This window comes from Haemorhous mexicanus, chromosome 8, assembly GCF_027477595.1.
Source record: "Haemorhous mexicanus isolate bHaeMex1 chromosome 8, bHaeMex1.pri, whole genome shotgun sequence".
NCBI classification, from domain to species: Eukaryota; Metazoa; Chordata; class Aves; order Passeriformes; family Fringillidae; genus Haemorhous; species Haemorhous mexicanus.
The window spans coordinates 22,167,489-22,289,384 of record NC_082348.1 but is presented as its reverse complement, the minus strand read 5'-3'; the positions used below and the strand labels follow the sequence as shown (position 1 = coordinate 22,289,384).

The window sequence follows — 121,896 nt, the reverse complement described above, 5'->3', positions numbered from 1 at the left end:
CTAAGTGATTCCTCATGCCCTTGTGATCTGAAAGCAGCTTGGTGAGAAACCTCAGGGCAATCATTCCCAAGCTTGCTGGAACATCAGGACTCTGGAATAATAGTGTTGGCTCCCATGCTAGAGCACTCCCTCCTGGCCTATGGATGCACTAGTTTTAAGAGGGCAGTTAAGGAAAATAGTACAACCCTGTGACTGAAGGAAGAATGAAACCATGATAATAAATTCAGCAGAAGGAGAGTTAGAAAATTGAGACATTTATCAGAACAATTATCTTGCTGTGACAATGGTAGCACTTGCTTGGACATCTTGGTACAAAGCAAGTGCTCTCAGGCCAAAAGCATTCAAACTGCCTTACTCCAATTAAAATAGCAAGTTTCATCTGGAATGGAGAGCGTGACTCCTGGTACACACAGAGCTAAAATTACTGTTCTTGAGCCCCTAATTTGAGTTTTTCTTTTGTGTTTGAATTTTCCTTAAATGGCTAGAAATCATTTCTGTCTTATGCCTCCAGTAAGATGTTTAAATTCCTCATTCAGTGCTCAGTGCATCATTCCAATTCTCCAACTCTCAGAGCAGAAAGCACTGCTTTTGAATCTTCAGGGGCTTTTACAGAAAGCTTTTTAGCAATTATTTTGTAATTGTGTATTTATATATCAGCAAAGTATCTTCTAAACACTTTTGTTATAGTATCTAAATACATTTTACTGCAGCTTCTAAGCAGTTTTTAAAAGCCATTAAAAATTAAAAAGGAATAATTATTTGCCTCGGATTTATTTTCTGGGTGGTACTGTGTATCCCAGGACTGCCAAGTATTCCTGCCTTCCATAGATAGCTCTTACTTGACTTGTATGGCATTGTTGGCTGTGTTAAAACAGGCAAACTTGATCCTTATGCCTTGTCAATCTTACTTGAGATTTGAGTCAGTTATGTTTTGACTGGGTTTAAAAGAAAATATTTCCAAGTTTGGGGTTTTTTCCCCCTGTCAGCCCTTGATTTCTTACTCTCTTACCTTGTACGTTGCTTCCAGGACTCTTCAGAATGTACCAAGTGTTGGAATGAGACTCCAGAGCCAGCTGCACAAGTATCCCTCAGACTTCTGTAATGCTGACCTGTAATGGGCTGATTTTAATCAGTGCCTCTGTGGCAAGTTATGTCCTCAGCCCCGAAATCCCTGCAGGAGGTCCCAGCACAGGGCCAGCAGTAGGTCCTGGAGTCCCCAGCTTCCACAGACATCCCCATCTCACATCCTGAAACACAGAGGCTGAAGCTGGACCCTGAGACCTGGTGACATCTTTTCATTTGACCTACCACATTTGGGGACAACAATTATCTTACACAGACAGCATCTCCGTGTGAAGGCCATTTGAGATTCCATGATACTGAGTTCTGATCTAAGGAGATCTGGAAAGTTGGGCAGGGTGGATTAACAAAACATTTTCTGATCTGTCACAGCCTAAATGTGTCATTGGCAAAGGACTGGGATGTGCTGTTTGTGACCTTTGCTTCCAAATCCAGCAAAGCCCAGCCTTCCTTTTACCCGGCAGATGGCCAACTGCTCTTGCTAACAGAAAATAAACCTAAGCAGAGGCTTCCTCACTAATGTTTATAGCCCTGCAGATGGACACTTTAAAGGAAAGGCAGCTTTGTTAAAACATAAACCAAAAACATATGAAACTTTAAATTCAAGACCTATTATTTTGTGTTCGGTGGCAGAGCTCCTTTTTCTTCAGACAAGTATGCTTGAGTAATAAAGTACATGCACAGCCTCTGGGAAATGTAGTGTGTGCTCTAGGGATGTAGGGTAGATTACTTCTACCAGGAGAGCCAGGACTGCAATAGCAGACATGGTAGCCTTTGTACCCCTGGAAAAGCTTAGAAACATTAAGCTTAATTATGGGATAAAATATAAATAAATGCTTTGAAGTTTTGTTCAGTGGAGCTCTATCTGCCCATCCCTGATGCTGTTCTTTCTCTGAGTGTTCTTTGATCTTTAAAGGACACTTGGTTTAGCTGAACCCCATTTGCTTTCCATTAGCTGGTTGCAATTTTGCCTAATGCTTGTGACTTTGAGTGGTCAGAGGGCACTCTTAGATGGGAATGTGAAAGTCTAAACTTGAGCTAGTATTTTCTCCAAAGTTCACATTTAGGATTCCACCAGCAGTTCAGATATGCAGCATGTAGTAACTCATCCAGAGGGGGTAGGTTCAATTTACATACCTAGAATTAGCCCTAATATTTTGTCTCCCACCGTCTACTGCTGCTAGTAGGTAGTTACAAAAGGGCCAGCTGATGGACAGGCATCTTCTAGCATCAGTGAAAGTCTCACAGTGACAAAATGAACCAGCTAATGGAAAACAAACTGGAAATGGAAACAACAAACTTTCATCCATTGCTAGGACAGTATGCACTCTAACACACTATGGCAACTGTTGGCAGACACTCAAAAGCTGGAGCATGGCGTGCTTGAGAGGCTTGGACTGACCAGTCACAGGCTGTGTCAGCCAACATCTCCAGGAACTGAGGACACAAAAGACATCAGTTCTCCTCCCAGACCTGCTCTGTTTGCAGTAGTTTTCCCTCTTCTGCTTTTCCCATACTATTAAAGCCAGTGCTATTCAGTCACCAGGGAGGTAAATTCACACCACATCAAAGGTTACAGTAGAAGAAAAGAGTTTCCTGCCTAATTTTATGTAACTTCTAGCAGTATTTGGGTTACTGTTTTATCATTCTTCATATGTAGCCAATTAGCTTTTTCTATCTGAAAATCTCTTGGATAATAACACAGTAAAGGATATAAAGTAAGGAAGTATGACTCCACTGGAAAACGAAGAAAACTGGCAGGAATCTTATGGGCAGATAAAGTAAATAAAATAGCATTAACAATCTTAGCAAAGCATTACAGATTTTGAAATTGCAAAGCCCTTTTCAATAAGCTTTTATGTTACTTAAACACTGTGTTGTGCAAACAGTTTTAATGTTCTCCTGTTACTGAGCAGGAGGTTATGCAACCAGGCCACAGGACACACGTTGCTTTTTGAAGACAAGTTCATAAAGCAGTAAGGTATTATAAAAGTATTGTTGCAGAACCAAAAGCTCTTTCAAGTCATTGCAACTGCTCATGTCACAAGAAAGGGAGGTTCTTTAAACACTGTGTCATTGTATATTATGTATGTAAGGCATAAAAAAATGACCTTGGGAGACAGAAGCCCTGCCTGCCTCAGACAATAATGGGTGCCTCAAAGTGTTTGCCTTTCAGAGGTGGCAAATAATACTCTACGTTCACGTACACAACTGTGTGTACACACTTGGCTAAGAAATTCCAAACAGGTGGAAAGAAAAATTTTTGGCATGGAAAGCCACTAAGTGAGGCAAATGTCCGAGCGGGTAAGGCCGAGAGTGCTTCTGTCCCCTGCTAATGTTCTCTGCCATTTTACCTTAGAATCTATTACCTGGATAGGCTTTCACTATTTTCTGCCCTGCCCCAGGTACCTCTAAGCTTAGTATTTGATTTTGCACCCTCTTCCCTATCTTGCTCCCTATGCTTGTTTATGGCAACAACAACTGCATGGAGTAAATCTTTGGGGTTTTATAGAGCCATTGTTGAAAACTGTTTGAGACTGCTCCTACACATTTGCAATAAAAAACAACAGAAGAAAGAAGCTGAAATTAATAAAAACATAACAAAAAGTCTGAGCTAAATGTTATATACAGTGAAAGAAATTGGAAGTATGAATGTACAAAAAGGCTTCTTTGATTAGCATATTATGAAGGAATTATCATTTTTAGAGAAAAAGCATGCAGTACTTATTTCATCCACCAAAATGTCATTGGTTCTGTGGTTTCAATCTAGTTTTGAATAAACACTGCAGGGCAGAGATGTTAGATTCACTTTCTTTATTTTGTAAGTACATGTCACTTTAGGTCCTCTTGCAACCAGGTGCCCAGTCCTCTGGTGAGCACTGGAGCAGACTCACTGATGATCCAGTTATGTTCAGACCATGGTTGCTCCAAAGGGAGAGATTCCAGCTAAAAATATAAGTCTTCACTCTTTTCTATCATACCCTCTTTTGGCAGAAGAGAAGCATTTGGCATAGAATTGTTCTGGGAACCCCACACCAGCTCAGAGGTTGCCTTGCAACAGAGCCACACCTTGGAGTCTGTATTGGACCTTATTGCTGGAAAAAAGAGTGGCTTGGCTGTAGCAGAATTTTCTATGCAGCCTTTTTTTTTTCTTCCACTGGGTTACTCACAAATCACTGCTTAAAAGGAACAGATCCTTAGAACAGATGGATTTAGAGTTATCAGTCAGACTTGCTATTTTAATGACTATTTTACATTTACAAGAAAGAGAAGGAAATTACAGTAAAGATCCTTTGATAACCTAGCAGATTCCACTCATATAGCTATCTCCTATTTTGTGAAAAGCTCAACGTATATTGTGCATTTTTATATAATCTAGAATTTCAGGACACAAGATGGCAGTGTACATATTAGTGATTCAGGCTTGGAAAAGCTCCTGCTACTCAAACTAAGCATATAACATTTTATTTAAGTCTATATTAATCTGATCATGTAATTGTGGTATTAGAAATAAACCAAAAAGTATTTGTCAACACCAGAAACAAATGCAATTTGCCAATAAATCAGTATTGCATGAACAAGTGTTAGGTAAAGCTTAATTCAGGATTTTATTGTACACAACAACACTCTGGAGACATTAAAAGCCTCTTATGGAAATCCTCAATTGCAGTAACAAGAGGGTATCCCTTTATGAAGGAATGGAAGCTGGCTCAGTCATAAGAGCTTCCGAGCAAAATTGGCTGCTGGGGAAAAGCACATAAGAGAGCTGGCAGCCTGAAATATGTGGAGAGCTCAGGGCTCTCGGAGGAGTAGTGCAGACCACTGAAGTGGAACAGGCTGAACAGTATCTAAAATTGAACAGGTGCCTTTCTGTGAAAAAACTAACAAAGCGAACAACTGTTTGGCATGACAATTGAGAGAAAAAACATTTTCACTGAGAGGCATCAAATTAGGGGATAGGTCTCTGGCTGAGGAGAAAATTGCTTAGAGAGCTACAAGGAGTTGGACCTTTCCATGTCTGAATGAACTTTAGAGGAAGTTCATTCAGAGCCTCTCTGGGCACCAGCGGGTAAAGAGAACTGACTGCAGTAACGAGCTTTCAAGGCCACTACCCAGAAACCTCTTTGGTTGGGTTGAGTTGAATACTAGAATTAGTAGGTGCAGCTAAAAAGTTGTTTTGGCTGCCTTTCCTATCATTTGGTTATGCAAACATGGCCTTGCTACATAGTAAAAAGAGCTCTTAGAAAAACAGTAACATTTCAGAGTATAAAAAGTCATTATCCCTGTGGGATTTCTAATGCTGACAAAATTCTAGGCACTCCTCCTTTCTCCTTGAGAATGCTCAGGAGACTTTGCCTCACTGTACCAAAACTCGTGGCCCTAATGGGCAAGTCAGATTGACCCAGGAGATGCAAACTCAACACCAAGGTTCATTATTTCTGGATACAGCTCTTAATTTGACAAAAGAGTTATTAGGAATTAGACCATGAAAAAAGATATACTTCTCTCAGACAGGTGTGATATAACTATTTTCTGGTTTTCTCTTCAGAATGGGAATAGTTGCTATCCATTGTACTGCACTGTGGAAAGCCTCCCAGTGTGAGTGGAGATGGGTGTACTGAGCTTGACCAGTGTTTTTGACAGAAGGTGGAATTTGGGGAATCCTGGTCCATGAGTCTACTTTTCTTGTGGTCATTATCTAGGTGTAAAAGTATCACAATGTTCCCAAACCCTCAATCACAGCAGCTCCAATGAAAAATTGTCAGATTTTTCATGATGGTTCACTCCTTTTGTTACAATTGGCCAATTGCTGCTTGTTATGGCCTTATGTTCCCACGCATACATCACTGGCTTAATACTGGGACTTCTTCTCCCTCTCCCTTTCTGTGTTTGCATAAGATTGAATTTGGCATTGATTCAAATCAAATAATTCAAATGCCTGGTATTTTAACTATGGCTGGGTGTGGATTCATAACTAAAATAAAGTGTATTACCTTGCAGTTTCAGTCATTTGGTCTATTCGTCACAGTAGATTACAGAAAGTGTGGCATGCACGGAATTATGCATGCACTTTTCAACTATCTAAAATGGAGGATAAATTGAACATGTCATGGTTCTAGGAGAGTAATTTATATTGAGTACAAGCTGGGAAGGGACTAGAGCCAAAACCTCAGATCTAAATTACTTGAGTTCCAGGGAAATTTTAATCCAAATAAAAACTTCAGAGCTGTTGATTATATAATTAAGTGAACCAACAAGAGATCATATCTCAGCACTCACTCCCAAGCTGAAGAATTTACACCAAAACTGAAGTTTTGTGGTTAAGTTCACAGATGCTTAATACTGACTGTGATCACTGTATGGAGTTACTGCCAACTGTCTGTTGTAACTACCCCACATGCCCCTTTTAGCTTTGCATATATTCCTGTTCTTCATAAATGAACCTTCCAGCCCAGTAATAGCTCCTAATTGAGTGTGTGTTATGAGGATTCACAAACTCATATTTTTTCATGCATGGACCATTGAACTTGGCCTCATTGTCTTCTGTTCATTGCAGGTGCCACCAATAATGTCTCAGGACTGAGAGGAAAAAGGAAAACACTGTTTTTTCTTGCTGCTTCTGCATGATCTTCCCTACAGTCTGTCTCACCTTTTGCCTCTAGTGAAAACCCAACTATTCTTATCATGGCAGTAGTCATGTAGACATTCAGTGGAATTCTGTCTTTAGGTAAAACAGTTCTTACTTTCCTATTCAGAATCATTCCTAATCAAACCCTCTTTTGCCAGATATAACCAATTTCCTCCAAATCAAACATAATCTACCCTTCTCCTGTGATAAAATGTAGCTGTAATAGCCCACCTCAAGATTAAGTCCTCCCTCCCCAGTATTTTACAAAAGCACCTCTTTGACCTGACCCAACACAAATCAAAATTAATGTCTTTCCCATAGTCCAAAACAACTTCTTCTCCCCAAAATAAACTCTCCTCTTGACATTAAAAGGAAATGACCCCTGCAAATTCAGGAAGTCATGGTGCAGCAGAGTGATTGTAGTCCTAAAGACACTTTAACCTTTTCATTTACTACAAGCAACCCATAATGTAAAAGGTGAAGTGTGGACTAAGAGGGATGGAGCAGGAAATGTTGGCAGGCTGGAGATTGTTACCTTCTGGTCCAGCACAGGCCCACAGGATCCAGCTGAGGCTTGAAAGCTGTTCAGAGCAGGCAGTTACTGGGGGAAAAGGATATTGGGGGTTATCACTACCACTGATACATTCCCCAAGCAAATATTGATGGTCATAATGAAAGTAAAAGGCATTGTATTTAAAGTCAAAAGTAATATGCCTGTGAAACATGCTGGCAAATGATATCATTGAGGCCAAGTGCTTAGCAGGATTCAGTAAAAGGTTATACATACATATTCATACATTTGTGCGGGGAATTAGATTGGACCTGATAAAAATTCATAATGGATATAAATGTTCACAGTTCAGGGCATAAATCAGCCACCAGCCTGAGGTTAGAAAATAACTTCCCCTAGAGTCAGGCTGTTACATAATTATCAATTATACTTGCAGAAGGGGGAAAGGAGGTTGAAGAATAGGCCAATTTCCTCAGAGACATCTGGGAATTACTATTGGCAGACAACTAATTTAGATTTTATCTGGTATGGAAGTTCTTATTACATCAAATAATGTAATTTAGAATTAAAGCATGTGATTTATTTTGTATTTTTTATTCTTCATGTAATCAAGTTCATGCCTAAGGGTAACTGCAGGCCTTTCCATTACAAGCCAGCCGAAGTTAGTGAAATGCACTGTGCTGTTTTCTCACCAAATCTCTTTAAAAACAGCTTCATATTTTGCAAGAAAATCAGGCAGAGTCCCAGTAATTTAGTTTATCAAAGCTAGCCAACTAATACAGCCAACTTAGTCTCTATATTAGCAGAGAAATAGTTACATGTGAAAACTGCAGCAAAATCTCATTCCAAAAGTTCTCATTTTCATTGTTTGCATGGTAACCTAATAAGACTTACAGAGGTCCTGAATATCTTGAATTATAGCATGAGGGCTACTCCAGGCCTACTTTTTGCTTGGTATTATCAGCTCACCTAAGCAAAACATACACAGTCAGTGGCCTTGTTTCCATCAAGCAACACACCTCCAGCTTTTGTTGCACTTGAAAACAGTCTGTGAGCTAAGGTAACACACACTGCACGCTAAGAAAAGCAGCCTTTGTGACCTTGCAAACAGAGAGCTTGATGGAAAATCAGATTCTTAATCAATTGATTAAGAAACTGCAAATGAATACAGGCAATCCTTTATGTTTGCTGCATTGGGATAGTAGCTGCATTCTGCTATAGTTTCTGGTGCACATGATACACTTATTGCAATTACAACATAAATTATCACCACAATAGATGTGGAAAGCTGAGAAACATCTATTAACAAAACATCTCATCACTTTTCACAAGGAAAAGGAGTGGTACTTGGAATCAGTCTCTCCTAAGCATAATTTCTGTTCCAATTGAGTGTGTGATTACTCAACATCTGGAAAGTTCTAGGGCCTAAAATTACTATGGTCTTATTAAAAAATTTGTCCTGTGTAAACTTGAGTGTAAACTCTGTGGAAACTCTGTTCAGACAGAATTATAGAAGGAATGGCTGAAGAGAAGGCAGCATATTCAATGTAGCAGATTTTTAAAAAAGGTATCAAATCATATTTTGTAAAGATCAAAGTTGAAAGATGAATTCCAGCTGGCTTTGCTGTGCCAGCTGTGAGTTGCTGAAGACAGCTGTGCTGTGAGCACAGGCACTGACTGCCCAGCTCAGTGCTGGTGCTGCAGTGCAGGTGCATTGCAGGCTCCTTACCAGCTGTCCTCGTGTAATGCAGGGGCTGCAGCAGCAGTGCCACTGCCCAATGGCTTTCCAGGAACAAACAGGGCAGCTCCTGTGAGCACAATTAGCTCTTATCAGTGGCAGCATTATCAGCCCTGCAGCTGAATCAAAAATGAGGAATACAGTGGTTTGGGGTGGGTCATGTTGGCACCATTTGACACCAGTCTTCTGCCAGTCACATCTGCAGTTCTGTCGTGTCTCCTGCCTCCTTCTGTCCTGCTGCTGCTGCTGACACCCTGCCAGCATAAAGCCATTTCCCTGGGATGCTCTCAGGCTGCTTACAGCCCTGCTGCCTCACTCTGCCAGCTACCAAACTGCTGCTCCAGCTCCCACATCAGCTTCTCCCTCGTAAACGTGGTTTACCTTATGCTGGAAACCCCAGTATATACTGGGAACCTCAATACAGAGCTGCAAAGACATAGGATACATTGAACTGTGAGGAGATGTTTGGGCTGTGAGATATGGGGGTGAGGACTGATTTTTTTTTTATATTTTCAAAAGGATTATGAAGTGAACTTCAGAACTCCGCTGACATTTACAATTGTAGGTCTCAAAAATCTGCGAATGAAGAATTATAGATGAGGTGTAAAGAAATGATGCTCTCAAAAGTGGTTGTTTTGACCTAGAATAAGGCAAATTGATAAATAGTGTACAAATAATCCAAATAATCTTTCAGTGGAATAAATAGCTTGAAAAGTATGAATTGGAAAAGAAAATTATGGTAAACTGTCCTTCTTCCTTGGCAACTAGACATGAGTTTCCACAGGATACAGCAAGGCAAGAGAGCAATGTCCTTTTAGCCTCCACATGAAGAGGTGTAACATCATCATATTAAGTAATTTCCTTTTTCATTTAGGCCTAAAATATTCTGTTGTACCCCCAACACTGTCAAAAAGAAAAAAGATAAATGAGAAAGAATTCTGAAAAAAGCCAGAAAAACAATCATTGGCTGGAGGCCAAGCTTATTTGGAAATATGTGCATATGTTTAACTTCTCCAAACCTTTAAGGGTGGTTAAGGGGAACTCATAGTGGATAACTTCTGGAACAAGCTACTTAGAAATAGGAAGTAGAAAAAAGGGGTTAGCAGGTCATGGGCTGCCAGAGATACCTACCCTGCTTTGTTAGCTGCTGCTGCTGAGCAGCCACAAAATTACTCTGGTAGCAGATTCCCAGAGTGCATAAAAACGGCAGCATTTACATATTCTCAGAATCAAGTTTAGGTTTTGTCTTCTCAGAAACTCACTCCCAGAGACAAACCTCCCATGTTTCTAACAGGTATTTAGATAAAAATGAGGCACATGGCCCAGTTCAGTGCTAAGGACCACAGTGATTCTTTGATATTGCTTCCTATTCAAATACAGCTCCTGCAGAACAGTGTGAATAGAGACAGCAGATTGTTTAGATTTGAAACTTGGTAATGACAAACTGCCTGCTGTATTAGTAGAGTATCTGGGGTGTGACAAGAGTAAACAATGTTTTATAGTCCCATGTCATGTGACAATCAGGAGGAAAACCTTAAATTAAAAAAAAAAAAGCCAAGAAAAAAGAAAGGGTGGTAAAGTAGCCAGCTTGTCCCATTCTCTCTGAAAATCAAAACAGTAAATAAGTTAGGGTCTCCCCTGTTTAGCAAACACTTTTTTTACAGACAACACACAGAATGAAGAGTTAGAAGATAAGGAAGGTATTCCCTTGAAGAGATTATGAACAAACCATAAAGACAGCTTCTGTTAAGAGTTCTATTTGAATAGATTTAGTATACTAAAAGACTTTGATAGAACAGATATTCTACCAATGCTTGTATTACCTCTTGCATCAGAAAATGAAAGTCAAGGAGATCTCTGCATTATTCTCACTTTCACACTTTCTGATTTTTGGGGGGTGTGGAAGGGACAACAAAAAGTCCATGAACAATTACAGAGTGCAGTTCAGAAAAATCTAGGCTCCTGGGAATGCTTGAGAATTTGAAGGGAAAGAAAGGCAGGGAGAAGCTGGGTCAGCTCACCTATGGCATAACTATATTCCAACACTTGGAGGACAGTGGGGGTTCAACAGCATATCAAACATGGGGTTCTGACTCTAAACCCCATGATGCTTTTAGAGTCTTTGTAAAATGTTTATTTAGTCTGCCTTCAGCAGCTGAAGTCACAAAACTAAGTATTTTAAAACTCTTCCCACTATATTCAATTCAATGCAGGCTGCAAACACTTCACACAATTGAACCTGTACTGTAAATAGTAATATATACATTTTCATTAATTCTGGAATAAGTTCCTTTATCTATTTTAGCATATTTCAATATTTATTTCTAGAATGGTTATTCTATTATAGATTTATTCCAGAACTGTCTTGGCTCCAGAAAGTCACAGAAGTATCTTTCATTTCAGGTATATTGATACTGTAGTATGCCCTGGGTAAAAAAAGCATTAGGATTCTAGTTGGATTGGGTGCACAGATCATGTCATTTATTATTTGCAGATGCCAGGACACTAAAACTTTCCATTGTTTTCCCACCAAACTGAATAAGGCAGCTTGTTAATACAATTACCTCTGTATAATTGGAAACTAAATCAATGATGACTGCGTGATTTGAATGCTACTTTAAATAATTTCATTTTTATGATGCTGTTTTGTTGCACATGGTATTATCAAATAGCTTATTCATTTTCCTGCTGACTGTGATTTGAGTTTACATATTTCTCTGTGACAGAAGAAGCACATTTGCAACCTTTCTAGTTTTCTGGGATACCAGTGTGCATTGCTTTTAATTATTCTGGCTGACACACATTAACACTAAAAGTCCATAGTCCATAGTGAGTGAAACAAGAGGGAAGGACTAGGTGGATTATAAGTTCCCTGAAAAATAAAAGCAGCCACCAGAAGTCTTTGGCAAAGTCCTTAAAGGAAAACAAAGGCACACAGAACTTAAGTGTTATGAAGGATTTCCCCTACTCCTTTCAGAGTAGGATCCCTAGTCATTGCCTGTTTGCCTCTGTTTTAAACTGTTCGGACAGGCAATAGGGAGAAGGGCCACAGACCACTCAATCTGTCATGGTCTGTTTGAATCTCTCAAATTCACAGGATAATGTACTTTGCAAATTAAACTTTATTTTATAAGCTCATTAGGAAAGAAAGCAAACATGATGAAGAAGGGCTCAATCCCCTTTGTACAAACTAGTCTAGCTCATGAATTCACTAATTCATCACGTCAGTCATGAGGTTTCTAACTCACAAGTTCTCTAATTCATAACATGCAATTCATTAACTTGTAACTCATGAAATACCTATCCAAGGGTGAGAGTGCTCATCCTTCCTCCCTGGTCACAGTGCAGGTGTTCCCTGTGTCACATGAGAAGCACAAACATTAGTGTTTTATCAACACTGTTTTCATCACAAATCCAAAGCATAGTGCCATACAAGGCACTATGAAGAAAATTAACTCTATCCCAGTCATAGCCAGTACAATCTCCACATCTTATTCCCTACTATTTACACCATGCTCAGGTCCCATACTATCCAATAGATCCTCATTAGCCACCTTCCTCTTTCCCATCCTTTGGTATCTTCACAGGTATCATGCCCTGCAAAATGTCCATAAAACACCTGTGAAATGTCCATTGAATTAATCTAGTCCAGGACATTAGGCTCTCTCTGTTCTGGTGGTCTCTCAGGACCACAGAGCTGCTGTGTTGTGTGGAGTTATTGGGCACCAAAGCCAGCTCAGGTTGGGTCACTGCTGCATAGGCCCCACTTGCACAGCGTGTTCTCCACTGGCAGTGGTTCCTGCTACAGCATTCCTATAACATGCAACTCAGATCATAGTTTACAAAAATTTAAAGGTGCATCCATTACTGTTTCCATTGCTCTTTGGACTCCTACCATTGCCTCTGCTGCAGTGTGGATTTATCCAAAGACTCCAGTCCCTTAGTGGTGGACCTGCACCAGTGTGTGTACTTATGGGCCACAGTCTCTGCAGGGTACAGGTGATGTGGCCTGGCCTTACACACAGCCACAGTCACTTTGAGGTGCACCTCCTCCAGCACAGCCTTATCCAAGGGCCACAGTCCTTCCAGGGCTGTACCTGCTGTGCTATAGACATATCCATGGCCACAGATGCTGCTGCTCCAACAAGGTCTTATCCACAACCACAGACACTTCAGGCTGTCCTGCTCCTGCAGAGACTTATCCACAGGTCAGGTCCCTTCAATTCAAGCTGACACTGGAGCTGCAGCCTGTCTGGGCCAGCAGCAATACCCAGGCCATGGGCCAGCCCAGGCACACTGCCAGGGCTGTTATCAAAATACTCCCAAGCACAGCTGGGTAGGATGATAAGCCCTACAGCAATCAGCCAGAGTGAAAAGAAGCCACTAACAAGCTCTAGACTACTGGGCAGGCAAGACCTATGGCAAGCACAGCACCTGCCAATTAATAGCTAAATAGCACTAAAAGGTATAAATTCAGTCTTGCAAACTCTGACCAAACTTGTCATTACCTCAAAGCATTTGAGCCACAAGTTGGTCACCAAAACAGGACTGTCATGGTTTAACCCCAGTGGGCAGCTCAGCCCCACACAGCCACATGCTCACTTACCTCAGTGGGATGGGGGAGATAATTAAAATGGTGAAAGTAGGAAAATTTGGGGGCTGAGATAAAGACAATTTAATAGGGAAAGCAAAAGCCATGCACACAAACAAAGCAGAACAAGGAATTTATTCACTTCCTATCAACAGGCAAGCATTCAGCCATCTCCAGGAAAGCAGGGCTTCACTACAGGTATTGGTGACTTGGGAAGAGAAACACCCCCAGTCCAAACACCGCCCTTTCCTTCCTTCCTTCTTCTTCCAGCTTTATATGCTGAGCACAACATCATATGGTCTGGAATATCCCTGTGGTCAGTTGGGGTCAGCTGTCTCAGCGGTGTCCCCTCCCAGCTCCTTGGGCACCCCCAGTCAGCTCCCTGTTGGGGCAGCCCGAGAAACAGAGAAGGCCCTGACACTGTGCAAGCACTGCTCAGCAACAGCTAAAACATCCCTGTGTTATCTTTTATCTCTTTTAATACATTGTTCTGAAGAATTTTTCAAATTGAAAGGAACTTGATGTCTAAGGTTAATTCATCAAGCTGTAACAAGACAGCAACTCTGACAATCACGCATTCAAATCATATCAATGCCAGCTTATTCTACAGGATGAGACAAGTACCAGCAGAAGATCAACTGCTCCTGACTCCTCTGAGTCAAATTTAAAGCTGAACTTTCCTCAGGAAGATTAAGGGTGTATATTCTACTTACTCATATTCATGTACAAAGTCTTACCACTTCCTGTATTTCCACAGTTCCTGGGAACGAAATCATAACCAATTCTTAATGTCTGGGATGTGGGCAAAGGTTGTGGGCATATGGTAACTATTTCACCAGTCCTAGAGACAGGGTCATCTCCATGAAGACACGAAAGAACCAGTACTGTACTTCAGATTGTAGGTTAACCCCATCTAGCTTTTAGACAGTAGGGGATAGGGAGGGTGAATTCCAGCCATGGTGGCTGAAAACATGCCATCTTATGCCAATTAGCAAGCAGGGATCTATGGTCCATCTCATGACTCTGTGATGTAAGAAGGGAACAGAAGTTGTGTCACATGTGATGCTAATTCAAGGCTGCTTGGTTTACATTTCATGCAGAGACCTTGTAAAACAGAGGATGTCTTCCTACCATTAAGTGAAAAATAGATATTGCTTCACTGATTCCTTTCATCAGTGTTTTTTTAGGGATATCACAGGGACTGATTTTAAACTAAAATTCTTTATTAAAAATGTAACATCAAAAAACCTCAAAATCTCAGATCCTCAGAGTCACTTCTCATTACAGTTTCGGTCAAAATACTCACTGGTTGAAAGGTCAGAAATTCAGTGACTGAAGCTGACTTGGCAAGTCAGGACTTGTCTCGATCATTTTTCAGAAGTTTGAAAGTTGCTATTTCAACAGAAATTTTCTTACATTGCCCTTTAATCTGAAGGTACACAAACTAACAAGTTTTTAAAAAGTTTGTTTTCCAGCAGTAGGTGGCACTATCAAGTTTCCCAAATATTGTAATATAAATTAATATAAAATTCTATGCACATAAATTATTTTCAAAAGAACATAAAAATATAGCAGAATAAATTCTGATAATAAAATAAGTATTTTTCTAAATATTACAACTGAGAAAAAGTCTAATGCAAGAATAGGAATGAGAATGTATAATATCAAAACAGGCAACATGTAACATTTAAAATATGAACTTTCTATGTCATAGAAAGTTCTCTATCCTCTCTGGAAAATATCACCTTGAGTTGATCTTGAATATCCTACTTCAGGTACTGTGAATTTTGCAGAAATTATATGTATCTCATTTGCATATAAAATGTAATACTGCAATAGTGAGTGTCAATACATCTAGAATAAGTTATGTACTTTTAATAAGGTAAATTAATGTATACAAACAGGAATATGGCAAATGGAAAAAGCATTCAGATTTTTTTTTTTTTGTGGTGAAAAGTTTATACTTAGCAATCAGAGACTAGAGCAGTACATGTAGGGCCAGATTCCTCCATGTAGACTATAAGGAGATATTACTATATCCCAATTAAACTTCAGGATGAAAAAGACCTAATGTTAATTGAAAACATTTTCTTCAAAACCTTACTATATAAAAATCTGTAAAGGGCAACTCACAAACAAATCTGTGTTTCCAGGTATTCCAGATTGTCTGATGACAAAAAATAGCAGTATCACAAAAGCACTGCAGGTACTTTGTTTCAGAAGCTCCCAAAGCCATACACTTCATTCCTCAGCAGTATACAGCAGGAATAATCCAGTGCAATGCAGCATTTTCATTAAGCTGGTTTTTGGATGACTGCCTTCTCATTAGAAAGGAAGTGCTGGTCTGCCTGAGCACAAGGTGTGAAGATAAGGAAAGGAGAAAAGAAATTAAGTAAGAAACACAAATGAAATATATAGTCAATGCTCTTTTATCTGCCTGACCAGAAAGTGTCCTTGCCAGTTTTTTTTCACCCCAGGCTCCAAGCAAGCTGCTTGGCTCTGCATACTATTTCTGCAGTATGATACAACCTATGCCAATGCCTAAGATTCACACTTTATTTTATTTTGTTTTCTATTAAATAAAGCATGTGGAAAAGACACTTATAGCTTCACAGCATTTTTTTTTCATGAACTGACATTGTGTATTACTCCTTTTGGTCTGCTTACTGTTTCTTTTCTAATACTGAAAAAGTCAAAAGCTGGTACTTAATGAAATATAATTCGCAAGGATCTGGCAGCAGCTGCATTCAAAAAGTTTTTTAACTTGCAACACCCTGCTTCAGTTTCTCCAGTCTTCAACAAGAGCTCTTCTTGTTGGATTCCCTTAGGTTCACTTTCAGACCTCAGAATAAAGTGGCACTACAAAAATAATATGCAGGAATATACTTTACATTTTGCTGTTTTCCATTACAAATTATTCATTGTCACCTTGCATTCTACCTCCATGGAATCAAAACCACAGCATGTTAGAGCTGCTTTGATATACCTAATTCATTTAGCACATCTCGGCTTAGACCTCCACAACGTGTTCAGTGGCTCCATGGATGAGCTTCAACTAAATTTCCATTGTAAGGGAAGTGCTTCCACTACATCCTGTACAGTTTTCAAATACACATCTAAAAAATCTACTTAAATTGCAGGGCTTCCAAGAGATATATAATTTTCATATAATTACAGCAAGCAGTATCTTTGGGTAGACACACAGCTGCAACATGAAGGTGCAAAGAACTTTTAAATTACTACAGATGTATTGAATTTATACACTTGTGCTATTTTTTAAGCTGTAAAGTCACAGTCTTGTACCTTGAAGGGCAAGCCTGAAAATGAGATCTTCACCCTAGCTCTGTTTAAACGGCACCAATAACCCAGCAGCTGTGCATACCCAAAGCAGGGTCTGAGAGAAACTCAGCACAGCGCTCTGGCTGCAAAGCACAGAAACTAAACACCCACAAGGGAATAGCGAGATTTATAAGGTTTAGTATGAGTGTCCTAATTCCACACTATTTGGTTCAATTAGTCATTGCAAGTAGCCTGGGAAATGGGCTCAAGGAGTGATCAAAGGATCATGTGAAAGGTACGTACTGTCATATACTGTCAGCGAGGCTACACACACAATGGCAGCAGACCCTTTTCAAAGTGGTATTCAGTGCACTGAACTGATTAACTGTTTGACTTTCAAGGGGAATTCAGCTTGCTTTCTGAGTAATGTAATTTACCATATAACGACAGGTGCTTTAAGATAAGACACTGCAATAATTTGGTAACTCTGACACATGTAAGGATGGCAGCCTGTGGCCTGTATGCTCTAAAGCATCCCCCCTTACTTTTAGGATCGCTCTGGCATGTGCTTTGTTACCCCTGAGAAGTAGATGTTTTGGGGGCAGTGATGTGTTGTTTTAATGTCTGTTGCATATTAAATAGCGGGAAGAGGTTCATAAAATGGTATCAGGACTAGTACCATTGCTACTCCGAGGGGAACCTCGCCCGGGGCTATCAATTACAAAAACCTGGTGCGCACCAACCCCGAATCTCCCTATCTCTGTTTCGGCTGGTTCGGTGGCTCGTTCGGGATCCCCTGCCCGGCAGCGGCAGCCGGCGCACGAGGGCCGTTCCCGGGGCTCTGCCGTGCCACCGCGCTGCCCGCCAGGGTGCCGGCAGTGCTCCTGCTCCAGCGCCGAACTCACCGGCCTCGCCCGGAGCAGGGCCGCTCTTCCACTCACCGACGACACCCGGAGCAGGGGCTGCCCAGGGGACGCGGGGCCGCAGGGCTCGGCCACTGCGCCGCGGGAGCGGTGAGCGCGGACAAGATGCCCGGCACGGCCAACGCCACCGCTGCCGGGAAAGCCGCCGCCTCCGCGGGTCCCGCGGGCGCTGAGTGGCTGCGCGGCCGGGCCGGGGCGGAGCGCGGGGGCGGCCGCCGTCCCGGGGCGGCCCCGTCCCCAAACAGCGCTGAGGGAAGCGGCGGGCGGTACCGGGCCAGCAGCCGCCGCACTCGCGTGCCGACTCTCGCTGACCCGGCCCCGCGCCATGGAGATCGAGGCGGCCGCCGCCGCGCAGGTGAGAGCGGTGCCACGGCCGCGGGCAGGCCCGGCCGGTGAGGGTGAGGGGCGGGGCGCCCGTCACGAGCCCGCGGAGCACGTGGCGCGGGCCCGCCCCCCGGAACGTGCTGAGTCACGGTAGGGGCGGGGCCGCGCTGCCCGCGGGGGCCGGACCGGGCCGGGGTCAGCGAGGGCCGCCCGCTGCCGCCGCCCGCAGCCTCGGGAGCGCGGGCAGGGCTAGGGGCCGGGGCCGCCCCCGAGGGAGCGGCTGGGGAGGCGCCGGTGTCGGAGGGGCTGCCCGAGCCGGGTACAGCCTCGAGTCGCTGCCCCCGGCGGGCCCGAGCGCTCCGGCTTCGCACTCGGGTGAGTTACCGCCGCTTGCCGCCGCCGCCGCCGCTGCTGCGGCCCGGGCCCGCTCCTGGGCTGTTGCATAACCACGGGCGGCTCCGGGTTCGCCTTGGGGTCCGGATCAGCCTGGCACGCGGAGCCCGAGCCGGGATGCCCCGGCCGGGGGGCGCCCCGGCATCTCCACCTGCTGGAAACCCCCGGTGCGGCTTCGGGCACTGAGCAGGCGGAGCCGGAGCGGCCTCTGCCAGGGCGAGTGTCCTGGAGGCTCGGAGGTGTTTGTGGTTTGTACTCGTGTGCTGTGGAGCCCCTTCTCTGGAAGCCTGGGGGAATTCAGTACTGTTGTGTTACAAACTAGTTGTACAAGAGCTGTGTGAATAACCGAAAACATAATTGAGCTCCATTATAAATTTATATAATTGTGCTTTTCTTGGGAGTTTGAAATAGAAGCATACCTTATCAACGAAATGCTAGGTTTAAAGAAGTAATACTTAAAAATTATTCTGGAAACTGCTTTAATTCTTTTCATACTGGAAAATTAAGTCTCAAGTGTTCTGATGCTCTTCTAGTGTGTGTTGGTATGTGTATGCTATGCAGTAGAGTTTCTTCTAACGCTGTCCACACTTTAGGATATGTAAGTGAGTACTTCCTACAGGTGCTATGACTTCAGCAGTATTGGATGTACCTTTTTCTGTTCGTTGGATAGTTCCTTTCGAGTCTTGGGCTGCTTGTAACGCTGCTTGGCCCATCTGTTTTTCTAGCCCTGGGTAGCACAGCCGTGACCTCCACCTTGCCTCCTCGGTTTGTTGGCAAATACTACAACAGAAATCACTGTCTTGGTTGGTGCTACGTAAGCACCCTGTGAATTTGGTTTTGCCTGTATTATCCAGGCACTTTCTGCCTCATTCCTGAGGTACTCTTAACAGACCAATTCCTGAGTATATGATTCTGTACCTTCTTCCCCAATCCACTGTGACTTCTCTTCCAGAAACCTCACTTTTGTTACTCATTTGCCTACTTTGTCAAGCCCTCTTTACTAAGCCACCTGTTGCACTTTTCCTATCTGAGCTCGGCAGCTGCTGATTGCTTCTCTTGCAGACCTAGCCTGAAAAGGCTGTGTGTTTTTTAGATAGCAACTTATCATCATCTTTGACATATATAGGCCTAAGTGTATGCATTAAATGGAAAATTCACATACCCTGTACTATAAAATGTTCACTGAAAATAAACAAGGGGGATGCAATGTGCATTTAGCCCCTTAGATTTTGCAAGCCAGCAGATGGGAAGGGTTTCTTAGTGTCTTATGTGCCTGGCAGCAACAGTCATAGCAGTAAAGGTGAGTGTGTAGGGATTGATCAAACTCCTTAACTAGAATATAAAACCTCCACTTTCAGCTATGTATTTCTGGGAGAGTTAGCAGAACTATTGCCTGCAAAATTCCTGTAAAAAGTAATCCCTTGTTGTACCTTTCTGCCTGGAAAGAGGATGCACTTCTGTGTGCAGAGGTGAAATGGAATGTTGCCTACATGGACCTCAAGCCATCCAAGAAAAAAGATTGCAGTGGAACAAGTGATCTGGATGTTTCAAATCACACTTGAGAAGGCAGGACTTAGTAGCTTTTCTCTTCAGGAAATGTGAAGTTTTTGAAAGTGTTTTCTGTAACCTTGTAAAAGCAAGACAGTTATTAAATTGTGAGCCTCACAACGAGAGGGCAAAAAGAATTCCCTTTCCAACACAATGAAACTGTGGGTTGCACTAGATTGGAAGTAAGACTAATTGCAACAATTGGCAAAGCCAAGTGGACAAATAATTGAGTGTGCATTCTAGTGTATTAGGGTTTTTCTACCTAGAGAGCTGTCCTGAAGACTCTCCGGCTCAGTTAGTGTGATCTCTTCAGTATAGAGGGCTTTAATGAGGAATTACACATACTTTTCTTTTTCTTGATCTGCTGCATTAAATTGTCAAGTGAGTGGGTTTATTTTCATTCTCTAATAGCCTCTCACTTCCACGTGAGGGTAGATTCTGTGGGAAAGTCGAACAGGTACCCCACTCGGGGCTGGCAGCAAGTCTTAGCTTTTTGGGTTGTTGGGTTGGCTTTTTTTTTGGTTTCTTGATAATGAGATTTAATAACATTATTGAATAGGAATATGTATCTCTGTGGATGAAATTCAGAAATGCCCATATTCCTGAATATATTATCTACTAAAATGTAGGACAAGTTTGGAGGAAGTACATGAGAGAGTATCACAAGTACTTCTTTAAGTAAAAATGCATTTATTTTGACATTTCCAGTAGTTCTGTGTTCACCTTGCTATTGAGCTGTATTGGTAGAGCTTTCTTTCCTTCAAAACTCACGAAAGACTGTCTTTCAGTTAAGCCACTGTTAGATATAATGCAATGTAGCATGTTTGGCTGAAATGAATGTAGCCTAGCAGGAGCTGATCTTGTCAATCCATTCAGGGGAGCAGCTAATTGGATATTGTCATTAGTGTAGTAAATATCCATCATATAAATCCTGTTCTGTAGCCTGTCTTTAAAATGTGCCAAGAAATTAGAGTTGTATTGGAAACTGGGGGAAGTGCAAGTTCATTGTGTCTCAGAAAACCTGACTGTCTGACTTGAAGAAATTCATATTTAGCACTCAAAGTTAGAGAAGAGATTGGCTATAAACGTTTATTGGGGAATGTTTGAAAGAGACCAAACTGGAATAAAAAACAACATCCATTGTAAGCAGAAGGCAGCTGGCTGTTCTTGTGTGCTTTAAAGAAGTTGAGATGTTTTTATAGGACTGTGTGGGTGGTTAGGAAGGTTTGTGTTCACTTCCCGCTAATGTTCATGGGCAAGAACAAGTTTTGCCTTTCTGTCTCTTACTTTATTCTTTTTCTTTTTTAATTGGAAAAATAGAGATGTTACTCATCCTGAATAAGAATGCTGTAGGTTATGTATAACCCTGAAAGACAAGGAAATGGTTGAAAATGATTATTGTATCTATTGTGCACCTGAATACTGGTTTGATTTCTTTTGCTTTCTTTACCTCTTAATTTTGCAAAGCGGAAAAATACCTGTTTGATTGGTACTGCTACTTCCGTGATCCTGACTGAAATGAATGTAGCAATAGCATCTTGAACATACTTATTTTGTTAGAAAAATGTCAGATACCTTTGTGGAGTATGCTGGGCTTTGTGAGGTGATGTTGAGGAACAGTAGAAGTGGAAGGACCCAAGTGAAGTATTTGTTTTGAGTAAAATCAATTCATGCTATTTCTTTCTAGAGTTTTTCAAACATGGTTGTAAAATTTTGTTGTATTTGCTCCTTCAGTAGAATTCAGAAAGTTCAAGACGGTGAAAGCTGTTGGAGTTTGTCGCTGAAAGTTTTTGGAATGCAGCAGACTTTATAAAGAGAATGACAAGAGTCAATTGCAGCCTCAGAAAAGGGTGAATGTGAGAGAGAAAGAGAAAATATGGAAAGTCCAGATGAAGATGCCACCAAATGATGCCACATGTACCCATACCTGTAACACTGGGTGTGTGACTCATTGTGAAGAAATTAGTTTGATTTTTGTATCTTGAGCACTCCTTCTTTCTTTTTTTTTTACTATTTACAGTTATAAGGATAAGCTTTAAAATTACTAAACCATTCACTAAATTTAGGCCAATTTGTGCAAGTGTGATGTATTTCCAATGATTGTCTTGGCTGAAGCCAGTGCAGTACAAGTTCAGGCAGTAACCCATTGGCATGAATTAAATATTAATCCCCTGCTGATTGAGTTGCAGCCAGCAAGAAGTCCTGCAAAGTCTCTGGGTTAATCGCCTGGTTAAAGTTTGCTTTGGCCTCCATCTCATTCCAACTCTAAGTAACCTATTATTTTAATGCAGCACATTCCTAGAAAACTTGAAAGGGTTTGAAGTCTGTTCGGTTTTCTGATCCAGTATATTATACCAAAGTTGGACTTTGTGCCACAGAATGCTGCTTAGGTGAAGGGGAAAGAATATGACCCCTTGGTCGGCTTAGTCCTTTCTCAGCAATAAACTGATTTAATTGGTTTGAAGACACTTCATTTGCTACCTCTGCAAGTCTTTCAATATGACCAATGAGAAGTCATGGAGGAGGAGCTGGAAGTCATGGCTTTGGATTTGTGTTATCCAAGGATGACTGATATACAGTGAACCACGGTGCACTCAGGGTTGCTCAACTGCAATTCTTTTATGGCATATTTGTTTCATTAAGGTAAACAATTAAACCAGCGGTAAGAACTGAAGGCAGCAATGCTGTCTGTGGTGTATAAAACTGCTGAAAACGGTGGAAGGCTTATCTGGAACAGATACTGGAAAATGCATTCAATGCAAGACAGGCATTGTGTACTTTTAGCTTTCCTACCCAGTAACTGCTTTCTGTATGGGAAAAGCAAAGCTACTGACAGTCATGTATTAATTGACAGCAGCGAGAATTTAATTATCTTACAGCACTTAAGAATTTAATTCTCTTATAGCACTTAAGCTTTTCTAAAGTAAAAAAGCCATGATACTGCTCTGTGCAGCACAGTAGTGAAACAATCAGAGCAACACCTATTTTTCTGTATCTGTGATTTATAGATACATATTTCTTAATTTCTCTTTACTATTTAAAATAAGGAAATTAAAAAATAATATTCCCCATTATATTATCTTGTTTTATTATTCCTTTAGTGTTATTTTGACATGGGTATCCCAACAGTGGCCATTTTAAATGGAAGCAAAGTCTCTCAGAACCATACATTTAAATTAAGTATTAATTTGGCACCATGCATTTAAATTAAATATTAATTTGGGTAACCAAGCAATCTGTAACAACATCTAGTACAGATAAAATTTACTTATTTGACTGCTTTGGAGAGGAGCATTTGTCTTATGAAGGATCTTCTGTTTTCTGTCTTTTGCCGTTTTGAATTCTTGGTGAAATATTTTCTCTGTTTCAGTGACACATTGATTTTTTTCATGTTACATGTCAATACATTGGCTTTGTATTTGCCTCTTAATTTATATGTTAATATTCACTTTAATATTCACTTTGAAATACTTAGATTTTTGACATGTTGTTCTGGAGATCTTGGAAAGCTATTAGGAAATAATAAGACTGTTAATAGGTCAGAGTTAAGTTAGCATTGTCCTACCAGCAGAGTATAATTGCTGTTCAGTAGTATATTACTAAACCCTAGCACAAGTACTAAGTGGCAAAGCTCTAGAAAAATGGGTATAGCTTAGAAATAATACTTATGTGGCTGCAATTACAGTTGAAGTTTTTTATTATGTCAGTTCAGATTTGTGATTTTGACCTGATTAGCTGCAGTTTTTATACTGGGAAGAAGGAATATAAAACAGTGTTTGTTTAGCAGAGTTATTTGGAAGGTACTGTAGATGATTATTAATGTTTTGTATCTTTAAATGTAAACTAAACCTAAACCGTGTCATAAGGTATGTCTTAGTTGTGGATGCTGTTGCAGCACTGAGGGAGTTGAAACCACTCAATGTTGTACATGTCTTGCAGTTAGACTTTTAGCCTAACTCCTGCAGTATTATTATTAGCAATCTAGTTAAAAAAGAGAAGAGAAAGGGAAACAAAGTTCCTTTAAGATTGAAGTTGCAGCAACAGAGTTATGTAAGATCAGTTTGAAACCATCTCTTTGAAACCTTTTAAGGAAGTATCTTCTGTATTGCTATGAAATGTAAAGATACCACCTTTTCCCTCCATGCCCCCACTTCTGTCTTGCAGTTTCAAAGTTTAATTGCTGTTTGCTGTATTGATTTTACATGCTGTCTCTTGTAAGTATAACAAAAATTCCTCTCCTGGAGACAGCTTGCGAAACCAAGTTTGCATACTTGGGAAATTGACTCAGAAGGAGCTTGGTTGATAGTGTGCCTGTAAGAGGAGGTTTGTTTTATGATTAAGGGTGTGTCTATTTGCTGTGTTTGAAAATTAATACCTACAAAATGTTAAAGCAGTGACTTTTCAACAGCTGAGTTATGTGAAAAGTTGCTGTGACTTTGATTCGCTTCCTGCTCAGGTCATCACCACCGTTTTGCTGTAAAGAGCTGTGATAAAAAGATTATGGGGTTTTTGTTTGTTTGAAACCTTGTGGTAAAATGAGTATCTTCCTACTTATTTCTGTAATTAGAGTGGAAAGCTTCCTGTGCTGCTTGGGCTCCCCATTGGGAGATCCCCATTCAGAATTCCCAGGCAGCATGTGGTTGGTGCAGGTCTGCCACTGGGAATGCTGCCTGCTCCCCCTGTGTGAGGGGCCAGTTTTAATGTCTGCTCTGCAGCCAGCCACCTGGGCGGGGGCACTTCATCATTTCTTCTTTCTGCCTTCAGGAGCTGCTTGCCTGAGTTACATGCTGTTGGGTAAGAAGACTGGATTTTGTTCTAAATCAGGGTATTTCCAGTTGGATTGCATGCAGTTATGTGACCAGATGATGTGTTCCACAATCAGCTGGGTAGCAGAACAATGGACAAGAGAGGGTGGCAGGGATGAGTGGGTGGCTCTGAAGGCTGGTGCAGCTCAGCTCAGGAGGGTAAGAATTTCAGATGCTTCATGGCTGGAAGAAGAACACAGAGACTGTAGCAGCAGAGGTCATCCAAGACCTGTCAGTAGGGCGATTCCACCCCGTTTTGTGACACTAATGCTTGACTTCACCACTGTCACAGGAGGAGTCACTGATATGTCTGCACCAGTGCAGATAATATAGTCACGTTCTTGATACAAGTGTACTGTAGACCCTGATGCAATCTGCTGTGAATTACTTGACGTGAGATGCATGGACATGTTTTCTGGTTTATGACACAGAATTATAGTCACTCTTGGCTGTGTTTCTTCTGTAGATGGGTTTTGAGATTTGTGTCATCTGAGGAATTTCTGGAAGATTGTCCCACTGATATTTGTAAAAGAAATCAAACAAACCTGAGTAAACTTTTGCAACAAGTAGGATTTAAGATGCCAAAGGATGAAAATAAAAGTCCCTAACAAAAATGCTGCTAGTAAAATAGCATAATACGAAAACCAGAACTTATGTTTGAATCTAAATTATGATTTCTGACAGCTGGTCTTCCAAATTATTTAAATTTAATTATTTGGCTATGGAAATGCAGATCGTATTAATGTGTCTTACAGCTGTGTCACAGCTATAACATGGTTGTAACAGAGAATTACAGCACAGTGACTCCTGATACTGTGCTTTCTATTTTGGTTTTAGTATTTGAACTAGAACGTTACCAGGTTAGTTCTTCAACTAGTATGAGTTGTTGTGGCCCAGTGAAATGTTGTAGTGCCATGGAATCTTTTCTGGCTTGATTTGTAATCCTTTATCATCAGTCACTTCAGGAGTCTAGTCTGTGCTGACCACTCTTGGGAGTCTTCACTCAGCTGACACCCAGTGCGTACATCTCTCAAAGTGTATTTTTGTCAGCAAAGTGAAGAATGGAAGCCACTTAAATAATAAAACTGTTAATGGAGTGCTTCAGATTATTCTGAAACTGTCACTATGGTCAGACCCATGGAGTTATCTAAATTTAGAATGAAGCTTGGGATGAGAGTTTTTTGATAAAATGGGCTATTAGTTCTCCTGTATACTCCAAGGGGACAGACATGGAAAAAGCCCCAAGAAAGTGGTGGGCGGTGGAGGTTCTTGATTTAGACAGAAGGACAGTTAGTTATGGTTGAGTTTTGCAGTTTTGTTGCTCTTTTGAAGATACTGAGCATGACTTTGGCAAGAGGTATAAAACCATTTACCTGTTCTGGTTTATGCCTTGGAAGATGAATTAGATCCTTTTGCTTTCAGGATTTATAAATTGAAAAGTGAGGGTTGGGATGCAGCACATGGACAAAGCTTTTGTTTTCTGCCCAGTTATTGTTCACTTCCTCAGTGGGTTTGCCTTTTTTAAGCAAAAGCTGTCATTTTGGACAGAAATGATAAATTGACATGTAGATGCCTGACTTGTTGGCCCTTCCTGAGCTTTCTGATTTAGTTGTTTATCTTTGCAGGACCTTCTTGTGAAAGAGATTGCTGAAGCCTTTGTGGGGGGTGATGATTTCTAGAAGCTTGGTTTTTGCAGATAAATGTGTGGATTACAAGTGCTTAAGAAAATTAGTAAAATCTACCCTTGCTTCATTCCATGGATAGAGGATAACTCAAGTATCTTGGTGTGGCTAGAGAAAAGGGAAAAGCTTTTCAAGCAAATTAAATAATGATTTCTGTGATGCTTTGTGTAAATTTAGGCAGAGAGTTCTTGGTCAATAGTGCACGTTTGAATGGTATTATTCTTGACTGAAGTATGTCACTAATGAAGGCTGTTTGCAGTGTCACATTAAGTTCACAGTGCCATTTAACCATTAATTACTCTTTTGGAAAAATATTGCCAGCACAGCTAAAATGTGTCCTTCTGGGTATCCCTTTCTCAAATCTGTTATGATTCTGTACTGCCCAGTGGTGAGCAGTTGAATAGCAATGTATTTTTGGCCTCTTTTCTGGGTTTGGTTTCTTTTCCCCTTGCAGAAACTAAATAAGAAGTGTATCAGAGATTGAACACTCAAAAAAACCAAAACTCCCACCCTGCTTGTTTAGTGAGAACTGTGCACTGACTGAATTCCCAGCACTGTCTGGATGGATTATGTATGTGAAAAGGGCATGTTAATTGCAGGACTGACTCACTATTTAACACCTGTGCCCCACGGACTTCAGTGGGAACTGTGGACCTGTGTACTCTGGCAGATGTAGGCACATCTGGAGCAAACACTGTTCCCTGCAATATAACCCTCTTCTTAAGCTTTTAGTCTTGAGATAGTACTCCTGGCTGCTGAGGTGTTTGTGTGGAATTTCCTTGATGCAGCCACAGTGCTGCCTGTGTTTCTGAAAGAGGCTGCTGAGTATGTGCTGGCAGGACACTGGGTGAAGCTCATTGCTTTCTAAATCACCCAGGCACTCCAGTTGCTTGCCACTGTAGTTTGGTCCCCAAACAACAATAACAAAGTAAGTTGCCTGTGAGATGAGTGGGGTGGAAGCTGACAAGACGTGTTAGAGTGGGCAATGTCTACATCCAGGCTGTGCTGCAGCTGTAATGACCCAGCTGGTACTGTCCCTGTGACTTGCCCAGCCATCAGCAAAACGACAGCTGCAAATGGGGATTTTAAACTAAGATGCCAATGCAGTGAAAACGTGTAGTACAAGAAAGATATAATCCTGGAGAATATATGGGCCCTCAAACATACAGTTTTTGTGTTTGTTTGAAACATGCTTTTCTGAAGGGTGTGAAATCGAAATAGTGGCTAAGAGGTTATAACCCAAGATTTATACAAACTCATGTAATTTGCAGTTTTTTAGGTTCTTTTCTCTGTTCCTATGTTCATTTTGCTTCCTGATTTGTTTGATTGGAGAGAAGAATGTGCTATGATTTGACTGGATCATGTTTCTCAGATGACTGAGCCATTGTTATAAACAAATCCTCTTGTGTATAAACTAGTGAGTATCCTGTGGCAATGTCTGCAGAGTACATGTTTGGCTGGGTATAGCAGAATAGCTTAAAGATAATATTTTCTATATTGAACCTACAGGATTTGAAAAACAGTTACCTGTTAAACTAAAGTGGGATGCAAAGGCTTTTGTATTCCTGTGGTTAAAAGATCAGCAGTAGTTTTCTCATATTATTTGTTTACATATAGGGTTTTGTTGTTTTATAAATAAAAAAATTCAATAAATGCCTGTTTCATTATGATGCTGTTTTAACTTGGGAAGGAAAAAAACCCTCCAAACAAAAATAAAGGCATTAAAGTTGTATTTTGCTTAAGGAAGAGCTGGTCTGAGATGGCTGCTGTTTGAATACCTTTCAGAATGGAGTTATGTGGTGCAGTACATGGTGATTAGACTGCAGCTAGAAAGTCAGCCACAGCAGAATCACTCTCTTTACTTGTTGGGGCAGCACAGCAGAATTTAGTTGGTGTATCAAGCAAAATCAAATAGACTAACCCACTCTGGGTAAACAATCCCCTTTTCTTGCCAGCTTCCCAAGTTCATTATGCAGCTTGTGTAATAGATTGTAACTTGAATACATATTAACTATTTTGTGCTTATTGACTTAATTTTGTAATGCTGGTGATGCAAGATAAAGAAATAGCAAGTCAGTAACTCTGTTAAGCTGAAAGAGGGATTCAGAATTGGAGTATAAGGGACTGCAACACTACTAGCCAAATATACTGTGGAAAAGTGAAAATTGGATTTACATGATATAATTAAAACTGAAAAGGGAAAAGCAGAACCCATTTAACTAAAACAGCAAAGCTCTGAAAACATGTATGGCTCACTGCTTTAGATACAAATGCTTCAGAAAGCACTCTGGGATGTCAAGAGTTTTAGGACTAAGTTTGAAGAAGTGGGATGACAACCATGGCCAATTTTAGCTTGTTCTGAGCAGCCATGGTAGCACTTGTAAATATGGGCATAATTCAGTTTATTTAAGAAAAGTTTATTGTAATCAGTTCACCATGTTAGACCTTACTCTGTCTTGTCTTTATGACTAAAGTAGAAATTAGGGAATTTGGAGCAGATAACAATGCATGATAGATCTGGTCCTCAGTACTAGAGGATAACTTAGAAAAATCAGGTTCTGGACAAAGAAAATACGTACCAATGTCAAACTAAAGATTTTGCTTTCTGTAAGCCATGCAAATGAGACTGTGGATTTGGGATTTCAATTTTTTTAAGTACCTTGAGGTGGGATCAGTCCAGACCCCATTCAGCCTCTGGAAACCAACACTCTATATTAAACTCCTGCTAAACCACTATTTTAAACCCACCATCTCAAATATGTATTGGTTAAACAATTTAGAAAAGCACAGCTGCTTCTGGAGTGTCTGAGATAGATCATGAAACAGTCTTGTGCAGAAAGATCTGCAGCACTGAGCAAGAGTCCCCTGATCTGTACTGTAAATGGTCACCTCAGAGCAGACCAGATGTGGTGGGAAAAGGACAAAGATATTTGTTTCTGACTGTTGATGATGAGACTGAGCCAGAGAGGAGAGTGGTGCTCCTGCTGCTGTGCCCCAGGCTGGGAGTGCTGGGAGGCACTTGCACATGCCCAGTATTTTAAGGAGTGTCAGGGAGGTGGGGATTGGTTGATTTTGCAGAATAAGAGAAGACTTGCCAGAGTGAAGAAGTAAGCTGTTGTGTGTCCTTTCTTTTTCTCTTCTTTGCTGTGTTTATGATACAGGTGTTTTCCTTTACCTACTTTGGTCTTGCTTTACTGCTACCATTAGGATTTTGCAGGTTTTGGAATTGAAATAAAGTTAGTACATTAATGACTATAAACAGCCTTCATCAGCTATTTTTTACTGCAGTTACATTCTTGCTCATTTTATGTTCTTCAGGCTTAAAGAAACTTGCCTTTTCACTACACAGGGTCAAAATACATATATACCTTGTTTTTACAAGGTGTATTTTCTCCCTGGCAGTTTGGAAAGCTTGCTTGCCATGGAATGCCTTCAAGAAAACCATCATGTTGAGAGCTGTACATAACTTACAAAATTAGCCTTTGTTGATACCATTCCTGGAAGATGACATTTCAGGTAAAATACATAAATAATCCACCTCTCAGAGCAGTTGTTTCTGGAGTGAGGGTTGGGAGAATGGGTGAGAAGTATCCAGAATTGTACTTCCAGCCAGGCAGAACTTCTCCCAGTCTTTGTCAGAGTAATGCCCTTAGACGAGCCTTGTAGTGAAGCTTTCTTAGGAATGCTGGACAATCCAGCCAAGAAATTTTCAACTAATCTAATTTATAAGTGTAGATCCTGACAACTTGACATTTATTAAGATAGCTTGCTGTAATACAGTGGGAGGTAGAGTCTGGAATATGAGATGTGTGTTAGGAGAAAATAGAAATTTGCATACATAGACTTAACATTTCAAGAACTGATGTTATCTGGCTGTGTTGGGGCAGAAGAATGTCCCAATATGCATGGACAGCATTTAACAGGTTTATTTATACAGACAGGGAGTGAAAATTCTCTTGCAATATCACTTCTTTAAAGCTAGGGGTTTTCAACCAATTTTGAGTCCTTTCTTAGGTAAGTTAGCCTGCCAGGGCTTTAAGAGTGTTTTGTGGCTCAGGCATCCAAAGACTTTAGGACAAGGAAGAGGGAAGGTCATAAAGAAAGAGAAGCAGGCTGGTGTAGTGTCAAAACATACTGGTTTAGTGTCAGTACAGTCACACCAGTGTGAAGTGGCACAAGTATGAAAGACAAAAAAAAGGCATCCCCTTCCATCCATCCAAGCACGTTGTTTCCTTCCAGATTTCTCAGAAGGTCTTGGTGAAAAATATGGGATAGCAGACAACTCTGCAGGGCAGTCAGGGATTTGACCTCGTGTATTCACAAATCTCAGGTTGCTGTCATGTGGCTTTATTTGACAGCTGTCTGTTCTGTCACACTTCCAAACCCTGAATTCAGACATCTGAAATTGCAGTTGTACCCCTCTGCCCACCAGTGTAAGTAACTTCTGTCATTCCCTTTCCCCCATTCTTCTTGATTGTTTTTAAAAAGTTTGGGGTTTGGGCTAACTTTATCTGCTTTCTGTGCTTTCTTAAACATAAGGCTTATGTGTCCAGAATTTTCTTCTGTAATTGTAAGCTGTAATTAAGAAACTTACCTTGAAAAATATTTAGAAAACAAAACAGTAGGTATGGAGATACCAGAGATTTTCTGAAAACATTAAATTATTTATAAATAATTCTTAAAAACGACTTGAACAAAATCAGTTTCTCCAGAGAACAATGAGGTGAAAACCTTCAGCTGTTGCTTCCACTGAGCTTCTCTTAAGTGATAAGATGCTGCCAGTACAAGCTCCTCTTGTACTTGCCTTATTACTTGATGGCTTCCTTTTCATTCTTGTCCTGAAGTGTCTCAGGTCCTTGAGCCTGTCTGACATCCAACACGTTTATTTTTTTATTAAAGCAGAAATGTAAGGTGCTTTTTTCTTCATTCCCTTCACTTTCTGGAAAACATAAGTGGTAGGATAAGAAGTGAGGGATACTTTGCCCTGTTTCTTTCTGTGAGTAAGCGTCCCTGCTCCTTGTGCAGTGCTGGCCTGAGCTCCCTGCTGGATGCAGTAGCCATTGATTCTGTTGCTCTTCTGTTGACTCCTGCTGGCATGGGAAATCATCTCTTTTGGTGGGGTCAGGTGCTAACAGATCATGGGAAAGGAAAACAAATCCTTGTCTGGTGGGAGATTCTGCTCGTGTTATCTCAATTTATGGCGCAAATGGCATGACTGGAGAAGTAGATGCACAAACCTCACAATGTGTTCTGTATCCAGGGAATAGCTTACAAAGGGTTGAAGGTGCTGAGATTGTTTCTCTGCTTACACTTGGGCTGCTGGATGTTTCCATTCTAGCAGGGCTACCTGTAAATGGCTCATATTCCAAGCAACACTAAAACAAGTCAGATAACCAGACAGGGATGAAACAAAAGATTAGCATTTTGTTTAAAACATGGAAGTCAGTCCATGAAAGTAACATGAAAACAGGGTCTCTTTCCTTTGTTTACGCTTCTGCAAACATTTGCTTAGGAGCAATAAGAGTTAATTGTCAAACTTTACAATGTAGTCAGAGATTTTCTCATAAAATGTATAACAGACTCTGCCCAGATGGCAAATGCTGATATGTAAATCTAAAACATGAAAATTTCCATTGAGGGCCAGATGGTGGCTTAATGTGAATTGTTTAACATTTATGTTTATCTTATTAAAAGTGCCTTTATATGTCCAAACTAAGCTATCAATGTGGTTGGAAGAGCATATCACTAAATGAATGGAAAAACCAAACCATCAGTACAAGGCACCTCTTGCTTACATGGAACATGGGAAAGCAAACGTGTCTTCTGTTGAGAGAAGTTGTTTCTCTGTCTTCAAAATTGTGAAGAAAATCAAACCAAAATCAACCAAAATCAAATCACTGTTTGTCTGCTTGGGAAAAGTCTTAAACCCATACCATTTTCTCCAAAGTTAGAAGCATTGGATGACAGTAATCCACAAGTTGAATCCCATAATGTGTTTGCCTCGGCCGAGGCGCTGGTGTTCAGAGGGAAAGCGCTGAGCTGCAGCTGCAATCCCTCCTGGGCACGGGCCGGGCTCTTCCTGCGGCCCCTTGGCTCTGCCAAGCCCATCATTTCCTCTGATGCAATCCAAGAAGTTGCACAACGGAGGAAAGAACAAGTGGGTGCTTGTGGAGGCTGTCACATGAGGCTGTGCCTTTGCAGTAAATGTGTCTGATATTCAGGGAAGTGGTCAGCCTGGCTCTGGGTCAGATGAATCTTTCACAGGACTCTTGGTGCACGTGTTCCAGTTTAGAGGCCAGTCTGTGCTCACTTGTCCCTCCAAATGAGTCTTTCTGAGACCAGCACTTCATGTTGAGGCATCTAAAAACCAGCAGGTTGCTCTTGTACAGGAGAGGAGGGCACGTTTTAGTACCTTTAGTTTTAACACTGCAGGCATGGAGTTCACAGTTACATCTGGGATACTTCCACAGTAGAAGGGGAAAGTTGCTTCAGTGGTGAAGCTAAGGTGGAATGCTTGCTGTGTGTATGTGTGTGCTGGTGTTGGACGGGGCAGTGAAATAAAGAGGAAGACTGTGGGGAGGCTAAAGGAACAAAATTGCAAAATGTTTGCTTTAGAGTGCGAGGTTTTTTTTAAGAGTTCTTTGCCATTACCGCGTGCTTGTGGTTGTGATTCATTCCTCAGTGAATCACTTGTCAACGCTGACTCCCTTAACTTTAACCTGAGGCTTTGGACTAATGACCAGAATACTCTTTTTTCTTGAAAAGGGAAGTGTTACAAAAAGCACTGGTTGAAATTATAGATAAGTGTTAAGTGGCAGGTTAATATTTATATCAGTGTGCTGTTAGATACTGTATATCAGCATATTGACCAGAAGAACACTTCCTCCATGTAGCCCATTTATGTTAAGAGTAATTAGTTGAATTGTTATTCAAAGTTAAGACTAATATTGCTGTATTTATGTACAACTTTTCAAACTGAAAACAGGAGGGCTCTTTTTCAGTTACATGGTAGTAACAAAACCAAAACAACTCATCCTTTTGGTTTTAAGCATCAGTAGCTCAACTAAATAAAATTTAAAAGTGTGCCTGACAAGCAGTGCCCTCCAGGGTAGAGCAAGGCCCTGTTTGGCAAAGCTCAGCTCTCTACTAGAGATAAGACCCTGAGCTAAATATGGTCACTTGAAAAATAGTGACAGGAGCCAATCAGTACTGTTGTATTTGTCAAACAACAGCTCAAGATCCTGACAATCTTGATAAGTATGCAAGCATGTTCATTCAAGAAAGAATCCTGAACTGACTGCTGCACACAGAAAGTGCCACAGCATTTTCTTTGGTCAGCTGGTGTCTTAGGAGATGTCTCATCCCACAAAGGAGGCAGCACCCAAAGCTACTTACTTTGATAATGAATGTTGCCATTAGAATGGCTGAAAATCTTAATAGCTGGGTCTTATGTTTTTGTGCTAAGGCTACATGGATTTTCTTCCTAAGGAAAATGTGTTTTGCCTTCTGTAGCTACAGAAAGAAAAACTTTTGCTTTTCATGATTTAACCTGAAACTGAGCACCAGTTCTGATATTTTTGTGCATTATACATACACATGCACAAAAAAATCCTTTGAGTCACATTTTTAATGGTGCTTTGCAAATGAATAATTGAGAAGTGAGCCCTAAAATCCAGATCCTGCAGTTTTATCCAGAACATATTGCAAATGCTCAGAGACTAGGAAACACTTTCAGATCTGCTGCAGGAGGAGACACTGAGCAGCTGGTAAACTACTGGCCCTTAATGAAGCTCTACCATATTGCAGTATCTGCAATTACTGCAGAACTTAATTAGTTCATTTTACCCTGCCAATCTGGAAGGACCAAACATTGTCTTGGGCAGCCACTGTAATAATTTCAGCTTCTTCATTGCTGGCCATTAAAACCGAGTTTGGTTTCTCCCAGCAAGGTGTATTAAATATGTTTTAGATTTGGAAGTGCCTGCATTGTGTTACTCAAAGATATTTTATGTAATTACCCAATTTTAGTAAAAATACCTTTTTTTAGTTATTAGTAGAAGTCGTTCATGCCATGTGGAATGAGGACACTGAATTGGTTTGTTCAGATGTGGACTTGGCCTAAAGCTTTTTGCCATGGCTGTTGTACAGACGTGATCATGTTGAATGGCAGTATGAGCTGGCATTCAGGTTACTTTGCTTCTCTATTTGAAAATAACCTTTAGAAGGAAGGGAATGTTTTAATTTGATATGATGACAAAAAATTTTATCTTGGGTGTAGAGCTGCTGAGTGGATTAGGAAGGTTCTGTTTAAATGAAATGCTGTGTTTGGTGTATTACTTATACAGGGTTGATCTGATGAGGATGCCCAGCACTGAACATTAGTTTCACATGCTGCCCTGAAGGGTAATTTTAAGCACAATAAAACGTGATGTAAAATCAAAAACTTCCAGGCACCAGCTAAATGGTTGGCATTTACCCATCTGAGAGATGTGGCTAGCAAGTATTAAAATTCTGGATCAGCAGGCATACAAATTGATACATTTTGAGTGTTAGTTTGAGTGTTTTCTTCATAGTAGAAAATACTCTAGACTTCAGCCCTAAGAATATTGACTGTTTGAACAGTAAAAAACTAAAACAAAAGAATCTATTAACCCCCTAGCCCTTCCCCCCCCCCCCCCATAAAAAGCCTTGATGCAATAAATTAAAAGTAATTGTAGCCATAGCAAATAGTATTAAGCAATTGCTCTTTCCTAAATAGCAGAATTCCATTTGGACTCTGTGATGAGCCAGGGGCCAACTCATTAACAGTACTTGAGACCCTGCAACCACTGTTTATACTCAGCTGCTCCAAACCAGCCACATTTAGAACATCAACACAGACTATGCTTTAAATTACAATTTCTTATAACAGTCTTTAGAATTGTCTTTAGTGCTGGTGATGTTATGTCACTCAGTGTCTCTGAAACCAGATTCTCTTGCAGCTCTGAAGCTCTGTTCTGCTGATCTTTAAGAGTAATACCAGAATGGAGCATTAATATTCCAAAATACATTTTGCAGTATGTATTACTATTATAGTTACTTCAGGAAGCCTCTCTCATGTTTTTAGTCAGTTTTTGCAGTTTTACAAGAGCATGTGAAAAAAATTTACATGGTCAAACTTCTCAGTTTCTCTCTTTTCTCTTAAAAATTACTTTCTTTGTGCCAAATTCACTCTGTATCTTCATGTTTTCTGTGAGACAAGTCAAAACCAAATATATTTATCCTCTGGCTAGTTCCTGTATTACTTTACCACTTGTCATAAATTCTTGGTTTCTGTGAGCCTCTGTGTGGGCCACAGAAAGCAAACCACCAGATCACACACTTCAGAAAGGTCATATAGAGCCATGTTTTATTTTGGCAGTTTTGTAGGATTAAGCGAATAAGCTTCAGTTACATGAGTCTACCCATTTGACACAGAGATTTAAAGCTTTGCTGTTGTTCTAAACCAGTTCTGCCTGGGAGGAACTTGCTTAAAAAAAGCATTTCTGTTGCAGGACATGAACTTGATTGACATCCTTTGGAGGCAAGATATAGACCTTGGGGCAAGACGTGAAGTTTTTGATTCTAGGCAGCGGCAGAAGGAGTATGAACTCGAGAAGCAGAAGAAACTTGAAAAGGAAAGACAAGAGCAGCTCCAAAAAGAGCAGGAGGAAGCCTTGCTGGCTCAGCTGGAGTTAGACGAAGAGACAGGTGAATTTGTTCCTGTGCAGCCAGCTCAGTGCATTCAGTCAGAAAATACTGAGCCACCCGTTGCCTTCTCTCAGGTAAACCCCAGTGATTTGAGTGTGTTTAACCCCACTTCCATTCACTGGAAGGCATAATGCTAGGGGCTGCCTAAAATGAATTTGCATGTGTTGCTGTAATGGAAGATCTTCTGTTACTCAAAGATGCAGTAACCTTTTTTCGTAACTTTCCTATTTAGACCACAGAGCCTTCAAAACCAGAAGCAGAGGCCTTGTCCTTTGATGATTGTATGCAGCTCTTGGCAGAAGCATTCCCATTTATAGATGAGCATGAGGTAAAAATGCACAGTTCAGTGGTTTCGTGGGTGGTTTTCCACAGGGTCAGTCTCATGTCTTCTCTGACTAAGATTTGTCTTCACCATAAGACTAATTTGTGATCGGAGTTTTCTCCTCAAGCTGGTTCCAGCTGGCGTAAAGCAGTGAGTAGGCTTGAGCCTATTTTTAGAATATTCCATTATATTAAAAAAAATGCTTTCCTTAAGAAACACCTGTTTGTTCTGCAGAAATGGTGCAGAACTCCAAAAACTAGGTTTTTGCTTTGGAAAATGCACATCTGGTTTTTTGAGTGGGTTTTTTAGTTATCATTGTTTTGTTCGGCTTTTTAATTATTTGTTTAAACCCTTCAGGCTTCTTCAGCTGCATTTCAGTCACTGGTTCCTGCTCAGGTCAATAGCAACCCAGCCTTTGTTTCTTCTGATCAAACTCAGCCACCTGAATCCCCTGATCTAGTACAACCCACTGATGCAGAGAATATGCAGAACATAGAGCAAGTTTGGGAAGAATTACTGTCCCTTTCAGAGTTACAGGTTAGTATAACAAGCACCTGAAAAACAAAGCATCTTATTTTTGGAGGACTATAGCACTTTGGAGAAGGCAGTACAATAGCATCTGAACAGATGCTGACTATAATTTGGTTTCTACACCTGTAAGGTGTTTATAAGTCAATATAAGCTTTATTTTTTTCAAAAAGAATATATTTAAAAACATGTAGAAACATGAAATGAGTTGTTTATGGATAAGCCTTAATAAAACACTTTCAGTCAGGAGTCCCTCATGTTTAGCAAGTCACTGTTTGCCTCTGTGTGATACAGCATGACCATCAATAAAATGCAGCTGCTCAAAAATGGACAGCTCTGAGTCATGGATCTACAACAGGAATTGTTTTCACAAGTGTTCCTGTAAATGTTGGGGGGCTTTTTGGCAGTGTCCAGTTGTGTGAATATGGTTACTTTTGCATTCAACTTTTATCTAAGGAAAAGGTTTTTTAAAGCTGGCAGTAGAATATATATTTAGGTACACAAGAGGTGTATTTATATGAATGCTGTTCATACATACTCAGCAAGAACAACTTGTGTAATGTGCATGAACTGGATATTTCAAAGGAACAAAAGGGTCACTTTGCTAATACAGAGGATATGTAGGGATTTTTACCCTATGTTTATATTTCTGTTCTCCTTATATTTGATTATAAAATCGAATAAATTTATTTTCACATATATTACTGTAGGATGTCATCATGCTTTCTAGCATGCTGCTGCCCTACTTTATGCTGTAAATACAAGAGATGATTGCTTGGTGGAGTGCCCATAAATCTGAATCCTATTCCAAAAAACTAAAGCAAAAATTGGCAGGAGCTGAATTTTTCCTGCTGTTCTCCCTCTTCCCTTTGTCTTTTTATATTTTTTAAATTCTTCTAGTTTTCTAACCTGATTACTGTGTTAGGCTTAAAGGCCCCACATAAGCAACAAGGGCAATTGGCTGTGAAGAGGCAGCAGTGATGTTGAAAATTAAGAAACCAAACCAAAATAATGAATTGTAGTAATTCTGAATAGTAATTGAATAATTTTCTTGAAAAAAAAAAAAATTAAAATGAGGGCACTGCCTTTTACAAATTATGTTCAGAGAAATGGAAAAATAGAGCTCACACATTGAAAATTTTAGCTTAAGCCATGAACAACCTCTAGTTAAGTTATTCCTGAGGGACAGCAGGCTTGCTTATTTCAGCTTCAGTTAGGCAACTGCCAGCTCATTATAAAGTTGTTCTTGTAGCCAGTGAAAGCCCATCAGTGGAGCAGTCTGACACTCACACTGGTGTTAGCCAGCTGAACTAATGTGTTTGCCTGGCTCCATGTTACCACTCTTCATACTTCACCAAGAATTACATTGCTCTGTGCTGAAAGCTCCTTCATTCAGTAAAGCCTAGAAGAATCTTAGCTTTGAGGAACCGTGACATGAGAGTAATAGTGCTAGAAGTCATTGTTTGCTGTACATGCTCATTAAGTCTCATTCAGGAATTTTACATTTCTGTACTCGTGCCATTTCTAGCAGTGGTGCTTTGTGAGAAGTTCAGGCCTGGCAGCTCCAGGATCCCCAGTAGCAATTACCAGAACAGGAGGGCTCCATGCAATTTCCAGAACACTTTGGAATGGGTGTCTTCAGCATCTTGCTCTGAGCCTGAGAGGCTCTGCTCTTACTCTAAAATGCTTTGTCCAGAACAAGTTGTGCTGTGCCCTTGCTTTGGTACCTGTCATCTTCCTCGATTGCCTCTTCATAGCACAAGGGTGCTGTAGTCATCTAGACTGCAACAGTGTTATAAACCCCCTTTATGTCCATGTTGATTGCTATTTAATGCTTTTGGGTTGTAGAAAAGGATTGTCTCAATTGCAGATGTGTTGCTCAACTTCTCCCTTGCATTCCCCATCTAGTGCCTGAACATTGAAAATGATAACCTGGCTGAGGTGAGCACAGTCACGAGCCCTGAAACCAAGCCAGCAGAGATGCACAGCAGCTGCAGTTACTGCAGCTCGTTACCCATGCTGAAAAAAGATGTTAACTGCAGTCCAGATTTCCTGGATGGTATAGAGGGCCCCTTCTCGGGCATTCTGCCACCAGAAGACACCAGCCAGCTGAGTGTGAACTCTTTAAATGACACATCCCCTTCAAACCCTGATTTCTGTGAGGATTTCTACACCACGTTTATTGATACAAAGGTGAACGGTGATGCAGCAGCAACGAACACTATCAGTCAATCCCTGGCAGAGATTCTAAGTGAACCTATTGATCTTTCTGACTTTGCACTGTGTAAAGCTTTTAATGGTGACTACTCAGGGACCAGAGCAGAATGTAACGATTCTGACTCTGGTATTTCACTGAATGCAAGTTCCAGCGTAGCATCGCCGGAACACTCTGTGGAATCATCTGCCTATGCAGATAAGACTTTGGGTTACAGCGATTCTGAAATGGAAGACACAGATAGCACTCCTGGAAGTATGCTGCAGAGCAGTGCTGCTGTGTACTCTTTGCACCTCCAGGATCAAGTGTTTTCTTCCTTAGGGCCGAGCACTCAAACAAGTTTGCCACATACAGCCACGCCAAAGAAAGAACCCCCTCCTGCTCCTGGCCAACCCAAAGTTCCCTTCACAAAAGATAAACCTCCAGGCCGCCCTGATGCTCATCTCACGAGAGATGAGCAAAGAGCAAGAGCTCTGCAGATCCCTTTTCCTGTTGAAAAAATCATCAATCTCCCTGTTGCGGACTTCAGCGAAATGATGTCTAAGGAGCAGTTCAATGAAGCCCAGCTTACACTTATTCGAGATATTCGCAGGAGAGGCAAGAACAAAGTGGCTGCTCAAAATTGCCGTAAAAGAAAACTGGAAAATATAGTAGAACTGGAGCATGATTTGAGTAACCTAAAAGATGAGAAAGAAAAACTGCTTAAGGAAAAAGGAGAGCATGACAGGAGCCTTCATCAAATGAAAAAGCAACTCACCACCTTGTACCTTGAGGTCTTCAGCATGCTACGTGATGAAGATGGGAAGCCTTACTCTCCTAGTGAATATTCACTGCAGCAAACTAGAGATGGCAATGTCTTTCTTGTTCCTAAGAGCAGGCAGTCAGGGACTAAACTTTGAAGGGCAGTTCAGCTGGCTCCTGTTCTCTGAGTTACTAGTTTTGTATCATCATGATAGTTTTTTACTGTGAGGTGGAATGCAGAATTAAGTAATATTTGTCAAGTCTATGCAATGATAATTTTAAAGTTGGTAATTAGTTTATGGAAAATGCAAGTTGAAAATTAATCACATAATGCAGATGGGCATATACAAAATTTTTAATCTGACTTTATAACAGACATTTCCTTCTTATAGCACCACTTTGACTAGTTTCCATATATATGTAAATATTTAAATATGCCATATTTATATACTGTTCCTATCTATTGTTATATTCATAGATTTTATATATATATATAAATGATTTTAGCCTTCTGAATATAATTTCTTGCAAGACAACCAGGATGGCTTCTTATATTTTTTATAAATATGCAATAGTGTTCCCTATTTTTCTTGCACATTTATACTTGCTTTATATTTAATATATTAATTTAGTAAAAAGTTGACACTCAGTGTTTGATTTTGCCTCATCAGCTCATTAAACTTTTTTAACTCTACTTCATACACATTTATTTCCTTAAAGGAGAGAAATCCTTGCTAGTTTTCCAAAGCTAAGTCTTCCTGTAGCATAATTATCAATCACACAGCAGTGTCAGCATTACCAATGCTTCATTCAGCTTCATTTCGGTAACCTTTGGAAAGACCACGTAACACAAACTTTCAAGTCTATGCTAAACTCACATTTTTTGTTTTCCTCCTTGAACACTATGTAAATTCATGAGATCTTTTTTCCAAAGGCATTTAAAATCTGTTAAAGCATTGCCAGCATTATGCCTTTTTCCAGCTAAAATTTCTGTAGGCTTTTGAACAATTCTCCTAGAAATACACTACTGTGCCTCTGACTTCAGTCAATGAGCATCACCTCTCCCTGCTGTTACTTTGGTGCTTATGGAAAACTGCATACTAGCAGCCATCCACCTGCCCTGTTTGGTATCTCTGCTCAGTGAATTGAAAAGCTTTGTGGAGTTTAAATTATGATTTATAAAAGAATAAAAAATGGGCAAATAAATAGCATGGTTTTGTTTACTACTCAAAAGAATTCATTGCACTTGATTGTTTTGGATTTTTTCAATGCTAAAAATGTATAATTTGTAAGACATGTTGATCTGAACATTAAAAACTACTTCATCCCTGTGCAAGTTCTCAAAGGCATGCTTGATCTGAAGTGATTTTTTTCTCACCCCTGATGGTCCATATTATGGGTGGGCACTGGGGGAATGCAAGACACTGCTGCCACTTAAAGCAAGAGGACTAATCCATATTTGAAGATGGCTATTTTAGAGCATAGGCATCAAGAAGCACACCCAGCCATGGCCCCAGACAGTCAACACTGATACACAGGAACTCAAACACAGGCAGGGGCTGATGGCAAAGCACAGAGGACCTAAAATACTCCTGGGTTCCCCTTGCCATTAACTACACTATCAAATGTCTGTCAGAGAAAATTCTCTCTACAGCTGCACTATAAATACTTTTAATTACAAACTGGCTATAAAACAGACATCTCAGTAAACTCCTGCCCTGCACTTTGATTTGTTCCTTAATTTCTCTAATGTGAAAGCCAAAGGCAAACAGCACCCTTATAGCCTTTGTAGGCACTGCTGTATTTGTACCATCCATTTGTCTAAAACATAATACAAAGACACTTCTTCCATTACCAAAACAAACGTGCAACAACAAAAAACCTGCAGTTAATGCAGCAGCCTTGTTTGAATTTCATCAGGTGAAGAATCAGTCTAAAGTAACTTGGTTTGAGACAAGTTGCATTCAGTTTAAACCAGTGTTCTTCACATCATCGCCACAGTGCATGCTGCTCTCACATCAACCCCCCCCCCGTATCATCTAGGAGAAAAAAATCCACATTACTCATATATATAAAACTATCAGATTGCAAACTATAACCTTCATTTTGTTACTATTATTACTGAGGTACAGTGTGCTCCCAAATCTGAGTGACTAGTGACATTGCCAAGTCAAAAGCCTCACACTGCTGACCTCATACACTGACAAGCTGCCACGTGGAGACCATTTGTTTCTTGATCAAAACATCCCATTTTAAAACTATTAAGAATAAAGCTGAAAAGCTGGCCTGAACCAAGGGTTTTTGGCTTGCAGTCTCAAGTTGGAAAGATAATCCTGTAAGAAAATGTGTTGCAATAATTGTAGACCACTTAGTGTTCTTCACAGCACTAAAAAAAGGTGATGCCAACGCATTTTAGATTGTAAGTCATTGACAATATACACTTTATTCTGATACAAAATTGAATTATTTTAACAAATTTTAATCCATTATGGACTATACTGAAATTTTAAATTTCCATGCTATTTTAACTTGTTTAACCACAAGTTTCAAGATATCAGCACACTAGCACCATTGCTCTTGAAGTCTTTGCCAGTAATACCATTTTATTCTGTTTCCAATCTTGCAGAATTATCTTCTTCACAAAGGCCATTTTTTCTTCTGTGGAGATACTTGGATTACTTTAGTTCAGGAAAAGCTAATAGAGAGAGATGTCAACCTGTAGCACCCACAGCAGAAAAAGAATCATCCATCAGATATGCAAATTTCAATGATATTCAAGATCTTACATGCTCCACACAATTTTAAGATACACACACTTGTCAGAGACCACAGAGTGATTTATGAATATTCCACCTCAGTGTAGACAGTACATGAAAACCACGTTAATGTCTTAAACAAGGAACCAAAGACAGCACATCAGAACATCACACAATCCACAATGCTTGAAAAGATGAGGAACCTTTAAGTATTGAAAAGATATCAAAGTTAAGATGCTGTGTTTAATTTCAATGCTTTCAATGTAATAGCATAGTTACCTCCATCAATCTGGGCTGCTTTTGGGGAAACTCCCTTCTCTACCTGGAAGTACCATTTTTGTTTCAAGTAAGTACAACTGTAGCTTAGAGACCAATGCTCTGTTAGTTTTGCATCTTCACATCCCTATCTCCATTTAAAGCTGCTATTTTCAACAGAAGCCAGATGGCCATAAAATGAAGTTCTTAGCTCTTCAAAGTGCCTCTTGGACAGAGATACAATTGACCTAGTACTCCCTTAAGAAAGCATTTATTTTGGTCAAAGTTATTTCTGAACAGATTTGGCTATAAATAACTGAATTTAAGTATATTAATCTTTATAAGAGTGTTATAAATCAAACTGTGAAAATAATTCTAACAGTGATTATCAATTTGTGTATGTGGTGCAAAAAGACCCACCCAGTGCATGTAACAAGTCTACAGCAACATGGAATCCTCTCATATTAAGGAAAGGTAGAGCTTTACTCTATACACAGGCCTAGTACCAAGGCAAACTACAAAGTTTTTGTTAAAAATTAATTTTGTTACATTGTCAAAATTCTACTATTAAAAAAAATTCAAAGACCACCACAGGTGCAATTTGTTCCTAAGGGGCAATGCTGTTCCCCACTACCTGTGGCTGCACGGATGCCTGCAGGAGCTCTGCCAGGCAGAGCACATTTCCCACTTCTAGGCTTAAGAAAGCAAGCTCATCATCTCAGCAACAAGCTGGCACATTACACTAAGGCAATGTGACTGTACTGCAGTTTCAGATTTAGGCTCAACCTTGGCTAAGTACAAAGTTGTCTCAATGTTTTTTAAAAAGTACATGCAGTTATAATGAGATTTTCAATTAAGTAGCTTCTAATTTTATGAAAGTCTCTGTATGTTACTTCCAAATTAGTCAACTCAGTATTACAAAGTCAGGAATTACTTTCTGGGAGTCTACAGGCAGCAGGTAGAAAGTCTAAGTACTTGAAACAATCTGTGAACATGCCTCTGCCTCTCATAAGGCAGGCTGCATTTGACTTTCAGAGCAACTGAAGTATAACCAACACTAAAATAGAAATTGACTTCCTAAGAATGCACAGGCTCAGAAATGTATTGGAAGTTTAAACAGATGCTGAAGTACTTTATAGAAGGACCTGTAACAATCAAAGATGCAGAAAAGGAAATAATACATGTTCCAAGACTTAATACATGTCCTAGTCTGTGTAAAACCAAGATTGCATGAGAACTTTTAATTGCTATTCCATTTGCCTATACAAATGCCATTGTGATTTCAGCTGGGTATCATGACAGTATTAGCCTCAGTTACCCTGCCTGAAAGCACCCAGAATCTGAAAGGGAGCTCTTGGATTTGTACATGTAAATGCATCACCTGGTAAATCAAGATGCACTACCTAGGAGGGAAATCCCAGCTTGCACCAATACCAAGCTCCCTCCCAGACCGGGTGCAAGCAGCAGGTCACAGCTGCTGAGAACCGAAGAACCACTTCAGTGTCACTGCCTTCCTGGGTTTCTCTGCGGCACCTCTTTCCATGACAAGGCATAGAACAATTTCCCCCCACCCCAGCACACTCCCCAGCAACCAAAACACATTATTTCAAAACATCAACTTGTCTTGTTGACCTCGGACACCAAGCAATTTTGTATCTGCCAGGAACAGAAGATTCTTGAATAGGAAATGTGCCAGCAAGCAGTGCTCATCCAGAAGAGGAAAACACTGGATGACATATGCTGGAATATTTGCTGCTTAATACTTATGGTTTCCCTTCATATCAAGAGACTGTCAAAGGAAAGCCTAGAAGGAAATAGGGGTTAAATACATTTTACTATACACTACAAATCTTACCCAGTCAGAAACCTTCATTTGAAGAGGATGTGCAAGACATTCCCCATTTTGTCAAGCAGCAGCTTCTCATTCAACCTGAAAATTAAAGAAATTACTCTTACCTTGTTTAAAAACCTCCCACCACTCTTTATAATTCATGAAAAATTTTAAAGGCAAACCTTACCTATGCTCATTGCCCTTCCTTTCAGGTCTAAATGCTAGACCTATTGATTTTGAGTCAACTCAAGTAGCTATCACTCAAGGAGGTTCCAAAAGGTGAAGAACTCTTGCTAGACTTTCTTCGATATTTCAGCTGTGATAAGCAGATTTAACTAGCCTTGGGAAAGCTGCTCACTATCAGCACAGTATCTTATTCCTTCACTTTTCTGGAAGTTGAAGCTGTTGCTCCTGCTGCCTTGTCATTCTTTAATTAGGCTGACTTCTCCATACTCAATAGGCTGCTGAAGTCCTGTCTTACGAGTCTCCTTAGCAATGTATGGATCAAAGAAGTACATCCTAGGTTCTGTAAAGCTGGCGGATCACTGTCCTCATGGCTTACACTTTTCCACGTCACAAACAACAGCTAAGCTACCCCACCCACCTACAAAGCGGTCACTTACATCCATCTCTTAAAAGGTTGCATACAGATCTTGTTCATAAAGTTTATTATGACACTATTTTTCAAAATTAACATTGTAGTCACAGTACAGCTACAAGAGGCCCTGTTAAAAAGAACACTGTCAATACATTCTAAAAGAATTTAGAAATACCAGATCAATTGTCAGAAGGGACATCAACCCCATCCTTCAGTTGTCCCTGCAATCAGATGCAGGCCCCAGGTTCAAGTCTACACATCTTCTAGCATAGTAATGTACAAAGCAAGTCAGAAGTCAGGTGTCTCACTCCCTAGTGAGTGGTGGTTTAGTTTCCCATGTTTTCAAACTCCAAATGGGTTGTTTAAAAAATGCCTTTATTGAAATACAGCCTCCCCCCCACCCCAAGCCCAAATGAACACGTACAACAACAGAAGCGTTCACTAAACCACCAATTCTTGCTTTAACTTTTGAGATCTTTCAGAACTCCACAGACAAGAATAAGCAGACTTTGAAATCCATTTTGGAGGCTACCATCTTGACACTGGTTCCTTGTTTTAGCGTACTGCAGTCTAAATACACTCCAATAACAGCGTTTAAATAACATGTTTAATTTTTTTCAAACAACACACTTATTTTTCTACCACTTCTTAAAAATTGTAATTCATTAATATGACTGATTATGCCTTAAGCCATTTCATACATCTTTGCAGATTCATTCCTACACTGGAATTGCATTTACCTTATACTGCACATTGACCCAGAAGTGAAACACGTGTGAGTAATTCCAATACATATTGCCAAGTGTCTGAGTGTTTTTTATTGACTGGGTCCCTACTCTTCTGAGTCTGAATTGACAGCAAGCACTGGCCTGGCAATAGTCAAGAGAATTCACATAAGATGAGGACATCACAGACTGCAGTGCCTTAATTTGGAGGTCAGAAGTGAGAATGAAATACAATTTCTAGCCACATGTACTGGTCAGATTTTCTACTCCACTGCACCAAATCCAGTTGTAGCACACTATCATTCTACCTGTGGGAACTTGGGACTGTAGCCCTCTACGTTGTGGGAGTGCTTCTGGTCGGTAAAATACAACTACATTGTGTTTGATCTTTGAGCTCTCAGCTGAGCCCAGACATCTGCCAGGGAAACAGCGAAAGGACTCTTACTATTAAAGAGCCCATGGGGAATGGGCTTTTGGAGCACATTACCTGGGACTGTCAGTGATTACACCTGTGCTACCCTTGGCTCCCAGTCAGAAGCATGTGTCCAGAAAATTGCCTAGGGTGCATGCAAGAAAGTATACAGCCATTAAATTATTGAGGAACATACCTATTACTCTCACTATGACACCTCATTTAATTGAAACAGTGCAGTCTGGTGCAAGGGAGAAGGAAATGGGGACAAAGGGGATGAAAATTCCAAGCCACCCTCCCCAAAGTATAGTTTTATTGAAACAGAATCATTGTATATCCCAAGGAAACAGGCACTTGATTTCCCCCCACCTTAACTTCTCGGGAATTACAATAAATATAAAGGTAAAAAGCAAATTTTTTTTCTCTCCACCCAAGACTTAAACAACTTCAGTTATCCCTTATGCATCTCAAATGAGACGGGAGACAGCTTTCATGTGTCTAAAGTTGGTCTTGTTAAAATATTTATCATGCCTTATTTTCTTGAAGCGCTAGTACTAATACAGAACTACAAATTAAAAAAATATGCACAAACCAAAAAGTAATTTGAAGTTTTCATTAAGATAAAGCTTAGTTCTATGATTCACAAACACTAATTTGAGTAACTCAAATCCTAGTTATACATCTAAACAAACTATAATGCAACATACAGATGTTTTCCCTCTGTATGCCTATGTAACTCATGTCAATGACAATTACGTATATACACTGAGACTAGACCCCTTAAGACTGCAAATCAATAGGTGTTTCTATTGTTAACTTTAAATTAATACAAAATAGTAATTGAGAAATGCATTTATCTTCTCTATTAACTAACAAGGAAACACCCTAAACTACATTTCAGTTCTGTTATAGAGTTCTCTGTACTAAATGTGGAAAAACTGAACTACACAAATATTGAAAAGTTAAAAATTCATTGATTTGTTTATTCCTGGTACCACTACCACAATTTACAGGGCAATATACCTGATGTAATGGGAAAATAAAAAGAAAAAAGAAAGACAAAGCTACAACAGAGAAAGACCTCAGGAATGTACATCTAATCGACACTACATTGCATGAATCAATAGCTGCACTTTTTGCAAACTGTGGCTATGACAGTCCTGATCAAGAAGGGTTTCCTGTTTAAGCTGCAGTAACTTTTCTGACTATGGATCATCGTTCCTTCTGTGGCAGATTTTACAGTTCCTCTAATTCATTTGGGACGACTGTCTCAAAGTAACCTGCAGCTTTCCTGACAACTCCTCGCTCTCTCTCCTGCTAAGAACTGTAGCCTGTTGAATACAGGATAAGAAAATTATTACTCTCAGTGAACAGTTGTACATTATTAATCATCATTATAAATATGCATTACACCTACCCTTTTTCTGGTAGCATTTTTAGAATCTTCTACCACCATAGCCCCCACTTCCACTTCCAGATCCATAACCACCTAAAAAATCAATGTGTATACTGAAGTACATGAACAATGACAGATTTTAACTCAAAAATATCTTCTGTACAAAATCATACTTACCACCATAGGGACTGCCTGAACTTCTGCCACCAAAGCTGCCACCACCTTTCATGGGACCATAGTTAGACTGCTGTTGTCCACTGTAATTGCCAAAATCATTGTAGTTTCCACTTCCACCATAATTACCTAAAACAAGTAATTTATAAAGTCATGTTTGTTTAACATCTAGGACTAAAAACTCACCAAATTCCACTACCCAATGTAAAAATAAATTTAAAATTAATTTAATGTATTTTGATGATACCTCCCTGGAAATGCACAGGTAACAGAAGACCCTTGGTATTTTTACAATTAGGAACTGGTATTTTATTGAAGATGAAACACATCACTTTATAAGCGCATTAGAGTAGCCAATTTGATGTTAACCCAATAGGTCAAATTAAGGGCCCCAAAATCGCAAAACCCTGAGTTTCACCATTACTCTTCTACTGCACAACTCTGCATAGATGACAATAATGCAAATTACAATCGATTGGCACAAAAAAAATGACAGAACTGTAATGGATATACTGCATAGATAGATCAGAAAGTATAGTAAGATATACAGCAGTTTTTGTAGCTTAACTCCCCAAATTTGGGGCAAATAACAAAAAAGCTTAGAAAAATTTGCGTCTGTAGTCCTCACAAAGGAGGATGTGACCTACATGTTGTGAACTGGTATCCAAGGACAACATACTTGAAATGCTCAAAACCACTGAAACTCTTGTACTCTGCCACCACACACAGATTTATAGCCAAAGCTTTTTGAAAAATATAACCCTGGCAAAACAAAGTTGTAGTTTATCAAAGCTGATCCCTATGAAGAACTTTCCTTATGCAACATGGCCTTCTACATTAAAACCTAGACGTACGATCATTTTATGAATTACCGTATTTCAGGCACTGTGAAATGAAACCTAGGAACCACAGATGTCAAATTAAACCTGGACTCTTACCACCACCAAAATTTCCTCCTTCATTGTAGCCATCATATCCTCCTCCTCCACCACCATATCCACCACCTGGGTTTCCATATCCTGGTCCTCCACCACCACCATAACCTCCTCTGCTGCCATAGCCAGGACCACCTCCATAGTTGCCACCTGTGAATAAAAGAAAAGACAAACTTAACACACCAAAGCTAAATACAGGTAAGGAAAGATCCATGAAAAAAAAACCCAAACCAACACACTTGCACAATAAAGATGTCACATAGCACTTTTCCTTTATTATATTCATTGTGGTTGCATGATTTATCTAAACTATTAGAGAAAAAACCCCATGCTTATAAAATCAGGACCTAAGTAATTAGTTATGTGCTACTTTTTGCATTCTGGTAACTGCATTTTTTAGCCTTTTGGTAATTGCTGTATTTCTCTTCAGATGCATTTTGGATACTCAGCCTAACTGCATCACGAAAAAGATACCACTGAACTACAAGAAGTCTTAAGAGTTTATTGAAAACAGCTGTTTACTACTTTATTCAGTTTTAGTCATCTCAACTGACATAAGAATCTTCACTTAGCTCTCAATAATAAGCAGCTCCCTCATGACCTTATGATAAATAATTTTTTTAAAGGGTAAATACAGACAAGTATTTTTTCCACCCATCATTTTGTCGGGAGAACAAAAAAAAAAGTTAACTCTTCACAGCTCTACAATGTAGACAATTTTATTTCCATTACTGATATTATCACCAAAACAGACTTCGCTTCCAAGGTGAAGGCAAGACTTACAGCTGGTTTTAACATTGGGGGAAAAGAAGTGAACAATACACTTACCATCACCAAATCCATTGTATCCGTCACCACCCCCAAAGCTTCCTCTGCTCCCACCACCGCCACCACCACCCCCATAGCCTCCTAGAACACAAAACAGATGAGAATGTTTTCCTGAACAAACATGTTAAGTGTTTAAGCCAACTGACACAGGAAATTAAAAAACAAAAACAAAATGTAAATCACATTCTATAATAATAGTCCAGCCATTTACCTCTCCCACCAAAGTTTCCTCCTCGGCCAAAATTCCCTCCACCGCCTCCGAAGTTTCCACGGCCCATGAAGTTGCCTGAGCCACCCCCACGACCTACAAAATATTTCACTTGAATTACATTAATTGAAAACCTGTTACACAAAATAGCTATGCACAACTACAACTCACCTCTCTGAGAGCTAGCAGTCTGCATCTCCTGTTTTGAGAGTGCTTTTTTTACTTCACAGTTGTGTCCATTTATAGTATGGTATTTCTGAACTACAGAAAATAGTGAAAAAAGAAAGTCAGAAATCACATCACTGCAGTATACTGTAAAACACTCACAGAAAGTTACTATAATGCCTGTGCACACTTTGAAAAGTAACACGAAATCAACCCCATCCTTTACAATGGTAAAGCAGCTGATTATGCAATCACCTCATTCCATACACTGCTCTTCTGAAATCTTAACACTTTATCCCCCAAGTCATTTGTCACTGAAAAGCTTACATACCAACAATTTTATCAACTGTATCATGATCATCAAAAGTAACAAAAGCGAAGCCTCTCTTCTTTCCACTCTGCCTGTCTTCCATGACCTCTATGGTTTCAATCTTTCCATATTTTTCAAAGTACTCCCTTAAATTATATTCTTCTGTATCTTCTTTAATTCCACCAACAAATATTTTCTTTACTGTGAGGTGTGCCCCAGGCTTTACAGAATCCTGCAATGCCAAAAATTACATTTAGTGCTTAAAATAGTAGGTAAAGCTTAGGATATGTAGTTAATTGGAACACTAACTCACCTCCCTGGAAACTGCTCTCTTTGGTTCAACCACACGTCCATCAACCTTATGTGGTCGAGCGCTCATGGCGGCATCCACCTCCTCCACACAGGAGTAAGTCACAAAGCCAAAGCCTCTGGAACGTTTGGTTTGTGGGTCTCTCATCACCTGCAAACACACAAGGAGGCACTCTGTATTTCTGTGCTACTTTAAGTACCTAACCCCTTCAAAAGCACAAACTAATAACAGAGACTTTACCACACAGTCCGTGAGTGTGCCCCATTTCTCAAAGTGCTCTCTCAAGCTATCATCTGTTGTTTCAAAGCTCAGACCTCCAATGAACAGCTTTCTCAACTGCTCTGGCTCCTTTGGCTCATGGCCCTACAAAATGAAAACAAACAAAAACATATTTTGAATACAAATTAAAATTTTAGTGAATTACTAGAAATTATTTGTGCACATTATAACTACAAATAGGTGAAATATGTTTACATAAAAACAATGACTTCTAATGGGTTCAGACAGCAGAATAGTAAACACTTAATGAGGTGTGATTTTAATTAAAACACTAACAATTTAAAGAGCGCTAAAATGCAAAGAGTAAAGGGATTTCAATATACTAGATAACTTAGTTGCTCCCCATCCCCCAAAAGTGCATTCATTCTGTGCCTATCTTTGAGTTGCAGTTTGCACTGTAGGGACTGGGGATGAAGCAGTGCTAGACAAAGGCAACTTCTAACACTTTATGAAGCATAAATATGCAGATGTATAAAAAAATTTAAGGATACGGTACACAAGGTAAAAAGGTTCTTGCTAAAGCTCAGCATCTACTCTTTGGGGATGTCCATTTTGAAAGGTTACCTTTATACATTTTTATGAAACATATCAACAGTGAATTCCTTCAAATAGAAATTCTGTGCTTTGATAATTATATTACTGGAGTACATGCAAGCAAGATAGTATAAATATATATGTAGATTTTAGTCTTATGGGAAATAACTCTCAAATGTGAGACAAAATAGACCTACATCTTACAGACAAAAAAATGCCGTAACAACTCATCAATGACCAGTAGTGGGTACAACTACTATTGTAAGATTCATAACTTAGCAAGCATCACAGAACAAGCAAATTTAATAGCTCTTGGTAAGACTGCCTATTTATGATCAGCCACATTTTAAAAGGTGCAAATTTGCAGATCCCAGTTTTCTGTCAAATGACTGAAATGGCTTAAGAGTACAATTGTGTTTCTGCTCCATTTCAGAGCTGCATTTTTTTACTAGACAGGGAATTTCCCCGTACATTTGACAAGGAGTTCACAAAGAATTGTTTCAAAACTGCCATCATCAGATGTCTTACCAGACTTCTCTCTTTGATTAAAAGCAACCAGATAAAAATCTCCTTTAGCAAGTGGGTATTTCTATCATGTAAAACACAGCACAAGGTGCTGGCCAGCTATGCTGTGTATGACTTCAGTTCTGCAGCATCAATGTTCAGCAGGCTTCACTGTTTCTGCTGCAGTCTGTTAAACCAAACTAGATGCAGCATTATCCTGATGTGAACTTCATAAAAACAGCCACAGACTTCTATCTGTAGACATTCTGCTTCAAATCTGAAGTCTTTAACCTCTGTCACACTGTTAGGGCTGGCTAGGAAGGCTTAAGCCTCTTTGAGATTTTGTATTATATAGTGCTTCAGCAAACCACTGGCTTCTAATACACTTAGGTTGTACTACAGCAAACAGTAACTAAGATGATGAAAAGCTGTCTGGGAATTAAATCTCTGCCCTTACACCTGCTGAATTTTGTTGGAAAGAACCCCAGCATTTTGGTAACAGATTTAAGGCTTTGTTACCTCAGGATCATATAAATCAGTAACAGTCAATGGCCCCATCACTACAAAGTAAAGCTTCTAGTGTCTTCCAAGTAGTCCAGACTACAAATGCATTAAAATAACCATCTCTCTTCTCACTACACTGAAACTTTAAATTTTATAGGATTACACACCTACTGCATATAGAAACTGCTTTAGACCAAGTGTTATCGGGTCCTAATTCAAATTTTTTAAATCTACTGAGAATTTTTAGTTGGGTTATGTTAAAGCTGGGAACACTAAGCGTTTCAAACTCTTCTACATGTATTGAAAGACAGTATGCGAAGCTGGGAAGATTAGACTCCTTCAAAATCAGAAACGTAGGTAAGGAAAAACTGGACAGAATATTTACAGTCCTCTGATATTATTCAACTATTAGAGTTTCCAGCTAATAACTCAAGAGTTTTTACCTTAAAAGAATAACCACAGAATTTTTCAGGTAAGGAAAAGTGAAATTCTTCCCTACTTATTGTTATTATGTGTAGGAGAACTGCTGTTCTCATACAGCAGGAAGAACATCTGCTGTTACAGCTTCTCTGTTCTACTGGATAAGAATTATCCTTAAGACACATACATGCTATAGGAATTGTGTGCAAAAAAGTAGAAGGCAGTATTTTCTCAAGAGAATTAGGGAATTGGTTTTTTAGGCAGTTTCTCATTGGGGTTTTCAGAGCGCTGTCCTCTATAACACAAGACTGTTTTTGAGTTGTTCTGCTTTAAGTTACTTCTAACAGCAGTCGTTCCTGCACAAAAAATCCTGCAGAGCACATCTCTCCCTCAGTGTTAACTTCCACCGTGCTCTCTTAGAATCAGGCTGCCTCCTGCTCAGCTGACAAGCCAGGAGAGCACGCCATTTTGCAGCACTCCTGTGGCAGGAGTGGGGAGAGCAGCTGCAAGACCGTCCAGCCTGCCTTTAGTTGGCAAGATGCTGTTTCTCCCCCTAAGCTGTCAGAGGGGCTTCCAGACACACTACACGGCTCTGCGGAGGCGGAAAACTTTCCTTCTGCCCCGACTCTGGCATGCCCCCCCCCTAAAGCCCAAGCGCCGCGCGGGCCCGGCCGCCTCCATTTTGTGCTGAGCCGCGGCCGCCGCGCCGCCAATATGGAGCCGAGGGCGGGGCGCGCGGCCGGCGCCGCAGTGGCGCCATGGGCGGGGCCCGGCCCGCAGGGGCCTGGGCGAGGCCGGCGCTGCGGGAGCCGCGGGCCCTCTGCTCGCCTCGGGCCGCCAGCAGAACCACACCGCGGCCTCGCAGGCCCTAGCGAAACCCCAAAACGTCGGCGCTCACTGTAACTGTACCTCTCGCCTAAGGCGGGGGCGGGGGGAAAGATGGCAGCTAGAACCCCCTGGGATTCCTGCGAACACCCTCTCTTTGCAGAAATCCTGACACCTTTTGAGACAAAGCTACTGCAGATACAGATACTTCTATGCTGAGGTAGCCATCAAGTGAAATGCAAGGGGTTTTGAATGATCAGCCTTTTGGAGTCCCAATGTTTCTCTCTAAAGGCAGTTTTCGGGTGGAGCTCTCCCATGCATTCCACCTCTGAGCAGCAGCAAGTGCCCACAAAACGCCTGTCATCAAAGCTACGCTCAACTGTGGCTGAACCTGAGACCACCCTGTCCCCAGGCAGTACAATCCTAGACTGTCTTCTGAAACATGAAAGCTTACAGGCCACTGGGGCCTCAGCAACGTTCCCTAAGAAACATGCTCTACAAACTCAACAGTTTTTAAGATCACTGCAGGGCAAGCTACTTTTGTGAACTACAAGACCTTCTTTAGTAGGCAGCTGATCGACCCCATACACTCAATTCAAAGTCCAAGAGTGAGAGTTTCAACATTCCTTCCAAAAGGACTTTACACACTGTACTTCAATACAAAATAACCACACACTACCAGACACATGCAACTGGTACAAGGTTTGTTCATAATTCAAGTGTATAGGCCCTCCCACATTGCAGTAGTTTATCATTCCAGAAAAAGTTGGTTTGAACTAGCTAAAATATTCAGGCAACCTGAAAAAGTAATGTTAGAAAGCAAGCAAATCCAAATAAAAGAAGATAAAATGCCTCCGTTATAAGCTATATAAGCACATTTAATACCCTTTTGCTGACCTTAAAAGTATTTTCTGAAGGGTATTAAGAACTTTTCCCCCCCTCCCACTTCCACACCCTGCCCCAAAAGTAACTAGCTCCCATCCTCCCAAGAACAGCCCCAACGTCTTCTCTATACTACGCACCTTATTCAGTCTACGGTATTTCTGCTAGAAGCAAAAGAAAACAGTTATTTTTACTTAGTACAGCTCGCTTTCATTTGCAGTGACTTTCAGGCAACCATTTTTACTTAAAAAAAAAAAAAAAAAGAAAAAAAAAAAGAAAATAGGAACCTGTCTTCATTCCCACTAAAAACAGGACTTTTGAAGGTAGAAGTAATCAAGTTCCTGCTGATACTCTGAGGATACATGAAGTTAATAATTCCACCTTGCTTTAATCAGAAACATATATTTAATCAATTGTTATAACAGAAAGCTAGACAAGCAAAATTTCCCCATTATGCTTAACACCCCACCCCTTACAACTGTATGTAATAAACTGCAATTTAAAGTTACTCCACTAATACGGGGATGAAGAAGGTAGGAAAAAAAAAGATATTACTCTATCAGATAGAAATTATTAACTTGGGTTTTTTTTTTCATCTTTTCCCCTTAAAACTACCTTATTTTTAATAAAAAAACCCATCCTCTCACCTGTGAGGATCGTCTTCCTTTCCTCTTGTAGTCTTCTACTTCTCTCTCTTCCTTAATAGCAGCCATTTTGGAAAGGTACTCTAACGCGGCCTTTTCTTTTAGATCTAGGAAACCTAGAAAACAGGTTGGATAAGTCAGTACTTACCCCAGTTCCTGTGACACAGGGCCTTCTCTGCTGCAATGCACAGGTGTAGCTTTGCAGGAAGAAACAGGTTAAAGCAGAAAAAAAAATCTCAGAAGTATTTAAAAGGGTAGGATAAAAAGCCTCAGGCTACTCAGCTAATAATTGAAGAGATATGTAAAAGAAACATCTGCTATCCCGGTCAAGCTCACTACACAAACTAATGCTAAAATCTGTAGCCAACCTTTATCTATTACTGTCTGACAAAACTATTATGAGTACAACTGATATACAGCAAGCAAATTCCACCTCAATACAGAAATCCACTGCTTCTCTGAATTTTTAACCCCTAAAACATATAACATTTTGCAAACACTGCTTATTAGAACTTTCTGAGGACTACCTCTTGTAGTCAGCTATTCAGCAGTGTGCAACACTTATATAGTTCCTGTAGTAGAAAATACTTTCCACTAGGAGTAGTGCAAGAAGCCCTTATTGATGCTAACTAGCAACATCAAGATCCTCAGGAGTCTCTAGCACTAGGCATCTGCGTTACTTTTGCTTCCCTATTACATACTTGATTACTAGCCTATACTATGTAATGTATATCCCATTATAAACAGGACATCTTTTACAACATAAGCTCAGCGAATGAACCCATAACTCCACATTTAAACAAAAAAAATCATGCTCCCTTTGGCCTTTTTTTCTAGAAAACTTTCTAGGATCAGTCAGTTAGTCCTAGTATTAACCTATTCGTTTGTCTCTGGCCAATATTCATTACTACTTTGGATGTTTCTTGAAGCTCTACTACAGGAGCCAAAATGTTAACTGTTAATGTACTGTTAACTACTTCACATTCTTCAGTAAAACTATACTTGTGCTGCACTTAAAAGCATAGATATTTACAAGATTAGGCGTACTTCTGTGATGGGTTTGTTTGTTTGGGTTGTGGGGTTTTTTTAAAGTTTTCTTTCTGCAAATTCTGTTCCTGCATATGGAAAGGCAGGCAGGTCTCTACTAATGAGCAATATATGCTGTTATTTTAAGTGGAAATTCTTAAACATAACTTTGTTAAAATTCAGCTTCAAATTAAACTCAACTGTGAAATCATGAGTATCACGATTTAATGCATTAACAATTTTAAAGGTTTTATTAAGTAACATCCAATGTTTGTATTATCTTTAGTTCCTCGCTACACAATGTTAAAACTGCTCTTGAAATCCTTTAAATCAAATATCAGTTTGACTTAAGAGGTATTGGGATATTAAGTACTTCAACTGAGCTGGTAATTTTTTTAAATCATGTAGGGGAGGTATGAAACAGAACATTAACACTTCAAGGGCTTCCTACAAACTAGCTGTTTGGCAAAATAAAGCTTTAGGAATGGTTAGGGAGTAAAGGAATAAGCTTATTTAACTACCTTTTCAAAGTAATGGGAAATATAAATCCCTTTTCCCACCGAGGCTCCACACTGGCCTACATAAAGCTCCTGGGCATGGTCTCTGCCCCAATGGCCTCTAAAGGCCTTAAGGGTTAAAAAGGAGTTGTCTTCTTGCTAATGCACACCATCAGCTCATGTGGAACACAGCCCTGCTCAGTCCTATTCCTATTCTGCCTTACAGAACGTTGTTAAGGCTGACAGCACTAAATTTTTAAACTCTTATCACCAACAAAATACTCTATTCAACTCTGAATAAAAATACTCAGAATACCTTCGTTATTGAAAGCTAGTTAAACTAGCATTGAGCAATCATATACTGCAACTTAAGAATTTAAAGCAGCCTCCAAGGAAAGCTTTAAATTATAACGATAAAGAAGCCACGGGGACATGTCTCATTACTCACAACGCTGCTCTGTCTCTTACAGGAGAGAAGAAGCTAAGAGAGACAAACCAGACATTATGAAGATAGAAGTTCACCCATCCAACCAGGGAATACTATGGAAATGCACTGGTGCTTTCTATAAGCAACTGAAGTTGGACTTAAAGTGCATACAGAAGGGCGTTTTACCAAACCTTAAAGTTAAGGCATGACAAATTTGCTTTCCAGTTGTGTGATGGTAGTGTATTCCCAACACCAATAGGAACATGTAATAGCTTAATACCTGATGTGGTAGGTTCCCAAGCTTTACTGAACTACTTTCCAGTACTCTGAACCAGCGCATTACCCCTCTCAGTAATTAAATCCGAAAGCAGGTAAAATAATTGCTTACATGAAAAAGTTGTTTTTCACTGCTTTAGTTAAGGGATCCAGTTTCTTCTGTTTTTAATGTAGGAACAAAAACTACTGTGAGTTGTTGGTTTCTAAGATCTTAATTTTTCATGTTTCAGCGTTCAGTGAAAGGAGCCAAGATAAAAAAATGCCACGCACACACACAAAAAAACCCCAACCCACTATTTTTGCTTGCCATACTCTGAAACACTTGAGCAAAAAAACTTAGGTTTTGAGGAAAGGAAAGCAAGGGCAGAATATCACCACAATTTCCCTCCAGGCAGGGCGAGAATGATTTCACTAGGTTTGCGCAGACTGCTTCATGCTGATCCCACCAGGACCATGGCAGAATGCCACCGAATGTCCTAGGTCTTCTACATGTGTAATTGTGGGAGTGCAGAAAAGAAACAGAACTCTATAGTTTTCCTTCCTCCACCTCTCCGGGCAGCTAAGGCTCTCGGCACGTTTTAACTCCCTCTGGGCAGATGTAAGAGGTACTAGGGAGCTGCTAAAACGTGTTGCAGCATTCCTCTGCGAAATGCAGCGTACTGCAGTAAAGTATTTTAATGCTTCTAAAATGTTTTTCGAGAAAATTGAGTGTGTAGAAAGTGTGTTAAAGAACATCCCTGCTACACTACTCCGGGTAGCTTAGGCTAGAGGGGATTGGGCCGGGGAGGGAAAGGGGGAAAAGGAACACAGGGAGGGCAGAACAATGACGCACGCACGTGTAGGGCTCGCCTTGCCCTACTGATGCCCGAACGCGCGCCCATGTGTCTCGGTGGCCGCAGGATTTGCTGCAAAGGGCTCTGCCGCCCACAGCCCTGCCCCGGGCCGAGGGCCGGGCCCCTCTCACCACGCGCCGGAGCGCTGCGAAATGGCGGCCGCGGCCCCCGGGGCCGCGCGGCGGAAGCGCCGCCTCTCCGGCTCGCTCTCTCTTCCTGCCCGCGCCGCCATTGCGAAGAAACGCGGCGTGTCGCAGGCGAAAGCGGGTCTGGAGCGCGGCAGGACCGCCACAACGAGGCGGCAGCCGCGGGAACTGCAAGGGGCTCCACGAAGTATTGCCGCCAACCACCCTCTCCCCGCCACGCTTTCCCGCCCGCAGACTCGGGCGGAATTCAAGCCGCTCCAGCTCCGCACGGCAGGAGCCGCCTCGCCGCCGCCTCGGCCGATGGCGGCGAGCCCCGCGCCCCGCGCGCAGTTACCTCCATTTTGTGCCCGGGCTCGGCCAGCACAGCGCCAATATGGAGCCGGGCAGGAGAGGAGGGGGCGGGCGCGGGAGGGGGGGTCACGTGGCGCCAAGGCGGGCTCGGGGCGGCGCGCGAGCTGCGGCCGTTACCGCTTTTCTTCTCAGGGCCCGCCGCCCATCCCCCCCCCCCCCCCCTCCCCCCGTCGGCGCAGCGCCTTCCCCGCCAAAAGGACAGAAAATGGTCGGGAGCGAGGGAAGGTGGGGAAAGGGAAGGTGCGGAGAAAGGTAGGGAGGCGAGGAAAGAGAAGGTATCACCGTGCCGGCGTTCAGCGACAGCGCCTTCCCGCCCTCGTCGGTCCCACGCCGGCCGCCGGCCCCGCGCACAAACCGCCGCCCGCTGTGGGGGTGGCGGCGCCGGCGCAGCCGCGAAGGGCGCGCGGGGCGGCCCCGCCTCCCCTCGCTGGGGCCGCCCCCGCCCCGCCCGCGCCGCGCGGTCCGGGCCCCAGCCCGAGCGCGAGGGGCCCGCTGAGGGAGCGCTGTGCGCCGAGCAGCGCAGGGAGTGCGCGGGCAGGCGGCGTCAGGTGCTTGGTAGGAGAGAGAAGGAAAGGAGGAAATGCCCTGCCTACAGGGCACAGCTGCAGGTGTATCAGGGTGTGCCCGAGGTGCACAGGACCTTCTAAGAGAAGTTATTTGTCTCTACGTATTGTTTCACCCTGGAGTTGCTGCAAGGAGGCAGCTGAAGATTGGCTCTCCAGAGCTCCTTCAGCGCTCACCCTCAGAAGCTTAGTCAGTTTCAGGATAAATGCCAAAACAAGTAGTAAGTTTCACAGACTTCCCCATTCAGAGGCATTGCCTGTAGCTTTGAATGGCGCTTGTCATCGTAAAGTAGCATAGAGAGTTCAGGAGAAAGGGTATTCTGCGAGAATTTCGTATAGGAAGCAGCATAGTTAAGCTCGTACATTAAAAATGTCTCCTTACTGGAATGATGGCGTCAGGAAAAGCAGTGTTATAAAAATTTACTGCTTAAGTAACCCAACACATCAACGTTTCTTCAGTCTTGGTTATCCTCTCATTGGCACCAGTACCTATTTTAGTACGATGACCTAACCTTAAGAGGAGTTGGCACTTACTCCTTTAAAGATATCTTCATCCTTTGTAAAGGAGTAAGACAGTTGATGAGGTGTCATGAATCACTGGAAATTTAGTACTAGCTGTTACTTTAGTTTCTTTATTTTATCCTGATATTTCTAAAAAATATATATATAATCATCCACACAAAAGTTTCCAAACCTGTTTGATTACTAAACATAATTTTCCTACTGCATAGAGAAATTCCTAACAGATCTAGAAATGCTCACTGGTATCATGTACAAGGACTGAAACAAGTTTTTAGATCATTTCTATATCTTTAAGAAGGTAGATGTCTACACAGAAAATAAAACTCACTGAAAATCCCACAAAACAGCTATTCTTTGCATTGAGGCCAAAGCTAAGAATTTCTCATCTTCCTTTTCTCAACAAAGTAAACCACATGATTTAACTTTATATTTAAAATAAAATTCTTCCTGTAATTTGTTCTCTTGCCTCTGTTACTCTCAGGTGACAGTACTGAGAGACCGTCAATGGTACTAGTTAAATATGTCTCAGTTTCAAAGGTTTTGTAGTTTACACAGGAGCTGCCTCACCACATTTGAAGAATTCCTTTATTAGTTTGATTGTCATTCATTTCACATCTAACTGTTACTCATGGGGGCTGATTGTCTTGCAGTTCATTTGGTTGCACAGCCACAGGCAGATCACATTTGAATTCAACAGTTTCAGTTCATGATCATCCTCCCCTATGTGTAATCAACTGTAGAGAACGTAATAATCTTATAATACTGTGCTTACTGCACTGAAATAAAAGACAAACCAGTAAATGAGGGAGATGCACATTTTACAAAGATTCACTGTTGCAGATGAAAATGATACACAAGTTTGAGGGCTTTTAGATGAAATTGTAATTTTGATTTCAGGCAAACAGTTTTCTGGTAGTGAAGTGTTTTCAGGTTGTCTAGTAAAATATTGCTCCCTGGTTTAGGTCACGCATTTCCTTAAGTGAAAACATAACATTTGAAACACTCATATCTGTCCTGGCTCTTGTAGTTTCATAGTCAGGTGAACTTTCACATTATGTAGCAGATGCAGTATTGGTCATCTATGCAGATGGCTAACATGCTTTTCTTTCTGCTAGCAGTGTTTGCAAACATGTACTCTCCTCTTTGTAAGGCAAGTGAATATCAGTGTGTGCCTATTTAAAAAAACAAACAAAAACGGTGGGGAAAGGCTTTTAGCTTTTATATATTTATGTGGTTGGAATGTCAGTTTCACTTCATTGTCCTTTTTTTTTTTGTGGGTTTGTTGGAGGTTTTCTTGTTTGACTCTTATACAGCATTTGTGAAGTGAAGTGAATCTTAAAGTAGGTAAATATTGTTGGTAAAACTGTCCAAAGTACTTTTTAGTATTACACAAAGTTTAAGATGTGAATATGAAATTGATCTTGAACTCTAGTCTCCAGAATAGTAATGTTAATGGAGCCAATTCACTGAACTAAATATATTTGCTATAAAACTCTGAGATTGCACAAACAAATGGACTCATTATTAATTACATGTTAGTACTGTCATAGTTTTGAACATGGAATTGTCTTGGCCATATTTGCATTTCATACTTTTAAAAGGACGCAGACTGCAGTTTTCATAAGAAGTCCAGAGTGCTACACAGAAAATCATTCATGTGAGCTTCAGGCCAGAATGCTGTTTAACATTCAATTCTATTGTCTGGCTTGTAGAAATGTGGTATATTTAGACATGGGCAAGCGTTACTGGAGACACTTGCCAATTGTGCAAGCAACTGCAGCTTCTGCTATCTTCTTCATTTGGAAACAATTGTTTTCATCTCTGAATTTGATTTAAATTGCTGAGCTTTGCTGAACAGAGACAGGATAATATGCTAAGGTCTGGTAATATTTTGGCAATTCTTGCATGCAGTGCAGGGTGCATGAAAACCTTTTACTTAATAAATTGAAAAATACATAGAGCCAATACACTGATTACTTTTAGTATGATTATGCCACAGCATTTGCTTTATTTCAGTAATTGTTATAACTCTTAATAGATATACACAGACATATACATCTCTGTATTTGTATACACACACACACACTCCAGAAACAGCAAATCCTTTTCCACTACAGACTGTGCTAGTCAAGTGTCTCGTGCCCCAGAATTCTGGCAGTCTGCAGGGGCTTGAGAAAGCTTTCTGTCTGCCTTTTCCCATGGAGGTTACAGAATGCATGCGGACACATCAGCTGGTTCAATCTGCGCTCTCCTGTATTTTAATAATTGATAAAGGATAATAATTGATAATATACCAGTCTGTCCATAAGCTAGTTTGAAATGAAAATACATACCTTATGTATACATACATATCTTATGTATACACACCTATGTACCAGCCTGGTACAGGTTTAGTAATCTCCAGCAAATATTTTGGAAATAGCACCAAACTCTTGTGACTGTGTCCATTCCACTTTGTTACTACGATTTGCAAAACGGTAATTAGATCAGTTTTCCGTGACTGCTGTTCCTCAGGAGCGATGTCAGAGAGCTGCAATGCAGGAAATGAGAGAGATCAAACAATTTTTAGCAGCTTGCTCAATTAAAAATACTTGAAAACTTTGTACATTTCCCTTTGTATATTTCGGTTTCATTCAGGGTGACACAATTGCTTCTTTCTACAAATTGTATCTCTATTTAAAATGTTTATTTTTTTACAATATTTTATATTTGTACCAGATATGTAATATGGAAAATAATCCTGCCTTTTGGATTGCTATAAATATGAATAGTTTCCTACACACATCCTTTCTCTTTTTGTTCTGCTCTTCTTTGTATGTTAATTAAATCCCAACCGATTAGATTCCATTTTATTCCATAACCTGCTATGTCTATCTTTTATCTAAATTTTCAAAATTTTATTTTCCTGAACCCTTCTGACAAAAATGAAAGAAAGAAGTGTGCATTAGCGATGATACTCAGACTAACCAAACAATAAAACCACTAGGAGTGAGGGGAAAATAGCTTGCTGAGATGCCATTATAACAGAGCTGGGTCTGTAACCTGTTCCCAAGAATTCCACATTTATTGTTTAGGTCTTAGGATAGGGGGAATTCTGTTACTGGCAATATTATGCCATGGACAAAGTGTACAGGTGACATACTGAAATGCCATTGTATTAAAGGAGCTTACTTGAAATAAAGAATAATATGCCGAACAGCCTGGGCTGTTTGATTTACAAGAGGCTCTAGGGTAAATTTAGGGTTTTCTTAAAAGCAATATTCTTTGTTTATGCTAGAAATTTTTTTGTTAGCAAACATACATTTTCTTTAAATGTAGATCAAGTACAAAGGAGTTTATGTATTGCTAGCAGAAAAAAGAATGTGATTTACAGTTGAAAACTCCAGGTAAAATGGAGTTTAATATGCTGTATTTGAGATGCCAGTGCACGAAGAGTCAGCTGTTCTAAAATTTGTGCAATAAAATCATCACAGTAGGGGAAAAGGTGGGGGAAAATGGCAAGATTTTTAGAATGATTTTTAATTGGTATTCACTTGTCTACACAGGAATGAAAAAACCCCTTGAGATGCAGACAAAAGAAGAAAAATGGAGGATGTATCAGGTTAGACCTTCTATTCTTGAATCAAAATTGTAAAAAATAATATATAATTATGCTTGATCTTAACTGTTCATTCTTTGTTACTACGATTTGCAAAACGGTAATTAGAAGTAATTGTACAACTAACTAAACATTTAGGTATTATTTGGTACATTTTATTAAGGCGAGAAAACTGCAGGTGGATTTCCTGCTCGTGTACGTATCTGAGCAAGAGAGCAGAGCATAGGAAATAAATCTTGTTCTTCCCCTGACTGCAATGCAGATCTGGCTCTGGGCGGAGTTCCCATTTCCGCACGGCTCAAACACATGGCCAGTGCTCAGCCAATCGGGAGCGTCACATCTGGCACTGCGTTTGTGTGGCTCAGAATGCCTCTTTGACTGCTAAGCAGGAAAACCTCTCACTTTTTTTTTTTCCTTTTTCCTCCCCTAAATTGAATTTGCACACATTCTACAGACGGTAATTTATGTCAAACATAGTTATAACTGTTTATCTGGTACACACTGTAGCTATCCTAACAGCTAGTTTGCCAACATCTGTCACAGAGAGAATTTAAAATTAAAAAAAACCGGCTACATAGATGAGCCTTTTCCTGTACTTACTCTCCATGCTATGCTCTAAGCTGCTGGGATCATGCTTTTTGATAACATGGTATGCTTTAGTCTGTTTGTAAATTGTTCTTCACTTCTGAGTATCACACTCCCTTACAAGTCAGATCTTTCAAAATGCATTGAATGGGTTTCTTTATATAATTATTTTCTGATCTGTTGCTGCTGAAAAACAGATTATACTTTTATAAAAATTATTGCAATTTTTAGATTACTGCGATGTAAAGACATTTGAACAGTTCTTTGTATATAGAGTGAAACATATGTGAATAAGGTTATGCCTTTCAAAAGCTGTCAAAATAAATTTAAAATTCCAGAGGGTACTACCACATGTGCTAATGTTTGCATTTGCAGCAGGAATTAGGAATTTGGAATTAGGGCATATCTGTTTTTAAAAAAATCAAGTCTTTATAATGAATTCCTTACATGAATTGTAAAATGAAGTTTTCTTTTTTCCCTCGACATAGAAATTTTGTATTTAGTTAGAAATAGGTATTGCTAAATACAAAATACTGAGCCCTAAAATATGAGAGGTTGTCATTTGAACCCATATCATAAGGATTATAATTGTTTCTGTCAAGTATCTTACAATTCTTTCTCCTTAGCTTTAAAATGGTTGTACTGACCAATACCAATGGAGATGCTGGGTAAGTAGAATAAAGCTACAGAAAATGTCAAGAACCAATCTACTCATTATGGCTGATTAAATCTCTTAATTAAGAGAAATATATTGAAACTGCTGAGAGAATGTAGCCAAAGGTGAGGAAACTGCAGCTGGTGCTAAGTCATTTATACATTCAGAGACCTCAAGTGTATGAGCTGATGTATTCCATGGAAAATTGTGTCGTTAGTTTAAAAAAGGCCCTGTAATGCCTGTAATGCTGTCATATTTACCAGGGAAGTGGCTATACATGCTTGTTTACCAAATATTGTAGGTCACGAGCAAGAAGCACAATTTGAAAGTGCTGAATAGTGGAATAATTTATGGCAATACATAACCCGATTGCATTTCTGCCTTCAGGACAAACATGGTTGGAATTCATTTGCCATATTATTAATCATTTTCTATGTGTTAATAAGAGGATGATAATGTAAGCAGATGGATTATGCAAGAGAATCCCAATATAAGGACAACTATCTAATTCAGAAGAATGTATTAACATTTAACTTTCAAACAAGTTACTTTGTATAGATGGAAACACAATTCAGATTTTAGGTGTTCATAATTTGCTTTTGGAAAAATGACAGAAAAATATTTTTTGTGCAGTTTCCCCAGAAACCTGTCACTCACTGAAATGTAATCTAAAAACTAGTACATGTTTAATGTTTGCAGCCATAGCATTGTTGTAGTTTTATCATATGCATTTAACATGTATTTCATCAGCCTACATTATCCAGGTGTCAGAGGACTTGGTTGTAATATCTGCTACCAGGTATAGTTAAAATGTAGTTTGATTCTGTGGTTCTCAAGGAATTTAATAAACTGTCTAGAAATGCCTGCAATGTATACAAAAAACTCTGGAAAAAGGTTTTAGAATTGTGAAATCAGATTCTTGTCTGATGTCTGATTCTGCTTCTGCTCTATGCTGGCTGAAGATGAGGCCTGCAATCTGAGGAGACACAAGCAATTTGCAGATATTGTCCATTTCTGTTTTCTTTCTGGGTGCCATTTCCAAGGCTCGTTAGTAAAAACATGCAGGTAAATGGGTCTGTTTGCTTCAGTGCGGCCACCTCAAAGAAGTATCATCTGGGACTCTGTGGCATCTGAGTTTCTTTTTAAGTCCAGTGAACCAAAAGAGCTGTACTATTTGGAACACCAGCTGTAGTTGTGCTATAGAACTTCTTCAACTTTTACATCTATCGGTATACAGGATTTTATTTTAAAATAAAGGTGCTTATAACATGTAAATATAGAAAACACACAGCTTGCTATTTCTGTAAGTTAAAATTGTCATTATATCTGAACAAGAATTAGCTGCTTTTTTATTCCCTCATACGGACATGTGCTTACCCTCCAGCACCTGTTGCTTCTGCTTCCAACTTGTGAAGTTAGCTATGGCATTAAATTAATTAGTTATTTTTATTTCTGTTCTGCATTCTGGTGCCCAAACAAAGCCTTTGTCTTGCCTATTTTTTTCGCTTCACACCCTTGCAAGAGTTTCAGAAAGCAGACTGATGCAATTATATAGCACATCCCAGAGGAAAATTAGGAATACTATGTTAGGCCTCGAGCAGGAACGCAGTATTCCAGGCTGACTGCTGGAAACCACAAATTTTGACCATTCTTGCAAAACTTGTGATAGGAACACAAAGAAGAGTACTATTAGCCAGTCATAGAGTATTAAATTACACATGACTGCAGCACTATTGAAACATCAGCTACCAGCCTAAAGTTCTTCCATTTTCTGTTTAGCTCTCTTTAATGGCAAGAGGCAGACATTCCTGGTTTGACCTTTGGATTCAATCTGTCAATATTGATTTTAAAATCTGCCTACAGTCCAGTTTTTTAGCCCAACTCCTTTTTTTTGTTTGTTTGTTCTTTTCCCCTGTGAACTCAGTGTCTGAGGTCCCAAGTTTGTATGTTCCCAAGTGGTTTAGGTGCATTGTAGTCTTAGGATGCTGAGAGAATTGGAAATATGTAAGCTGAAAAAATGTCTTTGCAAGTTTCATCCCATTATTAGGGTTTTATTTTAGTGGTATTCCAGTAAAAGTAAACTATAAACTTTAGTCTGTTCTAGAAAGACTTCTACACATTCATGTAGTACCAAGCTTCTTTTCTCTAATGAAAGATGATTACTGGAGCAAAACAGTTGTTAAATTGCTTCTCTGTGGAAGGTATTGAGGAGAAAAATATTTTGGTATAAGATAGAGTCTGTTTTGGAGCACACTTGTCCCCACTGTTTGCTGCTAAATATCATCTCAGCTTGATAACCTCCAACAAACCTTCAGTTCCTCATAGCAGGGGCCATGCTGCTTTGTTGCCTGCCTAACAGAAATTATATTAGTGTGCCAGAACGCAGTTACTTACTACTGAATGACACCCACCAGAGCTGAAGGTCTCCTCAGGCTTTCCAAAACTGTTTCAAACCTTCCTGAGAGTCTCCTGGTCACAGCTTCTCTTCCGACAGCTCTGTGAATGTTCCTGCTCCCACTGAGAACTGCATAGGAAATTTGCTACATAATGCTGTAGGACTGCAGCCTTGTAAGTTCACAGTCTAGGTGGGATGACTTAGGAAGAGAACTTCCTGTGTTTTAACCATTCAGGGAGGAATTGGGTTATAAATACACACAGTATACACACAGAATTATGAGTATTTTGAAAAATTCAACTAATATATAATGGCTTCTTGCTACTTCTGGTGGGTGGAATCTCTGTGTTTCTAATGAAATCTGGCAAAATGCTGCTTTCATAGTGCTGAGTTTGAATATCTTTTGGGTGTGGGGGGTGTTTTTTGTTTGGTTTGGTTTCTTGAGGGTTTGTTGTTTGTTTGTTTGTTTTTTACTACTGGCAGATTGGTTATGACTTCTATAGTAATTGAATCTTACACTCCATGATTTAACATGTTCAATTGTGAATGGGAGCAGCTGAAGTGTGGGCCCACACTCCCCTCTCTTCACTGTTTTCTGAAGATGGTAACTTCCAGCAGGGGAGGTACCAGACAACAGGCATTGTGCAAATGACTTAAATCTCTGCAGCTGTTGGCTCATTTCTATTCTGGGGCCACATGTTGTTATGAGTAATTTCTGACATTCATCAAAAGTGGAAAGTGTCTACTTTTTTTCCTTTTTTGTAATATATTTGGTGCAATTGTAGATAAGCTGAATATTATTAATGCAGTTTGTTTTATTAGTTTGGCAATTCTGCCCTGGCAATTACTGCTCAACAGTATTTGTTCAGGGAAGGTCAAGGTAAGGCATGGCAAGGAAGAAAGTCATTGGCTCCTACTTAATCACAAAGAATATGTTGTTTCTTTATTTTTCTGTTGTTCTTAAAAATAATATATAGCAGAGAAAAATGATACCAGAAAGAAGGGTCTTGATGAACTTAATTGGGTCAAGTGATGGAAATGCATAAACCCCTTTGTCTTTCTCTATAAGTGCTTGGTGAATTTCAGACTATGGACTTCTTTGTGAGGGTACTTACAGATAAGGTAGTTGGTATTAATTCAGTTAAAATTAGTAAAAAATTAGATCAAAGAATAGCAGAATGAACAAGAGAGTCCATCTAGAATTTGCTCAAATCTATTTATATTTATAGGATAAAAGATGTCCACCCGGGGTTTCATTTACTTTCCTAGTGATATGTCCAGGTTCACAAAATTTGAATTCCAAGCTGCATTTTTTCACCATCTGGAGGTGTTTTGTTTCCAGGTTTGTTTTCTGATCTCTTGACAGACATTGTCTTTTACTTTGCTTTTACTCACGGGTGAACTGCAGCCTTGCTCTTTTTTTAATCTAAATTTTTATTGCAATCATGTTTTGAAAAAATATGTTGTAAAAAATTTAAATTAATGATAACGTTTTTTATGTTTATAATTTGTATTTTTTCTATAGTCTCTACTTTTTGTTTTAAAATAAGATGGCTGATATAATACAAAGTAAATTTAAGTAAATATTAATAAGTAATGATTATAATTGCACAACATTCCCCTGTAGTTGGTCCTTGGGAGAGAAGGAATAATTCTTTAAAAAATTATTAGATTACCAGTATCCAGATTGCTCCTGAATTATGGATCTAAAATTTTCAATTTCATAATAATGATGCTACTGATTAGTATATCTTTTCTCTAGCAAATTAAAACATTTTGAAGCATAAATTCAATCCTATTTGTTGAAGTAATTTTTTTATTCAAGACAAACAAAATATTAATTTACCCTATGTGGTTCGTTTGATATCACATTGCTAAGTCATATAATAGTTCTCTTAATTTTGACAGTGTCTAAGAGGAGTGGCAGATTTAATGTTACTTGAAAGGGTGCAATTTGCCTTTTACAAATAACAGTGGTGGGTTTTCTATGGCATAATATTTGAAACCATTTCCTAAAACATAGATTAAGTAATTGAATAGATTTAGCAGTATCAGATTTAAAGTCTTGTGTTTTGGCAAACACCCCAAGGAAGGTAGATGTATGCAATACTACACCATTTCTTTGTTTCTGTGGGGAGAATCAGGATTTGGGATATCAAACCTGAACCCCTTTTGCAAGGGAAGGCATTAAATACCTTTGAATCACAAAAATAGTGTTATTTGAAAAAATTCTGAATTCTTGAGTAAGAACTCTTTGGGTTTGTAGTACTAAGGATGTCATGCAATGACTTTTGGGGTTGGTTAGATACAAAGTTGTAAGATCTCTTACCAGAATAATATAAACTACCATTTAAGGCAGGTTGCTAAATTCTTAAAAGGAGGATGAACCAGTCTTGAAAGTGTTCAGTTAAAAACAATGCATTTGTCAAAGCAGCCTCAGGTGATGACATATACATTTTGTTTTCTTCCCCAAACTGCTTTGTAGAGAATTTAAAGCAGTGAAAATTACTGCTAATATGAAGCCCGGTCTAGCTTTGTGAGTGAGTCATTCCCCCCACCCCCCACCATTCCACATATAAATACTCAGAAGCTTGGCATAAAGAATGCAGCCTGGGGCATACCCCATAAAACTTACAATGCAATTAAATGAACAATTTCTACTGGAAATAAAATGGGCATGTTGAGTAGAATATGAATTAAACTGAGCAAGAACAGAGTCAGACAACCTTTCGTAGTATTCTAGGCTCTTGGAGAGAACCCCCAGGGTCAGCAGTACCAAATGCAGCTGACAGGTCAAGGCCAATCAGTAAAGAAAGATAACTGCAGTTTGCAATGAAAAGCAGGTCATTCCAAATTTTGATTAATGTAGTCTCAATGCTGTGGTGTCCACTCAAACGGGTTAGCAAAATAAAGACAGATAGCAGTGGATTAACTCTAACACTTCTTTATTATACTGCAGCCGTTACAGGCTTCTCTGCTGCTGCATTCACTACGACGAGGTTTTCTCCAATTTATGATCCTCCATCCCCATTGCCTCCTGGCCTGAATTCTGTGGAATTGACTCGGTTACAAGGGGCTGCCCTGCGGACTATTTGCAAGGCTACCAAAATGAACTCAAAATAACTTTGGAAAATGGCAAACCCCTCACATTCTTAACATTATGATTAGCTGATGTTGGCAGTGTCTGTCCTGTGGGGCATATATGGCAAAAAGGTGTCAACGTCAATGACTGTAAAAAAATAGGGGGAACTAATTTGTTGTTTATTGACAGTTTTTGTTACACAATACAAAGACTCAAAACGTTTGGCTACAGAAGGAACTTTGCAAGTGTTACTTGCCAAGGCAGGAATATGAGAATATATTCTTTTTTCTTCCAAGATAAAATTAGTTTAGAAGTAAGTCTTTGCAAAACAAAAAATATCTCTATCAGTGGAGAATGAAATTCACTAGCAAATTTGAAGCCACTTGAAGAGATTTAAAGTGCCATTTAGAAAGAATTTGTTATAGGTGGATTCCTTCTATTTCTTTCCAGTCTTTTGTTTGATTTTTTTTTTTTTGTTTTGTTTTTCATATGGTAGATAAGTATTTGTGCCATACCAGTTTGAATGTATGTTATATTTGTGTTTATTAACCCAAATCCATCCATGCATAGTCTTCCAAGAGAATGTGCTTGAACTGATTGTGTCACTTCAGACAGCAGCACTGCCATGACGTCAGTGATTGCCCTGGAAACACGAGTGCAGTCTGTATCCGCGCTCTGCTCGGCGCCGGGGTGGGAGCTGCCTCTTGCCTCTCTTCAGCTGCCTGGAGGTGCAGTGCTTGCAGCAGGCTGCAGACTGGCCTGGCAGTGCTGCTGGAGTATGCTCAGGGCACAGGCTGACCACTGTAGATCATAATGAAGGTGTAGACAAAGTTCTGCATTTCTCTGTTAGACAGGACAAAAATGTCTTTATAGAATTACACAGGAGGAGACATTTTTAGAGTAAGCATTAGAATGCTTCTTTTGCCACATAGCTAACAGTATAAGTTAAATGTTTGATAGTTTTTTTGTGGTTGTTGTTGGGAAAGAGCTATCAGCTAGCTATTTTACTGAACCGACTGCAGGATTTGTAACATGTATTGCACTCTTCTTCAAAATGTACGTTCTCCTCTCTCTGGTCCTATGGAGGATTGTAAATAAATATGTGTTACTTTATGACCTATCCTGTTTAATGGTGCCAAGGCCAGAACAGCAGGGTTCTCTTCAGGTGACTGCCATTACCGATACTGATGTACTTGCCACTATATCCTAACTTTAACAGTGACTTTTGATTTGATTTAACAGCTGCACAGAACATGTTCCATAGTAGAGAAAGCTTTATTGTCTTTTTAGGAAAGGTTTTCTTACATTATGGAAGTATTTCTTCTATTCAGACCACAGCTGAGAGATTTACCATAAAAATGATATATTTGTAATTTACCAATGCCCTGTTATGGGTATTAGGTGACCATTTATCGGTTTCTTTGTCCAACCTGTAAATAAATGTAAATTTCATAGACAGTTTGGAACAGTTGCCTGAAATTATTTTGGCTCTTTCTGAGGCTGAGTGGTAAATGACTGGCTTGTAGTCCCTGCTTCGACCTTTGTGTGGGCCTGGATGTATGAGTTCATGTAACAGTACATGTGTCAGGTCAGTCCACAGCAGCTGGTCTGAAAGAATTGGAGCAGAACATGGCAGTGAAGTCGATTGCAATGTCAGAACCGCTGCAGTCAGAGAATGGAAACCAGGGCCCTGCCTCTTAGGGCATCTGTATCCAGCCAGCAGACAATGAAAGCAGCAGGCTCTAATGAGAAAAGGGAAGGCAGTGAAGGAGACAGACTCTGTGAAATTTATTAGCTGGTGCAATAAAGCTGCTTCTTTGGGAGTGAACCTGAAGTGGCCTCTGAGTTAATTTGGGATGAAAAGCCCAGTAAGGGAGGCAGTTTATTGGGGTTCATCCTCTTCATAACCCAAGATATTGACCCCCACGGTCTCCCAGCCAGCAGCAAAAATATCAGACTCTCCCATTTGTGCACAGTACCGTTTATTTTCATGTAATAAAAACACCCCCTGAGTCTGTTAACTATTATCCATTTCCCTTTGCAGGATGTATCGTACCAGTCATCATTGAGAATATTGCTTTCAGACTCATTTTAGTTTATAGCCCCAAATATTTCTTGTTTGCTTTGAGTAATTGTTTTCTGTTAAAAATTGGGTAGCTGGCTTGTTAATTAGTAAGATATAAACCAGATACATCACTACATTTTTAAAGCTATGGTGCCAGCTAGTGGTGAGGGATGATAGAGAGTGTCTCAAGTGTGACATTTATCTAAGTGTACGGTATATTTTTATTTGCATCATGATAACGTGACATTAAGTTTTATTTGTCAGTTATCAATACCTTGTGACCAAAATATCTAAAATAAAATGAGCCACTGCTATAATTGTACAGTTGGATTTAGTTGGGTACTGTTTATTTGAAACCTTCCTGCCATTATTGATGGAGTAATTATATCATTCATCAGAGCATTTGCCAGTGAAGCCTTTTAATCCATAGTTTTTCTCATGTGAGCATCACTTCTTATGCATTATGAACCTCTACGTGCTCTTTTACTTTGCTGGAAATCTGAATTTCTTAAAAAATGCAGTAGACTTTAGTTGTGAGCAGCAGAAAGATACTTAGAAGGTTTCTGCAATTGATTCACTTGTGCAAATTAAGGAGAGCTTTAGTGTGGCCAATGCAGGGCAAAACTCTTAATTGATTCTATTTATTTAGCTGATACACCCTACTAAGATGGAAAAAAAGTCCTGTATTTTATTAACATGAGAGGAAATTTCAAGCAATTCATTATTCATTATGCGCTGTTTGTTCATGTAAGCTCACAAAAAAAAAGAAAAATAAGCAACCCTTAAGAACATTTGTAAAGAAATGTAAAAAATAACTTATTTTTCTTTCTAACAAGGAGTCATTGACAGGTCATCTTTTCCAGTTTAATTAAGCAATAACCAATCTCGGTGAGGTTGTGGAAGGCTCTTGAATACTAATAAATAAAATCAGAAGATGAAGCATTTCTTTCATTAAATAGTAGGAGCTGTTTATAACTCTATTACTTACTGTTAAAATCAATTATTACTAATACTCTTCAAGTAATTTATACCTGCAGGCACACTGAAGGCTGTAAAGCAGAACTTTTCTTTTTAAATGTCAGACATAGCCATGAAGGTCAGCTCCTGTGAATAAGGACACCTCAGATGAACACACTTGTAATAATATTTGTGGAGATAGATCTCATGTTAGTGACAGCTGCCAGCAGCAGGCAGAGCTGCCACAGTCTTCCTTCCACTCTAATACATGTGACTACACTGGTGGGAAAATGCAGGGATGTTTCTAATCCAAAGGAAATGAAGAAAACAGAATGATTTTTGTATGAGATGGAATCAGTCGAATTAACACGGAAGCAATTTAAAAGAGGTGCCTAAAATATTAACTTGAAATATACTGGCATAGTTTCATACATTTCCTTCTGGTCCCCTTTCCTTTCCAGTGTGTTTGTGACATGTGTGTACTTCCTGCTTTTTCTCCTGTGCTGTTGCAACACAGTTGCTTTACTTTAATACTACAGGGATTATTTCAGTGGAAAAAAACCTATTTCCCTTAAAATGGTAAAATTGAAGTACGAAACTTCATTGATTTCTGAACTGTGGGTTTTAGAATATGTGTTTAATGCTGTTGCCTAATTAATTACTTTAATTGTTCAATTTATTTTGCAAATTGATAGTCTTTTAACATTTACATAACTTTGGATTCAATAAATAAGGTTTTAGTTTTTTAAAGAACGTATTGTGTGTTACCCGGTTGCAACAGTCATAGTTTAGGTACACACTTTGAATTGGAGATCGACAAATGGCATTCTACAGGCTAATTTTTCTCTTTTGTGCTTTAAATTAAATGAGTGCCTAAACACATAGTATCAGTGTGTAACTAAACCACCATTTTTATTTTATTTTATTGTAACTCCACTGTAATTAAAAAAAAAAAAACCTGCTTATTCAAAATAATGTCTAAAGTGATGTCAGCACAGAGATTAAATTGCCAAGGCATTTGACTTCCAAACAAAATAATGTGGAGTTCTGTGACATAACCATAAGGACCAATATTTATTATGTTGATACATTCATTTGGATTGACAGTCTAGCAATCATGGTATTAGACACCAAATATATTTCTTCTCCTAATAATTTATATGGAAGACAAAAATTATACAAAAAGATTATTGTAAACACTATTTTAAGATTATTTTAAAGTTTATTTTTCACACTTTTACTGGATAAGATATAAATTTAGTAGTTTGCATTCTTTATTGGTCTAGAACATGTTAATACAGCACTGAAATAATACTCATTTAGTGGATTCTACACTGGATACCCTTGTGCATCTCATAAAACTCTCTGAAATTTGTGTATTTAAAAATCTGTATGATACATTAAGTTCAGCGGACCTAGAAAAATCCAGAGTTTAAGCATGAAGCCTAATTTTAAAAAAAACCCAAGCTTTAAAAAAAACACCTGTCTAAATTGAGCTGTCAAATAATTCCTTTAAATCCACTGCTGTTGTGTTGGAGTTGTTGGAGTAGAATGTGATACCATGGCTGATGAAGCAGGGAAAAAGTGTCACAATAATTTTGAAATTAAGAGGAATGTGTTTCAAAAGCCCTTTGGCAACAAAAAGCACAAACAGACAAAACCATGCAAACCCCAAAGAAACAAACAAAAGCCCCACAAAAGCACCAACCAACCAGGTGCTTTATTATTTCCAAAGAGCTCCCCCGTTTGAGTACCTGGGCCGCCATTTCTGCCTTCCCTTGGAATCCTGGCAGTGGAGCCCTCCACAGAGCTCTGTGTGGGAAGATGGAGTGCCTGGTATGGGAGTTGGCCACATCTGTCAGGAAACTGCTACAGATGGTTCAACTCATTAGCTGCCAGAACTCCTAGCAAACATCATCCAAGAGGATGGGGACCTCACTTGGACTAAATGTTAAGCTTGCCTCCTGTTCAGTGTCATTACATTTTCTGCAAAATATGATCCTTAACCATTTCTGTTAGAGACTGGATACTCCTGGATGTAACCAGTCTGCAACTCTGTTTTGTTCAATTTGAATATGTAAAATAATTAAATTAAGACCGGTTCCACCACCCAAACAGTGTCGCACGTGTAGCTCACAGTATCTGTTAAATATTGGCTATATTTGATATTAGTACCTCTTTATAATGATATCACAGTTGGGATGTGATGAACTCCAATGTAGTATACACTTGTATTTGCAACAACCTTTCTTTAGTATCATGTCGATATTGTGATGTGTGCTGTCACTCACGCAGAATTTCTCAGCTTACCTGTCTTTGTGTTGCTGCGTATTTCCAGTGGAGTTGTTTCACCTTTGTGTGTGCTGTTGTTGCAGAGCGATCACAGCAGGTGTTCCACAGTTAGCTTTGCGGCAGAGCCAGCAGAGGGAGCAGACACACTGGTGTTTTATGGTACTGACAGATTTTGGCCATTTTTCCCTATTGTTTCTGCAAATGCCTGTATTTTCATATATGTTGTCATTATAGATGAGAATGTGGGGAAATGTCTGTGTGCTGGAAGTTCAGTAACTGTGGGGAAAAGCTAAGCTGTCAACTGTTTTATGATTACAAAATTATCTTTGATTTTGCAAAGATTTGCATAATCATTTTGTGTACTGAGAGTAATTATTTGTGCTGAGTTTTTTTGTACCCTGTAAAGGAGATACTTTCCCTTAAAAACCCCCTTCAGTTATACTTCAGAGCACGCTGCCTTTAGAAAAACCACAGCATAAATTTAAGTACAGGTTAAAATGACTTCACACACTTGCAAGGTCAAGCCCTTCATATATCACTATACACATTGTGTGCAGTTCACCTGTGTGAAATAGGCTTGAAAAGACTGTTCTGGTCACAGCTGATATTTGGAGATACATTTTGGGTGTATGCAAGCAATCTTCTTTTTCAGTTACATCTAAATGCAAAAATTGCAGAAATCGTTCACCCATGCGTGGTCGTTGTACCTTAGGCCCACTCCCAAAGTTGGCAGGAATTTTACATGAAGAGGTGTCAGGGTAGAAAGGTGGGGGTCTTTATATAATCTTATGTGTGTTTAAACAATACAGTGAAGTAAGTATTACTTTGTAAATGATGTTGTTTACGTCATGATTTAAACTTTGTTTAAATACTTTTTTTTGTGATAGCATTATTGCACTCTGTGCTTGGTTAAGCCAGGCGGGGTTGATTATCATTAAGTGTTATTTATTTCTATTTTATTAAGCCTCCTTTTACATTCATGTTACAGGTTAATTTATACTTTTATTTCATGCACTACTTGGCTTTACTGATTAATATGCCCCATGGCATTCAATAAAGCCAGGCAGTGGAGGAAATAAGAGTGGTATTAATTTCTAACATTGCTATAAATTTGCCTTAATAAAACTAGCTCAATAACACTGCGGTAGTAGTACAATGGATGCTTCCAAATTGTTAGCAAAGACACAACTGAAAGAACAACACATTTTTTTTCCCAGAATTTAAGAATGCTGTGCTGTCTTTTTACTAGTGTTCAAATTAGGCTACCTGTTATAATACTGAGTGCTCTTACATTGTGTTCTAAAACACAGTATATATTTTTAAAGAAAATTAGTATTGTACTGAATCAATCAGTTCAGCCATAAACAGATAAATCCTCTGGATCCTTTCAAATGCCTTTTGGATTTTCATGACCATTGTTGCTTAACAGACAGGTTTCAAACTATCAAGGAAAAAACAAAAAAGAAAATTCTGGACTATAAGAGGAAACAATACAAGAGAAATTAGAACAAAGGTTTTCTTTTTATTAGTAAAATAACTACTATTTATTTAAATTTTCCAGTATTTTTCTGTTGATTTATTTACATGTTGCTTTGTAGTAGAGGAAAATTTTCAAGAAAGAAATGCAGATAGGACTGGTGAATATTAGTTTTAGGTGCACAAACTACTCATTATAGTGGAAATATTTTGTCTATATTTTCTTTATTAACTAGTAACTATGATAGCTGTATTTTTTCAGGTCTAGATTGTGAAATCTGTGTAGCATAACATCCTTAAGTAAACTTTGCCATGTAACATTTAGTTGTGAAAAATTTTTTTACTCATACTTGTATTCCTTTACTACTCAAACTCACATTGACTTAAATGAAAATTTTGTTCAGAAAGAAGGGTTTGAATAGAACTGTCATTGACCTCAGTACAGAATGAAAGCATGATAAAGCAAGTTAGCACAGAAGAATCTGAACAAAACCACAGCCCAAAAGAATTGCCAAATCCTCAGAGCTTGATCCTAGAAGGTTCATGGAGAAGCTCTTTCCTGAAGTCATTGGGATGTGAGCCTTCCCTGCACTTTGCTGAGTCAGACCTTAATAAATCACTCAACACACTTTGCAGAGATCACCTATGGGGTGAAAGGCAGCAAATGTTTAAAAGGATTAATATAAACATTATAATATATCAAACAGAACTTATTTTTACATTCAGGCAGCTATGAAAATAATACTGTCACTTTGATAAGTGTATTGGTTAGTTAAAATCAGATGGGCAGCATACTGACTGCTATAATTTGATTTTACTAAGTAATATGAATTTACATAATGCATAGTCCGAGAATCTACCAATATAGATTCAAATTAAAATTGTTGGGTTTATGTAATGATCTTTGCTTAATATGTTTTTGTAAGTAGTAACAAAACATGTAAAATTGTCTTACTAACTATAAAACTCATATATATCCAAACATAGCATTTAATTAGGGCATATGATGCTGCTATAGTTTAACTATGTCAAATAATTTTTTTAAAGTGTTCTTTAACCTTGTAATTGTAGAGACACTGAAGTTAGAAATGGAAGTGTTGTCTTCGCATGTGCTGGCCACAGCCAGGACTGTTCTGTGCCCTGCATACATGATGTGAGATATTTTGTCTGGGTGAACTTCTTGTGGAGTTCCATTTTATCAACTGTTTTCTCAAAAAAAAAAATTATTTTTTAATGGAAAGCTAAATGTCTTCCTTTAACTTCTAAACAAGGCATTAGCCAACAGTAGGAGTAATGATATTCACAGACATATTTGATTCTGTGTTTTTAAGGGGCGTATAATCTGTAATACTTAGGGGGAGATTTGCCAACTGCTGTGCCAAGCTGGTTAGCTTACTCTAGAACTGTACTTCGTGGAAGCTCCCATATATGCCCCCAGAGTGGTGGAAAATTAGATTAGATAAATAGACCATTGATTAGATTGTTTGGCAGTTTACTTTGCCAGAAATGATGAAAATCTGTACCATGTTTGATCTGTGCAGCCCATGAATGCTTTCTGTCTTTCATTGACAAGAGCAGAAGTTTGGGCTGCTCATTTGCTCTGTGGTAAGGCCTTTGGGGTCTATGTGAAAGAGAGTGAGAACATTTTCTTCCTGCTGCACACATAAGCAGCAGATAAGATTTTGAAAGGAAAATTCGCAAGAGTAATTTTTCATGTTTAAGCCCCTAACACAAAACTGTAGGTCTGTTTTCTTCTTGGATCACCACAGTCAAGCAGAATAAGGTGCAGTGTTTACAAAACAGAAAAATGTGTGTTTGGGCTGAGATCATAATGTCGTTTTCTTTGACAGTTTTTTAAAAAGCAGTCTATTTTAAAGAGGTGTCTAAAAAGAAAAAAGAATGGTGAAATCTCCTCTCCATCTCTTGCACTGTACTTACCTTCATGCAGATGTTGAAACAAGAATATTCACTTCTGTTTCAATGTTTCTGTCTGTTATCTGTAGGAGTAAACTAATGTTTTGGTATTCTTGTTTTATTTTGTTGTGTGTTGGTTTTTCCCCCCTACCCATATATCATGCCTGCATTTCTATACAACACAAAAATTCTGTACTTTTGGAAGGAAGTACATACTGATTTTCTATTCTGCTGCTCCACAAAATGTTTCTCCTATTTCAATGTATTTTATGGAATTAAAATGTTGCCTTTATTTATTGGCTGGTGGTAAGTATTATTTATTTTTACACCTTCTTTATAGCATAATCTTGGAAGAGAAACTGTGCTCTAAAAATTGTTATTAAGTTTTACATTTCTAGCCATGCTTTTAAGTGACATTTGTTTTAGATCCCTTCTCAGATGACATTTTCTGGGAACTAGAACCAAAAATCTAAAACTGATGTAGCCAAATCTTTGCCTGTATCTATGAGAATACCATAAATTCATCTGAAGAAACAGCCAAACATGATTGTAATTAGGATCACTGAAATATTTCCTGGACGCCTGAGGCAAAAACGAATGTAGCACAGACAAATAAATACAGTCCATTCTCTATGAAGTGTTAGCGTTGAGCTGATCTAGTGCTGATACTCATGAGGAATTCGAACGGTGCCTTTATTTAGGCCTTCTCGCAAGCAGCAAACTGTACACGGCCCCCGAAGTGCCTAGCGATCCGTGCCTCGGGTCGGTGCCTCGTGTCGGTGCCTTGGATGCCCTCCCGGAGCGGTCCCTGGCGGGATCCCGCTCCCTCCGCGCCCCGGGCCGGGCGAGGCCCTTCCCTGCGCGCCGCGGCCGCCAGGGGGCGCCGCCCCGCCCCGGCCCGCCCGGGCTGCAGGGCGGGAGCTGAGGCTGCGCCGGGATTGACGAGCGGCGCTCAGCTGGGATAAAACATGCCGTAAACTTAGCGGCACTCCCTACAATTCCTATTATATGATCATTTACTGGCCATCATTACGGGTTCGCTGTACGGAGGACCGTGCTGCAGCCTCTTCAATCCCGCACGTAGCTCCATGGCAGCGAGCCTGCCTTGCAGGCTTTGCAGCTACCATTTCCTACCAATAGTTGAGATCTTAAAGAGATAGGAAAATGAAGGAGTGATGGGGAGAGGAAGGATAGCAATTTGCAACATAGCCGTAATTCCCTTCCATATTTGCTTTCAAATAATTGTTTAAAATCCTGCTTGAAACACTCATGCAGAGAAATGTCCACATCTATAAACTGTTGTAAATTGAATTCAGTTGGGTTTTGTATAGAATGGAGTTCAACTGCATTCCCAAACTCAGTGGTTATAGATATAATTTTAGGAACATTTGCTTCTGTCTGCAGTTTGTGAAAACTCCTTCCTTACGTCTGGACTGGAAATTCACGGACAGAAAGCTGAAGTTCACATTTTGCCCCCCACATTACAACCGCTCCTTACATGATAATAAATAAATGATGGATATAATGATGATGATAACAATAACAATACTTTTAACAACTGGCGTGAAGAGCAAAGCAGACAAAGGTCTTGCTACTGGGGAATATAATCAGAAACATTTTGTGCACTTCCTGTCGTCTCATTTGAGCAGATACTTGCCTATTATGGTCTGTTAAGTTGTTGTTTTGAGGACCCTTAGAGAGTGTGGTTATGGTTTGCTGTGGCTCAGCCCAGGTACAGAGTCCCACTCTAACTGAAAGGTGCAGGCACACATTGCAAATTGCTGAAGTATGGCCTTTCTAATTAAAAATCTATGGCCTCGTTTTATTGGGCCTTCCTAGGACTGATGCTGGGCAGCTTTATATTTATTTAAAGTTTTCATGAAATAAATAACTGGCATGTTTATAATTAATATATTAATTTATCTAGAACTAGATATTGGCAAAGGAGCACAGGGAGGTTTTCACTGAGGGGTGGTGCTCTCAGCCTGGTGCTTTTATGATGCAGTAGTTTTTACTAAACATCTGAAGTCAAGGCATCTGTGATAGTTTGGACAGCTTGTGTCGGCTATTACTCTATTTTTACTATGATCCCAAGATTTTTTTCTTAAATTCAGCAACCTTTATGCTTGGGTTCCTGTTATAATCCTGCACAATAATTTCAACTAGTCAATTTAGAGAGAGTACAAGACTTCATGGCTTCAGAATTCCATCTAAGGAGATGCATCTAACAATATGGTTTTTTCCATGGTTATTTTTATCCCATTCTTTGTTAGAGAAAATATGTAGGAAAAATGTGTTTCTAAAATGTGTTCCCAACTAAGATAGTTGCTACAAAGCAGAGGCTTTTTTTTCTTTTTCTTTTTTTTAAACTCTGGAGGATGTTCATCCAAATTACAGCATTTCTTTTTTGGCATTTGTTACTTGGTAAAGAAAATATGGGAATGACAGAAGGAAAAGATGAGAAACAGGTTCCAATAAATGGAATCTCTTCAGGAGCAGTACACTTCTCACCTCTGGGTGCCACTGTTCAACTGTTTCTTGTGCAGTGACCATCTGCTTAAATGTCCAGCTCTTATTGGAGAAATATTTCCTGAAAGAAACCGTTAAAGAGATACTGCCTATATCTCTGCATAATCAAGAAGAGAGTTTCTGATATATGTCTATTAGTTATGCACTGTTCTCATATGCTTTTAACATGCTGAACAAGGAAACAGTAAACGCTCCCCATTTGTTTGGTTTATTGAGAGTAGTCTGATGGATTATTTAAAACTTTTCTTGCCTCTTTAGTTAGAAGTTGAAACGTGAATCTGGGTTTTTTTTCATAGAAATGAATACTAGTGCAGATTTATTAAGTATGCGGATTGACTGTAATAATTCAGTTGATTTAAACAAGTTTTACAATAGCAACAATGATTTGCTTTATTGCCCACAACCTACATAATTCAAAAATCTATTGACCGATACAATTTCTTTTCAAATTCTGTAGAACTTTAATATTCAGAGCAAAATTAATTGCAGTCTGTGTATTCAGCTGTTCCACCAGATTAATTATATTGTGACTATTTCTCCTAGAAACTCAGCCAGGGTAACTTATTGCTAAATGACACTGGACCTCTTCTCTGAACTGTTCTATGATTTTAAATCTAGTCAAATAAAACTCTTCTATGAATGAAACCAAGTGTGTAATTTAACTCTTTCATTACTATGAGATGTGTTTAGAACATTTTCAAAATAATAATAATAAAAATCCATTATAATAAAATTGCATTTTATGTCATGAAATGTCCCTTTTCTCAGCCAGGGGGGACACTGCTGCTGTCTTGCCCATACCTTCGATCTAGTTCTTCCTGCACCCTGCTGAACACTGCAGTCTATCAGTGAAAGCCAGCAAGCCTTTTCATATCTGCACACAGACAATGGAAAGTTCCATGATTGCCTCATAAACAGGAATGGGCTGCATTTATTTCTGTTCAGTAGGTCTATATATGTTCTATGTATGCATTTGTTCAAACTGGTGGAGGAAAAATTCAGACAAAAACATCTGTTAAAAATTAATTTCAACTTTGTCTCGGATTTGTACATTTTCTTTCTATCCAGTTTCATTGGAAAATCCCAAATAAATAGAACACTTCAAAATAAAAGAATTTAACTTTATCCTGGGAACATGCAGTTTAGGTTTTGGAAAGGGAAATGTGTAATAAAATGCTGTTCAAATGAAATTGGTGAAGCTGTAAAATACGTAAGTGGAAACTTTGAGGAAACTGGCAATGAGAAACTGGAAATCAAGCAGTAATTTAAGTTTCACACAACCACCCTTTGCATGTGTGAGTACAAAGGAGAGACTAGGAACAAGTGTGAGTCAGACCTCTCCTCTCAGGAACTGAAGGGACAGAGATTCCCAGCATCTGTTTCCTTAACTATCGCCCAGAGGATACTGGTGGTAAATCACAGTGAGTAAAAATAGAATCAGAAAAATAGCTCAAAACAAATGAGGTACTGTATTTTGCAGTACTTTTGCAGTAGATCTGTATCCAGATCAGCTTTCATCTTCGTACAAATTGGATGTGTCAGCTTACATTCACTTCTAAACAAGTTGTTATAAAATCACAAGCATGGCTAATTAGGAAGTTCCACAAAACAGCCAGCCAAATTTGATGCCAAATTTGATCTCTGAATGGGAGATTTATCCTGCTCACATATTTTAATGAATGTCCTAATGTCATTGTTACAGGGTAAGATGGCCAAACACTTTGGTAGAGTTAATCACTGCCCTTCTTATGGAGTGAATGGGCTTGCATCCAGTTGAATCAACTCTGGTCCAGCCAAGAGACTCCAGCTGGAAGAGTGAGTTTGTATGTATGAATTATTTGAGGTGCCCCATTGATGTGTATGTATTTTCCATGCCATCAGTGAAGGCTGAAGTAATAATACTTTGCCTTGAAGGGCTCTAGAAAAATTTAATTAAAGTACTGTGAGTTCTTAATCTGGAAGACATGTATAGTCTCAAGAAATTCTTATCAACCGTAAGAGTTCTGAGTTTATGCTCAAACATCAAATGTGTAATATAATGTTTTACCTATTACTGAAGGTTGAGATATTTTAAAAAATATCAATGTGGAATCACCATGTCTTCAGTATTTCCTATTTTCTGTAAATAACCTTGTTTTAGGTATGGAAATATGATGTGACTCAGACTTCTAAAGAAAATCCAAGCCTTTTATTTTAATAATACATTTCTTTATGTGTAATTATTATGAGATACCAATGGAATCTGTAATACTCCAGTAAATAATAGTTACAGGTTTTAAGAAATACAGCAGTTTTAATGAAATAGATTTCCAGTTAAAAGAAGTTAGCAATACTTAGTGGAGTTGATCCAGCAAGTTGTCATTGACAACTCTTATTGACTACCTTCATAATATACTATTGTCAAGAGAGAATAAAAACTTTGTCTTCTTTTAGTATTTTTTCTCCTCATATTTTGATATGTACCTTTTTAGACTTGTTTTATTCATAATAAAGATAATTTAATTTTATTTCCAACACAAAATACTTGAAGAAAAGCCTTTTCTCTTAGAGAAGTTAATATTTTTAGTAGAAATAGCCTTTTTTTTTTTTGTGGTTGAGGAATAAAAGATAAAACAAGTAAAACAATAATAATCTGGCAAAAAAGAAAGCCCAATCATATTTGCAATAAGTACTAAATATAAACCACTGCTGATTCCAAGCTGCCAAGCAGAAAATAAAAAGCTTTACAATGAGGAGCACCTAACCTATTCTCTCCTATTGGTGTTATATAGAGAGAATTTGATCTAAATAATTTTCACAAACAATGCAATAACAAATTAGCAACAGTGGTGTTTGAGATTATTTAATTATTTGAATCTTTAATTACCCAGAAATATAATTCTGAAAAAAAAATCTTATTATGGGATTCTGAAACTGCCAAGCTTAATGATGTGATTCTCATCTAACCATAAGTATTTGTTGTTTATAATTACTTTCCTCTTTGCTCTATTGGACGTTTAGTCCGCTGTCCATGTTCTGCCGTTTATCACAGTCACCTTACTAAGGCTGTTTCCACAGCCCCACGTTCTTATGCCATGTGCTGTTATGCAAACACTAGCACTGACACTGAGACTTTCCTCTTAAAGAATTTGTGAATAGACTTCCACAATGATTAGTTGTTGTTGTTTTACCCACCACACCCTGTGGCTTTGATGTATCGCATTGAATAACCAAGAAAAGATTACTGAATAATACTCAGAAGTCCCCTTGATACATTGCTGATCCAGCTCCATTCAGTCCCTTGTGCTTACATCTGTTTGTGACATGATCATTTCTGTGGCTTTTTTCCAGTAGTGTTTGAGTGATGTAGTGTGGTGAGTGCACCGGCTGCTTCAGGTGCAGATGGCATTTTCCTTGGTGCCTTTTAATGCCATTTGGCATTTGTTTTTTATTCCGTGTGTTGACTCATTCATTCAGGATATTTAGTGACTAAAACACATCTGATTTGGTTATTGAACATCATACATGTTTTGTCTCATATCTGCTGCTGAGAAAAAAAGTGAAAGACCATGAGAAACACATGAGGCAAAGACGGCATCAAGCAAATTAAGTGATGTTAGAATTTTTTTCTTCTCTATACTTAGTTTTCTTGATTTAAAAACAAAAAAAAAGAACATTATGTACATGATATATACTTTTTTGGTATATTTGAGATGTATTAATTACCCCAAGCATCCCCCACTAAAATAATAGCAGCAGTTTTTATTAGCAATGAGGGGATAACCCTAAGAATTTAAGGCCAGTACTAATTGCGATGTGCAATTTGCTGTGGCTTTCAAAATAATTATACTAAGCTAAATTATTTTTCTGTGCTTTCTCCCACTGATCATGTAAATAGCAACCCATTTATTTATTTATGCTGCCTGTTTTGCCATTCAGTCTCTGCTACTGTAACACTAGAATTTGCTGATTCATTCAGTAATGTTTTGCGACATCCATTTTCACACTGCATTTGGTTAAAAACCCCATCTGGCTCTGCATGACTGGGAAGCTCTGCTCACAGCTCCAAAATCAAGAGCTATGAAATGACTAAACTTGTCTGCAGATTGTTTAGTCACTGGAGGCAAGATTTAATGAAACTGTTGTCTGTTGTGTCAAAGGAGCCTTTGTAAGCAATGCAGCTCATTATTTCTTGTCCTAAATGAGTGTCTACATTTTAGAAATAGTCTTAAGTATTTTTGAATTAGATTTCTGTGTGTATGTGTAGAGAAAGTAAAATATATGTAAAAAATTGAATTTTTATATGCCAAAAAAACAAAAAAACCACAAATGTAATATAAAACCATGATACTTTCTGGAAGATGCGTAGGCTAATGGAAGTTGGATATAATCTTAATACAAAACAGAATGATTGATTTCTAGAAACTCAGATAGAAAAAAAAGCAAAATATCTGTTTATATGATATTGTAGAGAGAGCATTTTTGATTTAGATGAGCAACAGGGTTAATACTGATTTTAAAGGACTTGCAGTTCCCCTGCCTTCCTACTGGGTCCTCTGCTGCAGGTGAGCAGGAAATTGATTATCCTAAAATGTGGGAGGATTTTGATCTGGTTTTTAGTAAAGACTGTAGCTCAGTTGCATGTACAAACAAAGCCATAATCCTTTCCAAGAATCAGGAGTTTTGATGTGAACTTACTTGGAAAAAAATTGTGACATAGAAAACAGAAGCCAAACTCTGTTCAAAATGTTTTATTTCTCTTGGAGCTTAGTTTTAGGCTTTCTTCCTTTTGAGCTGAATTATTAGCACAAATAATAATAAAATAATTACATTTCTATATACATATTAATTTCACCTGTGCAGAAAAAAATGATGGGGATTGGCCTAACAGTAGGAGATACTGGAAAAATCAGCCTGCCCTGCTTGTTAATACCAGTGGGAAGAGGAATAATACCAGAAGCAGGACCTGACATAGCAGTTCACTCTCAAAAGAGATGTTCCCCTCCTGTGCCCCATGGCAACTTCTTCTCTCCTTGCTTCAGTCAGATTTTCTAATGCTTACTTTGTATCAGCTGAAGTGCTTATCCATGTCTCTGTAATTCAGGATCACTTCTGATGAGGAATTGTGTGTTGCAAATAGTTGGATGGCCTTGATGGGGCATCAAATAATAAATGCCAGAGCTGCTAGGAAAGAGGAGTCAGGATCATGCATCCGGATGGAAAAGCTGAGGGAAGGAAACAGGGAGATGAGCAAAGTCTGTGGGGCAGAGAGGAGACAAGATTTCTGGTTTTCTGCTAGATATAGTGCTAGGATTCTAGATTCTCCCATCTTGACTTCACTGTCACATAAGAGTTTGTATAGCAGTTATTTTTTTTCAGCAAGTTGATGCAAAAGGTACTTAAAGCTATGGAAGTAATGCATGAAAAAAATATTTAGTTGTCTAACACCAAATCCTACAGGCCATATTCTGTTTTGAAGTAGATTTTCTCCCGGCTTCAGTTTTTCTGGCAAGTTTTCAAGAATAAGTAGAAACTGCATATAAGTGTCAGTTTTGGTCAGTAGGCAGTATTTTGTAGAAATACATAGGTAGAAAACATGGAGAAAACCTAGTTTGAAAAAGGTGCAGCTGGAAGTCCCATCTCTAAAAAGGCAAAGTGGTTTTGTGTGTGGTGTTTTCTTGTTAGGAAAAAGAAAACCTTGTGTGTACTTCTTTCAGTTTTCACTTGATTTTTAAAAGTTTGCCTTTGAAAGGAAAAGCAGAAAGCCTGCAGTCAGTGATCCTTACATTCCAAAGGTGTGTCCTTTTATCCGCACAAGGTGATTTTGCACAATCATTCCACCTCCTAGGACTTTGTCCTCTTGAGAGCTGACTCTAAATTACAGCTACTTTACACTCAGCTAAGAAATTTTAATTTCTTCTTGTTCAATAGGCATGCTTATTTGCTGCACATTACTAAAACTTTTTATTTGAACCTGGATTCCCTCCTGAGCTTTCCACAGCATTCTTTGCTATCACACTGGTGATATTCATAGTAATTTGTTCTAACCAAACTCTTGGAAGATAAAGAACCATTAGTCAGTTTACAGATGCAAAATGGAGACATATAGAAAAAACCAAAAGAATCTACTAGTTCTAGGAACATGGCTTGACAGTAGTGTCTTGGTTTTTTCTGAGTGTTGTATAATAGCACTAGTAATATAGTGGAACTTTAAGATTCCTGTCCCCGTTAATTCCAATTATTCTTGTCATGCATGAAGAATACACATTTGGTGATCACTTAAAAAATTCCTTTGAGTTGCTTGCCCAATGTGTAAGTAGTGTATAAGTCAATAATAACTGCTAATTCTGTAGGACAGTTTTCAGGAAATCATCTCTTCTGTTTTCACTAATTTTTAATTCTTTTAATTAATTCATACTTTAGCCCACATAATGTAACATATACTTCTGGTTGTGGCAAAGAGTAAAAAATAGCTGAAGAAAGAGATGCCAAATAGTAGAGGAGAGCTTTATGAAACATCAACCCAGGCATCATTAAAGTGGCTATTTGTTTCATGGCTAACTTTAATCATATTAAGTAGACAACCTGATTTGAGATGACTTGTGAGGTCCTGAAGGTATTTCTGGAAATATCAGATTGAATTCTGTCACATTCGATCTGGCTCACTAAAATGAAAGATAGTGACAATCATAGTGGCTGGACTCCAACGTGCTGAAGTTGCTCTGCACATGAATTTTCACTATAACTTCACATGGAAAATACACCTGCACCCTTCTGCAGTGAATGAAACAGTCTAAAAAATCTATAAAAATTCTAGCACAGACCAGCTCCAAACTGTGCAGCCTGACAAGGACCCAGTGGAACATTTTTTCCAAAGCTCTTTTCTTCCAGTTCTCATCATCCTCTCTTGTTCCCAGTTGAAATTGTCATTCTCTGTGCTTTTCAGGATGTTTCTAGGTTTTACAGTGACTTTTGCTTTAGTTTTGTGGTGGTCTTGCAAGCTCAAAGCCTTGTTCAGCTGCTAAGGGATGATACTTTTCACTGAATAGCAGCTGTATCTGTCTCTGTGTGTCATGGTTTATCAACGTGGCTGCTACCTGTGGACTCTCTCATGACAACTGTTCATTGTTGGTGAAATCAAAGTTGGTGGTTGAAACAGCATGTAGATTTTATTTCTATTTGGCTTCTGTTTAATTGGTTTTCTCTATGCATACACAAACTGTAAAAAAATCTATTTATTTCAACCAATCACAGACAGAATCCAAAACAACCCACAAAGGACATTTGGGTCAAACAGTTTCTTTTATCTGTCTATTTGTAGTGACTAAATATTGCATGAATGTGCCTTGCAGGAGCTGTTAGTAGACTGATGGTTGTATCTGTCCTGGATACAACAAATGTGTGGAACTCTGCTGGCCATGTTCAGTAAGAACAGGTCTGGTTTAATTCAGAAGATTAGTACAGGATGTAAATGGATGTTGAATTTGATTCACTGTGGTTATTAGGTGTGTAAATATGAAGAAAATAGAGTCTTGTGGAAAAAATATTAACAGTTACAAATCAAAATCATTATTTCCACTGGGCATTTCTCCAGTAGGTATTTTCTGAAGTGTTAATAATGTGCAATTAATTCTAGGAATGAGCATGTGCACTCTTTTTTATCAAGGTTTTGAATGTTTGTGAAAACAAGATCTTTTCAGTTCTTTACAAGACACTAGAAGGTCTGTCTGCTTTTAAGGCTTGTGTTCTCCTCCTGGGAGTCCAAGTGAGGGTAAACTTCAAAGTTTGCTGAGTATTCTGGTGACTTGGACCAACTCTGTCTCTGGATCCACACATTGTGGATGCAGATTTTACTAGTTCAATGCCTTATTGTAATATATAACACAACATTTTGTCAGGCACAAGCTATGTGCAGAAGATGTATTTATATGTTTTTCTTAAGATGTGAAGCCCCATTTCTTAATTCTCTCTAAGCTGCAGAATAATTGTTTAGTCCATCTACAAGCTAGTGCACCTGTAGTTAACTGGACTAGTAATTGGCTAGGATGGGATATTTTATGGGAAATGATAGAAATGTTGAAAGCAAATGACTGGACAACTTTTATTCTTGCTTTTCTTTGAGCAAGGATATGATGATTATGTTATTTTTAATAGCATGCCTATACAGTCAGCACCCTAACTAGGCTCAGAATCTGTCCACTAGTATCCAAAAATATATTTTTCATTTCCTACTGAACTATTTTAATGAAATGACATAGAACATCTTTACAGATGTGTAATAATGGAAGGGAGTTTTCTGTATTTTTAAAGGAAATATTCAACAGCTGTGATGTAAAATTGGTTATTTCCTGGCAGTTAACACTCACGTTTTACATAATAAGATTTGTTTTCCTAGCAAACTGATGCCTTGCTACTGTAGGATTAAAATTCTAAATCATATCAATGAAATGCCTGTTTCCATTTTTAATTGTTGAAGTCAGAAAGGGAATAAAACTGCCTAATTGCAAATGCATTTGGATTTAAATTTTAAGGGAAAGCTGCCATTTTAAATAAATTCAGTAACTCCTGGGAGCCAAGACAATTTTCAAAAGATAATAAATTTGGAAAAAACCCCCAACAACCAAGCCTCAAGTGGTGTATATTTATAAACAGGAAAATCATTTTCAATTGAAGAGTGGTCTCTAGAGATCACTACACTTCCACAGTAAAACAATTCTCAGCTTGAATCCAATCCAATTTCATAGCTTTCTACTGTCCTATCATTGTGCCCTGATCAGTTAAGATGCTAATTATTTCCCCTTTGATCATATCATCCAGTTCTGATGATATCAAAATAAATCTTAGTGAATAAACATATCATTATTGGACATTTGGCATCATCAGGTGGCAAGGTTCACTTTTGCCTCCTGTTCACTTTTAGAGTTATTGTTGAAGTACAGTAGAAGTCCTTTGGCGTTGTGATGCAAATGGTATCTTTTGTGTAAATGCTGTACACTTTCTTTCAGGAAGTAAAGGAGAAAAAGAAACTCTTCATGCTATTAAACTGGCTTTTTAAACTCTAATTTAACCTTTACAAAACAAAAACCACAAAGCTAAAATGTAGTTGTGTTAGAAAATATTCACCTAGATTTCTGTATTGATTCTTTTTTTACAGGCAAAGCCAATAGCATATGGTTACAAAATGTATTCATTAGCCCATAGCATGTTTTAACAGTCTTCCTCTTCCCCCGGTTCCTTTTTTAATGGTTACAATACAGTATTTACTAAAAAGCAAAGGACTTCATCTTGTCTGTAACATAAATATTAAATTTGGTGTTACAGGAGAGGTGATATTTATTTTAAATTTTTGTTGCTTTTCTGGCAAAAATAATAGTAGAGAATCAGAACCCTGATTTAACTGTTCTTGAATGTCAAGAGTGTGTGCTTTAGAAAAAAGAAACACCTTTAGGCACCAGAACAGTAGGTTAGATTCTCATTTTATATTTATAACTCTTTAATAGTGTTGGACGATATATAAAGAACTTAAGCAGAGAACAGTTTATGTTTGTATTCACCTTTGAAGTCTTTGGGTTGACATACTAACATAGAGAAAAAGCCAGTAGTAAATGCCTGAGGATGCATTTTTGAGCAGAGGTAAAAACAGGAGTATACAGGACAAGCTATTTGTGTTGCAGAATGGACACTAAAGTGATATGAAAGTAGGAGTTATTTTGGAGCCTGATACAAAGTCTTTGGAAAGAAAAGTATAATATCTTTGATTTTGAAGTGTTTCAGATTGGCAGCAACTTCCAGTTTTAAAGTCTCATTTAAATCACAGTACCATCAGCCAAATGCTTTCCTAGCATTGCTGAAACATTGTTTCAGCACTGGTTTGTAGGAGAAAGAAACCACTTACTGAACCAGTGAGACCACTTCCAGAACATTTTAGTTTTACAGGAAAAAGAAAATAGATACAGGATATTGAAAACAATAGGCCCAGCAGCTTTTTGTTGGGAGAAGCTTGACAATAATGGGCTTTGATTTAAATGATCATGCAAAATTAGTTTATCTTTCTTTAGGAAATCTAAGAAAACAAGGAAAATGCTACTGGAGTTTCATCTGTTTTTTTTTTTTTTCATTGTATTTATGAGGTCAGATTTATGATGTGAGTCTTTGTATCAGCTGTGTAACTGTGAATATGAATGTGCTCTACCCAAATATTGCTTTAAACTATAGATTTTTATCTTATTAAAATCCATTTATTAAGAGATATTTGTCTGATCTCAGATGAGATATGGACTACGTAACAGATCCCCAGAGACAAATTAAATATTGTGAAATCTTAGAATTTTTTTTGCAGATATTTAAATTTGTGCATTGTTTTAATATTGAATGCTGTGTATAAGTGAATATTATGTTCTGAGGAAAATAGAATTTGGGAACCCTGATTGTATCAGGATTTGTCTCTTCTAATATGAATATAGGTTCTACCAAGGCTTTTGTTTCATTATACTCTTCCCTAAGCACTTCCTCTTGGCTTTTGCTGGAAATAGAATACCAGGCTACCTTTGTTTTGACCTGCCATGGCTATCCTTATTATCTGCCTGGAAAAAAGCAAGCATTCATATGGGGTATTTTCCAGGGAAACTCAAAAATCAGCACATTCAATGGGAATAACACTTTGTCCATAAAGATGTCATGATTCTCAATATTATCCACCTAGTGTTTTTATGTCCTATAATTAAAAGTTTGAGTTTGCTTACATGTATATAAATATATGAGTGTATTTGCATGCAACTATTTACATGTGTATACACACAAATGCACACATATAAAACATTCTTATCACTGATTTAATCTGTGATGGTTTGACCTTAAACATTTATGCTTCTTTAAATCATTCATAAAGATGTGCATGAAATTGCAATGTGAGTATCTCCATTGGCTTCAAACAAGCTCTCATATTTTGCTGAAGCAGGCTATGACTGTGTACACTGTGTATTATTGTTTAAGTGACCAACTATTAGTCATCATTTCATATGTACTGAATCCAACTTCTTAAAAGTAAAAATATCAAAGAAATTTTCAGTTGAAAATTATCAAACATTTCTGAAAAACTTTATGATGCAACTTCCATGAAATTCATCTGAATTCCTTCCCTTACCAACAGTTTGTTCTGCTAGAAATGTTTTTTTTAAGTAATAGATCTGCACCTCTTTAGTTAATGACCAGATGGCCAAATCTTAGAATTTTTGGGTTTTTGGGACAGGATTCACTTCAGGCACTTTTGTAAAATATGGTACTTGGACTATTTCTTCAGGCATCCTGGGATAAGACAAGCACTTCCCTGGGTTGACTACTGAATGAAAGCAAGCTTTAGATCTAGTTAGATGAGTAGAGGAAGTCTGTTTAAGAATGTTGCTTTTAGGTTTTCTTATGTTTTCCTTACAATGTCAGAGAAACAGATAATAATTTGGTGCATGAGTGTGTGTGTATGTGTGTGTGTGTGTGTGTGTGCAGCTCTATGTTTGCTGATAACTGTGGCACTTCATAGCATCCCCATGTCCAGTGGGGGATCAGAGCTGCTGGATGCAGTAGGAAGACTTTCAAAAGAGAAGGCCAGTACTGAAATCCCTTATTCACAAGCCTGGTCTGTATTTGTTCAAGACAAAGAGATTCCATCATATAAATTTAACCAAACTGCCTGCAAATGTCAAGCCACTGTCATTTCACTTGTCACTGAAACTCATAATTTCAGTTTCAAGCCCATAGTATCTTTCAGAAGATATAGCCACATAGTTGCTCAAAGTAGTTGCACATTATTACAGAAAGGAACAAAAGAAAATACTTAACCTATTTTGGACTGCTGGAGCAGGTGTTGTCTGCATCCAACACTAGAATCCCCAGGGAAAAAAGTAATCTCCTCTGAAGTAAGTGTACATCTGCCTACTGCTTCTCCTGCTATGATAGATAGTTACAGGAAATAAACTGACTCAGCAATGATACGATGATTCTCACTCCCTTCTCTACTCCTGCCACTTCCTCCTATTTAGAATTAGTAGATGGATACTGTGATTAAACCCACTGTTTAGATACAAACTATAACACTGATTAAATGGATTGTTTTGCCAAGGGAGATGTAGCTGAATTGCCCATTTTTCATTCAAATGTTCAAGCTTAGAGAAGTAGCTTCCAGCTCTAAATATATTGAATCACCATTAACCCAATGAAGGGGGTAGGGATACAGATATACCCTTCTTATTAGATGAGCAGAGTTTCTTGGCTGATAATTTGAACAATTAACTTGCAGTTTTTATTTAGATCCTTTTAAAATTTGATTCCACATGACAAGGTGTTGATTAAAATCGCAACAACAAGTATTCAAGATAGAGATGTTGAAGTGTTTGTACAGGTCTGGAAAAGTCCCATTACACAGATGCTATGCATAAGTAACTGGTTGAAAAAGCAAAGGCAGAGACACTCTCCAGAAATCAGGCTCACCAGAGTTATTAGTTGTTAACAGTTGGAAAGAAGCTACTTCCCATAAGGATCAGTAATTGAACCCTGTTCATTCCACGCCGTACAATGATCATGACTTACAAGTAAAGTAAAAAGCTTTGAGAACAGCAGAAAATGGACAAACAATCTAAGAGTGCTGAGTTTTGCTATGTGGAATGCATTTGGGAAGAAATTGCTTTGAGAACAAGATAAAATATCTAAATGTTTTATTTGTATCTCTGTTTATTTCCTCTTTCAGTTTGGGTTTCTTTAGTAGATAACAACTTACAATGAGAATTAAACTGATGTATTTGTGCTTATTCATCATGAGGTTTCAATGTAACCCTCCAGATTTATAACAGCTTTTAAATGGCCTCATAGAGTTTTAAGGCTAAAAGAAATGCTTATGATTATCTCGTTTGACCATAGACCGTTTCCCCTGGTGATTCCTCATTGATTCTGATGACCTGGGGCTGAACGACAGTAAATTTTATAGAAAGATAGTAGTAACAGAATGTGAATAATTTTCACATTTTATATTTCACATGATATTCTCAAAGCACCTTGTATTGTTTTTGCATACCTGAATATTTCCATTGTCTACTGCTGAATACTTAAATACACAAAAGGGTTCAAGGCTTACTTCATAATTTGCTGTTTTATCTATTCATAGGTGTTGCAGTTCTTGGTACATAATAGCAAGTGACTTTGTTCAAACGGAAACAAATCTAGATGAAAAGTGATACAAACCCTTGCTGGTCCTACCCAACACTTTCCTCAAAATAATGCCTCCATTAAAGTTTTTAGGTGGGTGGTGTGTTTTCTAACACTTTTTGTGAGATTTCAATAGGCAAACTACCTGAAAGGATATCTGTCTTAAAATAGTGTTATACAAAAAAATAAACAAACCTTCCTCATATTTAAAGTATGTGGTATAGACACCTGGGGGCTTTTAGGAGTAGCAAGAAAAGTGATGAGTGTAATAGCCAAATATAAGCTGAAATTAATTGTGCTGATAATTGTGTAGCAGCAATTTATCCGTTTGAACCTGAGTGTTTCATACTTTTAGTGGTTTTGTGCTAAGGATATCAAGCTAGAAGCCTTAGAAATGAGTACATTTGACTTTGTCATAGATACAGGAGATGGGGAAAATGGCATTCCAATTTACATGGAACATGAATGAATGTGCTTATTTTATGAGTGAAGTTCCCAGTAGTGGGGAGATTCTTGAAAGCAGCAGCGGTGACAAATGATTTTGGGTTTGATATTGTTTTTAGAGTCTTAGGAAGGTCATAAGTTAAGAATAAGTTCTGTTTAAGTCAGAAAGAGAATATTAATATGTATGTTGGAGTCATATTGTCCTCTTATGACTGGCTTAAAGATGAGGAACCTGCCTCTACAAGGGAAAGTAAAAGTCTTCTTTCCTAAGCTCAGGCCTCTGTTCCTTGACTTGAGAGATAATGATATCAGTCTCAACTCTTCTTCAGATGTGTGTCTGTGTGTCTCAGAGTAAAATATTTAAAGAAAATATAGCTGCAAAAAGTAGTTTCATTAATTAAGTAGGGAAAGCCCTATACAAGATGACCAGTACTAGTTGGACAGTAATCCTCAACACCGAGAAAGGAGAATGTTACTTACATCTTCAAAAATGAATTTGCCATTTCTGCTTCACTAAGAGGTCATAGCATGATGCAGCAGAAGTAATTCCTTTCCTCTCCATCACAAGTGGTGAAAAGAGAAATTTCCCCAAGTAATGCTTTTTGTACAGCCTCATGGTCTTTGTGTCATAGATCTACGCTAAGTGAAATGTTTCTTTTATTTATTGCTTGAAGCAGAGCCTATTACAAATTGTATTTTCTTCTGAAGTAAGTGAATGAATGCAGAGATTCTGGCACATTATCCACTGATATGAAAGGGAAGGAAATTCATGGTTTAATTGTTTATTACCGTATTGCTTGCTGGTGTTTCAGCTGCCCATAATGATTGTCATTTGCTTTCTCTTGACCAGGCAGCTAATTAATAAACTTTCCATAAATATTTATTGACTCCTGAGTTATATGTGAAATTCAACTCAATCCAAAGATAATTTTTAAAACTGTGCATGCTTTAGGACTTAACTGTAAACTAAGCAACAGAGCTTAGCACACAGTGTGTGCTAATCCCACTCTGATTGGAAGCTGTAAATTTTCATTTCACCACTGCTGGGTCAGTTTGAGTTCAGTTATGCTGCAGAATGAGGCAGTTTACACATTGCATTACCACTGCATGCTAAGTCCTTCTTTCAGTAGTGAAGAACTGATTGCTATATTTCATTTGTTGAGGTAGAATCTCAATTAATATGAAAATCCTGTTCTGTTAACAAGGTAGAAATACAATTTTGGGAAAATAGTTAAGCAACTAAATTGAGATAATGATAATTTAACATATATTTTATATTTAATAATATTAATATTTTAATATTAACAATAAGAATTTATAAGGCACTTCAAGAATTTGTGACTCCTAGTAACATGCTTTTTAAGGGTTAGTTTGAAATTCAAAAGCCCCTCTGGTTACTTGTATATAACTGAAAATAGACTTCAAGAATTTGTGACTCCTAGTAACATGCTTTTTAAGGGTTAGTTTGAAATTCAAAAGCCCCTCTGGTTACTTGTATATAACTGAAAATAGATTTTAACCAGTATTTATGATTTTTTTGAAAAGTGTCTATTAGATTTATTTTCATTTTAGTAACATCTGTAGCAAATTTAAAAATTCATGCAAGAAAGACAAATCACTTTCTAAAACTAAAAATGCATTGCTGGTGATGCATCATTGTCTTTTATACCTTTGTCATCATATCTCACAACACTAGTACACAAATTTGTGCACTATACAGAGGGTTTAGTAAACATTATTTTTCAGTGATTTATGAGTTGCTCTTTTTTGCATGATTCTGCAGAAGAAAGAACCTGCTACCTCTTCCAGTGAAATTCAGAGCATGCCTTCAGTAGCAGGAACAGCTCATATGCAAACAGGAGCTCACAGCTGAGTTTAGAGGGTGCTGAGCAGCAGTACCAAGTCTAGCTGGATGCCAGGATCTAACAGTGTATCTCAGGAGTCTCTAGTGGGCCCAATACTGGTGCATGTCCTCATTCATGGTGTGAATTATTAAGAAGAGCGTACTCTCAGCAAGTTTGCTGCTGACATCAAGCTGGGAGGAGTGGCTGATACAGCAGAGGGTTGTGCTGCCATCCAGAGGGACCTCAACAGGCCAGAGAAACTGCCCCACAGGACCCTCATGAAGTTAAAGATAGGGAAATACAATAAATAAAGAGAGGGGGAAATTTCCTGGTATGAATTAGCCCATACAGCAGTGTGTGCTGAGGACCAACCAGGTGGAAAACAGCTGTGTAGAAGAGAACCTGGGGATTGGGGTGGACACCAAGTTGAGCATGAGCCAGCCATGTGCCCTTGCAGCAAAGATGGCCAGTGGCACCCTGGGCTGCATTGGAAGGTGTGTTGTCAGCAGATCAGGGAAGTGTTCCTTCCCCTCTACTCAACATGGGTGAGGCCACACCTGGAACACTCTGCCCAGTTCTGGGCTCCCCAGTTCCAGAGAGACATGAACATACTGGAGAGAGTCTAGCAAAGGGCCACTAAGATGATTATGAAACTGGAGAAAAGGCTGAGAACAGGGATGTTTAGCCTAGTGAAAAGAGGGGTTGGGCAGATTTCAGCAGTTTATTTGAATATCTGAAGGGAAGATTTAAAGATGGAGCCAGCTTTATTTCAGTGGTGTCCAGTGACTGGACAAGAAACAATGTGCACAACAGGAGCTGAGGAGACAAGAGGGGTTTTTAATGTGTTAGTGATGGAACATTGTCCCACAGTGTCCAGGGACATCGCGGAGTTTCCCCCTTGGAGATACTCAAAAGCTGTCCTGGGCAACCTGCTGTAGGTGACTCTGCCTCAGGAAGGGGGTTGGACAAGATGATCTCCAAAGATCTCTTCCAACTTCAGTGGTTCTGCATATGAACTCTTACAGTTAAAATTACTCAAGAAAAATGACTAAATAACATAAAAACCCTTACTGCCAAAAATGGGGTTAACTTTGATGAATAACTATTATGTTGCTTTACCATGTGTTCTGACAGAGTAGTGTGCATGGAATATGATGTGTTCTGAATATTTATTGACTTTAATTTCTCATGTTGTGCCTGGGTGGTTTCTGTTGGTTTTTTGGTTTTTTAAAATTTTTTGTGGTTTTTACTGGCATGACACTGCCTTGTTGCAATAGGAAAGTCAACAGAGGAATAACAAATGAGCTAGAAATTGTGCCTGAGTTGCTAGAATTTCATCATTGTGATAGCAGTCTCCCTCAGCTGAGGATTTAGTGCTAAGCATCAAGAAGCATTCTTAGCAAGATAAATATTTATAGAGCAATCTCCATTATTACAGCTGATGAACAATGCCAGCTGAAAACCATGTATACCCTTGGTCTGAGTCATGACTATAGTTTAACTTCTGTCTGCTGCTGTTTGAACTGTTTGAAGACAACCAACCACACCCATTCTGGTTAAAGAAATACAGTGAAGAAAAATACGTCCAACTTTTTCATATTCTCTTTTCTGTTCTGTTTGGAAGCTGGCAGAGATGTTATACTTACATGCAGAGAGCTTCATAAAAACCAGCCTTATTTTAATTCTGCCTGGCTGGTTCTTGGTTTAGAGAACCTGGAGGCCAGATGCTGCAGGGTGGGTAGACATCCTGGCAATAAGCCAGCTTTATAAACAAAGAAAAGTGCTCTGCAGAGAATGGAGAGCTGGCTTTCCAAAGTTTGGGGATAATTTCATCAATTTGCAACCAAAGCATGACCAGGGATAGTTACCATGTACTTCTGTTACAACAAATGAAAGAGATAATAATAGTCAGCTGCAATATTCTTATTCAAAACCATGAGTAACTGGAAGAATAACAAGTCTGAATTTGGAGGAGGAACATGGAGGGATTTAGGTGCTGCTAGATATTAGCTGACTCATTGGTACAAAGGCCAGTCATAGGTCCCCTTTAATACCTTGTCCTTCCTTACAGTTATTGAGACCCATCATTTCATTAGAGTGAGTCACTTCTGAGGAGAAGAGGTCACCGTAGGCTTGCTACCACACTGCTGAGAGGAGGTAGAGGCCGAAATACACTAGTTGTGATGGTTAGATGTGACTAAGTGCCTTGGTTTGTGAGAATATTACCTTGAGCTGTCAGGAAAAAAAGGCAGTTTAGCTATGGCACATGAAATAATCTGAAGGCCACTTAAATTAAAATAAAATGTAGAAAGCATCAATTTTTACAATCCCCCAAACAGACAGAATGGTTTCATTACTTTGAGGTATCTGCCAGGAAAAATGAATGATTTTACAACTATGGTAGGTCCTTCTCAATAAATTTTCTTTTATATTTATGGTTTATGATGAAAATGTGTGAGAAAAATCTAGTTTAAAATACTGTTTAATGGATGTTATTAAAATAATAATAGGCAAACAAACATATTTTTAGGAATAGTTTGGTGATCAAACTGAACTCTTAATTAGCTGTGACTGAATCTTTTAACCTTCATGTCAGGTCAAAAGCTGTCAAAACAAATGAAATTGATGCAAGAAAAACTTGTTTTCTTTTTTTAGTCTCATGTCAGAGCTTTGAACTTATTTCCTTTAATCTAAGGCCCTAAAAATCTACTTAGTGTTATAACACAAGTCTTTATGTAACTGGTCAAGGACACAACTATCAGTTCTGCTCTGAAATAATTTACAAAGAAGATTACTTAGTATACGTGATAAAATTGATCTAGTGATGTTGCTGAGAAATGCAGAGACTAGATAAGTTTCCTTGCGACCCTCAACTTAAGTTTCTCCAAATTCCACTGCAGTTACCTTAGCACTCATTTTCCTTTCTTCCTTCCTTAACATAGCCTCACACTGAATTGAGAAAAGCTTACATAGAACAGCCAGATGAAGAGCTTTGATTTCTGCAACTTAAAATAGAATGTTTGATCTTGCCAGAAGGTACAGATTTGAGAGCTGTGATATCATTCCACCAAGTGTATTGTGTGCATACACTGTCTAAACATTCACATGGTACAGGAGAAGAATGCTTCCATCTAACTGAATAAACAATCATTCTCATTTTTCCTAAATGTGTTGCCATTTCTTCGTCATTGTTTTACATCTCTCTTATGAGGAAAGGCTGAGAGAGATGAGCTTAGTTAGCCTGGAGAAAATATGGCTGGGAAGGGATCTTACCAATTTATTTAACTATCTCGAGTGTCAAGAGGATGAGGCCAGGCTCTTTTCAGTGGTGCCATAACAGGCACAAACTGAAACACAGGAAGTTCTCTCTAAAGATGAGGAAAACCTTCTTTATTTTGAGGGTGTCTAGGCACTGGATTAGGCTGTCCAGAGAGGCCATGGAGTCTCCTTCTCAGGATATATTCAAAACTTGCCTGGACATGATCCTGTCCAACCTGCTGTAGGTGAACCTGCTTTAGGAGGAGGGTGGACCAGATGATCTCCAGAGGTCCTTTCCAATGGTAACCAGTCTGTGATTCTGTTTTCTTCAGGAACTTAGCCTTCTTAGGTTAGTTGTTCCTAAAATTCAGACAAAGAAGAGCTTCCTTAGGCACTGAAGGCAGTAGGGGTGGCACAGGCAGTGGTTGTTAGCTGGTACAGCCATGACTGAGATTTTTCACTTTTTGCTCCTGTGGAAAGCCATCAGTCAAAGGGGGAGTCACTCATCTGGAGCATTGTGGGTAAGCTGAGAGAACACAAACTGATTTTATGTACTCATGACTTCCTGGGTTTGGGGTGAGCATTCTACTTCATCTTCTGTGAAGACAGACTGTCAACAAGCACAGGAAAAGTTCATGTGGTCCATAGTTCCATAGTGCATAGGCTTCAAAGCTCTTGTTTTACTTGGAGAGTCCTACTTGTAGCTTCCTACTAATCTTGCAAATTCTACTGATGTGCCTGTTTATTTGGTACTTGCAAAAATACATCAACCGTATCGGCTCGACCTCACCAGGAAATAACACTCTCCATTTGATGTATTTATGGAAGAGAAAAATGCTAAAAAGTTAGTCAATGACAACACTAGCATCTACATTTCATTTGCAATCTTTTAAATCCATGACATTTACTTCCTGGCAAGAAATGAGGGAAGTAGCATGTGACCCAAATCAGGACAGAGTTTACTAGCTACTCCAGTGACTTGTAACCTAGAGATTCAGGACCATGTTATCTTTATATCAGAATTAATTAAAGTAAGACAATTCAGCATTTTTTTTCATATTTGTCCATATTGGCTTAATAGTGTTTGATTATTATCCTGTTTTTTAAATGATGATTAGAAATCTTTAGTGTCTTAATTTTTCACTGTATGTTCAGACAGCATTGCAGCTCATTTCAAACACAGTAATCACAAAATAAGAACAAATTCAAGGAAGAATTTGCCTTCCTATCAGCTGGTTTTATATTAAAATCTAGCTAACACATTGACAGCTCAAGTTCTGCATGTCCCTTAGGCATTTTTATAAGAAATAAACTTTCAGGATTTGTAAAATTTCTCTCTTTCCCATGTATTGATTTAGTGCATTCGGCCAAGCTGAATTTCTGTAACTGCTTCATGAAAGTAATAGGCTGACTGTCTTATCAAGCTTGGAAGAAATCCAACAACTCTAAATACCAAAGTACTTTTTAATAGTCCTCTTGGGACTTTTTTATCATGTGTTATACTCTGTGATCTGGGTTGTTATCTTTCTTCTTACCTTTATGCTCAAAATGGAATATAATCAATAACAAAACTTAATTCCAAGCTCATTTCTTTCCACTGTCAATGGACAGCTCATCTGTAATTCATTGTCATATCCATCTTACGTGCTACACCTGTGCAAGTTTAGCAAATGCTCTCCTCTTAGAAAGCTTTTGTGAAAAGTAAATCTTAAAAACTCTTCTGGAAACTAATAGCAGTTAATGAATTTTCAAGTTTTCAAATGTTCCACATTAATGACTCCTTCAGGTAAAGCCCAGGTTTTTATACCTCGCACTAAAGAAAAATTTCTTTCTTATTAAGTAAAAGGGCTGCATACAAACATTTACTGAATTCAATGGCCATTGGGTCTCCCTGAAGAAAAGCTTCACTTGGAACACTACAGACATAGATATTAAAATAATAATAAACAACAGACTGTTGCAATAAATAGTTTTCATTAGCACATTAAAGAACTATTACTACCCTTCCTTGCTTTGAGTTTGACAAACAAGCAAAATGTCAGGAGGTCTGCCTTCTACTTGGCTTGGGTGGGTGGGTGAGTATCATTTTCCTTAGTTCCTGTCTGTGAGAATTGCCCCATGGGGGTTAATTAATTTTTAGAAAAGGAAGTGAGATTTTTAGGTGGAATTCATAGTAAAACTAAATATTATCAGTGCTAGTTTTTGGACTCTAGGAAATAAAGTCTTTGTATATAGATTTTATTCTCACTCTTTGCAGACAAAAATATTTTCCTCTTTGGTACTTTTATGAGCTTCAACATGTTTGAAACAGAGCTGCACAATTATGTGCAATAAAGTTTGCATTTCAGAGTTAGAATCTTAGTTGTGTCACTGATAATGTTGGTCATTGCCTCATTAAATGAAAAGGATTATTTTTATCTTCTGTTACTAGGTGATAACATAGAAGAGGATATTTGTATGGAAACTTAAGTAAGAATCAATACAGGAGAGACGTATAAAATGGCTACGGTGTAATAAAGAAGTATTTGGGTTAATCCATTGCCATCCATTTTTATTCTCTGTTCCACTCCATTGCAACCACAAATATGAACTTGACAGATGTTAGTAAAAGGCTGGATATAGTCCAGGCTACAATGGTTGCTGTGGATAGAACGTTTAAAAATTTTGGCTCATGGCTGCAAGAAGCTGAGAAAAAAAAAGAAGAAAGAAGAGAATTTGGAATCAGTGACTGACAGACAAAACATGAAATAATTGATGATCTGTAAAATAAATTCATATTGAGAATACAAGGTTGATACAGATTTGTGAAAGTAAGAAAGTGGATAGCTTGAGATCTGTTTTTTGTTGTTATAGCTTATAAGGTTGTGGAGAGATGAGTAATTTATGACTCATTTTACATTGTGTGGTGGGATTTTCTGTGCTGGGATTGGTCAAGTGAAAAGCAGAAGTATAGGTTTAGTGAAATGGGCAAGAATTAGCATTAGGGGATAGAGTGTCATAATTCTCATGTAAATATGAGACAAAGGTTCAAGTTTCAAAAATCATATTTAAGGCCCTGCACTATGGTCCAATATTTCAGCTTAAGTAAGTGTTTGTGATTGTCAGAATGCGAATAAAAATTAGGAGCTTGGAACACAGCTCACCCTGTCTTGCCAAGGTAAGGATAAGCATATTTCTTTATTTCACTTCCCCAATGCCACTGTTTTTTTTGGCTAAGGGCATGGAAAATATTTCTACCTCAAGAATACAGGAGTCAAGAATACAGGAGTGTCTTTGTGACACACAGTTGGTCTGCTCAGCTATCTTTAATAATGCTGTCTTTATTCACCAGACTCCTTTCTCACCTATTACATATTCTGATGTGGAGTTCAACAAAACCTGTTGTATTAGAAGTACTACTACATAACTGAGCTGCTCTCTACTACTTAAAAAGCTGTTTCTAGCCAAATAATTTTTTTTACTTACTATTGCTAATATTGTATACCTGTTTGGCTCAGGAAAGCACAAAGACCTTGGGCCTTGGCCAGAAAATGTTCCCATTGTTTTCTTTCTTAAGAGTTGGCAGAAAGCATTTTTTTATTTTAACTCAATCTGCACTGCTCGGCAAGAAAATACAATCTAGAACTCTTTAGAGATAATAGTCTAGAAATGAGAAAATACAAACAATAGAGACTTGCATGTCTATAGTGAAGTTCTATGTCTTAGCCCATTCCCATTTCACCATGGCTATTTTTCTTGTAGCAATGCATCATTTTTTTATCTGCTCTTGTATCTGTTATTTAAAAATCCCTGTTTTCAGGATTAATGTAGCTGAAAACCAGAATTGCATGTGAATGCCTCAAATTTGGCTGAGGTGTTTCTTCCATTATTGGGAAGAAAGCAGTTGAAGTAGCCCTGTAGACTGGTTATTTATCCAGGAGAGTAGCATCTTTTATGACCAAAAGGTATTTTTAGAAGAAAAACAGAATGTTCCTTCAATAAACCTTGCAGAATTTCTTCCAGTAGAACTATGCCTGTTTGATGGAAAAAAAATTCCAGAGGAATGTTCGTTCTGTCATAGATATCAACAGAAAATCAGCAGGGAGGTGAGCTTTTATTTTCTTGCCAGGTTTTGTACCAATCAAGCAGCTTGTCAACAGCTGCATGACCTCTTTTCTAAGCTCTCTAGGCTCTTGACCTGGCAAGCTCTTGAGCTCCTTAGTCTCCCAGTTCATCACTTGGTGGGCAGCCAGCTCTTTCTCTGGCTGCTTGGATGGATCACAGAGTGGCTTGCTGCTGGCTCACCTAAACTTCCAAGTGTCTTGCTAACTGTCTTTCTTCCCTTCTTCTATTTAGCTCCTCAAATGCCTTTTCCACAGACTACCTCAGGCCTCATCTCCTTGGCGTTTGAGGCGTGGTTACTGAGAGTGGTTTATTGTCTATCCCACTGGCTCCCTGGTGGGTAAGCATCAGAAATCCAGCTGGTTAATGTCCAGAAGGTGCTTCCTAGCTGATTGTCTGTTCAGCTGCTGTATGGACTCTCTGTAAGGCAGGGAGCTGGTTTCTGCTGATGGTTGGCTCAATAGCATTCACTGTGCTTTTAAAAAATTTTCCTACCACAAAACCAGGTGTGGGTTTTGGTTTTTTAACTGTTATATAACAAATAAATATGATAATTCTTTAAACAATTCCTTGTACAGTTTTCACAGAAAATTCTAAGCCTGTGTTCCTCAGTGAGCAGGAAAGTTTTTTTAAGGACCACTGTAATCTCAAAAAACTTTAAAAAATATTTTTGTTAGCAAGTAGTATTTTTCCTCTAATTAAAGTAGCTTTTGCCTTTGTGTTTCTAGAAAGACTGACATGAATCAGAGAAGGTGATTAGCTTTTCAGGTGTAACACACTATACCAACTAAACAAATGTTTAGCTCAAAAAATACCCTTCTGTCATTTGTAAGTTTTATCAATACATGCTAAAAGTAAAAGCAATGTGAAATACTGCAAAATGTTATTTCAAATAATGGAATTTCACTTACTGTTTATTACTTCTAAGAATACAATCTGGCAACAGTATAACAACAGTTATCTTACGGTATCTGGCCTGTGAAGGGAGAAGAAAAACTGTTTATTAGGAGCATCATAAAGTTTTTTTAGGACATCACTACCTAGAAAGTTTTGATTTTTAATTTCCTTATTTTCTGTTCTTTGAACTCCTTTCTGGTACAACTGATAATTTTTATTTTATCCCTTATAACTCACATGATTAGTAAGGATCTTAAAGAGCAGTTCTTGAGCTTTTCTCAAGTGCTCTCAGCAGTTTAAGAAACCAGGTAGCAGGTCTTCTGTAGTGTCAGTCAGTGGAGATAAAAGATATGCTGGCAATACCTAGTACTTAGTACTACCTTGGTATTCATGACAATTACAATGGTCAGACTTTATCCGCTGAAGTGATAAAATGTCTGCAACAAATCTTCTGTCAATACTTCACTATTTTGGAGTATTAGCCGCTCCTCTGGTAAGAGGTGAAATGGTATGAGAGCACTGGGAACAGACTTGTAGTGAACTCCTGAGCCAGCTCCCTCTCTGTGTGTTTTCCAATGAGTGCAAAGCTGTTTTGTTCACACTGCTGCTATAGATACATGAGGTCTTTCCAAAAGAAGCAGGGGAAATTCAGACAGGAAGATACACTTCTGAGTAGCTAAGGGGATGCAGTTTAAGGCAGTGAGAGAGAAAAGTCCTTTGCACAGTTGTTTGGAATGTTTATTTAAACAAGATATAAATCTTCAGTAAGTGACCATTCTTCAGAGCCAGTAATCACCCATAGCTTCAGGACCTAACGAGGGCACTGATTCATATTCTGTCTCCTTTTCCAGTGCTCCAAGCTAGTCAATGTTTTCCTCTCTGGCACATGTTAGAAGATGATAAAAGTTGTTACAAATCTCATATCCACATTGAAGCTTGAACAACTGTAGTGCACTCTTGGTATTTAAAAGCTATTTCCTGCAGGCAGTCAAGCCAAAGGAATGTATCCAGAGTATATTGCAGAGATTTAAATATGTCTCTCTGGCTAAGAAGAAACCCTAAATCAAGCCAAAGCAACATTTGCATACCTTGTAATTAATGTGAAAGCTTTGAACTATGTCACCAAAAACTCTCAACCTTTTTTTTGGCAACCTTTAGGTTGGAAAAAGGTGAAAAAAAAGCTGTGCAAATGGATAGAAGTAATTTATAAAATTGAAGCAATTGATTGGCTTGGCTGAAAGTTCTGGATCTGGCTGGGAATAAGGATTAGTTTTTCTGAAAGTAGATTCTTGGAGTATCTTTGTTAACTGTGATGTTTATAGCAAGCATTATATTCTAGGAAAGAGTAAAAAATTATGTACTTTTATGTATACTATATAGGAAGAGAGAAGAGGGTGTTGCATAGAGTAGAGAGAAGAATGGTTCCTGCTTTTATCAAGCAGTTCTCCTGAGCATAGTGGTCCTTGCTAATTTAGCTAGTAGTATTTATCATTATGCAAATATCCATTATTCATGAGGTTTTATTCATTAATAAATCATCACTTTTTATGGTACCTTCTATAGTAATTAAGTATTGTCGTACACTATATACAGAGGTGAAGTGAAAAATCCTACAGGAAAGTTTTATCTAATGAAACTGTAACAGTTGGTCTGGCTAGTTACATTGTCAGTGCTTTACCCACTTGTTTCCTGTTTTGTCTCCCTATGGGTTGGAGCTCAGTTCCAAAATACAAGCTGTGTCTAGGCCTGACCACAGCAGTCTGAAAAAGTGAACATCCTCACCAGCATAATGTAGTCCATAACCATTCATAAAGCCAAATAAAGTGTTGGGCAATGTGGGAGGACTTAGAAATCCATTAGTGCATGAAAAAGAGTTTCACAGAAGCTGGATATGCATTTGATAACACAGATCTATTTGAGAAGGAATTATCTCAGACTTTACTGTTCCAGAGTTCAGTACAAAAACTAGATTTGTTATTTAGTTCTTCTACTTCCAAATTTCTTCCTCTGAACCCTTAGGGAGGTATTATAGAAAATACTATATAATATTAGCAAACAGGCTTTTAGAACTGGTTTTCATAGCAATTTGAATGCCTGCCAATGTTAGTGTTTTTGCAAAAGTGTTTCTTCCTTTCCACACCCTTTAAACATCCGTAATGTAGTTCTGAGAAAAGAAACAAGTGTAAGGATCATACAGTATGTTTGGCATTTCTGATAAGGAAAGACCTGATTTATGTGCCTTCTGCACACCACTCATTCTCAGTTCATAGTCTCAAATCCCTTTTCTCCTTGCACATGCATTTTCTTTCTCTCTCATAAACAGAGGGGTTCAGAAAGGCAGGTGAAGTTGGCTTACACGACTTAACTGGTGTTCTGTCGTGACAAAAGGGAGTGCATTTATTTTTCTTGGGGGTTTCTGGTATCATGATTGCAGAAATCACTGGCTTTTGTTAATCCACATACAAATACTTAATCACAGAGGAGACCCACTAACTGTCTGTAGGGAGAGCCATTGCTCTCCATTTTTCCAGAGGATACCAGGGTTTGCAGCCTCCTACTGGATCCTGGAAATAGTAAGAGGCTGAAGCTGAGGTTCCTCTGTCCTGCAGTTAGTGGAATTAATCAAAAGAGCAGTGGGGCATGTGTGACATCCCAGAAAGGTCTTTGGAGCTCTAAGTAAAAGCTGGTTTCTATAGTTCATTAGAGAGTACTTCTGCACAACTGTTTTGTAAGGATCATGAGTAGATTTCTGAGCCTAACTTGAAGATTTTGTAATATAAAAAGTTAAAAAATTTAATTTATTTTTCCCAGTATTCATTTCAATGTGTAATTGATGCAGCCAATACATAGAAAGCTTTTGGTCTCCCCAAAGAAAGAACAGCTCTATTAAATAAATCTACTCTCAAATGCTTGTTGGGATTTTTAATCATTTGAATTTGGACTTAACACTTAAAAAAGGGAAAATTCACCTTTTTTGTCTAAATGATCTTCATGGATTTGCTCAGGGTCTGGGGCCATTCCTGAAAGGGAACATACTCTTTGCTATTATGGAACTGTATAGTAAAATGAAGCCATTTGCAGTAAGGATGTGCTGCATGTTGTAAACTTGTCATTAACCTTAACCACAGCACCATTAAATTGCTCAAAACCCAAGACTTTGCAACACTTGGGCACAATTAATATATTAACTAATCTTTATTTAACTAGGAACAACCTCTCAGCTGCAATCTTGTGCTGAATCTATTTGTGGCCAAGGGAGCCTTTAAAACCATCTTGTAACTTTTTCTCTCTTATGTAGTGCCTAAAAGAAAATATACTTGCCAAAAGATATATATACTTGCAGAGTATCTATTTATAATATGTAATTGTGAGAGGATAGAGATTGTCACAGTTGAGAAGGATTGAGAAGACCTAAATAGATGCTAAATGTGTGCAGACCACCAGATGGTAACTTTGCAGGACAGCAGCTCACCTTGAATAGTCTTTATTGAGAGACTGCAACAACTCTACAAGGGTTCTTACAAGCTTTTGAGTAGAGAATCTGTGCACCAAAGAGAGAGTAAATCTTGACCCCACTGACCATTGTGATCTACTCTGTCAATAATGTCCACACTGAAGAGAAGTCATTACTCTGAAGATTGGAGTCTTCTGCAGCACTCCCTTACGCATCCAGCTCTGCATTCTCTATGTGACCACATTTTGACAACATGAATATAGAATTCTTTACTATGTGCTTTGCAGCTGAAGACTAATATGGATCCACTGAACCTCAGAAGTATTCCCTTGGAACTTCCGTTCGACAGTAAAACTCCACACTGAAGGAAAACCTTCCTGCTCCTGATTTTGTATTAATTAAGGCAACATAAAGAGCATTTAAAACATTATTCTACTGTGAGATTATTTCATAAATTAATTAAAACAGAAATAATATTTTCTAGAAAGGATAGTTTGTAATAATGGATTAGTATGTATTTGCAACCTCAAAGGTAGAGTTGAGGTTGAAAATTTTCATGAACAGAAATAAGTATTACTGGATTGTCAGGTATGGTATGCTATGCAGTATGTTGCAGTTATTCCTTAATACTTTGAAAAAATGCCTTTTATTATTGACTTTAAGTTCTCTAGTTCAGTAAGCTTGCCAGAACCTTCAATTTTTAGATAATTTATCTTTCTAGTTAAGGTATTATATAATTTTTTAATTATTTTGTCTGGAAATTACGCTGTAGCCTTTGAATATAACAGTAAATGAAAATCACCTGTCATTAATGTGTTACCTCCAAAAGATAGAGAGTTCAAGGGTCTATACATATTCAAATAATATTGAGGAAACAGAACTACAGTTTGGTTTAGTTTAATAGCTGCACTAGAAATATAATAAATTCCATATTTAAAAAAGAAACCCACCCAAACAGAATTAAGCCAAAAAAGAACCTGAAGCCATTTTAATTTGTAATACTTTTAGTGTTTGCTTTTAATCTGTGATGAAAATATTGTCTATGACATATATAGTCTTCTCTCTTTCTAGGTCTTACTCCCATTGTAAGTTTTGACTTTATCTGTGTGTGAATAAAAATGTATTCATGGCAACAGGTGGATAATCAACAAACAAAGTTATTTTGAGCAACTTCCTATGCATTCCTAAGCATTGAGAACATCTGAGCATTGCTTGCAATTGGGTTTTATTTTCTTATCTTTCCTGAGCAGGGGCAAGATAATAAGGTATTGTTTTGTATGTAAATCACAGAAAACCTGGAATGTGCTAGGAATGAAGAACATACCGTGGGCAACACAGGGGCACATGCCATGTTGCCCACTGTGACCTGCTCTGGGCCAGTGAATGCTTTTGCCCAGGTGTGCTAGCAGTGTTGTACTCGTGTGCCCAGATACCAAATAAACTCTGTCTGCTGGGATTTAAGAAATTTGTCATCCTATTTCTTTTAACAAATGGTAGCCTTTACATTCAGATATCATGATGGTAATGTAATATGCCAGATATTTTGTGTTGGTAGTGGAAATACACCAAAGTTGAAAACATTTCTATTGCTTTATTGCAAACAGCTCCTTTAATATGTTGCATTAGTATGTTCTTCTGAACTTTTTTACCTTTTCATACAAAAGCACATGGAGTTTATACTCAGCTGAATGTAACTTATATTCAGAAATAACTCAGTTTTGTTTATGTTTTCTGAGCCATCTGCAAAGTAAGCACAGGGATCAGCAAACTTGCTTACCAAGCCAGTTGTTTGTCCTAGCTCAGATCAAAACGCAGAAAATTTGTCGCATGAACGTTCTCCAAAATCCGAATGACTTGTTATCAGTCTTCCTTCGCTTTTGATCCTGTTGTTGGATGATGTGTTTTCCTAATGATGCAGAATCTCTCATTAAGTTCAGGAAACAGGATATAAGGATAAGTCAATTGACTCAATTTATGGGCATAATAAAGCAGGCCCTATTACCTTCAGCAATCAAGGCAAGATGAAACACAAAGTTGTAAAGTTATTATGACAAATAACTTAGTATTTACCTGCAAATATAGAGTTAATACATTGTGGTTTTGAGGCAGAATTTGAGGCATTGAAATCTGAAAACAATAATCATAATCTATTGTTTAATGTGTCATCTCAGAATATTTTAGAATTTTTTCAAAGCTAGAAATATCTCTTACTAAAGCATGATGAACTACAAGAATTTTTAAAAGTATTTCCCAATGTCTGCTCTACATCTCCTTTCAGCCTTTCTGAGTCAGTGTTAACAGCTGGGGATTTTTTTTTCCTTACTTGCAATATAATTAAAAACAAATTTAGCAGGAGCATAGAAGCTTTGTTGGTTGGAGGCCTGTTAGTTTTTAGGAAAGTGGCTAGCAATATATGCAGCTGTTCCTGACAACTATGAAGTTTAAACAGCAAAGAAGGGGAAAGGGACTGAATTTGCCAAAAATGGTTTCCTTAGTATGTCAGTGAAAACAAATCACTGGACAGTTTAGAGTTCTTCCTGCAGCATGCTGAAATGAAACTTGTTTGCATGTACTTCATAACAGAAATAACAGATAAAACTTAGTAAGTGCAATAGATGCTTCCAAACTGCATGAACACAGTAGCAGGCAAAGAAAACTTAAGCAATTGGGATGTGTTGGAACAAGTCTAGAGGAGAGCCATTAAGATGATTAAAGGGCTGGAGCACTTCTGCTATGAAGACAGGCTGAGAGTTGGAGTTTTTCAACCTGGAGAAGACAAGGCTCCGGAGAGACCTTAGAGCGCCTTCCAGTATCATAAGGGGCCTATAGGAAAGCTGGAGAGGGAAGTTTTACAAGGGCATGAAGTGGCAGGACAATGGGTAATGGCTGTAAACTGCAAGAGTGCAGTTTCAAATACCAGGAATAAATTCTTTATTGTGAAGGTGGCAAGGCACTGGAAGAGGTTGGCCAGAGAAGCTGTGGCTGCCCCATCCCTGGCAGTGTTGAAGGCCAGGTTGGATGGAGCTCTAAGCAAACTGGTCTAGTGGAAGGTGCCCCTCACCATGGCAGGTGTTGGAAGTTGATGATCTTCAAGGTCCCTTCCAACCCAAACCCTTCTGTGGTTCTATTTAAGCTGGGATATTTTGCCTTAAGGAAAAATGTACATTTAATTTTAGCTGGAATATAGTCCAAAACTGGCAGAGAGGTGTTGATTATTCATTTGATACCTTGAATTCCATTTACTTATATCCATCTCAGTTCAAAATTATGAAAAGAGGTCTTGTGCATTTATTGAGTGTGTCATGGTGCAAATATTGCCAAAGGAGGAATATGGGACAATACAGAAGGAAATGTGTAAAGCAAGTTGTCAGTCATGGGTACTATTTCCAAGTATGGAACTATGGTGCTCTCTATGGGTTGTTATTCTTGGGAATGTCTAACTCATGGCTTTGACCACCTAGAACATTTTCTGTAAAGCCAGATGCATTCATCTGGGTGCCTTATGTCCAAATTCAGGTCAAACAAATACTTCACTCATGTTAATTTTGAATTGTTCAAAATGTCTTCTGTGGTGTGATACAGGAAGTGGATATTCTAAGGGGAATTATGTGAGTGACCCTTACATACAACTTTTATGTTTGTTTGGAAAGTGGTTTTGAATCTTAAGGAATTGTAAGTGCTAAGTGCAAGCCATCACGAATATTATAAAACTGTATGTTCATTGGCATTAAAATTCAGAAACAAATTATTTCCAGTGCCAGAACTTTTTCCTGTGTTCAGTCACTTAACAGGCGAAATTGAAATGAAGTATGAGCAGCACCGTTCCTGTGCCAAGAAAAATGCTGCATTTCAAGACAAGGGGCAAAGAAAGTAGAATCAACATTGGAAACACTTTCACTATCCATTTTGTACAACTACAGGAAAAATTATCTTGTAAGCTTATTTACCATGTCTTACCATGTTTTTTGTGCCTAAACTTCTGAATTACTGCTGTTTACTACAGTTGTCAAAATAAAATATAACAGCAGGTAGAGGGCAGATGCTGTGCAAAGTAAATGTAATAATGATAATCATGATTTTACTAACTGAGTGAATGAAAATTTAGCTTGGGAAGAGGGATGAGTTTGCTGTCCATCGCCATTAGTTCACTCATCAGCTAGCTGTTGCTCTGGGCAGCTGCTATGCTATCTGCCTCTCCTGGACTCACCTTGGTTTTTAGCCAGAAAGATTTGCATTTCTTTTGTTTGCTTCTTGTACTTGCAGTGAGCAGTAAGGAAAAGGAGACTGCTGCTCTGGGAGGAATTTGAAACCTAACACTTACAACACCTGAAGAGCCAGAAAGCATCATGACTCTGTGCTCTAGGATTTGTAGTCATTTGGGAGGAGCCCAGCCTTTAGATTTAGCTGATTGTTAATTTTTAACTTGTCAGGGACAGTTTCAAGTGACTGTAATAGCTGGATCTGATTTTGTAAGAGTATTTATGATGTCCCTCTAAAAATCAGGTCTTTGCTGCTGTTAGGCATCTTGAATAATTTTTGAAGGCTGCTTGTGATCAAATAATATCCAGAGAGGCAAGAGAAATTAATATTTTTGTCTTTGTTCATAGCTAAGCTTATTCTGGGATAGATTTACATATGTAACTCCCATTCTTCTGCTTCAGTGACTTTTCCTCTTCAAACTTCAAATATTTGAAACATATTTTCTCTCTCCTGTGGTTTGTTACTTTACTCCATTACTTAGTTACTAAAACTATTTAGTGACCAACACATAGGGTGTTACAGACTGGCTTATGAACAAACGTTTTACTGCTTGTCCTCCTAGCTACAGCTGAAAAAAAAGAAAAAAAGGAAAAAAAAGAAAAAAAGGAAAAAGAAAAAGCGTACATGTTGAGATCTAATAATATGATATGCCTGCAAATTAAACATGGGAAGCATCATAAATATTATAAAAAAAATTAATCTTTTTTAGATTTAAATATTTTGCCAACATATTCCCCTCCACCTTCTAGTTTCTGAGAGCAGCACAGAAAAAAGCACAAACTGACTTTTACCCAGTATAAGGAAGGCTAGAACCAAAGCTAAAGGCCTGACAAAACAGAGGGACAAAAAGAGAATTCCCCTGAACTCTCTGGAAGAATTTAAAGTGATTTTAGTAAGCTTTGGATACACTCCTCGGTGGTAGCAACCACGTAGGCAAAATTCAGTTTTACTGTGGTGGACTTTTGAGATTGAAGGTTGGGAATTGAGGAGGCTAAGGGCGTTAGGGGAAGGGAAAATTCAGCTGCTGTGGATCTGAAAGCAGGTGTTAGTCAGTGGGGCTTCAGACAGAGACATTGTATGTAGAAGGTTGTATGCAGAGATGAAGACTTGTGAAATGAGTAGTGCTCTGGAGAATTTGGTGTCTGAGAAACCACAGCATTTGATTTGAGAAATCACCTCCATCGGTAGGATCCATAGGAGATCATGATGGTGAACTATGGGGGAGAGCTTAGTCGTGTAAGAGCAAGGAGTTAGAACAAAGGAACAGGAAACACTCTATAGGTTTTGGGATGTGTGTCTGTGGTTGGTAGCTGGGCAAGTGTAGGTGCACAGTTTGTGGTGATTGGGAGTGGGGCTGTGGCTGAGCCTCATCCCCAGTGGGCTACAGCTGTAAAAAGCAGGTGAACAGCATTGAAGGTAATGAGACCTGGAGTGCCCAGGTGCACTGACCAATCACCAAAGGGAACAGAGGGCACGTAGGTGCAATGCATGAACCATGAGGGCTATAAAAGGTTGGGCAAAAGGACAAGACAGGCAGATGCTTGTAACGTTCTGAAGTGGTATGGTGTTACTCTGTGTGGGTTGAAGTCTTCTGATACTGTATTGTGGCTGTCTTGAGTGTGGCATGTGCTATAGCATATGCTATGATAGACGAGGACATGGTTTTTCTTGCCCTTTTTAGCCCTTCTGGGGATTGTTCTTTTCCTTTCTTGTGGAACGTGCTATTCAACCTTTGAGTCTCTTGGACGAGGAAAGAAGGGAAAGAGGAGGTGTAGCAGTGTGAAGACAAGTTCCTTATCCAAGAAGGTCCCTGTGTGTGGGACATTAGGACCAGAACTGAGTCTGGGCAGGAAAGATGTAGATATGGAGAAATTAATTGTAGTCATTAGAGTAGGGCTTTCTTCCCTTTGGAGAATATCTGCTGGTACAAAGAGGAGCAGCCAGCAAAGAGCTCTGTGCCTTACAGTGTCCTGGGCAGTAGTGGCAGGAGCAGTTGTCTGTGAAAGCAGGAGAGGTTGAGGGTAGATCTCATCTCATGGTGTGTCACTGCAGGCTGTTCCTGCTTTCTTGAGTGAGCATTCTGGTTATGTGTGAACAGGGAGCTTTGTAAGCCCTTCCTAGGTATTGTGTAGTTCTCATTTAAGCTAATGGTTGTTGTGTATATTGATAATGAAACAGGATAAAACTGAAAAGATATGTAGCAAATGTTGACTTCCAGGCATATGTATTTATTTTTAAGGTTGTGTATAAAAAAACCCCTCTGTAGCCCCTTTGTGAATGAGCAAACACAGATCCAAGCAGTGGCTGTAGCAGCCATAGGTGACTGCTGAGTAGCCAGCATTTATATTTCAGAAAGTCAGTGCGCATTTGAAAAAGTTCACTGCACATTCATGTGTCACTGCGTGTTTTTATGGCCCTGCTGTGCATGCAGAATTGTTTGTTTTCTTCAAATAAGAAATAGTGTGAACCTGACCAGCACTACATAATAGCATAGACCCCTCTTCTAACATCTGGGTCTTTTCTTACTGTAATAGACAAACAGCTAAACACTCAGTGGCTTAATTTCTTTTTGTAATTCTGAGGCATTCAGATGCTTATCAGATCCTGATGGGCTTGCTGTTTTTACTTAGGCAAAATCACTACTGACTTTGAAGCCCATATCAGCTTTGTTTAGCTAATGAGCATTGACTTGAGAATTTAGCCCCAAATTCCTTTTATAGATAAATCATCTGGAGCTCTCACATAAGCAAACTGACTGCTTATGTTTCCAGTATTTTTTGGGTTTCCTAGCATCAAGAGCATCTCATAAGTGAATGACCTTTCTCACAATCTTTTCATTTCAAAGTGGGATTGGGAATTTAAAATAGAGGTTTATATAAAACACAATTTTCCTGGCAGGAAAGTGAAGATCAACAGCTTTATACACAGTAACACTCACACAGAAACAGATAGCAGTAGTATCAGACTTCAGGAGGAGCAAGCATGACAAAGAATACTAGGAAATAGGACTGTGTGACCAAACTTTGGAGGACTTACAGCTGCAAAACATTATATAACATGTGGGCAGCTACACAGGTGTTATAAAACTGCTGGTGTTGAGGGACTATTTGATTAGCTAATTACCCTTATAAAGGGACAACCTAAGCTGTGTGAAACTCCCCCATATGAAAACTCATTTTGTTGTGCTATTTTCAGATTTTCTCTCCACAAATTGCAGTTAAAAATAATTGGAAATCTAGGAGGAAAGAAAGAAAAAGAGAATCCAATTTGTCACTAAAAAAATCAACTTTTAAAATTCCTCCCTGGTGGTCTGGTATTATTAAATATTCTCCTTGATTTTTTTTTAATCTTGGTTTATTGGAGGGAGAAAAACAATTATCTGTAAACGTAATTTTTAATGCATGGTAATAAAAATAAATGGTATAGCTCTGCTGCTGCTCACCTAAATCTTCTTCCCTGGTGGTCTGGTGGTATTAAATAATCTGTTCCACATGTATTCATCATTTGCTGACAGGAAAAGGAAAACTTTTTACATTTTATTGTCCACAAAGCAAACACAATGTTACTTAATCAGGTGGGTAAGACTTCTCTGAGGGTGACTCAATAAACAAAAGAAATATATTACTTTCCCAGGTGCTGTAATTTTAGCTCTCCTGATTTACATGACAATTATCATGAAACTAGAAGAGCAGAAGTTATTTCCAGGGTGCCCTTTGTGTTAATTTTTAATTTTTCCAGTTTATTTTTATGGTTTTATTCTTTTGTGTAACAAATTAGAGAAGTAGTGAGGTCTTGCCACAAATTATCTCATTGCTGATGTGGCATTCATTTACTTCAGGGTATTTACTGTCTGTCTTGCACTCACTCATAACATCTTTTCTATGTAAATCTCATGGTGCTTTACGGAGTTAGATCAACAAACATGTATTTCTCCTGTTTCAAAGACTGATAAACTAATAAGTAGTGATGTGCAGTGTGGACTTGCCTGCAGCTGTGTGGCCATTCCATGATGAGAGGAAAATAGAATCCACAACCTCTGGGGTTTTTCCCTATCTAGCCAACCTCTAGTATCTTCTACTTCAAAAACTCTTCATGTTTGTGTTCATTAAATCTTCATTTTAATTTTCCAAATACCCTTAAAAAAATAAGCTTTCAGCAATGGAAGTAGAGCATTCAATTCTTATTCACCATTTTTTTTTTTTTGGCATTTGTGCAAGTTTTAGAAATTATGCTGGAGAAAATTTTCCTTCTCTAGTTTAAAACAGTGTGAAGTCATGATGTGTGCACTCTCCTCTCAGAGAGCACCAAAAAATAGTGATTTGCTGGACAGGGTATTATTGTATTAACACTGGATTTTGAAAATATGACATTTTCACACTGCTATATTTTTTTGGTTTTGGCATAAAGTTAAGTAAGGTCTTGTAGAGATTTATCTGTCCTTACTGATGATACTTCTCATTTTGTACAACAATATATATGATTTACTTATTAAATTCAAGCTGATATTATTAACATATAAATCTCAAGTTTTACACTGGGTGTATACTTCATATGGCACATTGGGGATGCTGACAGAAACTGCTTCATTTCCTTTGGGTTGTTTTACTTTGATACGGTTTGGACATTGAAAACAGCAGTGGGTAGAAAATGCACACTGGATCACTCTTAGAAGAGCTGGTTCAGGGGCTGCTTTTTGCTGAAAAGCTTGTAAATAACAGGAACATAAGAGACTGCCATGAGATGTAATTTTGTTCTCATTATGCTGTGAAGGCTTGATAACTTGAGAGAGGTAAACCACCAGAGAAGAATAGATTTCCTATGACAATGATCTTAAAAGTAAAAAATTGTTCTAAGTGGTTCACAGCCCTTTCTTGGAAGCACAAATATTTTTGTTTTAAAATAGGAAGATATGTACTTTTGTTTTTAAACATGAATTGCTTTTATCTCAGAGGTATAAAACAATTAACTTAAACTCTGATAAAATCTGTAGTTTGTAATTGAAAACATGTGCATTGTGGGACCAGTGGAATGTTTCCAGCCAAGCTGTGTGTGGCAGAAAAGAATCTCTACAGAGCTCAAAGCATTCCTGGTTTTATGGTAAATGTCTCTCTCTCCTCACTGAATTCTTATTAATCAGTTTTATTTACATGGCATTGTAGTGATCTACTGAAGAGTAAAATGCTTTAAAAACATTTTGAAAGATACAAAAGAGTCCTTGAGGGAGCAGACTTTAATTTAGCAGCAAGTTTCATTATAAACTACGTTCAGTGATAAAGCTTGACAACAACCCAAACTTGTTATGTGTGCATGTGCGTATTTATTTTCTACTGATGTTGTTGGGATGTCTTCTTAGGAAACTCCCTTACAGTGGAGTGATGAATTGTTTGTGTGGCCATGATAAGGGTGTTTTATTAGGATATAATACTTATTCACGTTAACTACCATGAATATGTTATAAAAACTTTCATTAAACAACTGCTCTCTGGGGCATGTATTTCCCAGGGATAGTAACACAAACCAGAGTGCTGACTTTGGGGCGAATGTCACGCTGTTAAAAGTGAAGATTGAGAAGGAAAACCTAATCTAAACCCCATTACTTTTCTCTTGCAAACAGCCTCTTTCCCCCCAAAATATTACTTTAAAAAAAAGTGCTGCATTTAAAAAGAAACTCATAGCTTGTAGAGATTGCTAAGTTCTCAGCACAGGGCTCTATTGTCCCATACTCAAACTGAACATAATTTATTTCCTAATCCTTTTAAATGTAGTACCATAGGGTCGATTGGGTTTTAATCCCTGTAGTATTCCTCAGAAGATGATCTTTGTGGTACACATGAAGAAAAGCTGTGTTACAAAAGCTTCCTAGGCCTAGGTGGTAGCTTGTGTGTAGTAACTCCCATGGTGCTGTGGCTGCTGCTGCTGTGGGACTCTGTACTCCTATTACAGAGTTCAGAGAAATGTTGATGTATCAGTGTGAATTGCAGATCTATATGCAGAGTCTATGAAAAATTCACTATCTGATAGTGTAAATGAATTCTGTAACAATATTTGATTAAAGAATGACACATGGGGTTTGCAGGTATTTAATTATTGGGAATGCTTTTAAAGAGGCCAGTGATAAAAATGGAATTCCATTGCATAGAATGTCTACAGAAATCTTTCACATGGGATGGTGACTCTGCAGCACAGATCTCTCTAAATTAATTTATTTGAGCATCTAAAAGTAACCACTGGAGTTTATTGTTCTCTCAGAGACCCCACTATAACTTGAGGAGAGAAAGGCATTTTGGTAATGAAGTGTGTTACAGCAAAGGAATGTGATGTTTTATTCTCTGCTCTGAAGAGGTGGGATCCTTCTGGTCTCGCTTTGTGAATTCTTTCCAATTTCAGAAACTCAGTTCTCAAATCTGGAATCATTACTCCAGTATAGCTGTTTTCAAGATTGGTAGAAGAATGTAAACAACTTCATGCTTTGAAAGAATTTTGAGTTATTTTTGTTATGGGTTTTTTTTTCACTTCATAAGCCAGTCTGAGGAAGAAAACTATCACAGGACATTTCTCTGAAGCAACTGAAGAGTTTTTGGTGTTCAGTGCTAAGCTTTAAGTTTGGAAAAAAAGTCTTAGCTCTGGAAAAGGCACAGAGATATCCTGAAATAAAAACTGTTTCATTTTCAGGACAAGAAATCATGACTAAAACTATGAAGAAACAGTGTCCTGAGTTCATTCAGCTCTACCCACCAAATCTATCTGCAACATTAAATTTTTATAAAAGATGAAAGATTTGTCAGTACAAACAATCATACCACCTACTATTGTGCTGATATTTAAGTTCCCAGTACTTTAAAACATATTAATTAGAATAAAAATGTATTTAGTCTAATATGAAAATGAATCTAAAGGCTAGCTGATGTTCAAATAGAAGGGATAATTTTTTCACATAAAAGTAACTAAGCAGTGGAATTCCTGATGTCAATATTTCTGTTTAGTGTTGAACATGCAAAAAATTGATTGATTCAAAAAACAATTGAGAAATTTATGAGAGAAAAATTTTTAACAAAAATTTACTGCTCTGGCTTAGAAGTAGAGATTGCTAGGAGGAGAGAGACTAATCTGAACAAATACCAGTATATGATATATAATCCTTCTGAAGCATCCTTATTGGCTGTAACAGGAGGTGGCATGGGGGATTAGATAGATTTTGGTATGGCTGTTCTTCTGTTGATACACTGCTGCAATATCATTACTTTGACAGCACTAGTCCTTTGTCAGAGAGTAATTTCTCTTGCAAGCTGTTAGAGCTGTTAGTCTCTCTGATGGTTGCACTAATATCAAGGACATCAGTCTTCATAGTCAAAGTTAAGAATTAAAATAGTATTTACGAGCATTGTTCTTATTTCTTATTGCTTCCTTTTGTGACTAGGAATTCATCAGCTTGTGTTCCTCTGCTTATCTAACTTAAGAAACTATCTTTGAGTTTATATTGGCTAAGATTCTGGGTGATGTTAAAACAAGAGTCAATTGATGGTAAAAAGGCTCTACCATGATTTGTATTTATCATTGTTCTTGTTAACTTCCATATTTGCATTTTTTTAATGAACTGTAAGTGCAAGAATGTGATGTAGAACAGTGAAACATCTGTCTGGAGGGGTAAAAAGTATGTTTGGAAGGGAAACTTCAGTTTTGAGTTGTAAATCTGAGGAAAGTATAATGAGCATCTGAAAATCCTCAAAAACAGTTGTATAGTCTTAACCTGATTATAATTATGTGTTATAGCAATACATTAACATGTCTTTAATAATATCTAATCAACACACTGATACAGGAATTATTTATCAAATCTTCATGACTTAGTCATTTCAGCATATTATACTGCTTTCTTTAAGGCAATAATGAATCAGAATACAGAGTTTCTTGTATTTTGGATTCTTCTTGAAAGAGTATACTTGTGTCCATCTGATAGGAGAGGGTTGTTGCTGCATGAGAAGCTCTGAAAAGTGGTGGCAACCCTCACAGGCCCTTTATTTCAGGCAGTCTTTGCTTTGCAGTCATTGCTGAAGCAATTTGAGCAGCCTAATTGTGCATGCATGGTGTCATGCACATAGCTGTAAATAGTTAAATGGGAGCCTTTTTTTTCTTTAAATAGTTATCATGCCCAAGACTTGATCTAAAGAGTGGTAATTTTACTAAAACAGGGAGCTCTGCTGTCTTTGTGCATATGCTGGAATGCATACTCATCCTTGGAACATGACAAAAATAAAAACATTTGTAGACACACGGAAGCCAGAAAGAAGTCTGAAAGTGCTGCTGTTTGAGAGATAGTTGAGCTGTGACTCTGAAATGATTGCAGCTTGCAGATCTGTGGGTAGGAATGCTTGCAGTGCCAGTGTGGAACTCCAGCCCGTTTCAGATCCAGAGGCTGGTGACACAGCTGTTTGACAGCCCTGTGAGACCTTAGTCCTACCCTACAGGCTTTCAGTTCTTGTGCCAGTGGAGTTGTTGATCTGAGAGCTCAGGGACTTCCCGGAGTGCAGAGCAGCCCTTCTGCACAGTGTAAATGGGTAAGAGCTTAGTCCTCATGCTGGGAGAACATAGTGACAATGCAGTCACTAAAAAGTCACAAGTTTTAACACTGACTAGTGACAAGTAAGGCTTGCATTCTGTCTGACAGGTTGCTGTCTGGACTTGGAGGAAAGAACTGTGTCTGGGAAGTTCATGAGAAGGAATGGAAGCTCTTCTGAGAGCAAGGATT

General features: G+C 38.7%; 2 protein-coding genes and 1 long non-coding RNA gene across 8 annotated transcripts; 1 reads left to right on the top strand and 2 right to left on the bottom strand.

Annotated features, from left to right (window-relative positions):
- Window positions 1–14,012: 14,012 nt before the first annotated feature.
- LOC132330606 (uncharacterized) lies at window positions 14,013–17,905 on the bottom strand. The gene is made up of 2 exons (XR_009487356.1): window positions 17,734–17,905; window positions 14,013–15,897 (listed from the first exon to the last, which is right to left on the bottom strand). It is a non-coding gene; the product is annotated as an uncharacterized LOC132330606 (long non-coding RNA).
- Window positions 17,906–17,959: 54 nt separating this feature from the next.
- Window positions 17,960–41,383, top strand: NFE2L2 (NFE2 like bZIP transcription factor 2). Of its 3 annotated transcripts, none has more exons than XM_059853173.1 (5): window positions 17,960–18,106; window positions 36,037–36,306; window positions 36,465–36,560; window positions 36,912–37,091; window positions 38,991–41,383. In XM_059853173.1, exons 1-5 carry the CDS (start codon window positions 18,077–18,079, stop codon window positions 40,194–40,196), a joined length of 1,782 nt encoding a protein of 593 aa, XP_059709156.1. In that variant the 5' UTR covers window positions 17,960–18,076; the 3' UTR covers window positions 40,197–41,383. The 3 variants fall into 3 exon arrangements, with proteins under 3 accessions (XP_059709156.1, XP_059709158.1, XP_059709157.1); XM_059853175.1 differs by lacking the exon at window positions 17,960–18,106 and adding an exon at window positions 18,273–18,450; XM_059853174.1 differs by lacking the exon at window positions 17,960–18,106 and adding an exon at window positions 30,881–30,936.
- A 5,720-nt stretch (window positions 41,384–47,103) lies between these two features.
- HNRNPA3 (heterogeneous nuclear ribonucleoprotein A3) lies at window positions 47,104–59,502 on the bottom strand. Of its 4 annotated transcripts, none has more exons than XM_059853176.1 (13): window positions 59,372–59,502; window positions 55,537–55,649; window positions 55,030–55,053; window positions 51,182–51,304; window positions 50,945–51,091; window positions 50,653–50,863; window positions 50,328–50,417; window positions 50,160–50,267; window positions 49,949–50,059; window positions 49,124–49,270; window positions 48,189–48,314; window positions 48,033–48,104; window positions 47,104–47,946 (listed from the first exon to the last, which is right to left on the bottom strand). In XM_059853176.1, the coding sequence occupies exons 2-12, from the start codon at window positions 55,600–55,602 to the stop codon at window positions 48,052–48,054; spliced, it is 1,206 nt and encodes a 401-aa protein (XP_059709159.1). In that variant the 5' UTR covers window positions 55,603–55,649; window positions 59,372–59,502; the 3' UTR covers window positions 47,104–47,946; window positions 48,033–48,051. The 4 variants fall into 4 exon arrangements, with proteins under 4 accessions (XP_059709159.1, XP_059709162.1, XP_059709160.1 ...); XM_059853179.1 differs by having other exon boundaries at window positions 49,949–50,029; XM_059853177.1 differs by having other exon boundaries at window positions 50,160–50,252.
- Window positions 59,503–121,896: the final 62,394 nt, after the last annotated feature.

Bases quoted from the DNA above. Each gene is read 5' to 3' on its own strand.
- NFE2L2 (XM_059853173.1), top strand. From the start codon at position 18,077: ATGGAGATCGAGGCGGCCGCCGCCGCGCAG. The intron at 18,107-36,036 runs GTGAGAGCGGTG...TTTCTGTTGCAG, and splicing joins AGGCGGCCGCCGCCGCGCAG to GACATGAACTTGATTGACAT. The intron at 36,307-36,464 runs GTAAACCCCAGT...TTTCCTATTTAG, and splicing joins CACCCGTTGCCTTCTCTCAG to ACCACAGAGCCTTCAAAACC.
- HNRNPA3 (XM_059853176.1), bottom strand. From the start codon at position 55,602: ATGGCTGCTATTAAGGAAGAGAGAGAAGTAGAAGACTACAAGAGGAAA. The intron at 55,054-55,536 runs GTGAGAGGATGG...TTTTGCTTCTAG, and splicing joins AAGGAAGACGATCCTCACAG to CAGAAATACCGTAGACTGAA. The intron at 49,271-49,948 runs GTAAGTGTATTG...TTTTATTCACAG, and splicing joins ATACAATGGATTTGGTGATG to GTGGCAACTATGGAGGTGGT.